The sequence below is a fragment of the Haliotis asinina genome, chromosome 6 (genome assembly GCF_037392515.1).
Source record: "Haliotis asinina isolate JCU_RB_2024 chromosome 6, JCU_Hal_asi_v2, whole genome shotgun sequence".
In the NCBI taxonomy this organism is placed as follows: domain Eukaryota; kingdom Metazoa; phylum Mollusca; class Gastropoda; order Lepetellida; family Haliotidae; genus Haliotis; species Haliotis asinina.
Genome location: NC_090285.1, coordinates 63671795 through 63800196, shown reverse-complemented (window position 1 = coordinate 63800196; position 128402 = coordinate 63671795). Strand labels below are relative to the sequence as shown.

Sequence of the window (128402 nt, the reverse complement as noted above, 5' to 3'; positions counted from 1 at the left end):
AACAAAACCTTATGGGAGGCCGCGTCAGGTAACCTTTGAGATTGACCAATCAGAACAAAGCTTACCAAATCGCGAAAGTGCACATTCGCACATACTTTTTATCTCGAAAAGGTTTCGTACCCGAACGATTCCGAATGCTATTTAGCGTACGATCGCTTCCGGGTGATGCGCACGGCGTACGTCCAGCCATGACAACGGTGAGTAAACAGTCGCTGAAAATAGTGTTTTTGACAATATTCAGGGATGTTATTTGGCGGAAATATTAACTAATGGTAACCATGTCAACAGAACCCCCAAAGCGTATATACTGCAGGTCAAATATCTGTGCTATATGGTGATTTTTGTTTGTGGAGAGATCTGTGTTGGTGACCTGAATATTTTGAAAGTCCCTCCGATCCCTAAATAGTAGCCGTTGTCTGATTGGTTAAATCTATTTTACCGTCTCGCATTTGATTGGACTGTGATTGGTTGCTCAAAGGTTACCTGACGCGACCTTCTACTAGGTTTTGTTCGAGTCAGTGGTGGAGTGTAACGAGTTGACTTAGACTGTACAATTTCAATACACAGTGTAAAGTTTGTTAATGCCTAAAGTAAATAACTTTGAAGTGCTTGGAGCAAAGATTATGGAATTGTTTTTTGCTTACATTGTAGTTTTTTTAACCTCAGCAGAGCTGAACAGATTCGATTTCTTCATGCCCCTGATTCGTGAAACGTCTATCCTGATGTATTATTCAAGCATTCATCTGTCAGTCAACGTCACAAGAATGTTTTCATGGATAAATTGTAGCTGAATATTGTAACTAAATATGAATATAATAAAATCTGATGCGAGCGTCGAATATTTTGTTCTTGCATCTACAATATTACATTACATTACATTATAGCGAACATATCCACGGAGCTACTGCCTGCGCACGGCGCGGCTATTGTTTTCCCATGGATCATTGGATGTCAGTCTGAACGGCACATCTAAACTCCCTTGGTTTCTGCATGTAGGCGCACCGCGTTTATTGTGAATTTCTCATCCTAACGGGGCATCCATTCACAGCTGGTTTGACTGAAACATATATTCACAGTAGTTTGTCCAAATGTACTGCACGTTGCTGTACCCGCAAGTATGGGTGTTTGCACGTATTCATGTGACCGCCATCTGGTCATATACCAACGGATTCATGTGTTCTTTTAAGTGAACAGCGTTGTGCCCTGAACACTAGGGGTTGTGACAACACGGAAAAGTGTTTGTCTAATCAGGGATAACTTACAATCTTGCTAGAGTCTCCCTGTTCTAAAGCAAAATATCTCCATGATCGAAACAATACCCAATTAACAATTTATTACACAATTCTTAAATGGTTACTTCATATTTGTTCTTTCATTGCATCTGCAATAAGTATTCAACGGTATGAAAACACCTGGCGAAGATGCGTTTCAGTCCGTCACATGCGTAAAACATGTGAGCGCGTGCCGCCTGCTTAAATGTGATCCGTTTGTCAACTAACCCCGGCATACAGAGTCCCACAAAACCCCGATATACTGTGCCACTACAGTTTTTCATCTAACCCCAATATACTGTGTCTTATTGTTATCATTTACCCCCGGTACACTGTGTAGCTACAACTGCTTTGAATGGCATGTTTGGGAGTTGGTGAATCAGGAAAGGGCAAAGTTTATGGATGAACAACTTCTTTAAGCAGGTGAAGCGACGTTTCGATACAGCTTCTTGTATGGTTGTCAAGCAGGTATATTGTATTATATACTGTACTCAAAAAAGTGTATCAGTTTATATTCTTAAGATTCAGTAATACAGGGCAGTCATGAAGAAAACCTGAATGAACATTAACGGCCCAATGCTGCAAGAAACTACGTCACAAACGACAGTGTTCCATGGTAAAGGTCGCAGAGAAGTTAGTATCTTGTGTGGCCACCACTAGCATCAATGGTTGTTTGGCATCGGCGTCCCATAGACTGGACTAGATTCCCGACGAAGTGCCTGGGAATGACTTGGTACTCTTCCTTCAATGCCACAAACAGAGCAGGTAACGTCTGCGGCTGAGGGTCACGCTGTCGCACACGACGATCCAATTCGTCCCACACATGTTCGGTAGGGTTAAGATCCGGTGATCGTGAGGGCCAATCAATAACCTGAACGTTGTTCTGGGCAAGGATATCCCTTGTTATTCTTGGTGTATGCGGCCGAGCATTATCATGCTGAAACATGACTTTCTGGCGGTTCATGAAAGGAAGGACATGAGACCTGATGATTTCATCACGGTAACGTCGAGTTGTCAGATTGACCTGGACCTGAATGAAATCTGTCCTGCCACTGTATGAAATGTCAGTCCAAACTATGACACTTCCATCACCAAATCTGTCCACTTCCTGTACACAATTTGCAGCATAGCGTTCGTTACGACGTCAATATACAAGTGCTCTTCGGTCGTGACGTCGCATCATGTAACGTAACTCATCACTGAAGATAACAGTTCTCCACCTTTGCAATGGTTATGGAAGATGTTGGCGACCCCACTGTCTGCGTTGTTGCCGATGTTGACGTGTAAGGACAGGCCCTCGCAAAGATCTTCTGGAACGAATACCAGCCTGACGTAAGCGGTTCCTCAACGTCTGATCAGAAATTGTCTAAGAGTCTGAGAGAGAAAGAGTCCTGGCAGTACCAATGTTGTGGTGGATGCTGTGATGAACCTGTTCCTCAAATATCGAAGCCAAACATACCTGTCCTGAGCGGGCGTGACCTGTGGCTATCACTTGTTGACGCTTGCTGCTGGTAGCGATGCCAAAGTCACATTATTATTATATTTCGAGACAGTTAACCAGTATAGCCTTCACCGTCACCGGGAACGTTGACGCTGGTGCATGGACAGCATATCTTTTCCGTTTTAACCCTAACACCTGGGATAGTCATTACTGCTTATATTGCAAAAATGAATCTAGAAATAGCATTTCGAAGCGAGTGGAATCAAATGTCCCCCCCCTCCCCCCCTCCCTCCTCCTCTCTCTCCCCCCCCCCCTACACACACACACACACACACACACACACACACACACACACACACACACACACACAAAGGCACCCAGTGCTTGCGGAGATGTACACCCGACTGCTGCCGAGACACTTTCTGCGTCTCCTTCCGCCTCTTCCTTCAGCCTCCTCTCTCGGCCTCTTCTTCTCTAGACTCCAAGTCCTGGGTTTGTATGTGCTTCATGTCCCTTGACCGGTCAACCAGGGGTCAAGCAGAAGTCATCGCTCATCCTCTGTTATCTTGTGGCCTCTTGATGGGTAAACATCACATACCTTTGACCGCTCAACCAGGGGTCAGATATGTTATCGTTTCTCCCTAGTTATTTTGTGGCCACTTGTTGGGTAAACACTTGTTTGTCGTACTATCTTTCATCGCTGTTGTCACGGTTTATGAGGGTCTTCTGCGTGTTCTGGAATTTAGGAGCTTGTGTGTCGTCCTGTCCCTGACCTGTCCCTGACCTGTCCCTAACCGTTACTGTCCCTCTGGCCCAGGATCCACAGGGCTGACTTTGTTACATGAGGGGGAAATCAGAATGCGCAATTATTCTAATATTCAAGTTTGGCCAAACAGGCCATGGTTTCCCAAGCTATTACCCGTACTCTTGGAAGAGCCGTTAACGTTACTGCATCGTCCGTATCTTCTTCCGCAGCCCAGGTCGGATCTAGTTTGCACAAAATTGGAGAGACTGGACTTTATCGCGAACAAGATGCAAGAATATGAATTTTAAAAAGCCATATTTGGAGAAATCTTCATCTTCCTCTAAAAAACCCCAAACAAACAATAGACTGGTCAAGCTCGTCCAGTGGCGAAGACGTAGACTTCCAAGTCGCCATCCTTATGGTTGATGAAGTTTTATGACCTCTAAATGGCGATGACCAGTGTCGTCATTGAACCACTGAGGCATATTGCTTAAACGTACACTTGGTTCCACAGCATAAGGGTCTATCTGTGGGCAACTTTCCTGTCCTATGAAATTCTTCAAGGGCATTTAGAAGTTGGCATATATATACACCTCATCAAAAGTAACGTACCACTCAATATTAATTACACTAACTTAACAATTTTTCCAGTGATGATTTTTACGATAGCTCACTGTGAAAAAAGGTTGTTCTGTGCATACTTTCTGCACCTTGGGGAAATTCAGGTGCACGGGTAACAGGCCACCATCTCAACACGAACATGCATGTTTGCCATCAAATAAATTAGGCTGCGTTTTTTCATCCCCTGAGTGACTTTTCGATTAAAATGGTACCCAAGGTGTCCATAGGACAAAGATAGCATATCATTGGTATGCACAGGACCGGGATGTCATGCCGTGCTATATGCCGAGAATTGAATCTAAACCACACGACTATTAGCAGGTTAATTGCCAAACACGGTTCCACAGGAGAGGTTAAGGACCGATCCAGGACAGGGAGGCCACGGAAAACAGATGCCAGGGAGGACAGAGCATTGGTCCGAATGGCTAGGCGTAATCCATTCCTCAACAGTGTGCAGCTACTGAACCTATGACGCCCTTTCCAAAGATTGTACGCCGGCACTGTCCGGAGACGTCTTCATGCTGCAGGTCTGAGAGCAAGACGTCCAATCAGAAGACCACTACTGACCCCAGGCACAAACAGGATCGTCTAAATTGGTGCACAGCAAGGCAGGGGTGGAACATTAGATCATGGCGGCGCATTCATTGGTCCGACGAAAGCCGGTTCCTCCTGCACGTTAGAGACGGCCGTGCGCGAGTCTGGAGGTCAAGATGAGCAGCATATCACCAGGGAAACATCCAGGAGGAGGTGCCCTTTGGAGGAGGTAGTGTCATGGTGTGGGGTTTGACTGCAAGCTTGATCTGGTCATCATTCCTGGGAATCTTAATGGACAGAGATACCAGAATGAAATTCTGAATGAGGTGACTCATTTTGACAACCACAATCTTGCAAGCCGACCTGTCTTCATGGACGACAATGTTAGACCTCATCGAGCCCATGCTGTTCGCCAGTTTCTCAGGAACAATGCCATAGACACGATATCATGATCAGCTCGATGCCCTGACCTCAACCCCCAGTAGCATCTGTGGGAAATTCTTGGCCGCCGGGTCAAGCAGATGGAACCTCCAGTCAATTCCCTGCAGGAATTGTCCCAGTCTTTGGTGGAGGAGTGAACTGAATACCGTTGAGGAGGATCCAGAGACGCATTGAGAGCATGAGACGTCGTGTCAGAGTGACCATTGCTGCCAGAGGAGGATACACATGAAATGAAGACATTTCTCTGTGTGAAACTGTCCCACATAAGGTTCAATTTCTGTGCACATTCGATGTCTTGTGTTCATTTAATAACTGTAGATGGCAATACTTTTCAGGGGCTTGTTTTGGCTGGTATTGTTGTCATGAAAAGGTGTTGCCTCAAACTCATGCATTACCATTTTTTACAGGTAATTTGCCAATGAGAACTGAGAAAGATGCCTATAGATCACAAATATCCCATTCAACGGTCTTTGAATACCATTTCTTTATCACAGCCATCTTTATGTACCACAACGTTCTTAAAATGTGGGTGGTGCGTTACTATTGATGAGTGTGTGAGTTTAGCTTTACGCCGCGCTCAACAATATTACAGCTATATGGCGGCGGTCTGTAAATAATCGAGTCTGGACCAGACAATCCAGTAGTCAAAAACATGAGCATCGATCTGCGCAATTGGGAACCGATGACATGTGTCAACCAAGTCAGCAAACCTGACCACCCGATCCCGTTAGACACCTCTTACGACAAGCATAGTTGCCTTTTGTGGCAAGCATGGGCTGCTGAAGGCCTATTCTACCCCGGGACCTTCACGGATCTACTGTTGATGAGGTGTGTACTAGGCACGTAAAGAAACTGTGCATACAAAAATCTAAAATGTAAATTTATCAAACATATATCCAGCACGCATGTATGTGCGTCAGTGGTTTCGCCCTTGAGTCGTGCAATATGTAGTTGCACGTACAATCCGGGAAAGAGAAACAGAGCAAATGCATGACACACAATACTGTCACTCTGGAAAGCTCAAACCCCTGCCCTTGGGATCGTTAAAAAAATTAAACAGCTATTGAAATGCATAGCATGCTAAGGCTGCTAAAAGTCATGAGGCCGTTGGGATGGTCCTGTGGAATGTCTCAACGACATGTGACTGCACATTTCCACCGTAACACCATTTCTGCACAGGTGAGACGCTACCAGAACACAAATGGCGTTTTTGATCGACCACGTTCTGGACGTACACGTGTCAAGACAGGACAGATGGATAAGGGTGACCCATCTTCGCCACAGGTTTCAGACTGCAGTGATTACTGCCCAGACCACCCCAGGACTTCGCCGTATTCACCCCAACACCGTTCGACATCATCACAGAATCAGACCACGACGTCCCGCCCTACGACCTACCCTGACACAACGTCATCGACAAACTTGCCGAATGTGGTGCCGAAATCATGTCCGCAGACCCTTGTTTTGGTGGAGAAGTGTTGTTTTACAGATGATAAGAGAGTAGGATTCTTCGGATGACAACTTATTTATTTATGAAGCCTGAAACGTCGCATCACATGCAATAAAGAGGTTGTTATCCATAAAGAATCTTACTCTCTTATTGCTCACCAACTTCTAATAATGCCAATCAAACAAATTTTACAGATGAGTCCAGGTTTAACATTTCCCATAGTGATGGACGTCAACGTGCCTATGGACGCGTGGGAGAATGTTATGTCTTGGAGAGGAGTCGCTTGGTGGTGGTTCCGTGATGCTTTGGGGTGGAATAACAGCACGCATTTGGCGATTGTTCAGGGTAACTTACCTGGTGTGGGATACAGGGATTGAATTCCTCGACCTGTGGCAATTCCTTTTCTGCAACGTCACGGGTTAACATTCCAACAGAACAATGGCAAGGTTGCTATGGATTTGTTTGCATCACCACAACGTTGACTTACTGCCTTGGCCTACAAATTCACCGGATCTCTCCCCGATAGAGAATGTTTGGGACGAGATGGATCGATGTCTACGCCATCTTCCTCATCCGCCAGACAACGTCCATGACCTTGCAACAGAACTTGAGAGAATCTGGCGTGACATCCCACAAGCCGTCGTTGTACGTTAGATAGGCCCTATGCGTTGTTGATGCACTGCTGTGCACAATGCCGATGGTGGGCATACCGTTATTGAGATTGTGACCCCAGTTTGACCCCAGTCCCGCTTGTGGACTCGTGCCGTCATTGTGATTAACTTTTCAAATGAAATTCACCCGACTTGTTATGGTCTCATGATATCTACCTTTGACATTGTTATCGTACTTATCAACTGGGATAATATTTTGACAATGCACAGTTTCTTTATGTGGAGAGTATGATAATACTAAACATACGTTATGGATAACAACTTCTTGATTTATTTGTCGAAACGTTTCTGGGTTAAAACTTGCCCCTTCTTTAGGTGGCTGACGTTGTGAAAAATATATCAAAATTGTTTCCATAACACTTGTCTTGTCCAAAATACTCATGAGGTCGATTTACTAGGCGATTATTACCAACGTGAAACTTATCCATTATTCTGTCAGTACTACAGACAACCATGGTAGCAGCTGCTGGAACATCTGAGTTTCAAGCATTAGACTACGCATGAGCTAGAGGAACTTGAAGTCTTTTACATTTCGTTGCCTCCCCGACCTTGTAGCAAAGAATCTGTCTGCTACTATGGGTACTGTGGGCCATAGTAAATACCTTCTTCATGTCGTAGGGTTCATGGTTGATCAGAAAGACCTGTCTATTATTTTCATTAGGGCCTGAAATACTTTACAGACCCTAACCCCTTCAGCAAAGGATGTGGCTAAATCTGACACAGGTAATTGTTGCCACTGTTGAAGGCGCAGGCAAGCTGAAGATGTAGTTTTTTGTTACCAAGAAACTCAGAACCTTCCCACAGTATAAGAATCGTGTGGTCCCATGAGACATGACGTATATTCACCCCATGAGCAGCTTTGTCATCTGTGTGGTGGAACATGAAGTGAATTGAATCCATTAGAGTTCACAGAACATCCGTACCCAATATTACTTGTGACGTTTTCAGCCAGATATCTGTTCCTTGGGGCTGTGGGTTACTCCATTGTTTCAGTGTTAGTGAGTGAGTGAGCGAGCGAGTGGTTTTAAGACACTTTCAACAACAGAAATGGGCTTCACGCATTGTATCTATCTGGAGAATCCAATTTAAGGGGCAAAAGTCTCTTGAGAGACCATAACTCTTGCATGAGCATGATATCCATTTCGAATTCTTGTTTCTGACAGAGCAAGAGCTCACTTACACATGTTTAGTAAAATCATGAGATATGCGTATTAACCTGTACTCCGTAAACATACCTTACCTCCTGTCTTGAGAAAAGCACTGGCAACTGCCCAAGGACACCACCATGTTTGATTTACAAAAATCTTCAGCTATGATGTCATTTCAAGACGGACATGATTCCGATGAATGAAATTTGTTTTGGTGGTCACACATGATAAAATACGACCAGTAGTTCAGGAATATGTAACTTTGATGACTGTGATGACCCGCAAGGAGATGACATGGAAATATGCCAAGAGTGAGATGGCTCCACAAAGTATACCCGTACCGCCTAATTTTCAGACTAAGAAAATCTCATACTATCTGTGCTCAGTGCCCAGACCATCTACAGAGTGCAGTCACTGAAGCATATTGCGTCTCAGGGTGAGTTTAATTGATATGATGGGGGTGCTGGTGTAGAAAAAGAAATACATTTGAGAAGTTTAGTTTGCATTGAGAAGGATATATTTCTATATATAAATAAACGGTTCCGACACTGTGTCAGTCATTGCTCAAGACGGCAAACGCGACAGTAGCTGTATCATTCCTACCTCATCAACGCGGCAGACGACATACATACGACAGCGGATACACATTCATGATCAACAGAACCAAGGCTGACACAACATAGTGGCATTGCTGCGAGTCAGGATGCAAGGAAACCATACAGATCGTAGATGATCGACTAGTGAAGATCTGACCAGACCACAGCCACCCTCCTAGCCCCTACATCTACGACGTTGAAGTCTTCAAGTGCCCTGATCTCAACCCTGAACCACAGATTCTGCAGATCGACTTTGAGAGAGCTGTTGCCAACGCTGCCGCTGCTGCTGCTGCTGTGTTTGGGGACGTCCGTGGATGCTTCTTCCACTACGCCCAGGCTCTGTGGAGAAAGATACAGCATCTTGGACTCACAACCCGGTACAAGGAAGATGCTGAATTCAGATAGCTTGCCAAGAGAGCGAAAACTCTACCACTGACACCACTGGACCAATTGCACAACGTCTGGCTGAACTCCATGGCTGTTGCACCCCTCGACGATAACACCACCACCTGGTTAGAAGGCTGCTGGGACAAGCTCACTTGGAATCACTTCGCTAATGATGGACACAGAACAAACAACTATCTCGAAGGCTGGCATTTCAAGCTGAACTCTCTGACATCTTGCTACCCAACATCTTTGACTTTGTAGCCATGATCAAGCATGAGCAATCCAAGACTGAGGTTCGACTTGCACAACAACAAGGTCAGTGTGAACCCAGAAGGAAGAAGAAGTATGTGGCTGTAGACAACAAGATCCAAAGGAACCAGCTGATCAGCCAAGAGTTGGGTGTGATGGAATTTGTGGACAATGTGGCTCACCTTCTAGGTGACCTGAAGTGATCTTGTTTCTGAATGTGATATATTCTTGTGTTGCTTGAAATATGGAAATGTATCTGAACTATGAAACTGTTGACAGATTATTACAGATAATTTATTATTAAAATTGTTGACATATATTTAATTTGTCTTGTGTTATTTATTATTTGACATGTGATACACCCCTCTCATATCTCACTTCATCTCTTCATCACTATACTGCTGAAATAACGCTGATGTGAGGTAAAGCCAACTCAAGTCACTGATCCAGTGACTTCTGATAACATACTCTCTTGGCTTTCTGTCAGGTGAGCTAAATCATCTATGAAGAAAAACACTTAAAACAGTTTATTTTAACTCAATAATTTTAACAAAGATACATACTATTTATGTACTGAAACAATACACCATAAAATCTGTTGTGGAAGATAAAATATAGATTATAAAACATTCTGTGGGTATATATATATATCTAGGCATTAAATGTCTGCACATGATTAAGCAATGAATGCATCATGACAATTCACACACTCTCCTTGTCATTAATTATAGCTATCAAAGCAAAGAGCTATCTTCCACAAATGCTTACCTTTCCAAGTAAATGTGAACTCAAAGAAATTTGAGTTTCCTCAATAACAGTTCAAATAAAATGTAAGTGAGTGCCTAGCAATATACCAGCTGTATGATGGTGGCCTGTAAATAATCAGGACTGGACCAGACAATTCAAAAATCAACATCATCAACATCATTCTATGCTATTGGGGCAACAAAGTCAGCAAATTTGACCACCTGATCCTGTTAGATGGCTCTTGTGGCAAGCATGAGTCTCTGAAGATCAGTTCTAGATCTTCACTGGTTCAAATAAAATGGTCCTTGTGCGATCAACCTGAATCTGTAAAACGAACTCTTACCAGAGTCAGTGAACAGCTTCGTGTGAAGCTAACCATCTGGTTTGTAAGGTCATTACCTTGTGAAGATGACAACTTAGATCCTTAAAGGTCACATGCAACGTAAAACACAACTTGGCAGATTCTGATACCTTTCAGTATGCATTTACAGAAACGAATCATCAAAATGCCAATTCAACCTAAAAAGTTGAAAAAAAAGAAAACTGATGAAAAAAAGCCAGCAAAATCAGAGTTTAAATGATTCACTAAATTTACCCCAGCGCTGGGGGAACAAAGTGGTTTCAACAGCTATCCTGCACTCATAATCTTAGCTGCATAGACAAACAAGTAAATAATCGACTTGTTAAACAAAAAGAACCACGTTGATTGTTAAAAGCAGCCTCTGTCAAAGGTAAAACTCAATGTCTAGTTTATTGACACCTATATGTCTGTTGCCTGTCTGCTGATGACAATATGCAGTGCACAACTTCAATCATTGACCACATGCAATTTGAAATAAAAACCTATCGTGCTTATAAACTATAAACAAAGAGCTGGTTAAGCATATTAGCAAATGAACCAGTGGCAAATGAAAAGGCTTAGTTACACTCGAGTGCACAACCCACCAGCTGCTTCGTTCTGAGGGAGGTAAACTGAAGTACAAAATACTGCACTTTTCATTTGCGATTATGATTTTGTTTATTTGTTTTTTTATTACTCACCTATGCATTTTATATATCATGAATAAGTGGTAATTGTGTTTTAATAATTGTTTTAGTTTTTGATTGCATGTGACCTTTAAGCCAACTTAATCCTTGAGTCACTACCCTGCAATGGCAAAATAAATGTCCTAAAGTCATCATCCTGTGAACAGAACAGATATCTGGCCCTAAATCACCGTTTGAAGAATACTTTAATCTCGAATGACAGTCAAAACCTTCTGCTGTGACAATCAACAATTTGACACATAATCTTCAGTTAGCATTCAAGTGAGCACAGCTCAGATCATTCATAAACTATTCACATGCCTTTCTAAAAAGAATGACTTAACATCACAATAAATACTGACACAAAAATGTATTCCTATATACATACAGTAAATGCATACAGCTAATGAAACTAGAATCATTTATCAAAAATAGAGATTTCATATCCACCAAAAATTATAAAGATCAGGTAAAAATCAGTGTTCTTGGATACATAAGTAAGTAAGTAAAAATGCTCTCAATGTAAAATGGTTCATTTGTAAACAACAGCTATATGTACTTTCTGGTTAACAACAAACACAGATCACAAAAATTACACAAATGTTTTACACTACATATTAGAAAATACATTACAAGAAAATTATAAGTAAGTAAAAATGCTCTCAATGTAAAATGGTTCATTTGTAAACAACAGCTATATGTACTTTCTGGTTAACAACAAACACAATTCACAAAAATTACACAAATGTTTTACACTACATATTAGAAAATACATTACAAGAAAATTATAACATTGTGTAAAAGAATGATTGGGAGTATGAAGTTATGGCATGGAAAAATCAGACAATTTTCAGATGTCAGCATGTTTAAAACAAATAATACAAGAAGACCTTTCTTCTACATCTTTCCAAAATTTCCCTTCTGAGACTCTCCCTTGACAGTTTACAGTTATTCTTCCTCTGATGTCACTATTTCTAGAAGGATGGAATTTAAACTTAACTGCCCAGTCCAACCTTCTTACTGGTGACAGTCAATGTTAATAAACAGTAATTACATATTGCCCCTATAATATGAAATGAAGCGGCTTCTAACCTTTGAGGGCTTAGTATCATCCTAACACATACAGTCTGCCAAACAAATGTGGTTGTAAAACATAGGACAACTTTGGTACATAAATTCCCTAGTTTAGTGAGATTGTACATTTGCACCTGGGTTTATAAGTGCAAATCTCATCGGCATTATTGTTGAATTATAATAATTTCAAGGTTTAAATTGGAAACCAAACAATATAATTAGTGGAACAACACACAATAATAAATGAATGTAAATGCATATGAACAAAATACAACATGAAGCAAAATTTAATAATGTACCTAGGGCAATCACTGAACTGTTGAACACACACTGCTTACCCGCATACTAACTTGACAACTATAGGCATCCCCTTATACAGCCAATGTGTTTTGTCTGAGGGGAGGTAACTCCATAGTTAGTTTGGCATACCACTAAGGATTTCTGTATGTGTCTGTGGTGCCAAAAGGATTAAGGCAACCATTATTGAGAGGGAATGTTTACACCATAATTTAACCTGTTTGATGGTCCCAAGATCTCTGACTTGACAAAGCCTCACTGTACATGTATGTGTTTGTATTCTGCAGAGTTTGAGATCATGGCTGGGCACTACTGTATCAGGCCATTTGGCAGTCCCACCTGATCTGGTTCAAGTCATTTAATGCACACATTCTTTGTCTACTGAAAAATAACCCAGTGTTTTGGAAAATACCACTCACACATATAATGATTTCTCAGTGTTCTGGGATTGATTACAGTGCCAATGTTTAACCTAAAACTAGCATCAAATAATAAAATGAAAGACTTCTTCAACAAGTGTTTACTAAAGCTTGTAACAAAATTTAACTCACATGACAGTGAGTCAGTTAATTCAGGGAAATCTGGGATTCAAACTCATTATCACAGGATGCTATGCCAAAGGGACACCAATCTGCACACAGAATTGCTGTTTGCATTATGCCTCATGCAGGAAGTGTGAGTGAGTGAGTGGGTTTAGTTTCACACTGTATTTAGCAATAATGCAACAATATCATGACAGGACACCAGAAATGGGCTTCCCACATTGTACCCGTGTAGGAAATCGAACCCGGGTCTTCTGCATGCAAGCGAACACTTTAACCACCAGGCTACCCCACCCAGGTTGAGGGAAGATCAGGGAGATGAGTATCTGACCACTAATCATGACAAATACATCATCATACACGAAGCAACATTTGTATAAATGGAAATTCTAAATATCCTTGAGTATACAAGAAACAGATACATTTGGACAAACATATTGGGTAAAATCACAAAATTACTAAATGTAAAATGCATGGCAATCAAACCAGTGTTAGGTCACAATAAACACTTGAACTTCATGGATGACAGGTATATGGTGGATTTCCTTTCTGCAGTCATGAAAAATAAACCCACAAACAAATAATCAAATCTGCACTTTTATCTACATGCATATGAGTTTCACTCATCACTAAACAATAAAAGACTATCAAAAGATATTACAGTGATTCATTTGCAGATCTATTTCATGTGGAGTCCAGACAAAAAAGGTAACACTTGGCTTATGGACTTGTGGGGAAATACCAAATCCTCAATCAGTGCAATTCATGTGGAGCAACATTCAGCTTTTGGAAACATTACTTTGTGAGACACTGTAAAGATACGATAATGTTTCCTCAAAAACACAAATCATTAATATTAGGATACATTGTGCTCTAACCTGTTACTGGACAGAAATCTTTGAATAACTGATGATGTATTACCAGTGTGCAAAATAGCCAATAGCCCACTAGCTTGTGTCTAATAAAAATCCAGTTGGGACTGTAAATCTCCATAGGAACTGGCCCAACTGGTTAGTGAATTTTCATGGGGTCATTTTGTAAATACATATCACTCTCTCTGACATGCTAAATTAATACACTTTTAATTATGGCCTGACAGAAATGGTAATCTTTTTGGCACATTAATGATGAAACGTGTGTCGTCTTTCAAATTTCTAGCTAGTGAAATATTTTGTGGGCAAGTAACTTTCAGGCCTAGCTAGCCTGTCTGGCTTAACAAATGTAGCAACTATTTTACACACTCGGTATTATGATAATTAACATAGCAAGCAGAGTGATGCATGGAAATGATCATAAGAGCATCTGTCTAAAGACTGATCTCATGGGTGTCAGTTCTTGTATTTCCTGAGTGACAACAAGGGTGGTACATAAATTCTTACACAGGTGCTGTAAAAGCAATGGCATGCAAACTGAATATAGTAATATCTACATCACCCAATCCTTGATCACAACTACTGTCATAAAAATAGACATCAGTCGAATGATATCGGCTACCTCTGGCTAAGACATCATTTTTACCATGACGCAAACCCATTCTTATGTCAAAATAAGACTGGTATAATATCAACAATGTCATTCATGAGAGGTAACCAATACAATCAATGTGTGTGAGATGATACCTGTGCTTGTGCACATAGTGATTTGAAGGTAAGATATTTCCGACCCCATGGGAAACAGACACCCTCCAGTGTAGTGTAGTGCAGTGTAGTGTTTTAAAATACTCAGTTATAATAGGTCAGTTTCAAGCAGCTGACCCATGGTAATATTTACAGTGAAGAACATGTACAATTGTGAGCAACAAAACTTTTCTCACATAATCGGACACTGCGCATTCCATCATACTTCCACTGAGAGTTGACCCGATTACCCGAAAGGCTTGCTTACTGACAGGAAGGCACAAGTTGATTATTGTGCTCACTGCTATATCTTGACGGTTGTTTGATGTGTCTTTGAAAATTACTTGTTAACACATTCCCTATTCCATTGTTGTTGTTTATCATATGTTTATTATTATTATTATGTGTGTGCTAAATATGTAAATCTGAAAGAATAAATTTTCATTGTGCAACACCTGAACATATTTTTTTTGTAAATTCAACAAGCTGGGCAACTCATTATCCGGATGATTTTTTGACATAACCCAAACGTCCGTGTAAATGGTGCTCGATTGTATATGAAACCTCAGTGAGGTGTCTCCTACTCATCCCATAGTAACTGTGGCTGTATTTGCCCAATGTCTCATGGTTTTAAGTACATTCCATCACTGGTACAGCAACATCTGCATCAAGCCAGTCCCGCATCCTCAGCCATCTTGTAGAAAACCCCACCAGGTTTCTGGAGAAGAGACTGTGGGGAGTCAAAATCTGCTATCTTGCCATTGTCCAGTACCAAAATCCTGGGGAAATAATAATAATGATTAAAATGATGATGATGATGACGATGATGATGATGATGACGATGATGATGATGATGATGATGATGACAACGATTTGACAACTGGGTAAAAAACTTATAATATTTCCCAAGTGCTTGCAGTGGATGCCAGCCTCATTAATGGTAGTATTTCTGTTATATCCTGCATCCCCTCTAGATCAACTCCTGTATCATAGCACGCCAGCTTCATGTAGGCGGCTGACAGTGAAACAACTTTTGATTTCCATTCAGCTGAAACTCATTGTATCAAAGTAAGGATTATAAACGGTTTTATGGATTTTTTAGGTAATTATGGATTTGCAGGGTATTGTCCGTTTTCATAGACTGAAACAACACCTGCACTTTTGCCAAGAACATACTGTGCTGGAACCTTCCTTACTTCAGGTCAGACTGGTGATGTTTCCTCACCTGTCATAGTCCATGACTGTGTTGAGTCTGTGGGCAATGGTCATCACGGTGCAGTCCTTGAACTCTGTCCTGATGGTCTGCTGGATCAGGTCGTCCGTTTCCATGTCAACGGCAGCTGTAGCTTCATCCAGAATCAGGATCTTGGTCTTCTTAAGTAGAGCTCTAGCCAGACAGAGCAACTGTCGCTGCCCAACACTAGCAGCCAATCAGAGGGAAGAGTTAGCTGAGTGGCATTATAGTAACTCTCTTGTCAAAGCAATGAAAGAGTTGAAGTTGTATTCAAGTTGATCAACACAAAGACACTGATTAATAAGATACATACATCCAAATAAAATACCAGGGACACCTGGATAATACAGGCAAAACAACTAAAGCACACTGCATGTCAAAACAATCAAAACCTTTTATAGTAAGTGAAGGGGAAAAGGGGTTAAGTTTTCTCTAGTGAACTACTGGTTATGACTACTGTTTACTGTAACATGTCACTGATGCAGAAGGCGAGTGTTCTAATGCAGCGCTTGACCTTCTGAGACTTGTCCCATTGGCAAGAACATCCAGATAGTGTTTCTCCTATACGTTTTTTTTGGTTCAACATGGTTTGTGAAATTTTTGAAACTAATTATGAGGAATTTAACTTGTAGTAAGGCTACTCCAAAGGACTTCAATTCACATTTTGTAGATATTGAATGAGACCAACAAGTTTACAATGTTGAGTAATTAAATCATTTCCTATTGGTACAGAATGATATCCTTGATATGTTGGTAAGGGAAGATGACCATAACTGATTTTCACTTGGCAATTCAGTTGTCTGGACCAACTTCTCTAGACCGAGTGGGAATTTTGAAAGACACGTACCTGAGATTCTCTCCCCCTTCCCCGCACTCATGTTGCAGTGTGTCAGGCAGGGACTGGACAAATGCCTTCAGGTGGGCGTGGTCCAAGGCAGTCCAAATTTGGCTATCACTGTGCTCATTGAAAGGGTCAAGGTTGATCCTCAGGCTCCCAGCAAACAGAACAGGGTCCTGGTGGTGTGTTACAGATAAACGTTCATACCACCATTTACAGAAAACATCACAAATACTTACATTCATCTTTCTCAAAGAGGGAATGAGTGGGCATGGTTTTATGCCGCTTTTATCAATATTCCAGCAATATCGCAGAGGGAGATACCAAAATTGGGCTTCATATACAGTACCCATATGGGGAATCAAACCAAGGTCTTCCGGGTGAAGAGTGGATGCTTTAACCACTAAGCTACCCCAATGTGCCCTTTCTCAAAGAAAGACAATGAACAAAAAGAAATTATATGTGAACACCTACAGCTTATCAACCATGTTCGTCTGGTGTCACTTCTATATGAACACTAAATGGGATTTCTTTCTTAAATAGGGAATAAAGCTCAAAATACGTAAATCAGTTACTCAGCATGCATTCTAAACATCTAATATGACTAAAAATCAAAACTAAATCTCACAAGGAAAATTTGTCAAGTTTCATAACAGTAAGCAGAAATCTCAGCAGTAGCATCTATCAGAGCCATGTTTAAACAAAAATACTTTTAAATTACATAAATATGACATTTATTTCAGGTTGGGTAGGGATATGCCCCCAACCTCCCTGTCATTTTGGAGAAGTTCCCTAACAGAAGACATTAAGAAAACTTTACTCCAGAGTGACTTCGTGTGAATACCTCCCTAATATGTTAAGACGTGTTAAATGTATACATATGGAAATTAATTAAGCAACACCAAATTCAAAGACACATAAAAACTTAACAAAGTTTAACGAAGTAATTTTGATGATTGATTATTCAATTTTGATGTATTGACATACAGCATGAGCTTTTCATGGGTTGATATGACGCGCGTGAAGCTTGCACAGCGCACGTGCATTGCTTTAACCTCAACTTTCGAAAAATGCACTTTTTCCCTGGGGTGTTTACAAGCGCAGGTTGTCGATTGCATTCGGTTTTTCATTCATTTCAATGTCATGGCACGTAGGAAATTATCAGAGGCCACTCGTTGGCAAATAATCGGCATGAGGAATGCTGGTATGTCTCTAAGACAAATCGGGACTCAAATCGGACGACATCATTCCATAATTTCAAAACTTTTGAAAAAATACCGGGCCACTAATGAAGTTAAAGACCTGCCTAGACCAGGAAGACCCAGGAAGACCACAGTCCGGGAGGACAGAGCTTTACTGAGACTTGTACGGCGCAGGTCCTTCGACTCGAGCTCTCGGTTGAGACAGGAGTGGCTTCCAGGGAGACCCATCTCGAACAGGACTGTTCGGAATCGTCTGAAAGCTGCAGGATACCGGGCAAGGAGGCCAATCAAGCGACCCAGACTGTCTCCAGCCCATAAGGCAGCCCGACTGGCCTGGTGTAATGACCGTTTGCACTGGAACATTGCCTCTTGGAGGAAGGTCCATTTCTCAGATGAGAGCCGGTTCTTGCTGCACATGGTGGACGGTCGTACTCGGGTCTGGAGGCAGAGGAACACAGCAATGGCTCCACGGAACATCCAGGAGACTGTGGCCTTTGGGGGAGGTTCCGTTATGGTATGGGGGTGCATTTCCATGAACTGCAAGTTGGATATCATTACCATCCGTGGCAACCTTAACGGTGTTCGTTACCAACAGGAGGTTCTTGACAGGGCTGTGGTACCTCATTTTGAGAACCATCCTCTGGCAACGAGACCCATATTTATGGACGACAATGCTAGACCTCACAGGGCGCATGCTGTAAATGATTTTTTGCGGCAAAATGCAATTGACAGAATTCCATGGCCTGCCATGAGCCCTGACCTCAACCCCATTGAACATTTGTGGGACTTTATTGGCCGTCGTGTGAGGCAGAGAGACCCACCAGTCCATAATCTCAACGAATTGACGGCTGCCCTGCATGAGGAGTGGAACAGGATCACCCAGAATCAGATCCGGAGACTCATCCAAGGAATGAGGAGGCGTCTGGAATCGGTGGTGCGTGCGCAGGGAGGACACACTAGATATTGATGAAAGTCGGTGTGCAGACTCTCAGATGACTGTTCTTTCTTTCCATGTGACATTTGTGTTAATACACCTGACAACAACGTCTGTGGATGAATAGTAAATTGTGTCCATTTTTTCATGAATTTAAGACAGTTTTAAGAATTTGGATTTCGTTGCAATAAAGCAAAGTCTTGATACTTTTTCCCTTTAAGTTGTTTGTCAGAGATCGTCTGTTGAATAAAAAAGTGTCAAACTATATCAACCCGGCATATTTTGATTGTCAGAACACTTCAAAGTTGCTCCAATAGAAAAAATTGGGGTGTTGCTTGATTAATTTCCAGGTGTATATAAACAGCCATCCTTTCTCTTAAGATCCTGAAGATGATTACCCTACAGTCAGACCTATGATAAGCTGTGCTGGTACACAGCAGGGTCCTGTTGAGTCACCTGTGGTAAGATGGTAAGTCGCTTCCTGAGATCGTGTAGTCCCAACATACTGATGTCAACACCATCAATGACTATCTGCCCTCCTGCTGCCTCGATCAGTCGGAACAGTGACAGAGTCAGAGATGACTTTCCAGCACCTGTCCTGCCCACAATTCCCACCTGGAATACAAGGATGTTAGGCTCAGACAGACTGTGATTATACCCCCTACCAGAATCTGCAATACACAAGCATGTTAGGATCAAACAGTCTGCGATTATCTCCCCTACTGCAATCAGAAACACAAAAATGTTAGGATCAAACAGACTGTGATTATCTTCTCTACCACAGTCAGAAACAAACAAGCATGTTTACTGAAACATGTTTACTATCTCCCCTTCCACAATCAGAAAGACACAAAGATGTCTAATCAGACACAGTCTGTTATTATCTCATCTACCATCAACAGAAACACAGAAGGATGTTACTATCAAACAGAGTATGAGATTATCTCCTCTACCATAATCAGAAAGACACAAGGATGTTTTATGGTCTCTGACAGAAACACAATGATATTATGATAAACACTGTCTGTGAGTATCTTTCAACCACAGTCTGGGATGCATAGAGAATCTCATCTGAATCCCATCTTTTAAGACCCGTGAAGGTCCTCGGGTAGAATAGACCTTCAGCAACCCATGCTTGCCATAAAAGGCGACTCAGCTTGTCGTAAGAGGCGACTAAGGGGATCGGGTGGTCAGGCTCGCTGACTTGGTTGACACATGTCATTGGTTCCCAACTGCGCAGATCGATGCTCGTGTTGTTGATCACTGGATTGTCTGGTCCAGACTTGATTATTTACAGACCGCCGCCATATAGCTGGAATATTGCTGAGTGCGGGGTAAAACTAAACTCACTCACTCACCCATCTTTTAATATCAAATCACCATGGCTTGAAAAGATTTGTTTTGCTGTGGATATTTTGACTTTTATTAATGAGTGTTTAGATATTTGATATCAGAAGACCCTAGGGTGAGAATCTATTTACAATTAAAAATCACTCTTCATTAGTTTTCAGTGAAATATACGTATCTCTCAAAATGGCTCCTCCAATAGACTTAAAGTACAGCAACGTCACAGCATTGTGATGTCATGTTCATGACATCATATCATTGTCACATCATTGTACAAAATCTGCTGACAAAATGATATCTCCTAGGAGATATTGTTTGATCTCACAAATGCAACATCTACTGTAGAACACAGTTTGAGACCATAAACAAAAATAACATGGCAGATTGCATCCTCAGCCTGCATGAACTATAAGCTGTACTTTGGGCATAACAAAATATTAATGTTGCCAGGCAATAGAACATTAATCATATTAAAAGACTATCATGTAAGTCACATGGAAATTGAAGACTACAATGTGTACATGGAATGATGACAGGGTATTGTGTCAGATATTTCCTTTACTGCTTGACACAGGCCTGTATTGACCATCACCTTCTCTCCTGAGTTGATGGTGCATGTGATGCCCCGGAGCACCAGGTCAAGACCTTGTCGGTAGCGAGTTGAGTAGTCCACAAACTTGACCAGTCCAGACTGTGGCCAGTTGTGGTTGGGACGGTGTTCCCACCGAGACCAGGGAGCCTGGAACAGAGTGATTGCAGGTGCACATTATCTGACAGAAGCATAGGCATAGTCTCCTGTGGAATATAGTTCAGGAACCGTGTGGGTGGGTGGGTGTGAGTGTGTGAGTGAGTGAGTGAGTGAGTGAGTGAGTGAGTGAGTGAGTGAGTGAGTGAGTGTGAAATATTTCAGTAATTTGTTCTCTTTCGGCACATAGAAATGGACTTTAACAGGGTTCACATATTAGTCAGACAGATTTCAATTATTTTTCTCCAAAATTACTCATACATGCATATGTATTTCCATGACTTTTTTACTTTTTTGTTTTTCCAAGACTATCCAATGTCTGAAAACTTGAACTAAAATTCTCTGACTTTTTCAGGGTCAGCTAACAGAGGTGTGTGAGTGAATCTGTGAATTCACTGAAAGGTTGTTTTTCTCTCCAAATAGTTTGTAGATGTTTAGTTGGCAAGAGAGTGTAATGTGTGCATGCGAGTGTGAGCAGGGGCTCAAATGTTGTTGTAAAAGGCACCTGCTACAGAGAAAAGGACTTTAAGAAAGTAACTTGTTCTGACTAATTTTCCACTTGGCCTTACTTAATCATGATGATGAAATTATAAATTTTAAAATCCCTGGTAAGTATGGTTTTGTTCCACTTTCAGCAATATTCCAGTGGTGGGGGATACCAGAAATGCTCTTTACACATTGTACCCACATTGGGAATCAAACCCAGATTTTCGATGTGATGAATGAATGGATTAACCACTGGGCTACCCACTGCCCCTTTTGGAGTAAGAAGGTATTGCAGCATACAAGGCACTACTGACCTCTGATGCAATCTCTGTGTACTCTTTGAGTCTTTCAACTGAAACCACTTGTGTCTCGAGATCAGAGGTCATACGAACCAACCAGTTAAGACTTCCAGTTATCTGAAAACAGACATGAGAACAATGGCTGAATATGATTTCTCCAAGACTTAACATATCTTACTAAATTTGAGACGCAATGCATACATGACGATTAATTTTGGTCAAAGGTATTGTTAACAAAGATAATATCTGATAATATTTGGTCAGATTTTGATATTTGATCACATTTTGTGGTAATAAGAGTTTTGTTCCCATTCTTCAAGGAAGAACTATAACTTTTGGTATGTGTACTCTAAACAATCTTATTCCAATCTTCCTGTAAATATGTTGGAAGTTGAACACTAATCAGCAGATCTCCTCATCTACATAAATCTCCAAGGTAAAAATAGGTACTTTGGATGTTAAAGGTTAATTATAGCATGACATTGTGTGATAGTCAATTCCGACTGGGAAAAGGCTCATCAAAACCATACTTAAATGGCAGTTTAAGGACCGCCAATAAAAGTGACTGATTGACCGCATATGCATACAATGAACTCGTTTATCTTCTAGTTTGTAAGCAAACATGTTGGAAATCTCTGACTCCATCGGTTTCTAACTTAATGATAATGGACTGCAAAATTTGAAACAGTAGCTTCATCTTCTAATTAAATATACTACTATGATCCACATTTACCTCCAATTACTTTGAATACATTGGAAGTTAAACATTGCTTTAAAGGTCTTTTGAAATACATATAACATTTCTGGGGTTGAAAGTTAATCAGCCGTTTTGACAGAAAGTGACCAAAATGACATCACCAAATATGTCAAGCAAAAAGAAAGAGGCTAAAGGTTAATAGGCAGGTGGCCTGATTGACATTTACCTCCAAGGCATATGAGATGGAGAGGCCGACCAACCCTCCAGTGATGCTGTCTCGGGCGAGAACTGCAAATACTGAGGCTGCCAAGATGATTAAGTTGCCCAGGAACTCCAGACGGATGCCCAGCCATCTGACAAACAGAATTTTCACCTAAGTTTCTGGTTGTCTCTTAAACATTGATTGTTGAATCACACTCCTTCTTTGTAATGTTATTACCTGTCATAACTCTATAGTTTATCATAGGCTTATGAATGTCGTAGCACTACGAACGCTTTGTGGATTGTGACTCTTTTGTACAGCGTAAGAATGGTTCTCTTGAAAAAACCCAAATCACTTGAGAATCTTCATTGTTATTAAGAAGTTGGACTTGATGGGAAGGCAATGAAACTAAGCCAAATGAAAACAAACTTTCCTTTTTTTTTGTTGCCTGTTTTCCATACAAAAAAGTTTCAGGTGTGGGGCAACAGGTAGCCCTGAAATGTGTATTTAAGAAGATGGTGTAATCAAATATTTATTCCTTGCCACAAACATAGACTATTAACATGTCAAGGTAAGTCCTAATACTTGCTTTGAGAGACTTTTTAACCCATGAATAACAAATGTTTTATGATTTGTTTCAGTCCTGGCATGTCTAAAACCAGAGGACCTACTATAAGTAATTGGAGTAATTAATAATTTTGCACCACCCCTGTGGTGGATCCACCCTGGGTGTTTGGTGAGCAAACACTCTAACCATTCCGATACACCACTGCACTTAAAACTTTTAACAGAGGATTGCTAGTTCTACAAGATTGCTAGTTCTACGACAGGGTTCAATAACCAATTTATGTAACTGAACAAGACTCCCTTCACGTAACTTCTTTGAGAGGCAAGTTGTGAAGATGAAGGAAAATCAAGTTCTATGGATAGACAACTTCTTTAATGCAATGAGTGATCACAGCAGGTGCTCGTTAACAAGCTGCTTAACAACAGGCTAAATTAGTAGGTTTGTTAGTACAAAGCTAATACAGAGGTAGCTGTCAAAACCAGCATCTGCCCCTTCCGGCCAGTTGTCAACACTGGCATAAAATCTCAGTCTCGTCCATCCATGGCTTGTACATTTATCATCGATCAGTTTTACAATCTGGTACACTGTCAATACTGGATTATATTTTCAGTCCCAATGAGTGCTGTTTTAGACAGCTTCCACTGTACTGGTTAAACAAACATGGTAAACATCTCCTTCAGACTTTCATTACTGACATATGGTTCATTTCAGTTGTAAACAAAATTCACTCATTCCTTTTCAAGACATTCATGACCTCATTCAAGCATATCTGTGGTTTGTTTCAAAAATAACTGAAATTATCGATGTTAACTGAATCTAGATAAGCGAATGGAAAACCAAATTGCCATAACTATCCTATTGTCCTCACCTGTTAGCTGTAAATCCAGCAAAAGCAAACCTCTGGTTATTGTCGACCCTTTTCTCCGACTCGTCTATGAATCTGTCTGCTACCCCATAAGCTCGTATCACACTAGCTCCTGAGACTGTCTCCCCAAAGTGACTGTAGATTGGGGACCGCGTCTTTGACTCGAGTCTCTTCACTTGACGAGATGTTGGTATGTAGAATCTCTGAAAAGGACAGGTAACAATGTGAATTCAATGTGAATTTGTTGACATTCTGTGCCAAAAACTTTTATTTCTACGCCGCTTTTAGAAATATTCCAGCAATATCATGGCTGGGGATAACAGAAAAGGGCTTTACATAAGTCACACATTGTACCCTTGTGGTATTGATTTTAAGGGTCAACTTGAGACATCGGCTTATCAACAAGATTGGCTTGTCTACGGTCATATTCAGCACATTATTGTCAAACAGATTACATGTAACTTACAGGAATGTGAATTGATACTACCCCACCAACCCTGCATTCTCATGGCTACATCTTGATTATGCATTTGAAAGAATTACCTGTATGAAGAAGTAGAGGATAAACAATGGCAGGATGACAGTCAGGAAGATGGGTGTGCTGTAGCTAATCACAATGATAGTCCCACAAACCAGCAGGGCCGTGTCCAGCCACATTTCAAATGTCAGTGGCAACTGGTTGTCCACTGTTTCAATGTCCTGGGAAAATCTGTTGACAATACGTCCTGCAGGGGTAGTATCAAAGTATGACATCGGAGCCTTGAAGATGTTGACCAACATGCGGTTGTGGAGAATCCGAGAAGCATGTACGGATCGGATGCTGACAGTGATGGAGAAACCCATGACGAAGATTGCTGAGAAACAAGAATAGAAAATGTTTCATAACACAAATAGCATTGGGCCTGTTCAGTCTGGTCTAGAAATTCCTGTGACTAATATTATGAGCTATGATGACATACAGTCTTTGGCTACCAACACTGACCACATGATTTAATTTGTCTCCTGTATAAGCAGTACAAGGGGCAGATTCCAACCCAGAATCCAGTTTCTGGTGTAGTGTTTGTAACACTGTATCAGTTGTTTTTTGGAGGATGAATCAGACAGAATAGAATACAGTTTGAGTTATCCTGGTGTGTGTCCTCAACAGTGAATGCATCTGTTACAGAGACATTTGAATTCACTCTTTATATGCTGGTTCCACTGTTTTAATCTGGTTTAATGATCACAGACTGTCTGGAACTTACATATAGAGACTGGGAAGACAATCAAGACCTTTCGTTTCACGATCATAAATCAATATTGCTGTAGCATCAGAACTGAGCTTCAATCTAAAATATTTAAATGTGGGTTCCTGAAGCTAGTAGACACTCTAAGCAAGTTTGTTCTAGTCTAGCACCCTTGATCCGGTGAGTAATGTAACTATATCTCATCAGCATTACTAGCCTGTCTGAAAGTCCTTGAAATTATTTTCCTTTCCCAGACCTTCCATGATGCTTTTATCTAAAATGAAATAATGCAAGTCCAGATTTCCTTTTATCTGACTGGGGTTCCTTTCCTGTTTAAAGGGAAAAAGTTTTTTTTAAAATAATATTTACAGACCCGTCCCAGTTACATTCGGATACATGACTTAATTTTGATAGACTTACATATAAATTTAATGTAACATAAATAATTTTCATAAGATCCAAGTCACATTTTGCACATTTGTGACAAATCATTATATCCACAATCACATCATTTCTGTTTAATTCATCATTGCTTATTTATCAATTGGTAACAATTTAATTAACATATGTACAGTGCTGTGAACTCCTTAAACATGGCAGGCCATGAGATTGTGCATGGTGGAAGCATACATAAGTTGATAAATGTGATGTCATTAGTTAAACAGTCGTCGAAAAATTGAACTGAAATCATGTGTGCAGAGCAGAGATGACTTTACCTTCGCCGGAATAATTTTACAAATATCCACCCTAAACTATGAAATTATTGTATATGCTACAATGAAATAACATGCAATTTTGTGGAAATTACATCATGTAACTGTCATGAGCCAGTTTATTTTCAGAGACTATGCATTAGTCTACAGCACGATATACCAATGCTGATTTACGTCACCAAAACAGTCAAGCTTTATGTCCTGTTTTAAGTTTAGAAATGATTTTCAACAAATAATGCTGGTCATACGATGTCACTAATGTGATCATGTGTTAAGACATACATGATATCCCAGCCACATGGATTGGTGCTGATCACGTCAATCACTGGATTGTCTCCACCAGACTGAAATAGAACTGAAACATGATGCTACTCACTCTGTGCGGCGCCAAGCCCTCCGTATATCCCCAAGTAGTAGTTGTTCCTGTCAAGCCGTTCAGTGCTGTTGAATGGCAGGGCTGAGATGTTGTTCAGCTGAGCATCATCTGTCCACTCACTCAGCCAGACATTGGCTATGACTGCTGCTGCCTCGTACAGTCCGTACATGATGAAGATGAGGCCAACATACTGCAGTCCAACAGCCCGACCAAATGTCATGAAAACATTCCATTTCACCTGAAACAGTTTATTCCAATGACACAGCAATATCTTCAAAAGACATAAAATTTCAGGTAACACTGAGCTGAAAATTCCACTTATAAATATTTCTCTGAGACTTCCAGATTGATAAGCTCCATGCCTCCTATCATGAAGCACTAAGGTGATTGTAAGTCACTAAGGCGACCTTAGTGCAATGTAAAAGAATGTAGTTAATGCTAACCTTAGTAAAGGTTGCCTTGTGAAAGGAGCCCCAGGAGACTACTCTTTGTTCATCCTATATTTACTGCCGTAATCAGCCCCAAAACAGAGAGTCGTATCAACATTATATTACAAAGAGTGCCTCAGAGGGAACAACTTGACTGAAACATGTTAGTAAGAATTACAGTACATTTTTTATGTACGTTGCCATTCTTGGAGGGGACCTTCAACACCAATTCACCAGTTACAGTCAGTCTCAGAACCAAACACATACTGTAATACCTGACTAAAAACCAATGCTAATTAGTATGCAGTACATTTCATTGGTCAGCTAGTTTCTAAGGAGAAACATTTACAGTAGTCTGCCATAGTCAAAGGATGCCAGATAAGCAGGTCACATTGCCTTGATGTCATGCCAGTAAAAGATGGACTTCCTCATGATATCCCTGACGTGCATGCCTCTGTGGTTACATCCTTCTTCTCCTCCCTGGGTTCACCCCCACTTACCCGACCACCCTCCACCTTCTCCTCCTCAATCAGCTTGCTCTTGTCCTCCTTATCTTCCTCTACGTCCTTGGGCTTTGCATCCTCATCTGCAGCTTGGCATTCAGACTCTCTCTTTCTGTAAACACATGTATTTGTTGTTCAACATCTTAGAACATTCCATCTATAAGGCACTAGGTTTGATCGACATCATTAGGATATGATAACCAAGTCTGCCAGTCTGACTTCTGGTTCCAATAAATGACATTTAATGGCAAGCATACGTTGCTCAACACCAGCTACAGAAATCTTCAAAGAGCTGATTGGAAGTTAAAAACTAAAGAGCCATCCATAATTTATGTGGGAGTGATGATAATTTACATATGGTCTGTGGTTAAGATATCTGGAAATTCGCTTCAAGAAAATCTGGACAATTTCAAGAAAAAAAACAAGTGTCTGGATGAATTGAGAAAAACTGTACTGAAGTCACTCCAGATACAGTATAAACATTGCCCATGTTGCTGAGTGTAGTTCTACTATAGCTACACATTCAAGTCCTCATAGAAAAAGACTTCTGTTCATATTGTGTTTAATCTTACTTCCGTCTCATTTCCATGATGTCTGCCTCTGAATCATCGTCCGTTTTCACCGACTCCAGTCTCTGTAACATCTGGCGCTTCATCTCCACAACTGAAACACAGTGATACAATTGACTTCCAGGTGAACTGACATTGACCTCTACTTCTACTGTCAATGACACCAAGTTGTACTGACACTGAACTCATGTTGTACTGATGAATCTGGGAGCAGAGTATAACTACTGTACAGTGCACCTGGAGCCAGAGCCCCATTTCACAAAGCTCTTGTAAGAGCCTAAGATGTCGTCACTTTACACGTAGCCTTCGTACCTCCTATTTTACAGTATAAAAGGGACAAAGGCTCAAGAAAACATACAAATCCTTAGGCTCATGAGAGCTTTGTAAAACGGGGCCTTGTCAATTGGGACTAGGCTCAAACCAACAGTTGGACAACAGTTTCATTCAACTCATTCAAAACTTGAATAGGCAGCTCAAAGTATATTAATCAAGGACAAGGAATGGTTAAAAGATACTGTCACCATGGCAGCACAAATGATCGCACACTGACAAAATCTCTTTCCTCAGTTACACAGATGTGGTAACTGATGGTGGACAAACTAACCTTCAGGGTTTTCCCCTTCTTCGTCTTCACTCTCCAAGAAGTAGGTCCTCAGGAACAGGGCAAATGGTCCATTATGATTCAGCAGCTCATCATAGGATCCCATTTCAGAGATGAGGCCGTTTGTCATCACCACCACAGTGTCCACTTCCAGGAGCCAGTGGATGCCATGGGTTACCAGCACTCGTGTCTACAACATGTGACAAAGTGACTATGGTCACCAGCATCCTTGTCTACAACATGTCAGGAAGTGACTGTTTTAACAGTGTGGAGATTCCATGTCATGTGATGGTCTCAAGCAAACTGTGCTTTTTGTAAGTGGCTACAAAATTGATTGTTTCATCAAACTCGTACCTTATGTTATCTGATGCTGACATTATTTTCTGCTTATAAATATATTTTTACATATTAAAAAAAATTACCTTATTTTTCAGAAGTCCATTTTTACATATAACTTTATCAAAGATGTGTTTGCCAACATGGCTGTCAACGGCACTGAGAGGATCATCTAGAAGATAGATGTCAGCATTGCTGTACACCGCTCTGGCTAGAGACACTCTCTGCTTCTGTCCTCCACTCAAGTTGATACCCTGGTGTCAAGATAGGAAATAAATAGAATGCACATGACATAACAGACAGCTCATTCTTGATAACCTGATCAAAAAGAGATTAAGCAAAAAAGATAAAATGATCTTAGATCAGGTATAAGTAGAAAGCACATATTCCATGGAAAGTGAGTAAAAAGGACAGATAACTCATATTAGCTAGTGTTGTCTTCTATTGGTCAACAAAATATTCACATCACATTCTAAATTGTATGGTCAGGCAATTAGTCAAACATGCCTAATATAAGGTTATATCAGTCTAACAGTCAGGCAATGATTGGTCTACAATATAACGTCAGTCAGATCATCGAACAATTTCAAATTTTTAAACAACTGGAAACCAGACAGTTTATTAGGTTACACTACTATGACACTGAACTATGTTCCACAACATGTAGCATGTAATTCAAAATCATAACATGATCTACAAGTGCCCACGCTTACCCTTTCCCCTATCTCTGTCATGTCCCCTGCTGGAAGCATGTCCAGGTCAGGTTTCAGGGCACAGCACTCCACCACCTCATCATAGAGCTTCTTGTCCATCGGCTTCCCGAAAAGGATGTTGTTCTGCAGGGTGTCGTTCTGAATCCAGGCTTGTTGAGGTACGTAGGCTATACGCCCCTAGAACACATGAGTGGAAGAGTTCTATGAAAGTGTAAAATTGTGTTTTGAATATTTGCTCATCTCATGGTCAAATAACACACAGACTCATTCAGTAATCCCTGCAGCAACACATAAAACTGTCCACTGATAAATGAAGAATGTAAACAGGATGTAGTCTCACTCTCCACTGAACTCCACTTACATAATTTCATCCAATAACAAGGCACAAAAACAAGGCAACACATGTTTAAATGTGTCAAGTTGTCTGTACTAGTGCCAGGTGGACAAGATCCGTGGTACAATATTTGTCTTCAGTAACCTATCCTTGTTGTGACGGACGGGCGGTCAAGCACACTGACTTGGTTGACACATGTCATCAGTTCCCAAATGCCCAGTATGATGCTCATGCTGTTGATCAGTGGATTGTCTGGTCCAGACTTAATTATTTGCAGATCACTGTCCTATGATTGGAATACTGCTGAGTGTGGCGTAAAACTACACTCACTCACTCCTAGTGGACAACAAATGATGAAAGGCACTTGTTTGATGAGGAGCAAGGTTGGGATGGAAAACCCATAATTTGTAAATAATTTCCCTATTTGGGCACCTTGTAACAGACTGAGGTGTCTTGTCTGAATCATTAGTCAACTCACCCGTGTGCTGACCTTGCCCTTGACCTTGTTCAGTTCACCCAATATGGCCGATACAAGAGATGACTTGCCAGATCCTACCTGACCAACAACAGCCATAAGGTGACCGTCCTTTATCTTCAGGCTGATACTGCAATATATTCACCTAAATGTAGAACCTATTGTAGGCCTGGGATGGACTGGCTGGGCAGGAAAGGGACTGAGAGGATAGGGGTGCTGATAAAACATGAAACAGGCAAACAGGCAGGCATACAGGGGACCTACTTCAATCCAGAATCTCCTGGGGACGTAGGATGAAAATAATTTTGTCTTCTGTTATATAGATCAAGGCATGACTGAGCTTCAGTTATTAACAGAAATATGATACACCTACTTTGTGAGTGTTGGTTCCAATTCTGAAGTCCACTTGAATGTAGCATTCCTGATCATGATGGGATCATCTGAAGAATACAACAGAAGAACACCCTGGCTATACTAATGCTGCCCTAACCCATGTAACTCACCCTGGACAGGGTAAAATCCACTACTACCCTTACTCCATGTAACTCACCCAGCAGAGAGTCAACTCCAATACTACCCTTACTCCATGTAACTCACCCTGCATGGGGTCAACTCCAATACTACCCTTACCCCATGTAACTCACTCTCCAGAAGGTCAACTCCTATACTACCCTTACTTCATGTAACTCACCCTGCAGAGGGTCAACTCCAATACTACCCTTACTCCATGTATCTCACCCGGCAGAGAGTCAACTCGAATACTATCCTTACCCCATGTAACTCACCCTGCATGGGGTCAACTCCAATAATACCCTTACCCCATATAACTCACCTTGCAGAGAGTCAACTCCAATACTACCCTTACCCATGTAACTCACCCTGCAGAGAGTCAACTCCAATACTACCCTTACCCATGTAACTCATCCTGGAGAGGGTCAACTCCAATACTACCCTTACTCTATGTAACTCACCCTGCAGAGAGTCATCTCCAATACTACCCTTACCCCAAGTACTGTAAATCATGAAATTAATGCGAACATTTTATTAATGTGAAAAATGCGTCTGTACATGTGTCGCATTATTAAAATGACGCATTTCAGTCTGGGGGTGTACTTTTGAATAAACGGAAATCCCTTCCTTTCATTGACACTACTTAATACCTATTGACATTATTCATCGGCAAATTTTGTCACTAAGCAGAAGTGTTGACACTACACCAGACAACACAGGTCACTTTCTCATTACGGGTATCGCAAGTCAGTTATCACTGGTTACACTAATCACTGTCAATTGTTCAAAGTCATTGAGGCACATCAGCCGGACCGGACATTCTCCAGCCACACAGGATCGTTTAGCGATCTTTGCTCACCTTTGCAATCACGGCCTCCATCCATTTGGCATGTAGAGGCTTCATCACATTTATTCGTAAATCCACAAGTCCTTTTTGGAACCTGTGAAATTGTCTGACACTTTGTTGGCATACCAATTAATAAATTGGTTCTTCATGGCCACCTTGAATTCACCATCAATTGTTGTCATAAGACAAGTAGTAGCAAGCAATCACGTGATCAAACATGGCAGCGTAATCAAAGCATCGTCAGCTCCATTCCATTCAATGCTTAACAAGTTCAATTCAGGTAACTAGTGTGTGGTAATAAGAAATGAAAAGAAAATGAACAACAAAGAATCAGGGTGTCGCATTTTCTGATCAACACAGCTTCCTGAGCTCGCATTAATTTCATGACGCATTTTAGACAAGACCTTTGCACTCGCATTAAATTCATGACGCATTAATTTCATGATTTACAGTAACTCATCCTGGATAGGGTCAACTCCAATACTACCCTTACTCCAAGTAACTCATCCTGTAGAGGGTCAACTCCAATACTACCCTTACCCCAAGTAACTCATCCTGGAGAGGGTCAACTCCAATACTACCCTTACCCCAAGTAACTCACCCTGGAGAGGGTCAACTCCAATACTACCCTTACCCCAAGTAACTCATCCTGGAGAGGGTCAACTCCAATACTACCCTTACCCCAAGTAACTCACTCTGGAGAGGGTCAACTCCAATACTACCCTTACCCCGAGAGGGTCAACTCCAATACTACCCATACCCCAAGTAACTCATCCTGGAGAGAGTCAACTCCAATACTACCCTTACTCCAAGTAACTCATCCTGGAGAGGGTCAACTCCAATACTACCCTTACCCCAAGTAACTCATCCTGGAGAGAGTCAACTCCAATACTACCCTTACCCCAAGTAACTCATCCTGGAGAGGGTCAACTCCAATACTACCCTTACATCCTGGAGAGAGTCAACTCCAATACTACCCTTACCCCAAGTAACTCATCCTGGAGAGGGTCAACTCCAATGCTACCCTTACCCCAAGTAACTCATCCTGGAGAGGATCAACTCCAATACCACCCTTACCCCAAGTAACTCATCCTGGAGAGGGTCAACTCCAATACCACCCTTACCCCAAGTAACTCATCCTGGAGAGGGTCAACTCCAATACCACCCTTACCCCAAGTAACTCACCCTGGAGAGGGTCAACTCCAATACTACCCTTACCCCAAGTAACTCATCCTGGAGAGGGTCAACTCCAATACTACCCTTACCCCAAGTAACTCATCCTGGAGAGGGTCAACTCCAATACTACCCTTACCCCAAGTAACTCATCCTGGAGAGGGTCAACTCCAATACTACCCTTACTCCAAGTAACTCATCCTGGAGAGGGTCAACTCCAATACTACCCTTACCCCAAGTAACTCATCCTGGAGAGGGTCAGCTCCAATAATACCCTTACTCCAAGTAACTCATCCTGGAAAGGGTCAACTCCAATACTACCCTTATCCCATGAGACCCATCCTGGAGAGGTTAAAATCCAATACTACCCTTACCCCATGTAACTCACCTTGCAGAGGGTCAACCACTATATTGCTCTCATCAAGATCCTCCCGACCTAGGTACTTGCTGATTCTCCTCACTGAAATGATGGCCTGAAGGAAAACATTTTCCTCTGTGATATCAAGCTGATAGACACAGTAGACAAAGGTGAGACACTTCCTTAGAAAAGGAATTTCACTTTAATTCAGGCCAATGTAAAAACTGTAAAAACATGTGGCACAAGAGGGTACATACTTGACACTTACCTTGACAAACATTATACTTAACATGCTTGATGCTTACCTTGATGAGCATACTTATAATTGATTATATGAGACATGCTTGACACTTAACTTGATGAGCATATCTATATCAGACATGCTTGACACTTACCTTGATGAGCATATTTATATCAGACATGCTTGACACTTACCTTGATGAGCATATTTATATCAGACATGCTTGACACTTACCTTGATGAGCATATTTATATCAGACATGCTTGACACTTACCTTGACAACATCTGTGATCACCATGGGCAGCATGTTGACTGCAAAGCGGAGGATGTTGAACAGTGAGATGGCCACAAAGGCTGTTTGTGGATTGAGGTAGTGGTCGTCAGTAATGTAGATGTAGGTTAGAAAGGTCACTAGAGAAACCTGTACAATAAAGGCAAATGTTTCTACATACACTGATACAGGCTGACAATGATAGGACATCACGGTGTATGACATGCGGATTCTTGGCCACACAGTGCACATATCTCCATTCTTTCATGGTATATACTATGGACCCATTCAATACAGGTTCATCTCAGACACCATCTGCTCTAAGCAGATGAACACTTGTGAGCTTGAAACCAGTTCAAATGCCTCCTCTGTACCAGGGGTTTGGCTAAATAACACGTAGGGTCTGCATCAATCTCAAACATCATTTGGAATTTGAAGCATTTTGTAACATCAAGAAAGCCATAGTGACATAGACTGATTTTTAAATTTTTGGGGAAAACATGTTTTCCTGAGAAATATGTCAAATACTGGTTGCATTTTGCTTTTCTGTCAGTATTTGAGATACCTTGCAAAAAATGAAACATTTCTATCATCAAAGTTCAGTTGACTTTAATCAGTTATATCAAGTCCCATGGGTTTCCCAATTTAGTTGCAGGGGCGACATTTCAACTAGGGTACCTGTGGAACTGACCCACACCATTCATAGGAAACATCCCATTTGAATCGCTGCTGGGCAACTCATAGGAGGTGGTGGTTCACACGATGTGGTGGTCATGCTGTCTCACCTGGTTGATGCATGACGCATCCCAAATCTGTCGATTGATGGCCATTTACTGGCTTGAGTGAGTCCACTAAGCAAATATTTCAGCTATATGGTGGCGGTCTGTAAATAATGACCAGACAATCCAGTGATCAATAACATGAGCATTGATCTGCGTGTCAAGACCACAGATGATTTTGTTTACATAATTAGCTTAGGATATGTTAAATAGATGTAATATAGTATTGTTAAAGTGGGTTATTAAACTTGGAGGGTTTGTTGCTAGATTATATCCGGTAATATGATGGGAAAAGGGTTGTATTCAGGGAAGAGTGACCAGCTATGGCCTGGTAGCTGAGGAGTTGACTTATAAACAATAGGGAAATGTCCCGTACCTTGGGTACAGGAGGTCAGGATAAATAGTAAGAGGCGGTAGTAATCTATACACTCAGCCAGAATCATCATCGTGTTCACCTGTATGGCTTCACGCACTAATATTGTAACAGGGACCATTCTCGAAATGATCGTAGCCCTAAGAATTCTTAATTTTGTTCATAGCCAATGTGTTAAGAATTGGCTTAAGAAGTCTGTAGGGCTACGAACGTTTTCAGAATAGCCAGCCTGGCTGGCATAAGTTTTTCTTCTTCTTATTATTATTACTCTTGTACATGGCTGAGTAGATGTAGCATGAGAGTTTTTAATTGATGGCCTATTTCTAGCTATATATATGGATATATTGTAACCTTATATAGCCATGTTATGAAGATGAAGGAGTAAACAGTTCCATTTTCAAAAAACATAACTCGGTGTAAAGTGTAAAGCATAAGGTAATGCACATGCCTTTAAAAGTAACAGTAAGTACTTGCATTGTTTTGTAGTGCCCTGGAACTGGCCAGTTATCCTTAAAGTATGGAGATAGTAAATCTCGTCATTTAAGAGAGTGTCTAAGAGTATAAGTGAGGTGTAGTTGGCATTGCCATCACCAAGTACACAGGCACCTTCTACTCTGTGAGGGAAACCATCACCTGGATGTGAGAGGTACCACACCAATACAACGGACATCATAAAGTGGAACAGAAATCCACTAACATTCTCAGTGTTATATATTGGACAAGCCAGAAAGTGGCAATTTTTGTTGTTATTTTATTTCTTTAGTGTTCAATTTTGCATATATAGGCCTGAACTGTATTAGTGCGGGTATTAGGATGTTAGTTAGTGATAGTTTTGTTTACATAAACTTAAGCAATATTAGTGGCAGGCAGAAATGTATGTGCAGCTAGTTTGGGTAGTTACATTAGTTTCTTGTCTTAGTACCTTTAGAATTAGTTTAGTTTTGTATAGTTATTAGGGTTTAATTGTATCTTAAAGGGAGCAATAAAGTTTAGTTTTGTATAGTTATTAGGGTTTAATTGTATCTTAAAGGGAGCAATAAAGTTAAAAAATAAACTATTCTTCTGTTGTGGTTACTTTAGTATGTGACACTGTGCAACTTCACAGGAAACTTACTGGACTGTCTGTGCCACACTGTTTACAGACTGTCACCATATTGCTGAAAAATATTAATGAAGTGTGATGTTATACCACAAAAAATATAAAACAACAAATCAAAAGAAAGAAAGAAAGAAACCTACCATGTATGGAGCTACAGTCCAGGAGAATGTTAGAGAGCTGGAGATGAGGGAAGATTTCCACAAGATGGCCAGTTCACGGTCTCGGACTTCCTTCACCTTTTCCTGGAAGGAGGGCTCCCATGCATACAGCTTCAGTATCTGGGAGACAGAGGGTCATGTTAAAGGTTGCATTACAAAATTACCCCGAAATATGAGCAGAGATATTTTAACATGAATTAACAGAGCAAAGAAGAAGACAAACTGCAAGCAGTAGTTGCAGCATTTATGAGTTTTTCTAGATATACTGGACAAAATAAGTTACGGATATTGATAATTTAACAACTGATATTTTCTCAGTGTGTCAATGAATAAATGGATCTTTAATAATAATTTCAAAATTTACATATAACTATTTTTGTTCAGTATATACACTCCCTAGGGTGATGTGAATGCAGCCTGAATGCAGGTTGATTTGTGGATAAAGCCATAAGATCCTGTTCCTCAACAAATAATAGAAGGCATGACATAAGAAGGTCCACAGGAAATCTACATCTATACTCCATAAACGCTCTATTTGAAACTTACAGGTAACAGTAAATAGGTAATACTTTGATTAAATTCCAGACGATGCAAATTAATTTGAGGTTCAAGAAACCTGACCTAACAAATAGCCAGTCTCACCTTCATGCCACTGAGGACCTCGTTCATCATCTTCATTCGGATGTCTTTCTGTGCCATGAGTTGAGTCTGGTAACTGCCCAGCTTCGACATGATAAAGCCGTTGATGGGGAAGAGAAGGAGGAGGAAGCCGAGCCCTGCAAACATGGCCACGCCCAGTGTGTTGTAAAGCAGGTACAGCGACACACAGATCTGAAGGAGACTGGACCAAGTGGACCACAGCCATCCAAACACCCCTTCCACATGTTCTGCATCCACGGACATCAGGTTCACCACCTCGCCCACAGTGGACTCACGGCGGGCTTGGTTGTTGATGGACAACGCCTGTAACCAGGTCAGTGAGTGAGCGAGCTGGATTTTACACTGCTTTTAACAGTATTCCAGCAATATCATGGTTGGGGGACACTAGAAATTGACTTCACACATTGTGTCTATGTGGGGAATTGAACCCAGGTCTTCAGAGTGACAAGCAAACACCTTAACCACTAAGCTACTCATCTGCCCTGAATGTAATCAGGATAAATGAAAGATCACACTTCCCTGTCAAGGAGGCAGGTCAATATTAATGATGCTTGATCAGTATTATCCACAGACATTAAAATACTGGGCTGAAGGGGGTTTTAATAGTCTGTCTCACAGTTGCTGAACCACCTTATTTACCCTAATTCAATGCCCTCTCTGCAATGCTAAAGCCTTACATTAAACAAGTCTAGATTTCCTCAGGTTCAGGTAGTTTGTGAATTTCTGGTCTTCCTGGGGCTCCTTTTCAGTGTATACAGCTTTGTCACTATCAAAATTATATACATGTATATTCAGAGACTAAGCATTTGTCTAGGGTTTCATGTGAGCCATTTTGTGAATGTATTATGGGAGACTTGACAGAAGCTGTAATGTTCTGACCTTCCTGAAGACTGCCGAGATGATGCTGCACCTGACTCTCAGCCCGAGAGATGTTGACTGATGCCACAGGGCATGAAAGAATAGTGACTGTAGTGACATGGAAACAAATAGAATGGCACCAAACGTATAGCCCTTCCATTCTTCAGAATGGCTGTCTTCCACAAACTGTATCAACTGCCTGAAACATGTAAAGAAAATATTTTGTTACCGTAGAAATGACATCATGGATGTATGTGAAATATCATCCAATGGTCATGTTTCTATGCCAATATGTGGCTTCAGTCTGGGCACTAGTTGGGGCATATATTCACCTCATCAATTGTTCGATTTAGTTTAATGACAGCCACTTTAAAGTGTTTGAACCTGATAAACTATCCTCTGGTTTATTACACTGACCTACTGGAAATTGTGAAATGACACTACTTGATGCCATCTAGTTTTCAGGTTGGCTAATAATGGTCAGTAATCAAGGTGAGTGACATGACATGACATGATAGGCAACACTGAAATGTATTGTTCCATAAAGTGGAAAGATGAATTGGTTCATCAAGATGAACCAATGGGAATGTAAGATTCATAATAAACTATCACAAAGACAAATAACTTAAGACAAATAACTGAAGTCCAAAACTGATTAACCAAATTAAGAAACCTTCATGTTATCTTTTCTGCTCAAATGAGTTTAGAGAACACCAGAATTATTTATCATAATGAGCAAGTAAGTGAGTCAGTGAGTCTAGTTTCAGCAATATTGGCAAGGGACACCAGAACTTGGTTTCACACTTTGCACCCATTTGGGGAATTGAACACAATTTCTCAGCTTGTGTTGTGAATGCTTAACCTCTTGGCTACCTGACTGCTCTTTATTCATAGGACTACAGCTTATATGATATGGTGAGTGGGTACTGTAAATATACAACCTTCCAATTGTTGAAGGAAAACTATTCTGTGAGGAAAGTTGTAACTACAAATTACATTCTGTTTGGGAACAATGATGTATCAAATCAATGGCAAAACTTACCCAAGTAGGAGAGGGTTGCACAACAACAGGGCATCATATAAAAGTTTCCAGAACTGTGACTGAAGGAGCTCCAAGCCAAAGGTTTTCCACAGTGCAAGAACAAGTGATGGTTTTGGTCCAGTTCTGGGTGATGTCTCCTTGCTTTGGTCTTGTTTTGGTATAAGTGGAGTGTACTCATTGCTGTCCTGGAGGCTGGATGATGCCTGGCGATGTGGGGAATGTTGTCCTAGACTACGGGCTCTTCAACAGAATACAAGAATAGCGTTCATGCCGCTTTTAGTATTATTCCTGCAATATCACAATGGGGGACATAAGAAATAGGCATCACACACCCATTTGGGGAATCAAACCCTGCTCTTCAGTGTGACAAGCAGATGGCTTAACAACTTAGGCTACACTACTGCCCAGGGAAACAGCAGCTGAACATTAACAACAGCATGTAACTGATAACAAGTGGCACATAACTGGATGAGGCAAGGTGGGATTTTAACCTGGATCTTTGCAGGTTTTGATCTGTAATTAGAGTAATCTTAAACAGTTTAACTTGAGTAAACAATATTCAGACTACTTGGTGACTGATGTCAAGTCCATCTTCAATCAAATTTCCTTTTCAACATGATGACTGAGCATACCCCATCTCAATAACATCTCGAAACACAAACTCTGGAAACACAGAAACAACCAAATGTGGAGAGCAGAGCAAACATGCTACTAATAATAGTCCATTTGTCATGTGCATTTCTCCATGTACAATGCATGCTCGAAGCGCCCAAACAATCTATGTATTACTTTAAGTCACATGACTTTATCCCACTGGGTACCCATTTTCTTCAGGGTGAACAGAGGAAACTTGCTTGCCTAAAGTGGGACCACATAACATGTACTTTGTTATGGGACAGACTTGAAGTCATGGAAACTCTCAGGTGTCAAGCTGCCAAACAGTCACCAATCCAAGGACTCTCCGCACCAAATGTTGCTTGTCTTCACCTGAATTGTGTCCTGAGCTCTACGCAAGTCAAAGTGTACAAACACAATGGGAACTTACTTTTCTTTGGCTTTTTCAATTTCATAATTCCAGTTGACTAAGAAACGAGGCACAACATGGGAGGATTTTTCCCTGGGGTGGAGATCAGACACGTCATCTTCTGTGAGCGCCTTTTTGTAACCTCGGAATAGCAGCCTGGAATGTTAGAATATTGACAACACATGGCTATGAATAGTTTCCCTGGCAACAGGAACACTGATGTATTTCTGACATGTCTGACTATCAAGAAAGGCCTGGGAAAAGATGTTCGAGGAAAGGCCAGGGTAACAGTTTTTGAGAAACAGCCAGGGCAGAGGGGGTTTGAGAAGAGAAAATGGTAGAAATGTTCGAGAAACGGCAGGTGTAGAGAGGTTCAAGAAGAGGCCAGGGCAGAGATCTTCATGAAGAGGTCAGGGTAGAGATGTTCGAGAAAAGGGCAGGGTACAGATGTTCAAGAAAAGGCCTGTGTAGAAATTTGGAGGAAAGGCCAGACTGAGGGGTTCGAGAAAAGCACAGGGTACAGATGTTCGAGAAAAGGATTGGAAAGAGGGGTTCGAGAAAAGGCCAGGGTAGAGGGGTTCGAGAAAAGGCCTGGTAGAGGGGTTCGAGAAAAGGCCAGGGTAGAGGGGTTCGAGAAAAGGCCAGGTAGAGGGGTTCGAGAAAAGGCCAGGATAGAGGGGTTCGAGAAAAGGCCAGGGTAGAGGGGTTCGAGAAAAGGCAAGTGTTCAGGAAAAGGGTAGACATGTAAATGTATCAACTTTCAGAAACATTACGCTAGAATGGGACATGAGTTCCTTGTGACTGACCTGTTGTGCCACCAGAATATAATCCTGGATAAGAAAGATGCCTCAGTTTCAGGACTTGGGATCTGTCAACATAAGCATATGGGCATATTAGGGTTTCTCTGTCAGTTTACATCGCACATGCACACACTGGGGTTCGTCTATTTACATGGCACATGGACACGTTAGTGTTTCTCTGTTTACATAGTACAAGGACACTTCAGGGTTTCTCAGTGTTTACATAGCACATGGGCATGTTGGGTTTTTCTGCAACAGAACATTGGGCCTGTTTACCTTTATACATACTGGCATACATGTTGTAATTTTGAAAAGGTTTAGGATGAACACACCTGACATTGGTCCGATTCACAAATAAGTTGTCAACAGATCTTCAGGGGGTACATTATAAGTTGTTCACTGGTCGCGAGGGGGCTCATGTACCCTTGAGGTTTGTTTGTGTTCCCCGAACCCACAGGTGAGGGGAACATAAACAAACCTTTAGAGAACATGAGCCCATGGACCCCAAGGTATCAGTGACCAACGTATTTATCTTACGAAACACCATTAATTTTGAACTGTTTGAAGCACTTCTGTAGAATGCGAGGTGAATCGCCATTTTGCAGACGACACAAGGTAAACAGATTTAGAGTTATCTCCCTTACTTCGATTTTCAATCGCAAAACACCAGTAATTTCCATGCTTGATGCGTAATTCAATGTTATTTGAGATAAAAAAGTACTACCATGAAGCACCAGAAGAGTTCGGCATTCCCTGCGGTGTACATTGAAAGTAATGCATTGCCTGTAAGTGGGGTACATTGAAAAGAAAAGAAAAAGACCAGAAAAGCTCTTAGCCAATCAGAAAGCGACATTCATGTGTGAGGTAAGATAATGTGTGATGTACACATTGTTAGTTCATGTGCCCTGAAGCATCAGGGTGCATCACAGCCCTGAGCTAACACAGTTGTCAACAAATTTATCTTACTGACACTCAGTCATACAGGTCAGGGTCTCCTGTCATGAAGCAACCTTTACTGAAGTTTACCCTATCTCCCATTCTTTAACATCTGACTAAGGTTGCCTTAGTGACTTACAATCACCTAAGTGTTTTAGGAAAGCAGGTCCTGGATATACATACCTGCAGTGTAACTGCTAAGTGGTGAACTGTGTTATTTCCCTCTATTGGTGCATCTATATAGATCATTTCCAAAACACAATGACACTTACGTGGGATGTATCAAAAATGTATCTCAATGCTCAATATGCTACAAGTGAGGTTGCCTCGTCCCTGCTCCTTAGCCAGTCTTAGACTGTTTGAATCGTTTCTATGGGAATCACGAAAAATATGCTAGTATTTTTATGTAAGGTAGGAAAATGGCCCATGCTCATATATGCTCAGTGTGGTCAAACAACTGCTTACTTTCATCAGCTCTATCTGCCACCTCACACAATCATTTGTTACATTCACCAGCCCTATCTGCCACCTCACACAATCATTTGTTACTTTCATCAGCTCTATCTGCCACCTCACGCAATCATTTGTTACTTTCACCAGGTCAGTCTGCCACCTCTTTCACCAGGTCAGTCTGCCACCTCACACAACCATTTGTTGCTTCCACCAGGTCAGTCAGCCACCTCACACAATCAATTGTTACTTTCCCCAGCTCATTCTGCCACCTCACACAATCATTTGTTACTTTCATCAGCTCTATCTGCCACCTCACACAATCATTTGTTACTTTCCCAAGCTCAGTCTGCCACCTCACACAATCATTTGTTACTTCCACCAGCTCAGTCTGCCACCTCACACAATCATTTGTTACTTTCACTAGCTCTATCTGCCACCTCACACAATCATTTGTTACTTTCATCAGCTCTATCTGCCACCTCACACAATCATTTGTTACTTCCACCAGCTCAGTCTGCCACCTCACACAATCATTTGTTACTTCCACCAGCTCAGTCTGCCACCTCACACAATAATTTGTTTCTTTCCCCAGCTCAGTCTGCCACCTCACAAAATCATTTGTTACTTTCATCAGCTCTATCTGCCACCTCACACAATCATTTGTTACTTTCCCCAGCTCAGTCTGCCACCTCACACAATCATTTGTTACTTTCATCAGCTCTATCTGCCACCTCACACAATCATTTGTTACTTTCCCCAGTTCAGTCTGCCACCTCACACAATCATTTGTTACTTTCATCAGCTCAGTCTGCCACCTCACACAAACATTTGTTACTTCCACCAGCTCTATCTGCCACCTCACACAATCATTTGTTACTTTCACCAGCTCAGTCTGCCACCTCTTTCACCAGCTCAGTCTGCCACCTCACACCTGCCACCTCACTTTCATCAGCTCTATCTGCCACCTCACACAATCATTTGTTACTTTCATCAGCTCAGTCTGCCACCTCACACAATCATTTGTTACTTTCATCAGCTCTATCTGCCACCTCACACAATCATTTGTTACTTTCACCAGCTCAGTCTGCCACCTCACACAATCATTTGTTACTTTCATCAGCTCTATCTGCCACCTCACACAATCATTTGTTACTTCCACCAGCTCAGTCTGCCACCTCACACAATCATTTGTTACTTTCCCAAAATCAGTCTGCCACCTCACACAATCATTTGTTACTTTCCCCAGCTCTATCTGCCACCTGACACAATCATTTGTTACTTCCACCAGCTAAGTCTGCCACCTCACACAATCATTTGTTACTTTCATCAGCTCAGTCTGCCACCTCACACAATCATTTGTTACTTTCATCAGCTCTATCTGCCACCTCACACAATCATTTGTTACTTTCCCAAGCTCAGTCTGCCACCTCACACAATCATTTGTTACTTCCACCAGCTAAGACTGCCACCTCACACAATCATTTGTTACTTCCACCAGCTAAGTCTGCCACCTCACACAATCATTTGTTACTTTCCCCAGCTCAGTCTGCCACCTCACACAATCATTTGTTACTTTCATCAGCTCTATCTGCCACCTCACACAATCATTTGTTACTTCCACCAGCTCAGTCTGCCACCTCACACAATCATTTGTTACTTCCACCAGCTCAGTCTGCCACCTCACACAATCATTTGTTTCTTTCATCAGCTCTATCTGCCACCTCACACAATCATTTGTTACTTCCACCAGCTCAGCCTGCCACCTCATACAATCATTTGTTACTTCCACCAGCTCAGTCTGCCACGTCACACAATCATTTGTTACTTTCATCAGCTCTATCTGCCACCTCACACAATCATTTGTTACTTTCCCCAGCTCAGTCTGCCACCTCACACAATCATTTGTTACTTTCATCAGCTCAGTCTGCTACCTCACACAACCATTAGTTACTTTCACTAGCTCTATCTGCCACCTCACACAAACATTTGTTATTTTCACCAGCTCTATCTGTCACCTCACACAATCATTTGTTACTTTCACCAGCTCAGTCTGCCACCTCACACAATCATTTGTTACTTTCATCAGCTCTATCTGCCACCTCACACAATCATTTGTTACTTTCACCAGGTCAGTCTGCCACCTCTTTCACTAGGTCAGTCTGCCACCTCACACAACCATTAGTTGCTTTCACCAGGTCAGTCTGCCACCTCACACAATCATTTGTTACTTTTATCTGCTCTATCTGCCACCTCACACAATCATTTGTTACGTCCACCAGCTCTATCTGCCACCTCACACAATCATTTGTTACTTTCATCAGCTCTATCTGCCACCTCACACAATCATTTGTTACTTCCACCAGCTCTATCTGCCACCTCACACAATCATTTGTTACTTTCACCAGCTCAGTCTGCCACCTCTTTCACCAGATCAGTCTGCCACCTCACACCTGCCACCTCACTTTCATCAGCTCTATCTGCCACCTCACACAATCATTTGTTACTTTCATCAGCTCAGTCTGCCACCTCACACAATCATTTGTTACTTTCATCAGCTCTATCTGCCACCTCACACAATCATTTGTTACTTTCACCAGCTCAGTCTGCCACCTCACACAATCATTTGTTACTTTCATCAGCTCTATCTGCCACCTCACACAATCATTTGTTACTTCCACCAGCTCAGTCTGCCACCTCACACAATCATTTGTTACTTTCCCCAGCTCAGTCTGCCACCTCACGCAATCATTTGTTACTTTCCCCAGCTCTATCTGCCACCTGACACAATCATTTGTTACTTCCACCAGCTAAGTCTGACACCTCACACAATCATTTGTTACTTTCACCAGCTCAGTCTGCCACCTCACACAATCATTTGTTACTTTCATCAGCTCTATCTGCTACCTCACACAATCATTTGTTACTTCCACCAGCTCAGTCTGCCACCTCACACAATCATTTGTTACTTCCACCAGCTCAGTCTGCCACCTCACACAATCATTTGTTACTTCCACCAGCTAAGTCTGCCACCTCACACAATCATTTGTTACTTTCCCCAGCTCAGTCTGCCACCTCACACAATCATTTGTTACTTTCATCAGCTCTATCTGCCACCTCACACAATCATTTGTTACTTCCACCAGCTCAGTCTGCCACCTCACACAATCATTTGTTACTTCCACCAGCTCAGTCTGCCACCTCACACAATCATTTGTTTCTTTCATCAGTTCTATCTGCCACCTCACACAATCATTTGTTACTTCCACCAGCTCAGCCTGCCACCTCATACAATCATTTGTTACTTCCACCAGCTCAGTCTGCCACCTCAAACAATCATTTGTTACTTTCATCAGCTCTATCTGCCACCTCACACAATCATTTGTTACTTCCCCCAGCTCAGTCTGCCACCTCACACAATCATTTGTTACTTTCATCAGCTCAGTCTGCCACCTCACACAACCATTAGTTACTTTCACTAGCTCTATCTGCCACCTCACACAAACATTTGTTATTTTCACCAGCTCTATCTGTCACCTCACACAATCATTTGTTACTTTCACCAGCTCAGTCTGCCACCTCTTTCACTAGGTCAGTCTGCCACCTCACACAACCATTAGTTGCTTTCACCAGGTCAGTCTGCCACCTCACACAATCATTTGTTACTTTTATCTGCTCTATCTGCCACCTCACACAATCATTTGTTACGTCCACCAGCTCAGTCTGCCACCTCACACAACACTTGTTTCTTTCATCAGCTCTATCTGCCACCTCACACAATCATTTGTTACTTTCATCAGCTCTATCTGCCACCTCACACAATCATTTGTTACTTTCATCAGCTCAGTCTGCCACCTCACACAATCATTTGTTACTTTCATCAGCTCTATCTGCCACCTCACACAATCATTTGTTACTTCCATCAGCTCTATCTGCCACCTCACAGAATCATTTGTTACTTTCATCAGCTCTATCTGCCACCTCACACAATCATTTGTTACTTTTATCAGCTCTATCTGCCACCTCACACAATCATTTGTTACTTTCACCAGCTCAGTCTGCCACCTCACACAACCATTTGTTACTTTCATCAGCTCTATCTGCCACCTCACACAATCATTTGTTACTTCCACCAGCTCTATCTGCCACCTCACACAATCATTTGTTACTTTCCCAAGCTCAGTCTGCCACCTCACACAATCATTTGCTACTTCCACCAGCTCAGTCTGCCACCTCACACAATCATTTGTTACTTTCCCAAGCTCAGTCTGCCACCTCACACAATCATTTGCTACTTCCACCAGCTCAGTCTGCCACCTCACACAATCATTTGTTACTTTCCCCAGCTCAGTCTGCCACCTCGCACAATCATTTGTTACTTTCATCAGCTCTATCTGCCACCTCACACAATCATTTGTTACTTTCCCCAGTTCAGTCTGCCACCTCACACAATCATTTGTTACTTCCACCAGCTCAGTCTGCCACCTCACACAATCATTTGTTACTTCCACCAGCTCAGTCTGCCACCTCACACAATCATTTGTTACTTTCATCAGCTCTATCTGCCACCTGACACAATCATTTGTTACTTCCACCAGCTCAGTCTGCCACCTCACACAATCATTTGTTACTTCCACCAGCTCAGTCTGCCACCTCACACAATCATTTGTTACTTTCATCAGCTCTATCTGCCACCTCACACAATCATTTGTTACTTCCACCAGCTCAGCCTGCCACCTCATACAATCATTTGTTACTTCCACCAGCTCAGTCTGCCACCTCACACAATCATTTGTTACTTTCATCAGCTCTATCTGCCACCTGACACAATCACTTGTTACTTTCCCCAGCTCAGTCTGCCACCTCACACAATCATTTGTTACTTTCATCAGCTCAGTCTGCCACCTCACACAACCATTAGTTACTTTCACTAGCTCAGTCTGCCACCTCACACAAACATTTGTTGTTTTCACCAGCTCTATCTGCCACCTCACACAATCATTTGTTACTTTCACCAGCTCAGTCTGCCACCTCACACAATCATTTGTTACTTTCATCAGCTCTATCTGCCACCTCACACAATCATTTGTTACTTTCACCAGCTCAGTCTGCCACCTCTTTCACTAGGTCAGTCTGCCACCTCACACAACCATTAGTTGCTTTCACCAGGTCAGTCTGCCACCTCACACAATCATTTGTTACGTCCACCAGCTCTATCTGCCACCTCACACAATCATTTGTTACTTTCATCAGCTCTATCTGCCACCTCACACAATCATTTGTTACTTTCATCAGCTCTATCTGCCACCTCACACAATCATTTGTTACTTTCATCAGCTCAGTCTGCCACCTCACACAATCATTTGTTACTTCCACCAGCTCAGTCTGCCACCTCACACAATCATTTTTACTTTCATCAGCTCTATCTGCCACCTCACACAATCATTTGTTACTTCCACCAGCTCAGTCTGCCACCTCACACAATCATTTGTTTCTTTCATCAGCTGTATCTGCCACCTCACACAATCATTTGTTACTTCCACCAGCTCAGCCTGCCACCTCATACAATCATTTGTTACTTCCACCAGCTCAGTCTGCCACCTCACACAATCATTTGTTACTTTCATCAGCTCTATCTGCCACCTCACACAATCATTTGTTACTTTCCCCAGCTCAGTCTGCCACCTCACACAATCATTTGTTACTTTCATCAGCTCAGTCTGCCACCTCACACAACCATTAGTTACTTTCACTAGCTCAGTCTGCCACCTCACACAAACATTTGTTATTTTCACCAGCTCTATCTGCCACCTCACACAATCATTTGTTACTTTCACCAGCTCAGTCTGCCACCTCACACAATCATTTGTTACTTTCATCAGCTCTATATGCCACCTCACACAATCATTTGTTACTTTCACCAGCTCAGTCTGCCACCTCTTTCACTAGGTCAGTCTGCCACCTCACACAACCATTAGTTGCTTTCACCAGGTCAGTCTGCCACCTCACACAATCATTTGTTACTTTTATCTGCTCTATCTGCCACCTCACACAATCATTTGTTACGTCCACCAGCTCTATCTGCCACCTCACACAATCATTTGTTACTTTCATCAGCTCTATCTGCCACCTCACACAATCATTTGTTACTTCCACCAGCTCTATCTGCCACCTCACACAATCATTTGTTACTTTCACCAGCTCAGTCTGCCACCTCTTTCACCAGATCAGTCTGCCACCTCACACCTGCCACCTCACTTTCATCAGCTCTATCTGCCACCTCACACAATCATTTGTTACTTTCATCAGCTCAGTCTGCCACCTCACACAATCATTTGTTACTTTCATCAGCTCTATCTGCCACCTCACACAATCATTTGTTACTTTCACCAGCTCAGTCTGCCACCTCACACAATCATTTGTTACTTTCATCAGCTCTATCTGCCACCTCACACAATCATTTGTTACTTCCACCAGCTCAGTCTGCCACCTCACACAATCATTTGTTACTTTCCCCAGCTCAGTCTGCCACCTCACGCAATCATTTGTTACTTTCCCCAGCTCTATCTGCCACCTGACACAATCATTTGTTACTTCCACCAGCTAAGTCTGACACCTCACACAATCATTTGTTACTTTCACCAGGTCAGTCTGCCACCTCACACAATCATTTGTTACTTTCATCAGCTCTATCTGCTACCTCACACAATCATTTGTTACTTTCCCCAGCTCAGTCTGCCACCTCACACAATCATTTGTTACTTCCACCAGCTCAGTCTGCCACCTCACACAATCATTTGTTACTTCCACCAGCTAAGTCTGCCACCTCACACAATCATTTGTTACTTTCCCCAGCTCAGTCTGCCACCTCACACAATCATTTGTTACTTTCATCAGCTCTATCTGCCACCTCACACAATCATTTGTTACTTCCACCAGCTCAGTCTGCCACCTCACACAATCATTTGTTACTTCCACCAGCTCAGTCTGCCACCTCACACAATCATTTGTTTCTTTCATCAGTTCTATCTGCCACCTCACACAATCATTTGTTACTTCCACCAGCTCAGCCTGCCACCTCATACAATCATTTGTTACTTCCACCAGCTCAGTCTGCCACCTCAAAAAATCATTTGTTACTTTCATCAGCTCTATCTGCCACCTCACACAATCATTTGTTACTTCCCCCAGCTCAGTCTGCCACCTCATACAATCATTTGTTACTTTCATCAGCTCAGTCTGCCACCTCACACAACCATTAGTTACTTTCACTAGCTCTATCTGCCACCTCACACAAACATTTGTTATTTTCACCAGCTCTATCTGTCACCTCACACAATCATTTGTTACTTTCACCAGCTCAGTCTGCCACCTCTTTCACTAGGTCAGTCTGCCACCTCACACAACCATTAGTTGCTTTCACCAGGTCAGTCTGCCACCTCACACAATCATTTGTTACTTCTATCTGCTCTATCTGCCACCTCACACAATCATTTGTTACGTCCACCAGCTCAGTCTGCCACCTCACACAACATTTGTTTCTTTCATCAGCTCTATCTGCCACCTCACACAATCATTTGTTACTTTCATCAGCTCTATCTGCCACCTCACACAATCATTTGTTACTTTCATCAGCTCAGTCTGCCACCTCACACAATCATTTGTTACTTTCATCAGCTCTATCTGCCACCTCACACAATCATTTGTTACTTCCATCAGCTCTATCTGCCACCTCACAGAATCATTTGTTACTTTCATCAGCTCTATCTGCCACCTCACACAATCATTTGTTACTTTCATCAGCTCTATCTGCCACCTCACACAATCATTTGTTACTTTCACCAGCTCAGTCTGCCACCTCACACAACCATTTGTTACTTTCATCAGCTCCATCTGCCACCTCACACAATCATTTGTTACTTCCACCAGCTCTATCTGCCACCTCACACAATCATTTGTTACTTTCCCCAGCTCATTCTGCCACCTCACACAATCATTTGTTACTTTCATCAGCTCTATCTGCCACCTCACACAATCATTTGTTACTTTCCCAAGCTCAGTCTGCCACCTCACACAATCATTTGCTACTTCCACCAGCTCAGTCTGCCAGCTCACACAATCATTTGTTACTTTCATCAGCTCAGTCTGCCACCTCGCACAATCATTTGTTACTTTCCCCAGCTCTATCTGCCACCTCACACAATCATTTGTTACTTCCACCAGCTCAGTCTGCCACCTCACACAATCATTTGTTACTTCCACCAGCTCAGTCTGCCACCTCACACAATCATTTGTTACTTTCATCAGCTCTATCTGCCACCTGACACAATCATTTGTTACTTCCACCAGCTCAGTCTGCCACCTCACACAATCATTTGTTACTTCCACCAGCTCAGTCTGCCACCTCACACAATCATTTGTTACTTTCATCAGCTCTATCTGCCACCTCACACAATCATTTGTTACTTCCACCAGCTCAGCCTGCCACCTCATACAATCATTTGTTACTTCCACCAGCTCAGTCTGCCACCTCACACAATCATTTGTTACTTTCATCAGCTCTATCTGCCACCTGACACAATCACTTGTTACTTTCCCCAGCTCAGTCTGCCACCTCACACAATCATTTGTTACTTTCATCAGCTCAGTCTGCCACCTCACACAACCAATAGTTACTTTCACTAGCTCAGTCTGCCACCTCACACAAACATTTGTTGTTTTCACCAGCTCTATCTGCCACCTCACACAATCATTTGTTACTTTCACCAGCTCAGTCTGCCACCTCACACAATCATTTGTTACTTTCATCAGCTCTATCTGCCACCTCACACAATCATTTGTTACTTTCACCAGCTCAGTCTGCCACCTCTTTCACTAGGTCAGTCTGCCACCTCACACAACCATTAGTTGCTTTCACCAGGTCAGTCTGCCACCTCACACAATCATTTGTTACGTCCACCAGCTCTATCTGTCACCTCACACAATCATTTGTTACTTTCATCAGCTCTATCTGCCACCTCACACAATCATTTGTTACTTTCATCAGCTCTATCTGCCACCTCACACAATCATTTGTTACTTTCATCAGCTCAGTCTGCCACCTCACACAATCATTTGTTACTTCCACCAGCTCAGTCTGCCACCTCACACAATCATTTGTTACTTTCATCAGCTCTATCTGCCACCTCACACAATCATTTGTTACTTCCACCAGCTCAGTCTGCCACCTCACACAATCATTTGTTACTTCCACCAGCTCAGTCTGCCACCTCACACAATCATTTGTTTCTTTCATCAGCTGTATCTGCCACCTCACACAATCATTTGTTACTTCCACCAGCTCAGCCTGCCACCTCATACAATCATTTGTTACTTCCACCAGCTCAGTCTGCCACCTCACACAATCATTTGTTACTTTCATCAGCTCTATCTGCCACCTCACACAATCATTTGTTACTTTCCCCAGCTCAGTCTGCCACCTCACACAATCATTTGTTACTTTCATCAGCTCAGTCTGCCACCTCACACAACCATTAGTTACTTTCACTAGCTCAGTCTGCCACCTCACACAAACATTTGTTATTTTCACCAGCTCTATCTGCCACCTCACACAATCATTTGTTACTTTCACCAGCTCAGTCTGCCACCTCACACAATCATTTGTTACTTTCATCAGCTCTATCTGCCACCTCACACAATCATTTGTTACTTTCACCAGCTCAGTCTGCCACCTCTTTCACTAGGTCAGTCTGCCACCTCACACAACCATTAGTTGCTTTCACCAGGTCAGTCTGCAACCTCACACAATCATTTGTTACTTTTTATCTGCTGTATCTGCCACCTCACACAATCATTTGTTACGTCCACCAGCTCTATCTGCCACCTCACACAATCATTTGTTACTTTCATCAGCTCTATCTGCCACCTCACACAATCATTTGTTACTTTCATCAGCTCTATCTGCCACCTCACACAATCATTTGTTACTTTCATCAGCTCAGTCTGCCACCTCACACAATCATTTGTTACTTTCATCAGCTCTATCTGCCACCTCACACAATCATTTGTTACTTTCATCAGCTCTATCTGCCACCTCACACAATCATTTGTTACTTTCATCAGCTCTATATGCCACCTCACACAATCATTTGTTACTTTCACCAGCTCAGTCTGCCACCTCACACAACCATTTGTTACTTTCATCAGCTCCATCTGCCACCTCACACAATCATTTGTTACTTCCACCAGCTCTCTCTGCCACCTCACACAATCATTTGTTACTTTCCCCAGCTCAGTCTGCCACCTCACACAATCATTTGTTACTTTCATCAGCTCTATCTGCCACCTCACACAATCATTTGTTACTTTCCCAAGCTCAGTCTGCCACCTCACACAATCATTTGCTACTTCCACCAGCTCAGTCTGCCACCTCACACAATCATTTGTTACTTTCATCAGCTCAGTCTGCCACCTCGCACAATCATTTGTTACTTTCCCCAGCTCTATCTGCCACCTCACACAATCATTTGTTGCTTTCATCAGCTCTATCTGCCACCTCACACAATCATTTGTTACTTCCACCTGCTCAGCCTGCCACCTCACACAATCATTTGTTACTTCCACTAGCTCAGTCTGCCACCTCACACAATCATTTGTTACTTTCATCAGCTCTATCTGCCACCTCACACAATCATTTGTTACTTTCATCAGCTCTATCTGCCACCTCACACAATCATTTGCTACTTCCACCAGCTCAGTCTGCCACCTCACACAATCATTTGTTACTTTCATCAGCTCAGTCTGCCACCTCGCACAATCATTTGTTACTTTCCCCAGCTCTATCTGCCACCTCACACAATCATTTGTTACTTTCATCAGCTCTATCTGCCACCTCACACAATCATTTGTTACTTCCACCAGCTCAGTCTGCCACCTCACACAATCATTTGTTACTTCCACCAGCTCAGTCTGCCACCTCACACAATCATTTGTTACTTGCATCAGCTGTATCTGCCACCTCACACAATCATTTGTTACTTCCACCAGCTCAGTCTGCCACCTCACACAATCATTTGTTACTTTCCCCAGCTCAGTCTGCCACCTCACACAATCATTTGTTTCTTTCATCAGCTCTATCTGCCACCTCACACAATCATTTGTTACTTGCACCAGCTCAGCCTGCCACCTCATACAATCATTTGTTACTTCCACCAGCTCTATATGCCACCTCACACAATCATTTGTTGCTTTCATCAGCTCTATCTGCCACCTGACACAATCACTTGTTTCTTTCCCCAGGTCAGTCTGCCACCTCACACAATCATTTGTTACTTTCATCAGCTCAGTCTGCCACCTCACACAACCATTAGTTTCTTTCACTAGCTCTATCTGCCACCTCACACAATCATTTGTTACTTTCACCAGCTCAGTCTGCCACCTCTTTCACTAGGTCAGTCTGCCACCTCACACAACCATTAGTTGCTTTCACCAGGTCAGTCTGCCACCTCACACAATCATTTGTTATTTTTATCTGCTCTATCTGCCACCTCACACAATCATTTGTTACGTCCACCAGCTCTATCTGCCACCTCACACAATCATTTGTTACTTTCATCAGCTCTATCTGCCACCTCACACAATCATTTGTTACTTTCATCAGCTCTATCTGCCACCTCACACAATCATTTGTTACTTTCATCAGCTCAGTCTGCCACCTCACACAATCATTTGTTACTTCCACCAGCTCAGTCTGCCACCTCACACAATCATTTGTTACTTTCATCAGCTCTATCTGCCACCTCACACAATCATTTGTTACTTCCACCAGCTCAGTCTGCCACTTCACACAATCATTTGTTTCTTTCATCAGCTCTATCTGCCACCTCACACAATCATTTGTTACTTCCACCAGCTCAGCCTGCCACCTCATACAATCATTTGTTACTTCCACCAGCTCAGTCTGCCACCTCACACAATCATTTGTTACTTTCATCAGCTCTATCTGCCACCTCACACAATCATTTGTTACTTTCCCCAGCTCAGTCTGCCACCTCACACAATCATTTGTTACTTTCATCAGCTCAGTCTGCCACCTCACACAACCATTAGTTACTTTCACTAGCTCAGTCTGCCACCTCACACAAACATTTGTTTTTTTCACCAGCTCTATCTGCCACCTCACACAATCATTTGTTACTTTCACCAGCTCAGTCTGCCACCTCACACAATCATTTGTTACTTTCATCAGCTCTATCTGCCACCTCACACAATCATTTGTTACTTTCACCAGCTCAGTCTGCCACCTCTTTCACTAGGTCAGTCTGCCACCTCACACAACCATTAGTTGCTTTCACCAGGTCAGTCTGCCACCTCACACAATCATTTGTTATTTTTATCTGCTCTATCTGCCACCTCACACAATCATTTGTTACGTCCACCAGCTCTATCTGCCACCTCACACAATCATTTGTTACTTTCATCAGCTCAGTCTGCCACCTCACACAATCATTTGTTACTTTCCCCAGCTCAGTCTGCCACCTCACACAATCATTTGTTTCTTTCATCAGCTCTATCTGCCACCTCACACAATCATTTGTTACTTCCACCAGCTCAGCCTGGAACCTCATACAATCATTTGTTACTTCCACCAGCTCTATATGCCACCTCACACAATCATTTGTTGCTTTCATCAGCTCTATCTGCCACCTGACACAATCACTTGTTACTTTCCCCAGCTCAGTCTGCCACCTCACACAATCATTTGTTACTTTCATCAGCTCAGTCTGCCACCTCACACAAAAATTAGTTTCTTTCACTAGCTCAGTCTGCCACCTCACACAAACATTTGTTATTTTCACCAGCTCTATCTGCCACCTCACACAATCATTTGTTACTTTCACCAGCTCAGTCTGCCACCTCACACAATCATTTGTTACTTTCATCAGCTCTATCTGCCACCTCACACAATCATTTGTTACTTTCACCAGCTCAGTCTGCCACCTCTTTCACTAGGTCAGTCTGCCACCTCACACAACCATTAGTTGCTTTCACCAGGTCAGTCTGCCACCTCACACAATCATTTGTTATTTTTATCTGCTCTATCTGCCACCTCACACAATCATTTGTTACGTCCACCAGCTCAGTCTGCCACCTCACACAATCATTTGTTACTTTCATCAGCTCTATCTGCCACCTCACACAATCATTTGTTACTTTCATCAGCTCTATCTGCCACCTCACACAATCATTTGTTACTTTCATCAGCTCAGTCTGCCACCTCACACAATCATTTGTTACTTCCACCAGCTCAGTCTGCCACCTCACACAATCATTTGTTACTTTCATCAGCTCTATCTGCCACCTCACACAATCATTTGTTACTTCCACCAGCTCAGTCTGCCACCTCACACAATCATTTGTTTCTTTCATCAGCTCTATCTGCCACCTCACACAATCATTTGTTACTTCCACCAGCTCAGCCTGCCACCTCATACAATCATTTGTTACTTCCACCAGCTCAGTCTGCCACCTCACACAATCATTTGTTACTTTCATCAGCTCTATCTGCCACCTCACACAATCATTTGTTACTTTCCCCAGCTCAGTCTGCCACCTCACACAATCATTTGTTACTTTCATCAGCTCAGTCTGCCACCTCACACAACCATTAGTTACTTTCACTAGCTCAGTCTGCCACCTCACACAAACATTTGTTTTTTTCACCAGCTCTATCTGCCACCTCACACAATCATTTATTACTTTCACCAGCTCAGTCTGCCACCTCACACAATCATTTGTTACTTTCATCAGCTCTATCTGCCACCTCACACAATCATTTGTTACTTTCACCAGCTCAGTCTGCCACCTCTTTCACTAGGTCAGTCTGCCACCTCACACAACCATTAGTTGTTTTCACCAGGTCAGTCTGCCACCTCACACAATCATTTGTTATTTTTATCTGCTCTATCTGCCACCTCACACAATCATTTGTTACGTCCACCAGCTCTATCTGCCACCTCACACAATCATTTGTTACTTTCATCAGCTCAGTCTGCCACCTCACACAATCATTTGTTACTTTCATCAGCTCAGTCTGCCACCTCACACAATCATTTGTTACTTTCATCAGCTCAGTCTGCCACCTCACACAATCATTTGTTACTTTCATCAGCTCTATCTGCCACCTCACACAATCATTTGTTACTTTCATCAGCTCTATCTGCCACCTCACACAATCATTTGTTACTTTCATCAGCTCTATATGCCACCTCACACAATCATTTGTTACTTTCACCAGCTCAGTCTGCCACCTCACACAACCATTTGTTACTTTCATCAGCTCCATCTGCCACCTCACACAATCATTTGTTACTTCCACCAGCTCTCTCTGCCACCTCACACAATCATTTGTTACTTTCCCCAGCTCAGTCTGCCACCTCACACAATCATTTGTTACTTTCATCAGCTCTATCTGCCACCTCACACAATCATTTGTTACTTTCCCAAGCTCAGTCTGCCACCTCACACAATCATTTGCTACTTCCACCAGCTCAGTCTGCCACCTCACACAATCATTTGTTACTTTCATCAGCTCAGTCTGCCACCTCACACAATCATTTGTTACTTTCCCCAGCTCTATCTGCCACCTCACACAATCATTTGTTGCTTTCATCAGCTCTATCTGCCACCTCACACAATCATTTGTTACTTCCACCAGCTCAGTCTGCCACCTCACACAATCATTTGTTACTTCCACCAGCTCAGTCTGCCACCTCACACAATCATTTGTTACTTTCATCAGCTCTATCTGCCACCTCACACAATCATTTGTTACTTTCATCAGCTCTATCTGCCACCTCACACAATCATTTGTTACTTTCATCAGCTCTATCTGCCACCTCACACAATCATTTGTTACTTTCACCAGCTCAGTCTGCCACCTCACACAATCATTTGTTACTTTCATCAGCTCAGTCTGCCACCTCACACAACCATTAGTTACTTTTACTAGCTCAGTCTGCCACCTCACACAAACATTTGTTTTTTTCACCAGCTCTATCTGCCACCTCACACAATCATTTGTTACTTTCACCAGCTCAGTCTGCCACCTCACACAATCATTTGTTACTTTCATCAGCTCTATCTGCCACCTCACACAATCATTTGTTACTTTCACCAGCTCAGTCTGCCACCTCTTTCACTAGGTCAGTCTGCCACCTCACACAACCATTAGTTGCTTTCACCAGGTCAGTCTGCCACCTCACACAATCATTTGTTATTTTTATCTGCTCTATCTGCCACCTCACACAATCATTTGTTACGTCCACCAGCTCTATCTGCCACCTCACACAATCATTTGTTACTTTCATCAGCTCAGTCTGCCACCTCACACAATCATTTGTTACTTTCATCAGCTCAGTCTGCCACCTCACACAATCATTTGTTACTTTCATCAGCTCAGTCTGCCACCTCACACAATCATTTGTTACTTTCATCAGCTCTATCTGCCACCTCACACAATCATTTGTTACTTTCATCAGCTCTATCTGCCACCTCACACAATCATTTGTTACTTTCATCAGCTCTATATGCCACCTCACACAATCATTTGTTACTTTCACCAGCTCAGTCTGCCACCTCACACAACCATTTGTTACTTTCATCAGCTCCATCTGCCACCTCACACAATCATTTGTTACTTCCACCAGCTCTCTCTGCCACCTCACACAATCATTTGTTACTTTCCCCAGCTCAGTCTGCCACCTCACACAATCATTTGTTACTTTCATCAGCTCTATCTGCCACCTCACACAATCATTTGTTACTTTCCCAAGCTCAGTCTGCCACCTCACACAATCATTTGCTACTTCCACCAGCTCAGTCTGCCACCTCACACAATCATTTGTTACTTTCATCAGCTCAGTCTGCCACCTCGCACAATCATTTGTTACTTTCCCCAGCTCTATCTGCCACCTCACACAATCATTTGTTACTTTCATCAGCTCAGTCTGCCACCTCACACAATCATTTGTTACTTTCATCAGCTCTATCTGCCACCTCACACAATCATTTGTTACTTTCATCAGCTCTATCTGCCACCTCACACAATCATTTGTTACTTTCATCAGCTCTATATGCCACCTCACACAATCATTTGTTACTTTCACCAGCTCAGTCTGCCACCTCACACAACCATTTGTTACTTTCATCAGCTCCATCTGCCACCTCACACAATCATTTGTTACTTCCACCAGCTCTCTCTGCCACCTCACACAATCATTTGTTACTTTCCCCAGCTCAGTCTGCCACCTCACACAATCATTTGTTACTTTCATCAGCTCTATCTGCCACCTCACACAATCATTTGTTACTTTCCCAAGCTCAGTCTGCCACCTCACACAATCATTTGCTACTTCCACCAGCTCAGTCTGCCACCTCACACAATCATTTGTTACTTTCATCAGCTCAGTCTGCCACCTCGCACAATCATTTGTTACTTTCCCCAGCTCTATCTGCCACCTCACACAATCATTTGTTGCTTTCATCAGCTCTATCTGCCACCTCACACAATCATTTGTTACTTCCACCAGCTCAGTCTGCCACCTCACACAATCATTTGTTACTTCCACCAGCTCAGTCTGCCACCTCACACAATCATTTGTTACTTTCATCAGCTCTATCTGCCACCTCACACAATCATTTGTTACTTTCATCAGCTCTATCTGCCACCTCACACAATCATTTGTTACTTTCATCAGCTCTATCTGCCACCTCACACAATCATTTGTTACTTTCACCAGCTCAGTCTGCCACCTCACACAACCATTTGTTACTTTCATCAGCTCCATCTGCCACCTCACACAATCATTTGTTACTTCCACCAGCTCTATCTGCCACCTCACACAATCATTTGTTACTTTCCCCAGCTCAGTCTGCCACCTGACACAATCATTTGTTACTTTCATCAGCTCTATCTGCCACCTCACACAATCATTTGTTACTTTCCCAAGCTCAGTCTGCCACCTCACACAATCATTTGCTACTTCCATCAGCTCAGTCTGCCACCTCACACAATCATTTGTTACTTTCATCAGCTCAGTCTGCCACCTCGCACAATCATTTGTTACTTTCACCAGCTCTACCTGCCACCTCACACAATCATTTGTTGCTTTCATCAGCTCTATCTGCCACCTCACACAATCATTTGTTGCTTCCACCAGCTCAGCCTGCCACCTCACACAATCATTTGTTACTTCCACCAGCTCAGTCTGCCACCTCACACAATCATTTGTTACTTCCACCAGCTCAGTCTGCCACCTCACACAATCATTTGTTACTTCCACCAGCTAAGTCTGCCACCTCACACAATCATTTGTTGCTTTCCCCAGCTCAGTCTGCCACCTCACACAATCATTTGTTACTTTCATCAGCTCTATCTGCCACCTCACACAATCATTTGTTACTTTCCCAAGCTCAGGCTGCCACCTCACACAATCATTTGTTACTTTCATCAGCTCTATCTGCCACCTCACACAATCATTTGTTACTTCCACCAGCTCAGTCTGCCACCTCACACAATCATTTGTTACTTCCACCAGCTCTATCTGCCACCTCACACAATCATTTGTTACTTTCCCCAGCTCAGTCTGCCACCTCACACAATCATTTGTTACTTTCATCAGCTCTATCTGCCACCTCACACAATCATTTGTTACTTTCCCAAGCTCAGTCTGCCACCTCACACAATCATTTGTTACTTTCATCAGCTCTATCTGCCACCTCACACAATCATTTGTTACTTTCCCCAGCTCTACCTGCCACCTCACACAATCATTTGTTGCTTTCATCAGCTCTATCTGCCACCTCACACAATCATTTGTTGCTTCCACCAGCTCAGCCTGCCACCTCACACAATCATTTGTTACTTCCACCAGCTCAGTCTGCCACCTCACACAATCATTTGTTACTTTCATCAGCTCTATCTGCCACCTCACACAATCATTTGTTACTTTCATCAGCTCTATCTGCCACCTCACACAATCATTTGTTACTTTCATCAGCTCAGTCTGCCACCTCACACAATCATTTGTTACTTTCCCCTGCTCAGTCTGCCACCTCACACAATCATTTGTTGCTTTCACCAGGTCAGTCTGCCACCTCACACAATCATTTGTTACTTTCCCCAGCTCAGTCTGCCACCTCACACAATCATTTGTTACTTTCATCAGCTCTATCTGCCACCTCACACAATCATTTGTTACTTTCATCAGCTCTATCTGCCACCTCACACAATCATTTGCTACTTTCACACACTATATCTGCCACCTCACACAACCATTTGTTACTTTCCCCAGCTCAGTCTGCCACCTCACACAATCATTTGTTACTTTCATCAGCTCTATCTGCCACCTCACACAATCATTTGTTTCTTTCATCAGCTCTATCTGACACCTCACACAATCATTTGTTACTTTCATCAGCTCAGTCTGCCACCTCACACAATCATTTGTTACTTTCATCAGCTCTATCTGCCACCTCACACAATCATTTGTTACTTTCATCAGCTCTATCTGCCACCTCACACAATCATTTGTTACTTCCACCAGCTCAGTCTGCCACCTCACACAATCATTTGCTACTTTCACACACTCTATCTGCCACCTCACACAATGCTGAAATAGGTCACTACTAACTAATGACAATATGACAAGTAAGGAACCATATCAGTCCCATCATCATGATAGGAAAATCACTGAAAAAGATCTTGAAAAAAAACAAGATCAAGGACAAATTGTATCACCTTCTCATTTGGGGGTTTCCAGGTTGTTTCAGCAAAACAGTTTACAAAGAACTCCACCAACACTAGGAAGTAGTAGATATAGAACAGGCTGAAGTTCAGGACATCTTGCTGGTATGTCTGCAACACAACAACTCATCTAGGATTTGGTGCTTGAAGGTGTCCATTGTTACCTGGACAGTCTGAAATAAGCTTCACACCACACAAGTCGGGATGCTTCATGATTAAGACATGCACTTGTACATGTTCTTGAAAGGCATTTAGAAGTTTGATAAACATGAATAAATGACATATTTTATGGATAACAACTTCTTTTTAAAATTCTTTATCACAATGTTCCAGAACTGATTCTTGTTCCTACATTAGGTCAAGGGGCAGTAGTATAGCCTTATGGTTAAGGTGTTCGCTCAACACTCCAAAGACTCGGGTTCGATTTCCCTCTTGGAAACAATGTGTGAAGCCCATTTCTGACGTCCCACGCTGTGATATTGCTAAAACATTGCTAAAAGCAGCGTAAAAAACAAACTCATTCACTCACTCATTAGGTCAAGGCTGTGTCAGTGCACAGATTTACAGTAGACAAACAAGAGTCATCAGAAGATGACATATCCCCCTGGCCCCCACATATTTGAAAGGACAAATCATCTGATAGTTACTTGATAGTTTCCATGGAAACCAAGAAAATAAGAAATCACAAAAACCTGCATATACCAAAAGCACCACTTTGGGGTCTGCCACACATATCTATCTACCAAGTTTTGCTGAATGATATTTAGAAGTTTTTGTGTTCTGCTCCGGAAACAAAACACACCTCTCACTTTTCAGACTATGTCCGAAACGTTTCCATGGAAATCGAGAAAATAATAAATCACAAAAACCTGTAAATAGCAAAAGGCACCACTTTAGGTTCTGACTGATATATCTACTAAGTTTTGCAGAAAAATATTGAACGGCTCTGCTCCGGAAACAAAGTCCATCCCACCATTAGACTAACACCAAAATGTTCCATGGAAAAACAAAAAAATAAAAATGCCAAAACTCTGTAAATAGCAAAAGGCACAACTACAGGTTGAGATTATTATATCTGTCAAGTTTGGTCTAAAAATATTTCTGAGTTATGTTCTGGGAACAAAATGATTACGGACGGATGGACAGACGAGGCGTCAACTATATCCCCCTGCATTACATGTCAGGGGGATAAAAAAGAAATAAAAATGTCAAAACTCTGTAAATAGCAAAAGGCACAACCATAGGTTCAGATTATTATATATCTATCAATTTTTGTCTAAAAATATTGAACGGTTTTTGAGTTATGCTCCGGCAACAAAATGATGACGGACGACGGATGGACAGACAGACGAGGTGTCAACTGTATCCCCCTGCATTATATGCCGGGGGGATAAAAAAAGAATAATTCACAATGATAAAAAGTAACCTATGGTAATGATGACAGAGTTGAGCATAGCTGGCAAACTCTACACACTAATCTCAACAATTTTTCAATTTTCATTTTGCCTGACCATTGTGTGTCTTACCTGCAGTTTCAGTTTGGAGTAAAATGGCACAATACCAGCTACCAGCTGAAATACCCAAAACAGGAACATGACTCCAGATGTGGTGAGACCTTTTCTCCTCTCCAGATATATGAACAACAGGGCTAGGAGCTACAACAGAAAAACACATATTACGTGTGATGTCTCCTAATGTGTGCAGTCTATAGGTACCAGGAAGGATGAGATGGTTATGCCACAGTAAACCTTCAAATGGATCATTAGGTAATGCAGCATGTATAATCCAAAGAGAGCCAAGTGCAGCAGAGTGCACATGGACACATTGGCCAGAGTAATAGTGTAATCCTATGAATTTTCCACTGAAATGAATGATTCAGAAAATTTATGTTCTCTTGAAGGCGAAAATTTGCAGAAATTTCGCATTTTTTTCATAGATGCACATTCATTACAAATAAATGACTGCAAATACCATGTTAATATCTTACAAGTGTTATAATATTGACTATAAATATTGACAATGATTAATGGTTTGTTGTCAATATCGGGCATTGAGTTAGCTGGTCATGATGATGAAAAGAGACAGGTGAAAAACCTTATGACTGGACTGTCTGGTCAAGAATTTATTATTTACATGCTGTCATCATAAAGCTGGCAAATTGCTGAATGCTGCAATCAACAACAAACTACAAAAATGTTATCTGTTCACAATTTGGTTACTTGATCCTCATGATTTCAATCACTGGACTGATTGGTGAAGATTTCAATATTTACAGACCACTGTTTAACAGCTGGTATATGTTGCTGAGTGCTGCATCAAACAAACAAACAAATGTAACAGATGCAGACTGTAAGCCAATGCCATATGTTCTGTCTCACAATAATGTGCATGTGTGCCAAAATATTCAGTCAAATCTAACATGCAGCAGTCATAATATGTTTTTAAAACAAATTTTCATCTGTACTTAAAACCACCTCTGAACAGAGTGCTAGTGAAAGGTTTCGTGAGTTTGGTGCATAAATTGTACTTACAAAAGTGACAGATCGCACAATGGGTGCGACAACATCAGACAGGAAGTAGGTGGTGCTGCCTCTAGTTCGATGGTCACTGACAGACTGCACAATGTCCACTATAGACAACAGTAGTAGGAGCCCACAACACAACTGAAATACCATCACATGGAAAAACTATACCCAAAGTAACTGAGGTCATAATCTTTCAAAATTTTCCCACATAACTGACTTAGCTCATAATCTCATTTTCCCGTTGCAGACATGCATGCAAGCATGTGTGGATTATGGCTAAACACCACTAGCACAGACCTACTGGACAGACACTAAAGGTCACATCCAACTACTGAACAATTGGGTCAACTGAAAAGCACAATGGAAACAAACTAGATTTTGAGAAGAAATAAATTGTGCCTTTAGATTTTCATTAGTAATGGATAAGTGGACATATCTATACCTGGACTTCAAAAAATGAAACAAGAGTCATCAGAAGATGACATATCCCTCCGGCCCCCACATATTTGAAAGGACAAAGCATTGGACAGTTACTTATTGCGTTTTTAGACCAAGTCTGAATTGTTTCCATGGAATTCATGAAAAGTATAAATGCCATATAACTGTAATAAAAAAAAGTCACCACTTCAAGATCTGTCTCGTATATATGCCAAGATCTTTTGAAAGATATGAAATGGTTTTCTAGCTGGAAATGAAGTCAGCAACATGTCCATGGAAACGAGAAAATAATACATAAAAAAAAAGGAAATAGCAAAAGGCACCACTTTGGGGTCTGCCACATATATCTACCAAGTTTTACTGACAGATATTAAGAAGTTTTTCAGTTCTGCTAAGGAAACCAGGCACCACTTTGGGGTCTGTCACATATTTTTGAAAAACAAGTTTGGCAAAACAACATTGAACGGTTTTTGAGTTATGCTCCGGAAATGAAGCCTTCCCCACCACTAGACTAACACCAAAATGTTCCATGGAAAAACAAAAAAAACAAGAGTCATCAGACGATGACATATCACCCTGGTCCCCACATGTTTGAAAGGACAAATAATCTGAGAGTTACTCATTGTTTTTTTAGACTACGTTTGAATGGTTTCCATGGAATTCATGAAAATTATAAATGCCCACCCCTCCATTTTGAGACTAAGTCTGATACATTTCCATGGAAACCAAGAAAATAATACATCACAAAAATCTTTAAAAACCAAAAGGCACCACTTTGGGGTCTGCCACACATATCTAGAAAGTTTTACTAACAGATATTAAGAAGTTTTTGAGTTCTGCTCAGGAAATGAAACACACTTCTCACTTTTCAGACTAGGTCCGAAACATTTCCATGGAAAACGAAAAAATAATAAATCACAAAAACCTGTAAATACCAAAAGGCATCACTATAGGTTCACACTGATATATCTAACAAGTAAAAATATTGAATGGTTTTTGAGTTCTGCTCCGGAAATGAAGCGCATCCCTCCATTCTGAGACTAAGTCTGAAACTTTTCCATGGAAAACAAGAAAATAATAAACTGCAACAAGAAATTAATAAATCACAAAAACCTGTAAATACCTAAAGGAACCATTTTAGGTTCAGATTGATACATCTACCAAGTTTTGCAGAAAAATATTCAACAGTTTTTGAGTTCTGCTCCGGAAACGAAGCCCACCCCACCATAAGACTAACATCAAAATGTTCCATGGAAAAACAAAAAAATATAAATGCCAAAAATCTGTAAATAGCAAAAGGCACAACCACAGGCTGAGATTACTATTTCTATCAAGTTTGGTGTAAAAATATTGAACGGTTTCTGAGTTATGCTCCAGAAACAAAATGATTACGGACGGACGGTTGGACGGACAGACGAGGCGTCGACTATATCCCCCCGCATTACATGCCTGGGGGGACAATAAAAATGCCAAAACTCTGTAAATAGCAAAAGGCACAACTATAGGTTGAGATCATTATATCTATCATACGTCGATACATCAAGTTTGGTCTAAAAATATTGAACATAACTAAGTTATGCTCCGGACACAAAATGATTATGGACGGACGGAGGACAGACGGATGGACGGCGGACGAGGCGTCGACTATATCCCCCCGGCATTACATGAAAAATAATTTCAAAATTATTTTAACAAATTGAAGAAAAGTGCATTACGCTAAGCAAATAGCTACAATTTGAGAAATGAACACTTAATTTCCCTTATCACCATGATCACAGGTGTATCGCAGTTTACTCAAATACAACCATATCACTATTGCTTGTGAGTCATTGATAATAAGGCCTAAAAAGAGGAAAAGAAAGAGAAATTAATGCTAGCCTAAACTTTCTGGAACATATTTTTGAATAATATGAATATATTTCTGTTTTAATACCCCAAATGTAACACTTCTTTCATGCAGTAACATACTTTGTATATCTGTACATCATAAGAATATATTCAAAGATATATAGATGAAAAGAAATTCCCATTTTCAGAATAGCCATTTAACATTATTGTGAATTCAGTGGAAAATTCTTCTCACCAATTTTACTAAATATTTAGTGACTGATGACAAAACTGCTGGACTGACAGTACAGAGGTAGTAGATGTAGAAAGGCGCTGTCAACCACAGCCACCCACATGGCACCCACACCAGCACCGTGGACTGGAAACAATTTGTGAACTGTGGCCAGGTGTTGTTCCAGGTCTTCTGGTTGTCCTGGTAACAGACAAAGAATAAACGTGTACCTTTCTACATACTGCTTAACTTTCAGTGATCATGCTGATAGACAATGCATTTGCATTGATTGATTATTATTTCCAAATCCTGAACACATATACTAGTACATGACTGCTTCCTTTCAGTTGTCAAACCACCTCCAACTGTATGCTGATCATTGATACATAAGCATCCTAAGACAAGCATGGGTTGCTTAAGATCAATTCCACCCTGGACCTTCATGGGTAGAAATTATGTGGAATGTGTATACATATCCAATGATAACTTGAACATTGACTTACATACCTAAAACAAAAGAAATATTTATGCATTTTGGACAATCACAATCAATCAAATGTTGCATTTTCTAGCTTGTATTGGTTAACCAATCACTCATCAGTAATGGTGAATCATTACTTCTCTCACATACGTGTGGCCTTTGTATCAAATATTCTAACAATCAGTCTATTGACAGGGGTAGAGTGAGTGAGTGAGTGAGTGAGTGAGTGAGTGAGTGAGTGAGTGAGTGAGTGAGTGAGTGAGTGAGTGAGTGAGTGAGTGAGTGAGTGAGTGAGTAAGGGAGTATTGTTATACACAGCGTATAGCAATATTCCAGCATTATCAAAGCTGGGAACACCTGAAATGGACTTAACACACTGCACTCAAGTGGGGAATCAAACCAAGGTTAACCCACTGTCATGTCAAGGGTTGAATATTCTGGAATTGGCATTGATTAGTTGCTGTGTTTGCTTGTGTAGGCCATATGTAAATATATTCTTGTTTCCCATTACTGGCTGACCCCAAAATAAAACCTGAAAATAATTTATATTTTTTTTTGCTTTTCAAGAAAATGCAACTTGACTCTCCAAATGTGCATGAACTTTGTACACTTCTAATTTTGATTTTCTGTTGAGTGTAATTTCCACAGAAATCAAGGGGTTTTGGGACATAAGATACAACGTAAAAACATAATATGCATGCCCAACCCATTTTTACATTTTAAATATGATGGGAAACAAGAATAAGTTTTTATGTGGCCTTAAATATACAATACCTTATAGCAAATGGTCAAAAGTAACACGTTATATTTTGGATTATACTCTCTCAGTAAAGTACTGATTCAAGTACTTTTGTTAGGAATGAGTCTCATTCAGGATTCAAACCATCATTATTAGTTTGAGGCACCTTATTAACAGCATACAACGTTAGCAATCAAGCCAATGAAGCTCACAGTGTTGTCACTGACCACATCTGCAAGAAGCGGACATTGATTTGGTTCACACTGACTGAATCAAAGTGCTAAATATGACAGACTAAACCAAATAATATCGTTAATCTCACACATGAACTCACAACCACCAGATTCTGGCCGAACTAAGGGACGTAACTATGTAGAGCCTGTAAAAGGCTGGTTGAAACTGTGTTAGCTAAGTCGACTGATAGCGCATTTCACAGTTCGCAAGATATGTACAAAAGGACCCAGAAAACCAAATGATTCATCACATGCTATTTACTGCGCAGCCGTGCGAGTAAAAGTGGCTGAATAATCAGATCTGCAGTCTGCAGTGTAGCGGTCTTCAGATTATATGTGTTTACATCCATTTCTTGCACTTTGCAGTTTTGACATTCGCCTCAGCAAACGTCACCGTTACGTACATATTAAAGTGTATTCATTGTACACAAATAGGTCATGAGAACGCAATACCTTATGACATTATGACAGTAGGCCTGCAAGTTAGCTTATGCAAACTTGGCAGTTAAACTTTTGAGAAAATCACAAATGGCAAAGATGCCTACCCAAAACGGTTCCCCGCTGCAAAACTGTTCCATAGTTGAAAATTGGGCCACATGAACTCAACCTTGGTCCCTTCCGTTACAAGGCGAGGACTATATATCCCTTAACACGGCCTTACATAAACTGGTTGCAAGGCTTGCGCAAGCTAACACCGCGCGAATGGAGCACGGAACCAGCCAAACATGTCACCTTGTGTGCACGACCATGCAAACTCCTCGACAGCGTCTGTTGATACACACCAAGCTCTGCACCAGCGCGTGACACTTTGTTTCCCTCCATAAAAATGAGTTATCGCTGTGAGGAAAACGCACATACTCCAGACAGCGATTAGTTTATGTCACCACAAGTTGCAATATAAGGCTAGTTGGCGTCGCGTAATGGGAGTCTGGAACCAGTTCTTGTTAAATAGGGACACAATGTAGAGATTATCCGTGGTGTAACGCAGGCGGATTGCCCGACGAAGGCGGGGTATGGACTTGAATGAGCACGATCACATAAACTTACGACCAATGAATGCTTCGTTAGATTAAACAATGGTGATGCACTCCCTGTACCCTTCCCCTTCACGCGTGAATGTGAGTTTGTATTGTGAGTGCTAATAGCAACCCAACTTGTTGACATACGACTGTCATATGTCATATCTCGTGTCATTTATCGTTTTACTGAAATATATGGTCTGCAAAAAAGAAACTTGACATTGGAACAATTTGAGTTTTAGGAAAATAGTTTCCACAAACCAATCCATGGTGAATCAAAACATAGGCAGGAATGATGGCCGACCACAAAACGTTTGTAAAAAGAAACGCTGAGCAAGAACATAACGTTACACTCACGCTAGTAGTGAACTGCAAAAATGCATGTGAATCATGAAATCTCCGACCAGACAGCCCGCTGTCAGCTACAGGAAGTCAGACGTTTTTCCAGAAGACCAGTTCGACAAAATATCTTGACACATCGTTAACAGGGGAGCTTGACAGCATGACAGAGCTTGACCTCACATTGCATGTGTTCGCCAGGACTTCCTCCAACAATACAACATTCAGGTGTAACAGTTACCATTACCTTCTCAATCACCCGCTTTGTCCCCCATTGAACATCTATGGGATATTCTTGATCGAAGCTTACACCAGAGTAATCTGCCACCACAGGCGCTACAAGAATTGCACACAGCACGTCAGCAACAGTATCAAAACATTCCTCGACAGCACTCAGTATCGCCTTTCTTCTATGGGTCACCAGTGCTAAGCTGTTATTGATAGTCATGGTGGTCACCCGGGATACTGGTAGTTTACCATGACTAAGTAGCTTTTTTAAACACTTTCTGGATATTCAGGTGTTGGCAGTTTGTAAAGTGATGACTTGAGTGTGACAGAACAATGATGTCATGTTTGAATGAGTAATATGCACTCTGTAATTAAACTCCAAAACAGCATGTCGTTTCTTTTTTTGAAGAGTATATACTGACATTGGCATACCAGATAAATCATCTTGAATTATGCTTATAAATCAGGCCTTGTGTATCCTCCATAAGTGAATGTTAAGGCTGCTACTCATTGGATAATCTTTGTATGTTGTTTGTAAAGAGTCTCACCTACCTTTGCCCTTAAAATGGGTTGAAGTAGTATATAATACTGGTCACACTGTAAGGAAATGTCATTCAAGGTATTTTTACCTCAAACATTGTTTCGTTTTAATTAAAAATGTTCATGTTCAGTGCAGCCATTTTATGCCCAGAGATGGCAACAGGAAAATCTATTTTCAGCTGAAAACGTAGCATTGTGTCATTGAATGGGAGGTTCAGAATGATCAATTTGAATTAAAATTGGTTGAAATCTGTATAACAGTGGAAAAGCGGCATCCTTGCATGCCAGTAACTAGAGTGTTCAGCTATTGCCAGTCTGTCTACCATGTTGGAATCAGAGGTGTTGGAAGTCGTCCTGGGGGCCATTCCACAAAACAATCTTTGTGCTGAAATGATTTTAACACCCATATGTGAACTGCTAATGACAGCTGTACAACCAAAATTGATTTGTGGAATGAGAATAAGGTCCCTCAGCTTTTGTTGCCTTGTATGGTTTACAAAATATGTTTATATTTTATAAATGCAATCATATTCATTTTGAATACAAAGTGTGATTTCCTGTTACACAGTCGATCAATGACAGGTTGTATATGAAATACAGGGATAAGAACACTGCCAATGTGGCCAAAGTTAACTTCTTCAAACTACATTCAAACACCTTTCCTAAAACACACAAATGCATAATGCGATTTAAAATACAAGTACGTGTAGAGAAGAAGCAGTCCTGTAAACTGATCACACAACAAGAACAATCTTCTGTATTATTTATTACAAATCCCCTGACAGATGACTGAAAAATACACATGTAGACAAACTTGCAAAACACATGCATGAAAACATTTACATGATGACATTAACAAGATGACACTAAGAGAAAGATTACAGAAGGCTCAGAGATAACTGGCATCATATGTCAGACTACAACACAACAGTAATCACCATGGGCACTTTTAAATTTGTCAGTTCTTTTGGTCTTTCAGCACAGCGTGTTTCTATCATTCAGATATCTTCATATAGAATGTATGTTATTTCGTGATGTCATGCCATGGTCATTCTCAAGATCTCAGTCATGTTGGACTTCTAGAAGATGACTGAAGAAAGTCAACATGAAAAAACCATTACAAAAGGACAGCAAAACATTTGAAATCATGTAAGCACCATTGTAACAAACTCATATGCCATCTGAACAATAATTCATAATCCACTATACCTACATATGGTTTGTGAAGAGGAACAGTCTTTCCTAACTGCTGGATTAAAAAATGCAAAGCTTATCTGCCAACTGGGCTAATAACTGTTCAAAAGAGCTGGGCATCCAAGAAACTCAAAGAATAAATAAAAATTCATTCTTACACTTATTATTTGTACTATGAATATTACAGGTATGCAGCAAGAGCTGGATGTGAGTGTGGTTTTACACTGCTTCTAGTAATATTCCAGCAATATCAAAGTGTGGGACAGCAACTATACGCACACTACATGCAACAAGTTGTAAGTGGTCACTACAGACTAAATACTGGCTAACAAAAAGCCAGAATCTGGTGCAATCTCTCCCGTGATGACCACCATTAAGGTGACGTGTCATGAATCATCTAACAGTTATCTAAGACCATAAGATATTGAACTGAGTGAACACATTGATTTGCTGAAATAGCCAACGTAGCTGGGAAACAAAATATGTTTCGAGAGGTATAATTATGATAACTGTTTTGCTTAAATATATTTATTTCCACATTGTGTTATACAGAGTACATGGCATCTTACTCATGATATAAACAAACTACTTTTAGAGAAAAAGACTTTTTATGTTTATGAACTTCATACCATTTCAAATATTCACTTCCTAATGCTTCCATCTCATAAATAATGTAACAGCTAACAAACTTATGACATCTTGTAACAATATAAACCACTTTCAAATGCAGGATCTTTTCTGAAAATATATTTTGTAACAATGTCGTATAAACAGTATTGGAAGATCTCTCATAAAAACTCAAGCAGAGTTCTTGTTTCAGTATTTCCTTTTTAAAAAATATCCAATCTGAAAATAGTTATAGCACTGAATTGGGAGCACAGAAGGCAACAGGGGCTGGACAGAATATTTGCATTCACCATTGTATAAAAATAAGAATTCACCACAAACTGTCATCCCTGATGCAAAACAATGTTCAGAAATACATGTACCGTGACAAAACCCAAACATGAAGGCAATGTTTTGTGCAGTATGTACATAATAAAAACTCATTCATTATGTGAGTTGAGCATTCTGACCAACCTGATAAATCATGACTTAGCTGATAGTATACCAACATCACATGTCTGTCACTGTGTTACATTTTGCCATAACTCGGTAGTTTATCATAGGTTTACAAATATTGTACCACTATGAACATTATGGGGTTCGGGACCCTCACCGTAATTCATTGGCTACCCTTCCTCAGTATTTTATGTTCTTACAAGAACAGTGATGTGAATGGAAGAGTATGACAGACTGTAAACGGTGCTAACATCCATAGACAGAATCAACTTTTTATATAGTTAGTTTATCATTTTATTACAAGATATACGCATTACTCTTCCTGTTCATAATGTTTTAACTTTGACTTCTGACAGCAGTTCCATATTTGTGAAATTCAGTCATGTTGACAGGGTGCAATCTGTTTACATTCAACAATTATTTTACGCCACTGAGCTATTCCTTTGAAATGTTTGCTTTGGGACACATTATTGTGAAGCCATGCCAGCTATTGGCCAAAGTGGAAGAGAGTGCAAACATATACTTTTACAAGAACCCCTTGACTTGACAAACTTGCAAAAGCACTTGCTACAACAGAGTAATATTCCCTTACCTGGAAGTGACAACACATAGGATGATAAAACCAAGATGTAGGAACATGAAGTACATTCACAAAGGGGTACAGCATCCACCTTTAATTTGCACTTATTTTTCACAAAGCCTTTATAGAAATAATCTAAACTGTGTTATAGAACATGGTTGTATGCCACTTTTAGCAACATTCCAGGAATGTCACAGCAGGACATCACAAATGAGCTTGACACATTGTACCCATGTGGGGAATTGACCCTAGGTCTTTGCCATGACATGCCAATGCTTTAACCACTGGGCTACCCCACCTTTTACAACCTAGAAACCTAGGTATTATTTTTAGTGTTTCTTCATATCAGTTTCACCAGACGTGAAAGTTCTAAGTAAACAGATGAGTGTGGTCTAACGCTGGTTGTTCAAAGTCTCAGTTGTTTCACCATGTGTACGCGTTTACTGATGAAGGAACATGATTCCTATCTTAAAACATATGTTTACCACTTGGTAAACAAGTACACAAACAGGTGTTTTGTGCTGACATAACAATTCACTGCAGGTTATGTTGTGATGGTGAATCTGGTAACTAAGGGAAACAACTCTCACAGGGAATTGTGTGAGTGGGTATGATTTTATGGCATTTAGGAAGATTACAGCAATATAATGACTGGGAAACCCACAAATGGACTTCACACTGTGTGTCTACGGTGTAATTGGCATGGGGAGGGGTCTGCTACATGTTCTCACCTTGTAAATGGGATGTATGACAAACTCTTTTTATAAGAACAGTAAAGCCATATGTTCTCACCTTAAAAACTTTGATGAATAAGTTGCATACACATTTGGAATTTTGAACATGTTGAACCAGACTGACGAAACAATTGAGACAAAAGGCCCTATTAAACATAGTTATGATAAATTCTTCTGATTCGCAGAAACCTACATAGTTTTGAAAGATTGAAGTTAAATGGCAGATTTTCAGCTGAGCAGTCTGTGTTCAACAGGGAGAAGCCTGGTTCAAAGACTGCTGCATTGTGTTAGTATAGGACTCCATGATATATTTAAATACTCAACTGACATGGAGTATCTGTGAAAATTAGGGGAGCAATAAATAACACATAGATGGACATCATAACATTGAGTTACCTCACAAGGAAAGTGGTTGTGTGACTTGAATCAAACTTATCTGCCAGTGTGACATCTGTGATTCCTCAGTCTGAAGTGTAGACACTCTGAACATTTGATCTCACTAATAACAGCTAACTTTCCCTAGATTGTGCAAGGACCTAGGAAAAACACACTGTTACTTCTATCACAATGTGATATTTTAATACACATTCATGACAAGCAAAGATATTTGGCATGTGGTTATTTAGAATTGTTAAGCTTTTCAAAGCTACTGATTAATTTGCAAACTCTTAAAGTCTAACGTCAAAATCAATGATGCTGAAAAGTGTGTGACACTCCACATTTCTGAACCATCTATTGTGTGAGATCTTGTTTAACATGAGTGTATCAAAGGACTTGAATAGCAGTCAGTCTCCAAACACAATGTGGTTCAGGTAACACAGGCACACAATGGCAACAATATGTACAATAATAACATTATGGTACACATAGCACAAAGGTAGCATGCACTTGTTGTTCCAGCTGATATTGACACCGAGACACACAAACATCCTGTCACTGTAATAGTCTGAATACCTACACATCTGTACCATCAGAAAACACACCACTAAATAATGACCTTGAAACAATAATTTCTCCTCAAGCAGAACCCACAGTTATCACTAAAATGTTTTAAAAAGCATTTCCAAATTTTCCTTTCCACAAAAATTGTTGATAAACAAGAACAACATGTGATCATATTTTCAAGAAAATCTCAAATATAACAATTCGACATTACCTGACTGACAACACATCAAACATCACATTCTTGTAGTTTGCAATCACTGTGTTGATGCCTTCAATGAATATTGTACATAAATATAGGAAATGTAATAGTATTTTTGATGATGTTGCTAATTATTGATTCAGATGAAACAGGCAACAATAAAAATTTCATGAAAGTTTTCTCTCATGACTGACAAACCATTACTTGAACAAATGGCAACCCTTCTTAATATGATATTTCTCAGGTGTGATGTAGCTGTTGGTCAAGTCCAATCACGATGACGGAAGGACCATGGGATGTTCCATTCCGGCAGAAGGGTCACAGTTCATGTCCAAGATTATTGCAGAGTTCAATCAATGCAACCAGCAAAACATTTCTTGACAGCATCTCTGCGAAAGATGAACAGTTTGTAGGGATCACCATCATTATGATGTCCATTGATACACACATTTTAGAATTTGATCATTTGAAGATGAGGTTTTGTACTTCAGTGGTCATGATTTTTATCATTCTGTATTCCAAAACCCATGATTATATAGTCATACAAATAGTTTTATGAGGTTCTCTTTGTACTTTATTTCCTGGACTCCCATTAGTTGAACTGAAAGATCAACACTGTACTTGACCAGGGTTTCCGAATAGTGCCTGACATGCTTGTACATCACAGATCAATACATGGGATCACAGTTTTGAAGTAATGCATGATCTATTTCTACAAATTACTAATGATACACTAACACTGCTGTGAAAGAGTAACAACTATCAAAAAGGATAGTTTTGAAAGACAAATGGATCTTGCAATAAGCCCAAAGTAAGTACCCCGGTAGACTCAATGAGCACCAAGTTTAAAACAGCAGTAGAAATACACTGCTAAAATGGTTTACTGATCATGCTGACAACTGTATGCTTGTTCCTTAAAACAACATTTAGTCATTTTTACTTCTGAATCATGTGGCCTGATACCCAGAGATGGAACAGAACAACCAGTGCCTGTTATTATAATGCTCTGTTCCACAAGGCCAGATCAATTTTACTTCTTGTATTACAGATCCCCTGATCACATTTTTTCAAGAATAAGAAAAATATTTAATGTTCTCCGCACAAAAAATAAAATAAATTTAAATACTTTTATTGGCAAAAAAGTAAAAAAAAAAAAAATGTTTTTAGATTGCAAATGGGATGCATGAAGGGCAGTAAAGCTACATATTCTCACCTTGCAAATGGGATGTATGACAGGGAGTACCAGGTTAAGGCAAGGAACTGCAGGATGCAGCACAAAATGGCCAGGGCTGCTCCATTCTTCAGCTGCAAATCAAACATGACTTGTTCAGGGCTTTACTTCTAAATTTCATAAGAATTAGTTATTCGTTTCTAACATATACATGTAATCACTGCAGCACTTACAGCAACTATTAGTTAATAAAACCTGTGAAACAGTGTCCTAAAACATATTCAAGGTATCATCTAAACAATTCCAAATTTAGTTTTTATCAGATTATATTGAAAACGTTATGAATAATTCATCCGATTTTTTATTATTTGTTATCCTTACAGAAAGCATCGCCTTCAGATACCACAATCAACTCATATTTTATCCCTAAACAATAAATATTTGATGAGAGCAATTTAAGAAAAAATGTACACTCAGAAAAGCAAAATAAAACTTGTTTCTGGTTTAATGATACCTTTAGAAAAATTCTGGTTTCATGAAACTGGGATCTTAAATATTTTTTTCAGGAGCACACAGTCTATGAACATCTATCCATGCTGTTGGTGTAAAACGATACACAAGAAGTCACCAAACTGGAAAACAAGAGTCACCACTCAGCACTAGTTGCTGGGGAACAGTTATAACCTGATATTTCATTTTTTCAAACAGATTCATATACTTACAGCTGTTGCAAACACTATTGTCAACACAAACATCACCTGAAAAATGAATCAATGTTTGATGACACGTAACAAATCAATAACAAAACAATTACTGTATACACATAGAATGATGCAGATAATAAAGTGGTTTCCAAAAGGTATTATGCTGAATCATGTAACGATTTACCAGTGTATCAAAGAGTACTCATGCAATTGTCCCACACAAGTCCTAGAATTGTTCTAATTTTGCTGTAATTAAGTACAATAAATCCTAGATAACCTTCTCACTAATACTTCCTAGATATGTTTTTCTATGAATTATTCACTCAATATGTACACATCTGAGTGAGTGAGTATGGTTCTATGATGCTTTTAGCAATATTCCAGTAATATGATGGTGGGGAACACCAGAAAGCGAACTGGGTCTTTGGTGTAATATATGTGACATCAGAGCAACTTCCCATCCGACCAATCACAACTTCTTCTGTTACTGGAGGGGGGTGGTGATAGTCACATAGCATTTTCTAATCTTACAACCATAACAGTGTTAACACAAAATTCATTAACATGGCATATACTGAACAACAGCTATGAATGATTCTGTCATAGTCATCGTCCATGTCTTGCCTCAATGGGATTTCCATTTGTATAGGTAGATACGGTCAATTATTCAATACTTCATGGGAATTACTGATAAAACAATCACAACCTTCTATTAGGTAGTCTAGATTTTTTTGGGTTCAGTTTCCAAATTAAGTTTGAACTTTCTCCAGTTTTGGCCAGTATTCACTAAAGGTCACCCTGACATGATCTGTAATGGAAAGTCCATCGGACTTTGTTTAGCAGTAGGGAGAACAAAGATTTTGTTTACAATACAAGCTGCTACAATAATCCTGAACTTTGATGTTATTAATGTAAATATTCTAACATTTTCAAGAAAATACACATTATACATTGTAATCACTCACCACATCCTTGAGTGTTACATATCTTCCTGCATCTTTTATACTTTTCACAGAATTCCACAAAACAAGCAGTGAATGGTGACTTGGTTACACAAAGTTACACACAAGGCAAATGTAAACTATGATTGTGACTGTTCGAAGGTTGTAAAGACATTGACATAGCCTACATTTTATATCATCTAACACTGCTAAAGAGCAACATACACATCTACATACCAGAACTAAAATAGTTGCAATAATTCTTGTTTTCGCAAACATCTTTTTAAGTTGATTCAAAGGACCCATCAGAAAACATGTACTGCAAACAAATGGAAAAATGAATAAAAATAAATGTGCCTAGAAAAAAGTTTGGTAACTGAACACATTTGTGCTTATTTGAAAGTTTTATGGCATGAATGTATACAGTGGTATAAACATGATAAAATGACAAAGCATGCATTGGTTGTTATCATGCACTATATCTAATAAGGCTGTGTATACAACAAACCCAAAACCAAGTTTCCATGACAGTCGAAAATATTACCAAAGAACTATAACACACTAGGGAGCAGCTAGACGATGGATAAGACACTGAATAGCAGTAGCAGCTCTATCAGCTTGATCCAAAATATTCTAGGGACAGAAATTAACATGTCTGCTCACATGAAGCCTTGCAAAAGTTTGGAAAGAGCAGTGAAATGGTTTTGAGTGAGTGAGTAAGTTAAGTTTTACGCCACACTCAGCATTATTCCCGCCATACGGCGGAGGTCTGTAAATAATCCAGTCTGGACCAGACAATCCAGTGATCAACAACATGAGCATAGATCTGCACATTTGGGCACCGATGACATGTGTCAACCAAGTCAGCGAGCCTGACAACCCGATCCTGTTAAGTCGCCTCTTACGACAAGCATAGTTGCGGAATGGTTTTGAGGCGTAATTGAACCACATATATGGACAGCAACTCTGCAGGTATCTTCGATAACTTGAGAAAGCATTTATTACTTTTGGACCTTTGGCCTTGAATTTTTTTTCGAAACTCTCTTAGCGCTAAGATAGTCGTAAGTCTAATACCTTAACATTAACTTATGACTATCATAGCGCTAAAAGAGCATTGAAAATCAAAGGCCTGGTTTCTCCAGTGAGTGAGTATGAATTTACACCACTTTTAGCAACATCACAGTGGGGAGCTACAGAAATGAGCTTCACACATTGTACCCATGTGAGAAATTAAATTCAGGTCTCTTATGCATGGCAAGCAAACACTTCAACCAATGGCCACCCAACTGCCCTGATTTCTCCTGACAAGCCTGTAACTTGTGTTTTCTAGACACGCCGATCTTTTGTTAGGTCAGTTTTCAAAAACTGAGTAGACCAGGAGGAAAATGACTTCTGCACCAACTGTCTCACGAGGTGCCCACATGTGTTCTTCCCTCATCCCTCCCAACTTTAATGAAGAGCATTGGAGACTAGTACACACGCTAAGTCCACAGAATGAGCAGCACAATGAGAAACTGTTCAAATCCACACACGCTACAAAAGCAACTGACAGTAATGCTACTGCATCATGCTGATCATGGTGGCCAGCAGATAAAGAAGTTTTCATCAGATAACAGAAGGTACCCATATGCTAATGAGATCTCATACATCTATATTTTTGACAACTTGTCTCAGTGATTAATACATGCCATGATCATATTTGTATGTTGTTGAGTGCTGCTGCCATTGTTGATATCATCATTAACAAGAGCATCAATCTTCAAACTGAATAACAGAATTCTGAGATACTGATATTAACAAAATGATATGATGCAGTTTGAAGTTCTTCAAATTCAATAATGAGATATTCAAGAAATGTTAACTTAATCTGTGTGTCACTATCATAATGATCAAACATCATCAGTTTGCAAAACTCACCTTGATAATGACAGAATGTTGCCAACAGTGTACAGAACAGCAAACATGACAAGACCATTTTTTGCAAATAATAAACAAGTTCCCTGAAAGATAAAATTACTGACGCTGAACAAGGAGAAAGAACAAAGTGACAAACAAGGAGAAAGAACAAAGTGACAAGCAATGTTTTTAGGATTTCTTTTTGGCACATGCAGCTCATAATTTTCATTGCAATGTTTTCATGAAACACTTACACATGATATTCAATGTGTATACAGAAAAGAATAGTGATTTTTGATTTCACATGGCTATTAACAATATTTTAACAACATTATGGCAGGGTACACCAGAAACAGGCATCACACAGTGTATCTGTGTGGTTAATCAAACCAAAGTCTTCGACGTGACGAGTAAACGCTTTAACCATGAGGCTACCCCACCACCATAGACTCACGAGGACTATGATAGAGGAAAACTAGAAGTGATACAAGTTTCGTATCTGTACCTCTTTGGAATGGTGCCCATTAGCCCCTGAACCATATTCATGGTAAAAACTGAACACACAATAAGAGTAACCTACTCAGTGAATACAGAAGCCTCAGAAAATGGACAACCTGACAGTAGTATTCTTTTGCAAGTTCAAATGATATAGCTTACCAATGTTGATAACACAACCCCAAGGACAAAGCACACTATGAAGCCTTTTATTCGAGTTGACCAACTTAAGGTGGAGGCATCAGATATCTGCAAGATAGAACAAGGAACAATCAACCATGCACCCATGACAAGCTGACAAAGCTGTTGATCTGGGTTTGGACAAGTCCACATTTACTATCCAGGTACCCAACCCTACCTTGGTATACTGCTTGTGCACCACACAGTGTCTAGATAACGACTTTAACAGTGACAGAAACTGAAACTGGGCAAACACTACCAGATGGCAACACTAGATTTTGGAATGTTTGAAATCATTGCAATTATTATATACACATAGACTATCACCAGAAGTCTCACATACCTATGTTGACCTAAGTACTGACCTATGTTGAAACATCACCTATTCAGAACAAACAAGTTGTATTTCTATACAAAATGTCCTCACTAATCACAAGAAGATTTAACTTTTGATTTGTCAGCCTTTGGGATAAGCAGTGTATGAAGCTGGCAAAAGCTGAAGATTGTCACGAGGCAAGATGTAGGACCTGAAGCCAAGATCTGCAGCTCCTGGTATTCCACAGGATGCAATGCTCGAATGGTAGATAGACAAAAGCCCCACAGACAACGGCCCCTCTGACAAAAGACCCTTTGGACAATAGTCCCACAGCAAAAATAAAGAAAGAAGCCTGACAATCTGTTTTCTGAAGGTGGTCCGAGTGGAAAGTGGGGCTTGAGGAGGTGGTTGCTCTTGAGAAATTGGGGATTAATTAAGAAACTGAAGTGTTGTCGTTTTTTTTGGAAAGGATGGTCTTGAGGATGCAGGATTAATGAATATAGTTAGTGTTAACAGTGTCTTCTCATTGTTTCATTCAATTAAGTGTTCAGTGTTAAAAGGATTTGTTCTATGGCCAATGTCAAGCCTGTAAACTCTGTTGTAATCAGTGACTTTGGGACGACCACAATTAGCAGTTAAAGGTCACATGCAACCAAAAAATCAAACATAATTAAAACATAGTTATCACTTATTTATGACATATATATATGCATTGCTGAATAAGAAAAAACAACAACGAAAAAAATTTATAAGGGTATAATTCCAAATTAACAGTGCAATATTTTGTACTTGGGTTTACCTCCCTTGAAACGAAGCAGCGGTGATACCGAACCCAGTCAGAGTTGATGGGTGTGCACTCAAGTGGCCACTGGTCCATTTGCTGATATGCTTAACCGATTCTTTAATTATGGCTTATAAGCCTGATATGTGTTAATTTCAAACTGCACGCCGTCAATGACTGAAGTCGTGCATTGCACATTGTCATTAGCAGATAGGCAGGCAGACATATAGGTGTCAATAAACCAGACATCGTGGTTTCTTTGTGACAGAGTCTGCTTATCACAATCAACATGTCTTTTTCATGTAATGAGTAAATTATTTACTTGTTTGTGTACACAACCAAGATTAGACTACTGCTCACAACCTCATACTCCAGGCAGGCATACTGTTTCAAGCTTCGTGAATCTATTCACTGCACATGCGTTAGGAGAGCAGCGCAATATAGCTGTTGAAACCAGTTTTTCCCCCAGCGCTGGGAAAAAACTTGTGAATCGTTTGAACTCTGATTTTGCATTTTTTATGATTTGTTTCGGTAAGTGCATACCGAAAGGTATCAGAATCTGCAAAGTTTTCCATGGCATGTGACCTTTAAGTCTATTTGTGAATCATGTGAAGACCCAAGGTTGTTTCTAAAATCTTCCCAGAGCACTTTGCATGTTATTAGGAACATTCAATCAGAGCACCACTTTTGTGTAGTATGCCCATTTTATGATGGACTTAGACACCTTATTATACACATTTCCCTCAGAAAACAAATTAAAACAGTTGATATCATCTGAAAATGTCCATGTTTTATCATCACTTGCAAAGTATGTATTCTTAGCATCCAAATTACAAGCACGTTTTCTGTCAACACATATATGACATGTGTTCCAGGCGCTCAGTGATATAATACACTGTATATCCTATGTATAATGGGCCAGTGGTCCCCCTTTACTGTCAGTAAAATCATTCACTCCTTCACTTCGTGAAAAATACAAGAATTGGGACTTATCACACTTTGCAAAACTACTCTGCCCAAAACACTGTAAGATCAGGGTAAGATGCAACAAGGGCCGTATGAAGAAAACATGATGTGACAAGTATCAGTAACAGGTTTGATCTGACAAGTAGTGCTGCTCAGAAAATGTGGGTTCAAATGCTATGTTGATTTTTGATATTAAGATATAAATAAACCTTGTTAAATCTGAATTGTTTTTGTATATATTATCTGGGGTTTTGTCTGAGATGTCTAGGGCTTTTGTCTGTGGGACTTTTGTCAAGCAATCACTCTTCATGTGAAGTCATAGAAACTGCTACCACCCCCTATCATCTGAAATGTTAAATATAATACTTAATACATGAGCATGCTGTTTTAACATACATCTTTAACTGTACATATCTTTTGTGTTCAGGGTTTTTGATTGCTTAAGACGACAGTTTGTTGTCTTGATTTCCTCATGAACTATTGTAAAACATCAGTCACTAACCTATAAATGAAAATTTAATCCTGAACAAGTCATCATTCATGAATTTACCATGCTACCGATGCCTGTGTGATCTTGTTATCGTTGTTTTGACCTGAGTAAGAACTGTCTATGATCCAACAATAACCATATATCTACATATTAGATGAACAAAGAGCCTTGGGGGTGTGAGGATATATGTTGTTTCCCTTGCTAACAAGCATGAATTATTTTTCATCACTAAATTGTGCTTTCGAGACACTAAACTGATATATCCACAGTGAGTAATCATTAAATGTTTGATCCAAAGGTAATACTATTGTATATGTTAATGACCGTCTGTGGTCCCTTTCTATGGCCTAGTCTAAAAACTCAACAGGTGATCAGAATTTGGAGATGAAACCAAGCTGATTGTATTGATAGTAGACTAAACAATCCGTGTTGACAGTGCAACTGGCAACGTTTTATTTCAGCTGACACAGTAGACATTATGGTGTATAATTGCGTTCATATACATTTGTATGCAAGCTGTTGACATCAAAGCCAGTATGGGAGGTGTGACAACCACGACATCCCGGAAATATGGCATCATTTCCTTATGTTTGAACATATATACCTGTGTGACGATCCCTTTCTCTTCGTCTTCATCGTCTCCACTCAGTGCCTTCTTCAGTTTGTCCATTTTGTTTTGATTATTTGTAGCAAACTTGATCTTGTGACTCACTACAACATGAGTTTGTTGTCAGAATGGTTCCGAAGCAGCGCCACCTTTGAACAAAGGGACATAACTATGCAACCGGTGCTTGCTGTCCACTAGAAACAGACTGTTTTGAACGGTATCATGCGTTGTTTGCCTCAGAGACTATAAATCTTTGACATTAAATATTTAAATCATCCACATACTGGATTCATGGTTTCATGTGACAAGTATTAGTAGTGCTGCTGTTTTTCCTTTGCTGGACACACAGTAAGATTAGGTCAAGATATAAACAACGTTAGTATCAATATCCATGTCAGATGTCATATATGTGGCAAGTTGTCAATACCGGCACAGAATCTGGGCTCCTACTCTGGCTCATACATTTATCATCATTTAAAAACTCCGCAATCCGACAGTTGTCATTTCTGGACCTCGACATGGAATGAACCGCGCTGTCTTAACTGGAGCATATCGAGGAGTCGGCCGGATGGGTTTTGTCACCAATTAACCCTGTGTTGAATCTACGTGGTTGCCGGTAAAGACAGCTTACTCTTAGTTCAGCAAAGGTATAGTTGTTCACGTAATTGGTGAGTTGACATGTCTTTTTTGTGATACACCAGAGTATTTGAGTCTGACAGAGAAAAGAGTATATAGGTGTCAAATTCATTTTTTGATATTCCCTTGGAATTGTAAATGTGTTAATTTCATGGTTGATCATGCATAGAGCAATCTTTCTGATAGAGTCATCTTCTTAAGTTGCAAAGTGTACACTGACCGAGCAATATTGAACAAACCAGAAGACATCATGTGTATAATATACATTTACGTGCAATATTTGGAGTGTCAGCTGATTTTAATAATACAACTATTATATGCAAATACTTAAACTGGAACAAACAGTTGTTTGACATATATATAGACATACCTAAACATATTCATAAAGTTTAATTCATTATGTACGGATACATATTTTCAACAAGGAAACTTGTTTAAAAAAATGAAAATATATGGTGAAAAGTAACAGGCAAAAATACTATTTTATACAAATTGGAGATCACATAAACTGAGAGCATTTAATCATTGAAATTTCCCGTGACTCCCTTTGGTTGTGGCCTCGAACTAGGATAGTGCCCCCTAAAGACAAACATGATTTTAACACAATCATCATTTATTCATGACACACTTCCGATTATGAAGAAACAAATAAACTTTCTTAATTTTAAGCGCACATTCGCAAATGAAAAGTGCAGCCGGGATAACATTCAGAGCGGTTGTGCGCGCGTTCAAGTGTAACGAAGACTTTCGATGGGTGTGTGTATATAGAGATGTTGGGTTTTGTAAATACATACTCATTTTTTCTGCATTTGCAATCGGTCCAATGAAGAAAAAATGGAAATGGTGAACTATTGCGTGGCTGGAAACTTTCGTTCTTCCAAGTGAAAAGCAGGACTTTAAACTGAAAATCTATATGAGTTTGCATCGGTTTCCGCACGATCCAGTCATCCGAGCGAAGTGAATGCACCATAACATGTCAAGTGTACAAGTATCACATCTGTCTGTCTGTGCAGTTACGTAACATGTCCAGTGTACAAGTATTACATCTGTCTGTCTGTGCAGTTACGTAACATGCACAGTGAACAAAGTATCACATCTGTCTGTCTGTCTGTGCAATCACATAACATGTCAAGTGTACAAGTATCACATCTGTCTGTCTGTGCAGTTACGTAACATGCACAGTGAACAAAGTATCACATCTGTCTGTCTGTCTGTGCAATCACATAACATGTCAAGTGTACAAGTATCACATCTGTCTGCCTGTGCAGTTACATAACATGTCCAGTGTGCATGTATCACATCTGTCTGGGTCAGTGATTGAATTGAGCACTGGATACTGTCATTAACAGACAGACAGGCAATACAACAGTCATAGAGTTGTTCTGTGACAGAGACTGCTTATCACAATCAACATGTTTTTTCTATGTTTCCATAGACATGTATTAGAACATTTCAGTTTTAAAGAATATTCATATTCCTAATTCTACGCTTTCTTGAAACCTTGGTTTGCAAATCAGCAAGGTGTGAAAAAAGTATGGAACCAGTGGATTTTTGTCTCTGCAGATGTTTCACAAGAAACGTCTATTGTTTTCCAACACATCACAGTGATGATCCTTGCACACAAAACTTGTTGTGTTCTTACGAGTTGGGAATAAATCATCCAGACATCCCGGTCCAAGCCGCTGAAACCTTATCATTGCGTGTTTTTCCAACTTTCCAAGTTGAATTTGCATTCTTGATAATTTTTTACTATAAGTCCGTACGGATAGGTATCAGAATCTGCAAAGTTGTGTTTTTCATGGGTCACATGTGAGCTTTAACTAAGGTCCTGAAAGGATATTGCACGGATCAGTTCTCTTTCAACTCCATGGGGAAAGAAAATGTAACTATTCAAAACTAGACCTTATTCATTTTCCGCTTCATTATTAGCAAATGCATATTCATGTAAAATATTTCCTGCTGCACCCTATACTTTGATTCGTCAACCACGATGTTTAACCCGTGACAGTCAACGAAAGAACGGATTGGAATCAGTCGGGGGCATCTGAAGAACTCCTACAGAATGTCCTTAAAATGGATATGTGTCACTATGTGTGTGACAAGATTTGTGAGTATTTTGAGATATATTAAACCCATCTTATTTATTCTGAAAGATGAACTCATGATATGATTATATATAACTAAATAACTATATCAATACAATACCTATACAATCTCAGCTTGTGTTTGTTCATTTTTTGATGGGTGTGGGGAATAGTCCTACTTGGTACAAAGCATGTGTGGAGAAAGGTTAAAATGGGGAAATGTCATGTGGGGAATTGTCCAGATGGGGAAGTCTCCTACACTCTTGGATACAGTATTGTCATAGTTCAACTTTGTCTAACATTTCGACTTATAGTCTTTACAAAAAATAAGCAACAGGTATTTCCATTCTAATATCCTTATCAGTCTTGATGTCGAGTTTTGCCGACATGTTACTGAAAGGCACATATTCACAGCATACATAACCTTTAGTGACTGTCAAATTGTTATATCTGATACCATAGACAACATCACCCGAACACAAGGGCCCCCAGAAACAACATGCAAAATGTGTGGCATATATATGCTCCACTCTTCATGCCTGCACACTGATCGGTGTAAACCTACATGTAATCATTCCTTTGGTAGAACAAGCGGGTCCTGACTTCATAGTGGTGCCATGGATGATGATGCCCGAGAAAGGGTTGTTAACGATGTTGTTATGTTGTTTAGATCAACAACATCAAACAACTGGACTGGTCTGTACGGTCTCCTGTGCTTAGTCACACTGAACATGCTTGGGGCATTATTGGAAGTCATGTTTACGATCTCCATGTTCACCCCTAGACTCTGGATGACCTTGAGCAGGCGTTACAGCGAGACTGGTAGAACATTCCACAACAGCAACTTTAAAGGCTCATTTGGTCAATGCAAAGACGTGTAAAAGCTTGAATATGTACTCATGGTGGTCATGTGCCTTACTGAACACTGCTTCAATGTCCAAACCTCACTGTTGACATTTTGCTCCATCAGTGTAGCACCTTTAACACGACTGTTACGCTGGTACATGCTTTTGTAAGTCTATTATTGCTTAATACCATTTCAGTTCATTCTGTTAATCGTGTGTGCGTATGCTTCACCTTTCTATTACATCATTTCGTGAGTTGCAGTTTCAATAAATGAACATGTAATGAGAATAACAATGTTTGTTGCTTAGCTTTTGTAAGCAGTATAGATTCTGATGTCGTTGTCGAGTAGGTGACGACATTGGAATTTATGTCGAAACGTCGCCTATGCAGACTAAAGCCGATGTATATCCACACAAAGGCCCTCATTATTCATCTCCTCATGTTTTAGAATGCCAATCAATGAAGTCATGCTGTGTGTGCTCTTCACGAAAGAATCAGGGTCCGGTGCACACAGTTATTTACAAACAGAAAGCATTTAAATGTTAACAATCTACACATTCAGGTGCAACTTCTGATGAAGCTCAATCTAATTTAGCAAAGTTTTACATTATCAAATAACTTTACAGTATTTTGCCTTTTCAGTATCTGCCATAATAATGCTTATCGTTGACTCTCCTACTGTCTACAATTCTGAATAAAATATCTACGATATCCATCAAACTCATTTTGAATGTGAGTTCAGTCTTCTTATGTTGTTTCTAGGTTTGCGCGACATCATCAAGACACACAGAGACAACTCCGGTAGCACGAGGTAGGTCTTCACCTATACTCTGCCGCTCCTGTCTCAATACCTGTTAGACTGGTGTCTTGTACACCTTTATCCTATCCTATCCCATCTATATTGACTTTAGACTCACCTAATGCACTCGCTGTATGTAAAGATTAATAAAGCTTTACACTAAAACGCAGCTGGTAATTGCCGTGTGATGCATGATCCTCATTCCATTCATCTGCATAGAGTTTATAGTTGTCTGCCCCAAGTTAGTGGAGAAAGTCCGTATATGTACAGTGGACTCTGCCAATATCGGCCTCTGTCAACATCGGCATCCTGTCTACAAGGGCACAAAGCTTCAGTCCCGGCAGAAATGCACTTAAATATCATATAGAAACATCTGTGAACATCGGCTTCTGTCTACTCCGGATATCGGCATTGTTTTCCAGTCCCAACGAACAAATTGTTATGAAAACAAGTACGTAAAAACCGGCACATGAAAGACAGCACAACCCTTTGATGCAGTTAGGTCCAAATGATGTAACAACACAATTCGCGGTTATTACCCGAGATTATTCAGAAATGGGAAGCGTCAATAAGTTTCTTGTTAATTAGTGTGTGATACGTCTCTGTGAAATTGTACCTGAAATACGTTCCTTTTTAGCCAAATGCCGATGGATTCAAATATTTGACAAATGCCCGCAAATCATTTGAATTTACCTAAGTCTTTCCGTATACTATATGTGACAAGGTTGCCAGACACACCCATGATCGTAGATTTCATCTCTGGCCTCAGTGTAAATGAGAAAATGTAAAATGAATGAAAACATCTTTGCAGAATGGGCATGTTTTTTCTTCTACTGGCATGTTGTTGTATCGGCTTGTCACTATATGTAGTTGTGCTTATCCACATCTAAATTTGGCAGTTACTCCTATCTGTGTTCTAATCAGACGGCCGTAAGCATCTGACTGACAGGTATGCTTATACATGTATGTACAATAGGTTGTCAGTTTGTTGCCACTGGATCAGTTTCTTCCTGCTGTCACCGTGGCATAACGAAGTCCTCCATCATTTTCTCCTTTAATCTATGTAAATATGTAAAATTTGTAAAATGCCTGGTTCAAATAAAATGAAACGTGCCGTGGATTCTACAAAACTGGTTTCTCCTCCGACGGGATGTCTAGTGATAGTTCCAGATAGAAATTCGGTGAACCATACGTGACGAATCGATGCCAGGTAGTCTCATGCATTTATAACCACCACACCATGGCATCACATAGGTAAGTAAAGATGTTGTACACCATCCTAATAGCTTGTATTTGGAAATGAGACGGCCCATTTACGGTGCATTTTCGAGATAGGTAACCGAAAACGTAAAGGTCATTGATGAATGCTGTCAATTCATCCAATGGCTAGAGGTGCATTCTTCCTCGGTATCCTTCTAAATATTCGACTTTTGATATGTCCAACGGCAAGTTGCTTTTGTACACGTTTTCCAACAACAGGTGCTATGCAGTTGGTTGTATCGAAGACCCAACTCATGGAAGGTCAGGTGTATTTCTTGCATTTTGTTTGTACATATACATTGAAATAGGAACACCTTCAAAAGATAAAAAACCTACCAAATAGATGGTACTCAGGTGGTAGTGACTATCGTCTACCTTAGAGAAACAGACATGTCCATCTATACGTGTAATAACACACCAAAAGTACATGTATCTGATAGTAACTCATCATAATGAAACATATATGGCTCTATAAAAACATAAAAGGTTGGGAAGAGAATACGGAGGCTGCCTTTGTTTTATGCAACGAGACTGAGGGAAGTTTGAGAAATCAGAGAGTATACAGAGACAGAACGAGTTAACTGGACACGCTGAAATCACGTGATAACAAGGGACACTGTCATTACTCCTGCGTTTTATTGATATAACGCTACTATGTATAAAATGAACCCCTGTCAAGAACCAATCACTCGCAAGCATCAAGTGGTTTGCCGTCTACATATACAGCATGACCTAAGCCTGTTATACACTAGGACTACATACTAGCATTTAATATATTTGTATTGCATGTTCCAGCACTATGAGGACGGAAATATATAAACCGAACATTTATAGATGTGTGATTTCCATATCTCATTTATGTTCGTTTTGCTCTTTTCGTATATTCTCGACGCATCGTATATTGTTTTCCATATCAATCACTTTGCGGGAATGTTTTTGTGATTACTTGTATTTTTTTGTCTTAAATATTTTGTAACTGGAGCTTTGAAACCAGATGGGAAATATACCAGTACTTTTTTAGTTAGTCAAACGTTCCGTTGGATTATAGAGGCCAGTTAGATAATTTACTCCATGACCATAATGTTTCTGTTAAATTAGATTGACTTGGTAGATTCCAGTTGTATTATAAGAATGTCTTCACGGTTCACTGTCAAATAATGATGATATCAGGTGTTTACGAAAAACGAGCGCAGCCTGCCATACCGGTTGCTTACTTCACAGATGCCTACAGAGACAAGGCAGTTTATCACCTTCAAAATAACAAACAAAAGGGAACTTGTGGATCAAACCTTCGTAACTTTCAAAAGACGTGAAACACAGACTTTTTGTGTATTCCTGAATACAATGGGAAAACACTGGATCTTTGTATGTAGGTCTAAATATGAAATGATGGGTCAGTCTTATTTGTCTGCTTCATTGTTAGTTTAGGTGGGTAAAACTATGAATTAGAATTAGCCATTGGATTGTTATTGTATGGCTACAGATATTCGATATACATAAAGCTTAAGTTGCATTTCATAACCTCATTTGATTCTGTCGTAGTAACATGACTATTTCGTGCTTCGTGCTATATTCTTCGTGTACATAGCGAAAGAGGTCGGCGAGAAGGGGGACAATATTGTCTTCGTATTGTCGTATTATCTTACCTATATTAACTTCAACTATGCGTTCCCATATATTTTCAGATACAAAAACTTGACTCGACTTTGTGTGTGTTGTGCATATCAATATTTGAAAGTGACACGGAAATATATGTTAAAATATATAGTCGGAATCGTACAGAGATTCTGCTTTTAGTGGTGGTTTGGTAATTACCATGATTTCTACACTGTTTTTGTCGAGAACATCCACCCGAGTCATCGAATGGTTCCCACTGATCAACAGTTAAACATCTTTGGATGTGGTAATTTAGTTGAGTCAAGTTCTCAAACATAGTTACTGCACGTCAAAGATTTTATATATTTACAGGACTCTAAACGAGTATCGCATGTACAAAACATGTAGTTGATTGTCATGATAACTTTAGGGCTAAGGTTGTTCAAATATGATCATTATTGATCGCAGTTCACTGCATGAAACCTACACTATCCAGAAATATTTTCAACATCTATACTGGTGCATGGTTAGTAGTTAACCTTACATTTTAGAAATCGTGTTTCTAAAAATACTGCATGTATGTTAATGCCATTAAATCGCTGAGATCAATTTGATGTCCTCTATTACAGAACGCTTTTTGGAACCGACACCTATGTTCTAACAAACCTTTGACAAATACAAAGGTGATGGCCATGTGTACCCGAGCTTTAATGATTACCTTTATCCTGCTGGAATCATAAACTTCATAATATGCTATTTTGTCATTTATGTATGTTCAAAGCAATACCGGTTGGCAGCAATTGTACCAATGAATCGCAATGTATGGCGCCCTCCACGTGTAATGACTCCACGTGCACATGTTCTGAGAAATACTACGAGAAGGATCAACAATGTGAACGAAGTAAGTCATTGACTGCCACTGCGGAGGAACATAATAGGCGTACACAAAGGTACTCTATTTTCTAACGGGGAGGTGGGAGTAGCCTAGTGGTTAAAACGTTCGCTCGTCACGTAGAAGACCCGAGTTCCCCACATGGTATAATATGCGAAACCCATTTCTGGTGTCCCCTGCTGTGAGACTGCTGGAATATTGTTAAAGAGGGTATAGAAAGTAAACTCACTTGCTCATTCTAATTTCTAACACAATGCACTGTTTGAGTAACAGTATAAGAAATATAAACTCTTTTATATTGGTTGGTTTCAATACAAGTGCATTAGTGCTACGATGTTATATATTCGTGTATTGGCTGGACAAGTACAAGAGGTTATTGTTATTGTACAATTCACTTATGTTATTTTATATCATAACCCGATGAACTCGACAGAAATATTATTTTTACATTTAAAACAATCATTTTGTAATGCAGCCATTAATGTTCAATAACACGTAAAATAATCATTGTATATAGTATATGAAGTGACCGATGCGAGCGTACGGACGCACACACACACACGCCCTTCCTCCTTCCAAACACACACAGACACACACACGTGTGTTACACAGTGCTATACACCCAGTACAGTATGAACGATTGTGTTCACCGTATGTTTGTCATACTGGAGTACTTGTGGGCGGACAATGCACCAACAGGTCCGAATGTGTTGCTAACGCTGATTGTAGCAGTAACACATGCAAGTGTTCTGGAGAATTCTTCGAGAAGAATATGACGTGTATACCAAGTGAGTCTTGCACGCTCATGCACCATGTATCTGGTAGTCCTCCCACATCTCCACCGATTCCTAGTTCCTTTTGTGTCGCTGCACTACCACAGTGTACATACTCACATTGCACATCCTTATTTTTCTCCAATGTAACCAGTGCCCGCACACTTCTGTTTATCACAGATGATAGAATGCACATCCATATGGCACTCCGAGATTACTCGGAATAACCACACTCTTCTCTCTAACTTAAATATTACAATACACATCGCTTTACTACACCCAATATGAATAAGCCTTCCATATCCATCTGATGTACTTCCACATCCTACTTTTTATCACCTTATCAGCTGACTTCATCTGTATTATTTTTATATTTGTATCAGCCAGAACCAGTAACCAATGTATCAGTATCTTGGAATGACTTGTATTCCTTCTGAATTTGTTTCAACCACAGCCAGTAACCGATATATCAGCATATTAGCCCAGAACGTATTCCTTCTATATTTATATTGGCCAGAACAAGAACCAGCCCAGCATTTATTACTTGTATATTTCTACCAGCCAGATTCTGTTCCCAATATATCAGTATATTAACTCAGCATGTATTCCTTCTATATTAGTATAAGCCAGAACAAGTACCCTATATATCAGTATACCAGCTGATGTATATAGTCCTTCTATGTTTGTGTCTGCCAGAACCAGTCTAGCATGTATTCCTTCTATATTTATATCAGCCAGATTCTGTTCCCAATAGATCAGTATATTAGCTCAGCATATATTCCTTCCATATATATATATTAGTATAAGCCAGAACGAGTACCCTATATATCAGTATACCAGCTCATGTATATAGTCCTTCTATGTTTGTGTCTGCCAGAACCAGTCTAGCATGTATTCCTTCTATATTTGTATCGTCCAGAACCAGTACCCAATATATCAGTATATCAGACCGGTATGCATTCCGTCGCCTGGATTGTGTATTTGTCTACCTGCATTAAATTGTGTTTTTATTTGTTTGTGAGGAAACTGTTGCAGATATTATGATTATAAGTATTGAATGAACTTATTCTTACTGTTTATTCAGGTATAGCAAAAACCGTATAAGAATCCGCAAACACGTACTGTTTGCACATCGAGAATGTACCTTATGTTTGTTTTTTCATAAATACTCCCACGCCACCAGGATTCTGTATAGTTCTATTGGTAAATGATTTGCCCACCACCTCTAACAGTTCTGAGTAAATGCTATATCAAAATGCTATCTCGACAAACTAGACATAACATCACAAACACGTTTAAATATTATCTGCAGTGTAACACTTGTCTTTACCGTATATCCGCTATACAGGGGTACAGGTGGACCAAGGATGCCAGGACAACGCTGAATGTGTTATTAACGCCGTGTGTAGCAATAACACATACACGTTTTTGGAAGATTTCTTCCCGAAGGATATGAAGTGTAAACCAAGTGAGTCGTCAATGCACGTATGCCATGTATCTGGTAACTCTCCCCACGGATTCCTCCTCCCTTCTGTGTCACTTCAGTGAAGTGGTAATTTTCCCACGAATTCCTCCTCCCTTCTGTGTCACTTCAGTGAAGTGGTAATTTTCTCACGAATTCCTCCTCCCTCCTGTGTCACTGCAGTGTAGTGGTAATTTTCCCACGAATTCCTCCTCCCTCCTGTGTCACTTCAGTGTAGTGGTAATTTTCCCACGGATTCCTACTCCCTCCTGTGTCACTGCAGTATAGTGGTAATTTTCTCACGAATTCCTCCTCCCTTCTTTGTCACTTCAGTGTAGTGGTAATTTTCCCACGAATTCCTCCTCCCTTCTGTGTCACTTCAGTGAAGTTGTAATTTTCCCACGGATTCCTCCTCCCTTCTGTGTCACTTCAGTGAAGTGGTAATTTTCCCACGAATTCCTCCTCCCTTCTGTGTCACTTCAGTGAAGTGGTAACTTTCCCACGAATTCCTCCACCCTCCTTAGTCACTTCAGTGTAGTGGTAATTTTCCCACGAATTCCTCCTCCCTTCTTTGTCACTTGAGTGTAGTGGTAGTTTTCTCACGGATTCCTCCTCCCTCCTGTGTCACTGCAGTGTAGTGGTAATTTTCTCACGGATTCCTCCTCCCTTCTTTTCACCTCAGTAAAGTGGTAATTTTCCCACGGATTCCTCCTCCTTTCTTGTTAATACAGTGAAGTGGTAATTGTCCCACGGATTCCTCCTCCCTTCTTTGTCACTTCAGTGAAGTGGTATTTTTCCCACGAATTCCTCCTCCCTTCTTTGTCACTGCAGTGTAGTGGTAACTTTCCCACGGATTCCTCCTCCCTTCTTTTTCACGTCAGTGAAGTGTTAATTTTCCCACGGATTCCTCCTCCCTTCTGTGTCACTTCAGTGAAGTGGTAATTTTCCCACGGATTCCTCCTCCCTCCTGTGGCACTGCAGTGTAGTGGTAATTGTCCCACGGATTCCTCCTCCCTTCCTTGTCACTTCAGTGAAGTGGTAATTGTCCCACGGATTCCCCCTCCCTTCTTTGTCACTTCAGTGAAGTGGTAGTTTTCCCACGAATTCCTCCTCCCTTCTTTGTCACTGCAGTGTAGTGGTAACTTTCCCACGGATTCCTCCTCCCTTCTTTGTCACTTCAGTGAAGTGGTATTTTTCCCACGAATATTCCTCCTCCCTTCTGTGTCACGACAGTGTAGTGGTAATTTTCCAACGGATTCCTCCTCCCTTCTTTGTCACTACAGCGTACGTAGTTGTAATTTTCCAACGGATATTCCTCCTCCCTTCTTTGTCACCACAGTGTAGTGGTAATTTTCTCACGGATTCCTCCTCCTTTCTTGTTAATGCAGTGAAGTGGTAATTTTCCCACGGATTCCTCCTCCCTTCTGTGTCACGACAGTGTTGTGGTAATTTTCCCACGGATATTCCTTCTCCCTTCTGTGTCACTACAGTGAAGTGGTAATTTTCCCACGGATTCTTCCTCCCTTCTGTGTCACTTGAGTGTAGTGGTAATTTTCCCACTGATTCCTGCTCCCTCCTGTGTCACTTCAGTGTAGTGGTAATTTTCTCGCTGATTCCTCCTCCTTTCTGTGTCACTGCAGTGTAGTGGTAATTTTCTCACTGATTCCTCCTCCTTTCTGTGTCACTGCAGTGTAGTGGTAATTTTCTCACTGATTCCTCCTCCCTCCTGTGTCACTACAGTGTTGTGGCAATTTTCCCACGAATTCCTCCTCCTTTCTTGTTAATACAGTGAAGAGGTAATTTTCTCACTGATTCCTCCTCCCTTCTGTGTCACTACAGTGTAGTGGCAGTTTTCCCACGGATTCCTCCTCCTTTCTTTGTCACTACAGCGTACGTAGTTGTAATTTTCCCACGGATATTCCTCCTCCCTTCTGTGTCACTACAGTGTGGTGGTAATTTTCTCACGGATTCCTCCTCCTTTCTTGTTAATACAGTGAAGTGGTAATTTTCCCACGGATTCCTCCTCCTTTCTGTGTCACTGCAGTGTAGTGGTAATTTTCTCACTGATTCCTCCTCCCTCCTGTGTCACTACAGTGTAGTGGCAATTTTCCCACGGATTCCTCCTCCTTTCTTGTTAATACAGTGAAGTGGTAATTTTCTTACTGATTCCTCCTCCCTCCTGTGTCACTACAGTGTAGTGGCAATTTTCCCACGGATTCCTCCTCCTTTCTTGTTAATACAGTGAAGTGGTAATTTTTCCACGGATTCCTCCTCCCTTCTGTGTCACGACAGTGTTGTGGTAATTTTCCCACAAATATTCCTTCTCCCTTCTGTGTCACTACAGTGAAGTGGTAATTTTCCCACGGATTCTTCCTCCCTTCTGTGTCACTTGAGTGTAGTGGTAATTTTCCCACTGATTCCTGCTCCCTCCTGTGTCACTACAGTGTAGTGGTAATTTTCTCGCTGATTCCTCCTCCCTCCTGTGTCACTGCAGTGTAGTGGTAATTTTCTCACGGATTCCTCCTCCCTCCTGTGTCACTACTGTGTAGTGGCAATTTTCCCACGAATTCCTCCTCCTTTCTAGTTAATACAGTGAAGTGGTAATTTTCTTACTGATTCCTCCTCCCTCCTGTGTCACTACAGTGTAGTAGCAATTTTCCCACGGATTCCTCCTCCTTTCTTGTTAATACAGTGAAGTGGTAATTTTCCCACGGATTCCTTCTCCCTTCTGTGTCACTACAGTGAAGTGGTAATTTTCCCACGGATTCTTCCTCCCTTCTGTGTCACTTGAGTGTAGTGGTAATTTTCCCACTGATTCCTCCTCCCTTCTGTGTCACTACAGTGTAGTGGTAATTTTCCCACGAATATTCCTCCTCCCTTCTGTGTCACTACTGTGTAGTGGTAATTTTCCCACGGATTCCTCCCCCTTTCTTGTTAATACAGTGAAGTGATAATTTTCCCACGGATTCCTCCTCCCTTCTGTGTCACTACAGTGTAGTGGTAATTTTCCCACGGATTCCTCCTCCTTTTTTGTCAATACAGTGAAGTGGTAATTTTCCCACGGATTCCTCCTCCCTTCTGTGTCACTACAGTGTTCCACTCGGATAGTACCCTGACTACTCCCATGGTCTCTTTTCACTACCATATCAGAGCACACAATCTTTCACTACTTGGATAGTACACTGACTACTCTTCACTGGTCTCTTTTCACTAACCCTATCATAGCACATAACCTTACAACATTCGGATAGTACCCTGACAGTTCTTATGGTCCTTTATCACTACCATACCACAGCACATATCCTTCTAAGAGATATCGTTTGATCTCACGCAAGCAATAACTTGGGTGTAACACATTTTGCAAGATAAAGTCATGTATGTTGAATTCTGTTTGTATATGTGTACAAGAGAATCGTGATTTCCCTGCGACCTTAAATAATTTTTCAACATCTCATTAAAGACGACAGAAAAAATCAAACACGTTTTAATAATAATTTTGTAAACTTAAGTAATTATAACACATAATTGCAGATCCACATACACACATACGCACGCATACGCACACAAACCAACACACGTGTGTAACAACGAAAACTACTTTTTATTGTCTACGGTATGTCCGTCATACAAGGGTACAGGTGGACCAAGGATGCCAGGACGCCGCCGAATGTGTTATTAACGCCCTGTGTAGCAATAACACATGCACGTGTTTAGAAGATTTCTTCCTGAAGGATATGAAGTGTAAACCAAGTGAGTCGTGAATGCACGTATGCCATGTATCTGGTAATTCTTCCCACAGATCCCTGCTTATATTCTGTGTTACTACAATGTCACAGCGTGCACATCTTTACACAACTCTGTATAAATTACGGTAAATACACTCGACGGATTCTTGGGTCTGTCTCTGAAAACATCTAACCGTCTCTACCTAAAGGACCACTTTGAAAAGAATTGACGCAACTTTATATTCATCCGATGACACGTGACCATCCGGGCTAGAAATGATCTTCAGTAACATTAGATTGACGTAAAAGTCGACTAACGGGATCGTGTGGTCAGGCTCTCGGGCTTGACTGACATGCGTCATTGCATCCCATTTGCATAGAGCGATCAGTGGATTGTCTGGTCCAATTTCGTTTATTTACAGATCCCGCCATATATCTGAGTGCTGCGTTAAACTAACTAACCTACGCCTCCAATATTACCAATACCCACGCACCCATATTAAAGTGGATTATTCAAAAGCAATCCTTTCATTGCTCCGTTATTGCTGTTTATCATATATGCATATATGAATACCCATCTTAATGTCACCTCGATAGTATTCTAATTAACAACACACTTCTCTTTAATTGATCACAGCTGCAATGCACATCCCATTACTACCAAAAGTTCTCCTTGTCCTGATCAATTTCCTTAACTCATGAACACGTATCGGCCCAGCATGTATTTATTCCTGCAGTCTATTGTGTATCTTTAATGTTTGTCCGAAATTATCATATGTAATATGTTTTCGACTTCCGGTTTAATTATGAATTTTGATTGCCTTTTGTTTTCGTTTGACAGAGGTATGAAAAAAAAAAACGCTACTCAAACCGTTGTAAAAAAAACCGTGACGCTAATTCATACAGTTTGCACATCGGGTATAAAACACAGTGGTGAACAATGTGTTACTCTGAGGTGTCACAGTTGTGTACTTAGTGTTACTGTGAGGTATCACAGTGGTGGACGTAGTGTTACTTTGAGGTGTCACAGTTGTGGATGTTGTGTTCCTGTGAGGTGTCACAGTGGTGGACGTAGCGTTACTGTGAGGTGTCACAGTTGTGGATGTAGTGTTACTCTGAGGTGTCACAGTGGTGGATGTAGCGTTACTGTGAGGTGTCACAGTGGTGGACGTAGTGTTACTGTGAGGTGTCACAGTGGTGGACGTAGTGTTACTGTGAGGTGTCATACTGGTGGACGTAGTGTCACTGTGAGGTGTCACAGTGGTGGATGTAGTGCTACTCTGTATTGTGACAGTGGTGGATGTAATGTTACTCTGATGTGTCATGATAATGGTGTATATGATAAGGATTATTCGGTGTGACAGTTCACTGGTGATTTTTGCATCTAGATATTGCTTTTGTCGTCGCTTTCTACTTCGTACAAACAAAAGCGTACCTTTGGAAGCCTAAGTTGAATGCATCCTGGTTATGATACAATTTCCAGTTAAATTATAATGGAAACTATATTGGCAACAGCAGAAATCTCTGTGAACTTGGCATTAATTGACGAAGAAATAAGTACACGGTGTCTGTTTCAGTAGTTTCACCTGGTGGAAACTGCACTGACCACACCTCATGTGTGGAGAACGCTGTTTGTTCCGGTAATTACACCTGTCAATGTAACCAAGGATGGATGGTTAATGGATCGATCTGTACACCAAAAGGTAATACTGGTAACAAAGAAGAGTGTGTATATAACTGGGAATTTTAAGAAATAAGCTAGAACTTTTACTGTTTTAACATGCACAAATATATATTATACAGAGACAAGATACGTGGAGAATCTAAATGTTACTGGCAAGACAGCGTCATCGGTTCTTGTGACATTTGATGGCCCTCTGGACTACAACATGTTCAAGCTTGATGTCAACACCTCCATTCCAATGTGTATTGTCCTCCGTCGTACTGCTTCAGAGGAAACCTGCAGTGAGGTAAAAGTTGTTGATAATTAGTTGTGTACATTAATGTAGTCACCTGGCAACATATAAAGGTGGGAACATCGTAAAACAAGGGCAAGACGGTGACGAAATACTTGGCATAAACACTATTCTGCCCATAGTATTGACTGGCGCAGATGGATATCTTGAATTAAATATGATTACAGTTATCAAAGTGAGCGAAAAATGTGCCGAAATGTCAGCTGAGAGGCAAGTATTATTTTTGTTTTCAGTGCAAAATAACTGCAGACATTGAACCACCTAAAGACAAGCGCATTGAATACAACGTGACAGGTTTACAGGCCTTCACTCTGTATGAGATCAAGGTGGCAATGGTAAAGTGCAACGATGGAAGTTCTGAAGGCAGTCGAGCAGCAAGTTTAACAGTGCAAACTGACACAGCAGGTATACGGTATTCCTAACCTGTAATAATCTTTGATTTCATAAGTTGCTGGTCTACGTGATCGTTACGACTCCTCACCAACATTTTACTGTGTTCAGACACTCATTCGTTATTTTCATCTTATGCTCAAGTAATTTCTCGGTTGCATTTATAGTACTTAGTTGTACATCTAACTAATTCTGTTGAAAGTTCCCAACCGTGTGAAGGACTTGACTACATGCAGAAGAGATCACTGCCTCGTGTATGCACAGTGGGCTCCCCCGTTCCCAGACCCAGGGCCTGTCACATACAGAGTAGATATATTTGATGAAGTCAACATGACAGTGGTAAAAGAAGCTAATCAAACCGGTATGCCTTTTTATCTTAAGCCCGGGTTCAAAATCACGGTCTCTCTCTCTCTCTCTCTCTCTCTCTCTCTCTCCCTCTCTCTCTATATATTTATATATCTATATATAACTATATCTGTCTATCTATTTATCTATCTATCTATGTGTGTGTGTGTGTGTGTTTGTGTGTGTGTGTGTGTGCATATATATATGTGTACGAAACCGGCTAATGAAACCGGTATGCCTTTTATCTTGCATATATATACGCATATACCAGTTGAAAGTGCCTTGATTTGATCTTGGGTATTTCCTTAAATAAGTTTTTGAGAGTCGATAGTAACTGGAATTTACTTTTAACCAACAGCGCAGTGAAATGGTGATGTTTTAATATCTTGTAAACGAAGTGAATGTCTGTACATGGGTGTTACAGCTACATCAGTGTGCTATACAAAGGAAGATGTCAGTCCTTTCTTGAGGTACACTATTGGCGTGTCAGCATCTACTACAGCTGGCCAAGGAAACAGGGAACGAACAAGTAGCATGGAAAGTAATGTACTTACTCACATTATTTTACATAAATGAAAAGACATATCTATAATGCAAGTATATTTCAATATTTGCAAATATATTTCTAATGTTTTGTACATCTTGTTAGGATGCATGTATCCTATTGTTTCTTATTTGCATGTTGAACGTTATGTTTCTGACGTCTTCTATATAACACACATCTGCTTTCAGTTCATTTCCTTGAATTGAAGATCTTCACTGCAGAAGGGATGTGCAACGGGCGCAGCCTGGACACTACAGGGAGCTACAGGCAGATGACAATACAATGGCGAGAACCAGATATTGGCACAACAATACCCAGCTATTTAGTTACCGCTAACTCAGAAGTGAGTACATAACTGGTCTAACAGCATAAATGACAGCATTCCTTGAAGATAATACTCTCGTTTGGAATGAACAAAAACAACTTTTGTTGTTAATATTGGCACTAGGCAAATCTGGATTTTCTAATTTAACTGCGGTATATCCACTATGTTTCCTTCATCACTTCCGACTTTTTTATTTTATTTCCTCGTCCTATTGCAGAAGCATAGAATCATGTCGAAGGGAAATAAATCAGGTGCGGAATACAGACATGTATTTAATGTCAATCCGGGTCAGACATATACCTTCAAGGTGAGGACACGCCCAGTCGTACACAGTGATGAATTTATTACACAGCTCATATTCCAACTATAATCTTCCAATATCATTTGTCTTTTTCTGCAAAATCTGATTTAACTAAATAACATATGATACTGGCATGATGAGAATTATAACTGAGTGAAATGTCCTTATTGTTAATAATACGATAAAAACAGAAAGATGTGTAAGCTGTCAATAATTATAGAAATAACTTGTTTCAAACAACTTCGTATTGTATAATAGTACGAGTTACTATTTACATACACTTATTTCGCATCCAGATTCAGGTCCCTTACAAAGATGTTCTGTACAATGTGTCCTCAGAATTGGAGTGCTTTGCACCTATCGGAGGTATGTTCTTTATAATGTGTGTGTGGATGTTATGTTGTCGTTGACTGCTTTGCTGTGTTCAGGTACACTGTAGTTGAAGACGTATGTAAAAGGAACAACATACTATATAAAAATGGGTAGGCAAGCGAGTTTGGGCCTAAAGCAGTATAGAAACATAACTGTGTAGGGCACCATAAATAGGCTTCACACATTGTACCATGTGGGAATCGAACCCGGGTCTTCAGTGTGAAGACGGAACGCTTCAGTCACTAGGCTACCCTACCACCTATGAAAGATTAGGTGGAAACAAACTCAACCTCGTGACATTAGTTCATATTCGGGAGATAAGCCTTACGAGGGTCTTAATGTAATGAGGTGAAATAAGGTTCGACGTCGCCCTCAAGATGGACTCATCTGTGTCTTGTTTCTGGCTTGTGGGTTGGACGTTGGTTTTTTGCTTTTGGCTTAAGGTTTGTGGGCTTTGGTGTTTTGCTTTTGTCTTTTGGCTTGTGCTGTGCAGACATGTGGTCGGGTCGAATACACTCAGTCAATTTTACTTGTCCACGGAAATACGAAGTTTAAAATTGACACCAGAATCAGACTCAGTAAATTAACCACGAAACCGTCCACCCAAAACCACAGGTATCGATGACTGACCTAAAAGTTATAAAATAGAAACAGAGAATTTGTGCCAATATCCATTGGATATTAGCTTGATCACTGGTGCTTCATGCCAAGAAACATATGAAAGTTTTTGTGACGCCTGAAGTTCTTTGATCCAGATTAAAGAATATTTGATGTGATGATGAAGTGAACATACAGTACACACATAGCCTTATATTATTTATATTGCAGTTCCTCCAAAATGGCCAGAGGGATTGCAACCATCTCCCGACGTCACCGACACTCAGTTCATATTAAACCACTTTGAATTTTGGGATAACGGTACAAATGGTCCCATAACAAAGCGTCTCTTGTACATTGCAAAACACAAGAGAAAGTTGGTACTACAGGGTATGTAACATAAGCAAATTGTTTTGTCACAGTTTTCTACATGTTGACGTGTTTTAAGACCTACGATGCACTATTGCTAAAAGGAGGACAACCAATGTTTAATTTTATAAATTATTCGATTATTTCAGATGACAAATCTGGATATATCCCGGCAATAAGAATCGGGTGTTGTAGAGGTAAACATTTTCTCCACTCTGTATCAATCAAGACTTACCTCCCTTTCCGTGTGACATGTACATGTTTACCTTCCGATTTGTGTATATTCCTATTATCCAAAACATTCAAATATCTTAATAGTTATGTCGTCTACAAGCAAACGTAACTGTAACAAAATAATGTCACATGGAAATCTTTATCATATAAACTTGCCAAAAACAAGTGTACTTTTTGTATTTTTATTTTTTCGTCGGTGCCTTATTCTGTCCTACCTTGTTTCAGAAGGATCTGAGAAAGTCTGTAAGACTGGCCACTGTACTACACACCTGGCACCAGACACAATATATTAGTACGTAAATCGTTTGTCATTGATTAATGAGATTTGTACACGCGGCACTATGCCGTTCAAAGAAACGACACAATAACTATTTCAGTTACAACGTTAATCTAACTGATATTGAAAAATGAATTCAACTACCTTCCTTTGATAAATATCCTGTCCGTTTGGGGGCAACATTGTGGAATCAGTTACTTTTCAGTAATTTCTTTGAGGGACATTTAGAAGTCGGTGTGATGAGCAACAAGGAGAGTTAAAATGATATTCAAATCATTTAACATAATATGAATGACGTTTCGACGTGGCTACTAACACTTACTTGACAACGGCGTTAGTAGCCGTACCGAAACGTCACTCATATCATAAATAAGAAATTGTACATCTGTGTTTATCCATAGAACTCTCCTCGTTGTAAATCTTTCCAGCATTCCCTTCTTTGAGATAATTTATCCAAATGATTTTAATGACTAGTTATACTTGCATTTCAATGCAAGCATACTTGTAATATACAAACTTATATAATCAGATGCAAAAGTTGTTGTAACATGGACTGTAACCTTGCGAATGATGTTTTGAATTTGAACAAGAGAAAGGTTGTGATGTGACAGTAAAAGAAACAACCAACCAGCTGTTCTGACTGCAGAATAGTTGCAAGAAGCATGTCATATATAATGAGACACATGTGTCATAGAAAGTTACAGAATCATATATTGGTTTGTTTGATTTACAGCTACGTTGTTGTGGGTTGCACAAAGAGGGGTTGCACAAAAAGTCCAATATTCGACTTCCGAACAAATAAAGGTATGTTGGCAGCATTGGACTGTTTTTGAAAAAGAATCGGTTGTTTTTTTCAATGGGCATAACGACCCTCACAAAAAACATTGACACTAACAGTATTGTTGCGAATTGTTATGTCAACATTTGGGGTAAAGAAAAACTAATTGAAAATGATGTATGCAATATATTAGTTATTGTTATTTATAATTGTGACACTGCACATTCCTATGTTTATTGTAAATCTTCATATATCTACTTATGTTATGACAGATAATACCACCTCTATCGTGGTCGCAATGTTGGTGACGGTCGTGATAATTGCTGCCACTATCATCGCTGCTGCCCTTCTATGGCGTTCCAAGTAGGTTACATCCTCACGGTTACATCCTTTGGTTCAACCTATGTTTTATAAATGAAAGAAAGTAAACATGTGCAATTTCAACCCAAAAATTAAAAATGTACAGGGGTAGACAAACGTGTTGCTACTCACTGATATCACACACTAATATCGACCATCACAACCCGATCAACATCACAGAATATCGATTTCTTGTTTATTATTTCATTTTTCTGCTACTGTTACACATAGGCGTATACTTTCGGAAACATATTCTTTCAGTGTAGAATACGTTTCTGAAAAAGATCTAATAAGAACACCTTCGGAGTATTACACAAATATATATTTTAATATATGTTCATCCGCAATAAATGTTTGTTAGAATTATCAGACTTGTGCTGAACACAAGAAGAGAATACTATAAGACATATCATTTGATATTTTGTAAAATGACAACACTTTCAGAGTGAAAGTGAAATCTGATATGTACATTTCAGTGACATTAAATCATCAGGCTAGTCAGTTATAATAATGACTTGGAGGTTTCCGGCTCGTCATTAGTGATGCTACTGTGTCGTTAAGGTCCACAGACAGGTTTAGAATGACTAATTTTCTATTGCCCGACTAAGATTGTATTATATAAAGACATCTGTCAAAGAACTATTATTTCAGTGTGAAACAATATTCAAATAACTGTCGTGAGCTCAAGGGTATACGCTTGTATAATTTTGCACTCTTGGTTCAGTTCATTAGCTGCTATTGAAACCGTGTGATAGGGATCGACGCATACATGAATGATGGAGTCACGCAGGCTCGTCTAACCCTCCCATTGAAATTTAAGCAACAAAAGAAATTCCAATAATCTGCTTTAGCATTTCACCAGACACCGAGGGGCGACAAGGTCCCGACACATAAATACACGCAAAGGCATAAAAACCTTTTATCTGGAAAAGCAGGAAAATCCCAGAAATGTGCTTAAATGGCATAACGTAGACTTTTTCTGTGGAGGTACTTTTCAATCTGCTATGATAACTCCAGTATTTATTCCTCCATCTGTCCCAAATCCCACGTGAAAGGTCTGTACATCCACATTCATGATATCAGTGTATCTGTGTGTTTTTAGTTTCGGATCCTTGTTTTCAACTGAGAAACAAACAGCAAAAAATAAATGCTTTTTTTCACTTCCTAGTATCAAGGAAAATATATCAGATACAAGGATCGACTTACCCTTAGTGATTAGCGATTTCTGATTTGCGAAATATCTCTATGTATCTGATTACAGAATAACGTCTTTTACCTGGGCACGTGCATGGGTTGCTGCAATATTCCGGGTATCTGAGTGAGACTATCTTTTCCTAAAGCGTCCATAATAGCATTACCTTTGAGTTTATGTAGATATCAATGCAGAGGGTTTATTCATAAATTACCTGTGTTATTCAATGTTTATACTTGCCTAAAGTCTGATTATTAAATAATTACCACGACAACCTATGAGCTAAACCTGATTATGGGAAAACCTCTTTTATTACAACTGTCAGACCAACCGATAAAACGCATATGAAAACATCCATTTCAACATTTCTTCGCAGTCTTGGGGCGATGGGGGTAGTCTTGTGGTGAAATCCATGCCGAAGACCCAGGTTTGATTCCCTACATGGGTGCAAGGGATGAGACACCCGTTTCTGGTATCCCATTCTGTGATATTGTAGGAATATTGTTAAGAACACGTAGAAACTAAAATAAATTTACTGACCGATTACTCAATACCTTTATAAATTACCTTAAGCCATGGTATAGTTAGAATCGAACTTAAGGCCATAGAGGTTTCTTTTGCGTTAGATCATGGTCTGGGGTCGCGCTTTACAGAGTTTGGTCTGAATATGGAATATTTGTTCATTATAAAAACATATTTGGAATGCTCTTTATTCCAATGACGATGATATAATTCTCAGAAAAAGAAACACCAACAATACCCACAGTGACGAGCGGGAGGGAACGGTGGACTATAGAGTTTACTACAGAAATAGCCAACGGAATGGTTGGGACTGGTCAATGGCGGATTACATCTCCCCTACTGTGGAACGGCCCAGCCCAGAGTATGAAGCGTTGCATGTCTATGAGGAAGTACAGTAAACTGTCATGTACGCATCGCATTTATCCTTATCCAATAATACCCGCAATACGTCCACTAGTTACAGTGTAGTGACAGATGTTGTACACTACTCAACAAAGAGCGAAAACTCGTAATGCTGGTTTCCAGTTTCATTCGTTGTCATTCTCAGTACAGAGGTATGTCCATTCAGAACAGCTACAGTTGTCAGATGTTCCGGTATTTGCTGGCCAAACACCTCAATACAGTCTTGTGAATGTTTTACCTGAGTGACGTGCTACATGCTTTCAAGCACAATGCACTAACAGACGCATAGCTGTATAGAACTTGTCAATGTTATCAATGCGATGTAATTGTAATTGCTGTAGTAACAATGGTTTGATGGCCATTCCAGTAGCTGGTGAATAAATAAGAAAAACGTAAAACTTATAGACACCATCTCGATTTTACAGGGGTGGATGATCATAGTTTTACACCGCATTAAGCAATATTCCAGTTTGATGGCGGTGGTCTGTATATACCTCTCGTCTGGGCTAGACAATCCAGTGTTCAACAGAACGAGCATCGGTCTACGCTATTGGGACATGATGACACGTGTCTACCAAGTCAGCGAGCCTGACCACACGTTCAGGTTACTCGTCTCTTAAGCACTGGCTACTGGAGATCAATTCTATCCCGGATCTTCACGGTAGCTAAATACAATGAAGAAGAAGTAGATTTCTATATAGTTTTATGCACCCATATATGTTGCAACAGTTTCACAGATCTATAAGTAACTACTCTCATGCTATCGCGAGAGTAGTTATTACTCGGTATGTATGTACACTGCCATAAAAGCAAGTAAACGCATCGGTTGCACATGGTGCAATGTACTGTAAGATTCACAATGATGCAGTCTGCTACTGAGACATTACAGTGCTAAACGTTTAAAGGTTAAACACAAGTATACCTTTTATTCAAACTCAGATATAAAAATTTATGAATGATTTATATTTTGTGCTATCTTTGAAATATTCCAAATGATCATGAATATATTCTTTTGTCAATATAGTAATTGCAAAGTTGTGAAAATGATTCGAGTTTCAAGAAAATTGATTTCGGCCAGCTTACTTTTACAATTTATGTAATTTCGCTTTGCATATTTTGCACTGTACAACTGTGAATAGAAATTCAATGTTTCCAAGGGTTATCGCTCGTGAATCAAACCTTATGCGCAAAACATATTTTTATTTTTTAGTTGCTATTTAGAAGCTGAGAAGTAGAAAAAAATGACAAAAGTTGTGGACAGACTTTTTTTATTTTTAAGTGCTCCATTTCGAAAATGATTCTTGTACCGTTGTTACTATAAGCAGGACAACAGTGCTAGAATTCAATTCAGAGCGTTGGACCGTTGCTTCATTAATTATGTTAATGTGTAATAATTATTGTAATTTTCATGTACGTTTTTTGGAAACTCTTGAAACTAAATGAATGGCAATGGATGCTAGTTATTGCGCTGATTATACTAGTTTTTACCTGTAAATGTCCTAACAACTTGATTGTTATTCTGTGCAAACGTGCTTGGAAAAGTCTCACCTCAAATTTCATTTTACATGTCTGGAATATCTAGTTTCACTTCGTTTCCATCAAGTGTATAATTCTATTTTTTTTCTGTTCATTTTTCAGAAGGATGTTGCTCAAACTGATTATTTTATATCTTAGTGTATAAGTCTAGTTTAATTGTGTAAGTACATAATTCTAATTTTCCTCTACATATTTTTGTAAGAAAGATGCCACTCCAACTGTTTGTTTCTGTTTTCATGAAGTGGAGTATTCTAGGTTTATTGTGCAGTATTTTAAGAAAGACGCTGATCAAATTCATGAAGTATGTAATGCTAAACATTATTGTACAGATACTTTAAGGTACACGCTGATCAAACCATTTCTCCTATCTATGTTATATCGTACAATAGCTTGCCCCGGGAATAAAAAAAATAATAAAATAAAATGATTCTTTGTATCTTTCATAGATCGACTCTGTAAATACCCTGCCTGCATTACACAGTATTTGTCTTGCTAAGATAGTCAAATGTGGGTCCAGGCCCACCTGCACAAAGCTGGTTTAGCACTGTTTCAGTGTATGTTAAGCATGGGATATGCGATAGTCTTAGCTCCAAGGCCATTTCAGGACCAGGATCCAGATCAACAGAGATGGTGTGATCCGGTGGTGTGATCCGGTGGTGTGATCCGGTTATATCGAAATGTCGTTCGGCGATGTTGCTTGATGTTACCATTAGGGGGATAATACAAGGACTGGGAGGTTAGGAGGAGGTAAAGATTTGAATGTTCTATCAGACTGTAGCACGATATCTCAGTAGACTTTCACTGTAAAACAAACATTATTCTGGACCGTAAAAGCAGTTACACACACTTGCAGACACACATATAAGTGTAAGTATTCAAGTGTACGTTTTTCGCCATATCATTCACCTCACTTTTCATGAGTGGTAAAACCATGTATTTGTTTACAACTGGCAGCACTTTCAATTGTTTCCAGGCCTTGAATTATCACATGTGGACCAGATAGTTCAGTGGCTGACATCATGAGCATCTGACTACGCATGGATTAACCATGTCAACGACAAGCCTTGGTTAGTAAAGCCCAATTCTTGCCCCGATCTCCACGTCTTGAAATCATGCCTGACTCGGTAGACAGAACCTGTAAAATACAACCTGTGGAGGTGCGGGTTAGAATATTGGCTTTCAGCAACTCATGCTTGTAAGAGGCGACTAACGGGATCAAGTGCTCAGGTTCGCTGACATGGCTGAGAAATGTCATCGCTTCCCAACTGAGCAGCTCGATGCTCATTCTGTTGATCAGTAGATTGTCTGATCCGTATTCGATTATTTACAGATTGCCACCGTATGGGTGGAATATTACTGAGTGCGGTGTAAAACTAAATTCACTCACTCACCTATTAAACGCCACGTAGAGTAAACAGATTAAACCAAACATTTTGCAAACATGATGAAAACACTGAGACCCAAACCACAACTATATGATATCATTTTCCAAAACAACCATTTCCCGTAAGCATATTCTTGATACACCATCATGGATGTATTCATTCGTATGTCTGAATATGTCACAACAACAAGACAAATAACCCAATTCAGATTTCTTTCATCTAAATCTAATTATATCATATCACACATTACAAAAGACAATGGATTTCCGCCAAAAGGAAGCCTGTTTCAATCATGATACAGACAGGGAACTCGCTGGGGTGTGGTAGCCTGATTGACAAGTAATGCCAATATATATGTATGCATGTATGTGTGTGTGTGTGTGTGTGTGAGTGTGTGTGTGTGTGTGTGTGTGTGTGTGTGTGCGTGTGTGTGTGTGCGTGTCTCTGTATGTGCTTATGTATGTATGCACGTATGTGTGTATGTAGGCACGCGTGTGTGTGTAAGTGTGTATATATTAATATATGTATGTAATTATGTGTATGTATCTATATCTATCTATATCTGTGTGTAAATATAGATAAATAGATATAGATATAGATAAATAGGTACTTGGCGAGATAAACCGGCATCACTGGGTTTCATAATATACATCGATTTCCTCAATCATGGGGCTGTACATGAAATATCAACATATGACATTGTTTTTTACCGAAACAGTGAAATACAGAGAATACTTCCATTGTTATCATTCATTTGTGTAACTCCTACCATGGTCAATGCCGGTTACCACGTACAGGGAAGTATGGATAATGTTTTCACAGTCTGTATGAAGCAAAAATTCTAACATGCGGCAAACGAAACCGAGTCTATAACAGCGCTTTAATGCACTGCTCCTATCAGGAGGTAAATGAAGGGCTAGGGTGGTGGGCGAGGAAATGTGACTAACGGGGACGAAACATCGCCGGACTACATTTAGTATCATTAACTAGCGGAATTTCTATGTCTCTTGTACATTAACCCAGGAACTCTTTTCAAAATGGACGGTTCGGTACGCCTGTTGATCTACACAGCAATACTTGTGAGTAGTTCGTTCCTTTATTTTCTCTAGATATAATATGATGCTCGTTGTGGGGTGTACGACAAAGCCCGATATTGACTCGTATTCAGTTTAGCGAGCTTGTTTCCATATGAATAAGAGACACACACATCGCTCCGATTTTATATACCGATGTAATTCGTGTTAGAGTTTCATTTAAAAGATTTGTGAAGAAACTGTATTACAGAGACACACCCTAACTAGTGTTTTGATGCGGTATATTGTGTTTGGTTTGACATTACGTGTAACCATTAATTATTGGGGTAAATAAATATCATACATATATAAAATTGTATTTAGTTGTTTAGTAGCGTGAATGCGTGTTTGATGAAATGCAAAAGAATATAATTGGACATATCTAAAAGTTGGCATTCCTCAGCAGATTACACACGCATATTGCTAAAATGATTTACTAGCTTGATCGGCGATCAGTATTCCTGATTAATGTGCCAAAGCATGTCACGGCCTACGGCTATAGTACATGTATGTTGGGACATCATTATTTCATTGGTGTTGACAGTACGCACGACCTACACGTCGGTCAAGATCAAGCTTATATTCAGTTTCAGTATTCGCCAAGATCTGTGTCATGAATGATTTTCGGTTGTCATGCCACATCATGTTTACAGCTATTGAGACTTTTTAAGACCAGTTTAGGCTGTGCTGTCTGGAAATCGAAAGTGGTAGTTCTCCCATTTGCACATGTTGTTTGGAGGACAGATGGCTTGTGGAAACGTTAACTATGTTGATGTGCCAATTCAAAATGCACACACAGCGACAGATAAAGACAGCGACTGAGTTCAGTTTTACGCCGCTAACAATAATATTACAGCAGTATCATATCAAGGGGCCTCAGACATGGGCTTCACACATTTCACTCATGTGTGTTCATCCAGAACCCGGGAAACGCTTTAACCCCTGGGCTACCCCATCGCACTGGCGGAAGAGAGCACGCCTCTTTCGATAGCTAAAAGCTTAAAGATGTCCGTAAGAGTATGACCACAAGTCAATCGGTCATCATTTCCGGTGATCGGACATTGCACTTTGTCAGTAAAGTACACATTCAAGTCCTTTTGGTTTAGTCCCATCCGGGATTCGAACAAGCACTCTCAGAGTGAGGCATGCAGCTATTCGCTAGCACACAAATAAAGCCACAGCGGCTCTCACTTTCTAAATGATATTTTGTATTCATATCTTTATGAATGGATTTGGGCATAAAACACTGTTCGACAAGTTAGTTCATCAAGATACTTCATTGTATCAGAGAAGCTAATGACAGATCTAAAGAGAGTAGGAAACAGTTTACATAGTCCCGAGCGTGATAGGTGTCCTAGATTTGTGAATCGGGGTGGATAACTGGCTGATTGCTTGTAATTTTATCCAGAATGCTTTGCTCCTTGCTCAACATATCACTTACTGGCCCTTCGTGGCCCCCCTCAGTTCCTAGGTGGATCGGGCATATTCCTTACAAACTTTAAGATACTAAGAATCGAACACTGCAACCAACAGGCTACTCCATCACCTGGATGTAGCAACAAGTGGCATGACTCCCGCACTGTATCAACTCTCAGCACATGGAGGGACGGTGTTGGTGATGTCATGCGTAGTGGCTGCTTCCTGTCAGTAGGCACACTCAGTCACAAATCCATTGTGTATCCTACATCACTATGGTCTGACAAGGTTTACTCTACATACAGCATCAAGACAGTGATGTTGTCATGAAGTTCAAAATGAGACCTGCACAAAGTCTCAGCAATTTGACTAACCTCTGGGGGAATTCAGACTCTGAATACTGGTGAAACAAATACATAGCAATAGTCACTTATATGGAGATCATATCGAGGCGCTCTATCTGATCACGTACATTACTATCCCCGGTCATAGGTCACCATCGAACTATCCGATACTTGTTCAACTTCCTATGAATCATACAGATGCTGCCTGTCATGACCTACCACACATTTTCACGCGTACCCAATTTACAGCTGGGTGAACTGAGACAATGTGGTTCTAAGTTTGTTGTCCAAGGATAGTACGCAAATATATTCATGCTCATGATACGCTTAAAAGAGATTTCTCATGAATGTGGAAATGATGTTGAATGTCGAGTTTAACAAAAAGTTCATCGATCCGGGAGTGAAATGCAAGAATATAATAACGGGTGTATTTTACAAACATTAGGTTATATTAGTGTGAAAATATGACCATGAAATAAAATACTGTATATTTTAAACCGAAGGAAATCAGTGTTTGCGAAAGAGCATTTTTGCCCAGAACTACTATTGTTTAACATTATGAGGTGTTCAGAGCACGATCCGGTTCTCAAGCAGCAGGATATTCATTTGCAAAGCACGTGATACATAGAACATTTTGTGCATTCTGGCCAAATTACATGTCTCTCATGCCTAGTCAAATTTTATATTTCAACTTCTTCATTTTGTCACCACAGAAAAAATGACACGGCGTTGGGTTGGAATCCATGTAATAAAAACCTTCAAAGCATTTGTGAACAAATACTATACTGAATATTTGTTAAAATACGTTGAATCAGTTATGGATCGAAAGGACGAGGAAGAATAAACCTTTTGATAGTTTGATCTGGATATTCTTGTCAGCTCTTCAGCACAGGGTAGAGCACAATGAAATATTCACTGCGGTCTAACATCCGGTTTTGACGTCACATCAGGATTTGCTGTTATCGGCATCCGCCAGACACGACTATGACGCAGCACAAGGAAATGCAGTCTGCGGACTGTTCCACGATCAGTAATCTGAGTCATGATAAAAACAGAGTAATTTGCATTAATGAGCCTGATATTTGAAAGCATTTAGTTAAAATGTAGTGTCAACTAAACGGTATTAAACTTTTATTGTGTATTATGTGAAATATACCCAGGTTTTGTGTTTGACATTCGTTTTCTCGGTTATTAGTACTGCTTTGCGGTTTCGTGTGCTCAGGAATATACCAGCTATATGACGACAGTCATTCCTAAAGTAATCGAATCGTCATCAAATTCAATTACTGATATTATGAGCATCAAAGTAAGCAATTGAGGTACTGTGACATTTGCGTGTTTCATTTTTACGGGGCAATTAACTAGGTCATGGGTTCTGGCTGTGAGACCTAGATCGGAACTTGAGTAAAACTCTCTTTCTTTATGCATATGAATCAGAATTTCTGCTTGGGTTGGCAAAATCGAAACAAGGTACTTTGATCATGAAGTTTAGTTTAAGCCTCCGGTACATCGATGATCTAACATCGTCCAATAACCATCAAAGAGCTAATTGATGTATCCACCTTAACTTGAAATCAAGGAGACAAGTGTGACAGCTCCAACTGCTTCATATTTACATCTATGCATAAAGAGACAGAGTGACAAAAGTCTCCACATGGCTGTTCGACAAAGGGATAATTTCACATTTCCAACAGCCAACTTCCCTTTTGTGTCGAGCAATATTTCAACGGCTCTAGCCTCTTTTCATCAGGGTTTCAAAGAGTATCATATAGCTTTTGCTCAGAAGTTGATCAAAGTTACAACATTCAAGGCCTCACAGTAAAGCTTTCGAGATGTTTAATGGTAGATATGAGGAGAAAATTTATCAAAAATGATGTCAATTCCCCGTTTGTTTTGCCTTGTGCCATGTATTTGACGCGGAGAACTGACTAGATTTAGCGTATTTTTATGACGGGTGCCACCGCTAACTGTTCCGACATGGCTATTTCATTGCGATTCGTAAACACATGTTCTGTCATTTTATCAAATAGTGGGAATCACTGAATTGTCTGGTTCAGACTCGATTTGTTTACTAAAACATCTTGCAGCTGTATTATTTTTGGAACAAATATATGCTCATGATATAGTCAAAATTGTATAATCGACTCTGCTCTTGTCAGAGATGTCTTTCGAATGTGGAAAGGGCTTTGTCGGTTTTATTTACGGATGTGGGAAGAGTTTTGTCGCTTCATAAGGTGGTCATAAGGTTTAAAACAATAGTGGTCTAATGAAATTAGCTTATAAGCATTTCAGCCCTGTCTAATGAAGTATTGTAATGTCAACAGCCAACATAGTGAAGTGCGAGCCATACAAATCAAACAGACATAGCAAATAAAAGCCACAAACCTAATTCCATATTTATATGAAAACCCCATTGCAGATTCCAACTAAATCACAAGCATATCTAAACGATTAACTATCAAATGGTAATGATACAAAATGTTTGCGGAAAGGTGGCCGTATCAGTGTCATTAGTGGCAGCCGTCACAAACACGTGCAAAGTCAAGTCAACTGTTCACTTAAACAGGCACAGGAACATGCGGAAGAAAATATAATGCTGCAGTTTTCATGTTCAAAATGGCAACTTCTTCAACAGACAATTGAAGTAAAGGAAACAAAGTAAGCCCCCCTACAAGTGTCTCATAAACCTATGATTCAAAGTGACTGCAAAATATTATTTATCTTGTGTACCAAAAAGAGAACACAATAGAAAAACCCTTGATTTAATTTCCGCAAAAAGGAAGTTTGAATCTATTGTACCGCAGTCAGGAAAGTCTCTGTAGCTTGGTATCTGCAGATTCGTGCCAGTTATATTGAGTTTAGGATTGATCTTTGTAAAATTTGACAGGCAAATGTGAAATCATCTCTGCTCTGCACTCATAATTTCAGTTCAGTTTTCCGACCACTATGTAACTAATAATAACACATTTATCAACTTACATATGGTTCCATGATAGGCTATCCCACAGGCCGCCATGTTCAAAAGGATCTGGTTACTGTGCATATGTTGATAAACTTGTTGCCATTCGATTAATAAGCAACAAAAAAGTCATAGGAATTTATGTGATTGTAGGTAAGACGATTCCCCACAAAGTGAAAAAAATGACTTCGATCTTACGAAAACTACATTCATGAACTATATTTATTCTACACTATATGGAAATCTATGGAAACTGTACATACATGCATGCATGCATGCATCCATCCATCCATGCATGCATACATGCATGCATGCATACATACATACATACATACATACATACATACATACATACAGACATACAGACATACAGACATACATACATACAGACATACAGACATACATACAGACATACATACATACATACATACATACATACATACATGCACTGAGAGTAACAGATGATTCTACTTGATGACAGCACCACTATAGAAACTAAGCTAAATCATGTTCGACACGTGATGTGTTTATTACATTGCCCGTTTCTGTTTTTCAAAGGAAATATTTTATTTTCAAGCTGTTATTTGTTATGCGCTATTAATTTACTTCCGTATTTTTGGGGTGCATACATAAAACTGTTTTTATAGTGTATCGAGGTTGAGGGTACAAAATCTTATCTAAATCTGCAGTTTCTGGACAGTTTCAGTGACTGACAGTGATCAAATTCTGCAACCCATACTTGTCATAGGAGTTGAAACACAAGATAATGGTGAACACTCTGCCCTGGCACCCCATTTGCCGACCTCGATGTTTATGTCGTTAACCACTAGATTGTCTAGTCCAGACTGTATGTTTACGTCGATTGCATTAAAACAAAGTACAGAAATATACATGTGCAGAAAACTTTTCTTTCTACAGTAGATTCCTCCAATGTCTCTGTGTGAAATGTATTAAGTTTGTGTGTTCTGTGTTCTGATATATCAAGAACATTAGTGGAAGGTTAGGCAGGAACAGACACAATAATCTTTACTTTTTCAGCATTCCTCGTCATCCTGGAAGAAGATACTATGAAGCATGACTTGTTACATCTCTCCATGTTTTTAGATTGTGTACCTGTCCGTACTGACGTTGCAAGGGACGACGACGATCATGAATAGTGCTTCAGTCAGCCCCAATTCCACGACTGAGACTTCAGAAACCGCACCACAAACGTCAGTGTCAACCACTGAGGCATCCTCATCCAGTGAACCAGATCTTTCAATATCGACATCTGCTATGACGCATACGACTCAACCGTCTCCACCAACATCACCCCTCCCAACAACACCTACCATTACGACGCCATCGGGTAAGTCAACACACTGACGTCGTGATACACGTGTGGATGCAATGACCCTGTTTTGTTTTGCATAGATGCTGAAACATTACAGCTAGTGATGAACCAGAATGTATGCATGCTCAAACGTCATTTTTGACTGTTTTAACGTCCCATTGCAACACTCTACTGTCATCATTAGTGACACTGCTGGCAATGTATTGTTGATAGTACTGCCTCCATCTGATTGATGTAAGGTAGATTAAATTCCACTATTTACTGAACAATACGGGTAGTAAACGTTTAAGGTGACAGAATAGATAAGTTTAAAGTCGTTTAACGCGAAGGTGTTGTAGATGGACGTTAACAGCCGCTCTTATGCGTGATCAGAATGTGAAAACCCTTCACAGTCCAAGAGAGTTACAGTATGATTGTTATTTTTAATCTATTATCTTGCTGGCGTATGTCCTAGTAGATCCAAAATAGGAATCTTAGAAGGAATTAGAAGATGAAGTTAAAGATGTCATGCATAAACATGGGATGCAGGGTGCTGAGTTACTCAAAACTATACTTCTATTCATTATTAAATTGTTCGTAATACGTGGGGCGTTCCGAAAGTAGTCGGTTCCATCTAGAAAATTATTCAAATGCAGCCGTTTTAGACTTATTTTTCTACATATTTTCTGTCAGCGTAAAGCAACGACCTCCACTTTGTTTGACTCTTAGTCTTAGTTGGATATCGAGAATAGAGTTAGGCCCACTACTTTTGGGACGCTGTGAAATGAAGAAATGAAGAAACACAATGACGTTGTTGAAGACGCCGTTTGCTTGGTTGTAAGGTCGGTGCCGCTTGAGTCGAGAATGTGGGCGTGGTGCCTACTGTATCATGAGTCGGTGCACGTGTGGGTACGGCTACTACAGACACGGGACACAGTGTGTGGCCAGTGAGTGGGTAATTCACGTGCATGACCACATATACGTCACCCTGTTATCATGTACTAGACACGTACAACTTATTTAGTCACTGACATGCATAAAAAGTATCCGTGTCCATGCCATCTTCTCCATGAATATATAGAATGTATGTATGTATGTATGTATGTATGTATGTATGTATGTATGTATGTATGTATGTATGTATGTATGTATGTATGTATGTATGTATGTATGTATGTATGTATGTATGTATGTGTGTATGTATGTATGTGTGTGTGTGTGTGTGTGTGTGTGTGTGTGTTTGTGTGTGTGTATGTACGTACGTCTGTGTATGTATGTATGTAGAACGTGCGTTGTCCCGTACGCACGTGCACACACACATATCGTATATTTGCATCATAGTCACGTGTATCTGTATCGTTCACTTGTTCTGTCACTGATGTACCTATTCAAATATAGCACGGATTTTGATATTTTCAGTTCCTCATGTATACACCAGTATACTTCAGCTATACTCAGCTACTGAAACTACCAACACAGATACAAGTACTAACAAAAGATTATCAAAAACGATGGACTCATGGACAAGCATGGATTGTGCTTGATGAGAGTCTGGAATTTTACTCTGATATCTAATGTTTAACATTAGCCAGTGCGCTGTATATGCGTGACTGAACTTAAAAGACATGTGTCCCATCCGGGAAGTTGTCAACACCTGCATAAAATCTCAGACCCACCCATGGCTTGTACATTTATCTTCAGCTCTACAATCCTGCACATTGTCTAAACTGGATTACAATGAAATCTGATTAAACCGGTAGTTATTGGGAATGAATAAATAATACACTAGGACTACATACTAGCATTTAATATATTTGTATTGCATGTTCCAGCACTATGAGGACGGAAAATAAGCCGAACATCTATAGATGTGTGATTTCCATATCTCATTCATGTTCGTTTTGCTCTTTAGGTATATTCTCGATGCATCGTATGGTGTTTTCCATATCAATCACTTTGCGGGAATGTTTTTGTGATTACTTGTATTTTTTTGTCTTAAATAATTTGTAACTGGAGCTTTGAGACCAGATGGGAAATATACCAGGGCCCCGTTTCACAAAACTCTCGTAAGCCTAAGGTATCGTAACTTTTCTCGTAGCATTTGTACCTGGTATACTGTAACATAGGAGGTGGAAATGCTACGAGAAAAGTTACGAGACCTTAGGTTTAAGAGAGTTTTGTGAAACGGGGCCCTGTACTTCTTTAGTTAGTCAAACGTTCCGTTGGATTGTAGAGGCCAGTTAGATCATTTGCTCCATGACCATAATGTTTCTGTTAAATTAGATTGACTTGGTAGATTCCAGTTGTATTATAAGAATGTCTTCACGGTTCACTGTCAAATAATGCTGATATCAGGTGTTTACGAAAGACGAGCGCACCCTGCCACACCGGTTGCTTACGTCACAGATGCCTACAGAGACCAGGCAGTTTATCACCTGCAAAATAACACACAAAAGGGAACTTGTGGATCAAACCTTTGTACCTTTCAAAAGACGTGAAACACAGACTTTTTATGTAGGTCTAAATATGAAATGATGGGTCAGTCTCATTTGTCTACTTCATTGTTAGTTTAGGTGGGTAAAACTACGAATTGGAATTAGCCATTGGATTGTTATTGTATGGCAATAGATATCCGATATACATAAAGCTTAAGTTGCATTTCATAAACTCAATTGATTCTGTCGTAGTAATATGACTACTTCGTGCTTCGTGCTTTGTTCTTCGTGTACATAACGAAAGGGGTCGGCGAGAAGGGGGACAATGTTGCTACACATGTATACATGCCTTCACGTATTGTCTTCGTATTGTCGTATTATCTTACCTATATTAACTTCAACTATGCGTTCCCATATATTTTCAGATGCAAAAAATTGACTCGACTTTGTTTGTGTGGTGCATATCAATATTTGAAAGTGACACGGAAACATGTGCTAAAATATATAGTCGGAATCGTACAGAGATTCTGCTTTTAGCGGTGATTTGGTAATTACCCTGATTTCTACACTGTTTTGTCCCGAACATCCACCCGAGTCATCGAATGGTTCCCACTGATCAACAGCTTAACATGATTGGATGTGATAATTTAGTTGAGTCAAGTTCTCAAACATAGTTACTGCACGTCAAAGATTTTATATATTTACAGGACTCATGTACAAAACATGTAGTTGATTGTCATAACTTTAGGGCTAAGGTTGTTCAAATATAATCATTATTGATCGCAGAGTTCACTGCATGAAAGCTACACTATCCAGAAATGTTTTCAACATCTATATTGGTGCATGGTTAGTAGTTAACCTTACATTTTAGAAATCGTGTTTCTAAAACTACTGCATGTATGTTAATGCCATTAAATCGCTGAGATCAATTTGATGTCCTCTATTACAGAACGCTTTTTGGAACCGACACCTATGTTCTAACAAACCTTTGACAAATACAAAGGTGATGGCCATGTGTACCCGAGCTTTAATGATTACCTTTATCCTGCTGGAATCATAAACTTCATAATATGCTATTTTGTCATTTATGTATGTTCAAAGGATCAACAATGTGAACGAAGTAAGTCATTGACTGCCACTGCGGAGGAACATAATAGGCGTACACAAAGGTACTCTATTTTCTAACGGGGAGGTGGGAGTAGCCTAGTGGTTAAAACGTTCGCTCGTCACGTAGAAGACCCGAGTTCCCCACATGGTATAATATGCGAAACCCATTTCTGGTGTCCCCTGCTGTGAGACTGCTGGAATATTGTTAAAGAGGGTATAGAAAGTAAACTCACTTGCTCATTCTAATTTCTAACATAATGCACTGTTTGAGTAACAGTATAAGAAATATAAACTCTTTTATATTGGTTGGTTTCAATACAAGTGCATTAGTGCTACGATGTTATATATTCGTGTATTGGCTGGACAAGTACAAGAGGTTATTGTTATTGTACAATTCACTTACGTTATTTTATATCATAACCCGATGAACTCGACAGAAATATTATTTTTACATTTAAAACAATCATTTTGTAATGCAGCCATTAATGTTCAATAACACGTAAAATAATCATTGTATATAGTATATGAAGTGACCGATGCGAGCGTGCGGACGCACACACACACACGCCCTTCCTCCTTCCAAACACACACAGACACACACACGTGTGTTACACAGTGCTATACACCCAGTACAGTATGAACGATTGTGTTCACCGTATGTTTGTCATACAGGAGTACTTGTGGGCGGACAATGCACCAACAGGTCCGAATGTGTTGCTAACGCTGATTGTAGCAGTAACACATGCAAGTGTTCTGGAGAATTCTTCGAGAAGAATATGACGCGTATACCAAGTGAGTCTTGCACGCTCATGCACCATGTATCTGGTAATCCTCCCACATCTCCACCGATTCCTAGTTCCTTTTGTGTCGCTGCACTACCACAGTGTACATACTCACATTGCACATCCTTATTTTTCTCCAATGTAACCAGTGCCCGCACACTTCTGTTTATCACAGATGATAGAATGCACATCCATATGGCACTCCGAGATTACTCGGAATAACCACACTCTTCTCTCTAACTTAAATATTACAGTACACATCGCTTTACTACACCCAATATGAGTAAGCCTTCCATATCCATCTGATGTACTTCCACATCCTACTGTTTATCACCTTATCAGCTGACTTCATCTGTATTATTTTTATATTTGTATCAGCCAGAACCAGTAACCAATGTATCAGTATCTTGGAATGACTTGTATTCCTTCTGAATTTGTTTCGACCACAGCCAGTAACCGATATATCAGCATATTAGCCCAGAACGTATTCCTTCTATATTTATATTGGCCAGAACAAGAACCAGCCCAGCATGTATTCCTTGTATATTTGTATCAGGCAGATTCTGTTCCCAATATATCAGTATATTAGCTCAGCATGTATCCCTTCTATATTAGTATAAGCCAGAACAAGTACCTTATATATCAGTATACCAGCTCATGTATATAGTCCTTCTATGTTTGTGTCTGCCAGAACCAGTCTAGCATGTATTCCTTCTATATTTGTATCGTCCAGAACCAGTACCCAATATATCAGTATATCAGCCCGGTATGCATTCCGTCGCCTGGATTGTGTATTTGTCTACCTGCATTAAATTGTGTTTTTATTTGTTTGTGAGGAAACTGTTGCAGATATTAGGATTATAAGTATTGAATGAACTTATTCTTACTGTTTATTCAGGTATAGCAAAAACCGTATAAGAATCCGCAAACACGTACTGTTTGCACATCGAGAATGTACCTTATGTTTGTTTTTTCATAAATACTCCCACGCCACCAGGATTCTGTATAGTTCTATTGGTAAATGATTTGCCCACCACCTCTAACAGTTCTGAGTAAATGCTATATCAAAATGCTATCTCGACAAACTAGACATAACATCACAAACACGTTTAAATATTATCTGCAGTGTAACACTTGTCTTTACCGTATATCCGCTATACAGGGGTACAGGTGGACCAAAGATGCCAGGACAACGCTGAATGTGTTATTAACGCTGTGTGTAGCAATAACACATGCACGTGTTTGGAAGATTTCTTCCCGAAGGATATGAAGTGTAAACCAAGTGAGTCGTGAATGCACGTATGCCATGTATCTGGTAACTCTCCCCACGGATTCCTCCTCCCTTCTGTGTCACTTCAGTGAAGTGGTAATTTTCCCACGGATTCCTCCTCCCTTCTGTGTCACTTCAGTGAAGTGGTAATTTTCTCACGAATTCCTCCTCCCTCCTGTGTCACTTCAGTGAAGTGGTAATTTTCCCACGAATTCCTCCTCCCTTCTTTGTCACTTCAGTGAAGTGGTAATTTTCTCACGGATTCATCCTCCCTCCTGTGTCACTGCAGTGTAGTGGTAATTTTCCCACGAATTCCTCCTCCCTCCTGTGTCACTTCAGTGTAGTGGTAATTTTCCCACGGATTCCTACTCCCTCCTGTGTCACTGCAGTATAGTGGTAATTTTCTCACGAATTCCTCCTCCCTTCTTTGTCACTTCAGTGTAGTGGTAATTTTCCCACGAATTCCTCCTCCCTTCTGTGTCACTTCAGTGAAGTGGTAATTTTCCCACGGATTCCTCCTCCCTTCTGTGTCACTTCAGTGAAGTGGTAATTTTCCCACGAATTCCTCCACCCTTCTTTGTCACTTCAGTGAAGTGGTAATTTTCCCACGGATTCCTCCTCCCTCCTGTGTCACTTCAGTGAAGTGGTAATTTTTCCACGAATTCCACCTCCCTTCTTTGTCACTTCAGTGAAGTGGTAACTTTCCCACGAATTCCTCCACCCTTCTTTGTCACTTCAGTGTAGTGGTAATTTTCCCACGAATTCCTCCTCCCTTCTTTGTCACTTGAGTGTCGTGGTAGTTTTCTCACGGATTCCTCCTCCCTCCTGTGTCACTGCAGTGTAGTGGTAATTTTCTCACGGATTCCTCCTCCCTTCTTTTCACCTCAGTAAAATGGTAATTTTCCCACTGATTCCTCCTCCTTTCTTGTTAATACAGTGAAGTGGTAATTTTCCCACGGATTCCTCCTCCCTTCTTTGTCACTTCAGTGAAGTGGTAATTTTCCCACGAATTCCTCCACCCTTCTTTGTCACTGCAGTGTAGTGGTAACTTTCCCACGGATTCCTCCTCCCTTCTTTGTCACTTCAGTGAAGTGGTAATTTTCCCACGAATATTCCTCCTCCCTTCTGTGTCACTACAGTGTAGTGGTAATTTTACCACGGATTCCTCCTCCCTTCTTTGTCACTACAGCGTACGTAGTTGTAATTTTCCCACGGATTCCTCCTCCTTTCTTGTTAATACAGTGAAGTGGTAATTTTCCCACGGATTCCTCCTCCCTTCTGTGTCACGACAGTGTTGTGGTAATTTTCCCACGGATATTCCTTCTCCCTTCTGTGTCACTACAGTGAAGTGGTAATTTTCCCACGGATTCTTCCTCCCTTCTGTGTCACTTCAGTGTAGTGGTAATTTTCCCACTGATTCCTCCTCCCTCCTGTGTCACTTCAGTGTAGTGGTAATTTTCTCGCTGATTCCTCCTCCTTTCTGTGTCACTGCAGTGTAGTGGTAATTTTCTCACTGATTCCTCCTCCCTCCTGTGTCACTGCAGTGTAGTGGTAATTTTCTCACTGATTCCTCCTCCCTCCTGTGTCACTACAGTGTAGTGGCAATTTTCCCACGAATTCCTCCTCCTTTCTTGTTAATACAGTGAAGTGGTAATTTTCTCACTGATTCCTCCTCCCTCCTGTGTCACTACAGTGTAGTGGCAGTTTTCCCACGGATTCCTCCTCCTTTCTTGTTAATACAGTGAAGTGGTAATTTTCCCACGGATTCCTCCTCCCTTCTGTGTCACTACAGTGTTGTGGTAATTTTCCCACGAATATTCCTTCTCCCTTCTGTGTCACTACAGTGAAGTGGTAATTTTCCCACGGATTCTTCCTCCCTTCTGTGTCACTTGAGTGTAGTGGTAATTTTCCCACTGATTCCTGCTCCCTCCTGTGTCACTACAGTGTAGTGGTAACTTTCTCGCTGATTCCTCCTCCCTTCTGTGTCACTGCAGTGTAGTGGTAAGTTTCTCACTGATTCCTCCTCCCTCCTGTGTCACTGCAGTGTAGTGGTAATTTTCTGACTGATTCCTCCTCCCTCCTGTGTCACTACTGTGTAGTGGCAATTTTTACACGAATATTCCTCCTCCCTTCTGTGTCACTACAATGTAGTGGTAATTTTCCCACGGATTCCTCCTCCTTTCTTGTTAATACAGTGAAGTGGTAATTTTCTCACGGATTCCTCCTCCCTCCTGTGTCACTACAGTGTAGTGGCAATTTTCCCACGGATTCCTCCTCCTTTCTTGTTAATACAGTGAAGTGGTAATTTTCCCACGGATTCCTCCTCCCTTCTGTGTCACTACAGTGTTGTGGTAATTTTCCCCACGAATATTCCTTCTCCCTTCTGTGTCACTACAGTGAAGTGGTAATTTTCCCACGGATTCTTCCTCCCTTCTGTGTCACTTGAGTGTAGTGGTAATTTTCCCACTGATTCCTCCTCCCTTCTGTGTCACTACAGTGTAGTGGTAATTTTCCCAGGAATATTCCTCCTCCCTTCTGTGTCACTACAGTGTAGTGGTAATTTTCCCACGGATTCCTCCTCCTTTCTTGTTAATACAGTGAAGTGATAATTTTCCCACGGATTCCTCCTCCCTTCTGTGTCACTACAGTGTAGTGGTAATTTTCCCACGGATTCCTCCTCCCTTCTGTGTCACTACAGTGTTCCACTCGGATAGTACCCTGACTACTCCCATGGTCTCTTTTCACTACCATATCAGAGCACACAATCTTTTACTACTTGGATAGTACACTGACTACTCTTCACTGGTCTCTTTTCACTAACCCTATCATAGCACATAACCTTACAACATTCGGATAGTACCCGGACAGTTCTTATGGTCCTTTTTCACTACCATACCACAGCACATATCCTTCTAAGAGATATCGTTTGATCTCACGCAAGCAATAACTTGGGTGTAACACATTTTGCAAGATAAAGTCATGTATGTTGAATTCTGTTTGTATATGTGTACAAGAGAATCGTGATTTCCCTGCGACCTTAAATAATTTTTCAACATCTCGTTAAAGACGACAGAAAAAATCAAACACGTTTTAATAATAATTTTGTAAAGTAATTATAACACATAATTGCAGATCCACATACACACATACGCACGCATACGCACACAAACCAACACACGTGTGTAACAACGAAAACTACTTTTTATTGTCTACGGTATGTCCGTCATACAGGGGTACAGGTGGACCAAGGATGCCAGGACGCCGCCGAATGTGTTATTAACGCCCTGTGTAGCAATAACACATGCACGTGTTTAGAAGATTTCTTCCTGAAGGATATGAAGTGTAAACCAAGTGAGTCGTGAATGCACGTATGCCATGTATCTGGTAATTCTTCCCACAGATCCTTGCTTATATTCTGTGTTACTACAATGTCACAGCGTGCACATCTTTACACAACTCTGTATAAATTACGGTAAATACACTCGACGGATTCTTGGGTCTGTCTCTGAAAACATCTAACCGTCTCTACCTAAAGGACCACTTTGAAAAGAATTGACGCAACTTTATATTCATCCGATGACACGTGACCATCCGGGCTAGAAATGATCTTCAGTAACATTAGATTGACGTAAAAGTCGACTAACGGGATCGTGTGGTCAGGCTCTCGGGCTTGACTGACATGCGTCATTGCATCCCATTTGCATAGAGCGATCAGTGGATTGTCTGGTCCAATTTCGTTTATTTACAGATCCCGCCATATATCTGAGTGCTGCGTTAAACTAACTAACCTACGCCTCCAATATTACCAATACCCACGCACCCATATCAAAGTGGATTATTCAAAAGCAATCCTTTCATTGCTCCGTTATTGCTGTTTATCATATATGCATATATGAATACCCATCTTAATGTCACCTCGATAGTATTCTAATTAACAACACACTTCTCTTTAATTGATCACAGCTGCAATGCACATCCCATTACTACCAAAAGTTCTCCTTGTCCTGATCAATTTCCTTAACTCATGAACACGTATCGGCCCAGCATGTATTTATTCCTGCAGTCTATTGTGTATCTTTAATGTTTGTCCGAAATTATCATATGTAATATGTTTTCGACTTCCGGTTTAATTATGAATATTGATTGCCTTTTGTTTTCGTTTGACAGAGGTATGAAAAAAAAAACGCTACTCAAACCGTTGTAAAAAAAACCGTGACGCTAATTCATACAGTTTGCACATCGGGTATAAAACACAGTGGTGAACAATGTGTTACTCTGAGGTGTCACAGTTGTGTACTTAGTGTTACTGTGAGGTATCACAGTGGTGGACGTAGTGTTACTTTGAGGTGTCACAGTTGTGGATGTTGTGTTCCTGTGAGGTGTCACAGTGGTGGACGTAGCGTTACTGTGAGGTGTCACAGTTGTGGATGTAGTGTTACTCTGAGGTGTCACAGTGGTGGATGTAGCGTTACTGTGAGGTGTCACAGTGGTGGACGTAGTGTTACTGTGAGGTGTCACAGTGGTGGACGTAGTGTTACTGTGAGGTGTCATACTGGTGGACGTAGTGTCACTGTGAGGTGTCACAGTGGTGGATGTAGTGCTACTCTGTATTGTGACAGTGGTGGATGTAGTGCTACTCTGTCTTGTGACAGTAGTGGATGTAATGTTACTCTGATGTGTCATGATAATGGTGTATATGATAAGGATTATTCGGTGTGACAGTTCACTGGTGATTTTTGCATCTAGATATTGCTTTTGTCGTCGTTTTCTACTTCGTACAAACAAAAGCGTACCTTTGGAAGGCTAAGTTGAATGCATCCTGGTTATGATACAATTTCCAGTTAAATTATAATGGAAACTATATTGGCAACAGCAGAAATCTCTGTGAACTTGGCATTAATTGACGAAGAAATAAGTACACGGTGTCTGTTTCAGGAGTTTCACCTGGTGGAAACTGCACTGGCCACACCTCATGTGTGGAGAACGCTGTTTGTTCCGGTAATTACACCTGTCAATGTAACCAAGGATGGATGGTTAATGGACCGATCTGTACACCAAAAGGTAATACTGGTAACAAAGAAGAGTGTGTATATAACTGGGAATTTTAAGAAATAAGCTAGAACTTTTACTGTTTTAACATGCACAAATATATATTATACAGAGACAAGATACGTGGAGAATCTAAATGTTACTGGCAAGACAGCGTCATCGGTTCTTGTGACATTTGATGGCCCTCTGGACTACAACATGTTCAAGCTTGATGTCAACACCTCCATTCCAATGTGTATTGTCCTCCGTCGTAATGCTTCAGAGGAAACCTGCAGTGAGGTAAAAGTTGTTGATAATTAGTTGTGTACATTAATGTAGTCACCTGGCAACATATAAAGGTGGGAACATCGTAAAACAAGGGCAAGACGGTGACGAAATACTTGGCATAAACACTACTCTGCCCATAGTATTGACTGGCGCAGATGGATATCTTGAATTAAATATGATTACAGTTATCAAAGTGAGCGAAAAATGTGCCGAAATGTCAGCTGAGAGGCAAGTATTATTTTTGTTTTCAGTGCAAAATAACTGCAGACATTGAACCACCTAAAGACAAGCGCATTGAATACAACGTGACAGGTTTACAGGCCTTCACTCTGTATGAGATCAAGGTGGCAATGGTAAAGTGCAACGATGGAAGTTCTGAAGGCAGTCGAGCAGCAAGTTTAACAGTGCAAACTGACACAGCAGGTATACGGTATTCCTAACCTGTAATAATCTTTGATTTCATAAGTTGCTGGTCTACGTGATCGTTACGACTCCTCACCAACATTTTACTGTGTTCAGACACTCATTCGTTATTTTCATCTTATGCTCAAGTAATTTCTCGGTTGCATTTATAGTACTTAGTTGTACATCTAACTAATTCTGTTGAAAGTTCCCAACCGTGTGAAGGACTTGACTACATGCAGAAGAGATCACTGCCTCGTGTATGCACAGTGGGCTCCCCCGTTCCCAGACCCAGGGCCTGTCACATACAGAGTAGATATATTTGATGAAGTCAACATGACAGTGGTAAAAGAAGCTAATCAAACCGGTATGCCTTTTTATCTTAAGCCCGGGTTCAAAATCACGGTCTCTCTCTCTCTCACTCTCTCTCTCTCTCTCTCTCCCTCTCTCCCTCTCTCCCTCTCTCTCTATATATTTATATATCTATATATAACTATATCTGTCTATCTATTTATCTATCTATCTATGTGTGTGTGTGTGTGTGTGTGTGTGTGTGTGTGTGTGTGTGTGTGTGCATATATATATGTGTACGAAACCGGCTAATGAAACCGGTATGCCTTTTATCTTGCATATATATACGCATATACCAGTTGAAAGTGCCTTGATTTGATCTTGGGTATTTCCTTAAATAAGTTTTTGAGAGTCGATAGTAACTGGAATTTACTTTTAACCAACAGCGCAGTGAAATGGTGATGTTTTAATATCTTGTAAACGAAGTGAATGTCTGTACATGGGTGTTACAGCTACATCAGTGTGCTATACAAAGGAAGATGTCAGTCCTTTCTTGAGGTACACTATTGGCGTGTCAGCATCTACTACAGCTGGCCAAGGAAACAGGGAACGAACAAGTAGCATGGAAAGTAATGTACTTACTCACATTATTTTACATAAATGAAAAGACATATCTATAACGCAAGTATATTTCAATATTTGCAAATATATTTCTAATGTTTTGTACATCTTGTTAGGATGCATGTATCCTATTGTTTCTTATTTGCATGTTGAACGTTATGTTTCTGACGTCTTCTATATAACAGACATCTGCTTTCAGTTCATTTCCTTGAATTCAAGATCTTCACTGCAGAAGGGATGTGCAACGGGCGCAGCCTGGACACTACAGGGAGCTACAGGCAGATGACAATACAATGGCGAGAA

At 40.4% G+C, this 128402-nt stretch overlaps 3 protein-coding genes across 3 annotated transcripts; 1 reads left to right on the top strand and 2 right to left on the bottom strand.

Moving 5' to 3' along the window:
* Positions 1-15320: 15320 nt before the first annotated feature.
* On the bottom strand, positions 15321-68056 carry LOC137288121 (multidrug resistance-associated protein 1-like). Its single transcript, XM_067820518.1, has 30 exons — positions 67952-68056; positions 65978-66154; positions 63463-63594; positions 62458-62586; positions 60926-61042; positions 40747-40808; positions 39962-40096; positions 38917-39156; positions 37896-38073; positions 36999-37319; positions 36339-36476; positions 33951-34097; positions 33466-33550; positions 30921-30987; positions 30551-30677; positions 29739-29915; positions 29112-29279; positions 28693-28879; positions 28092-28182; positions 27517-27631; positions 26589-26826; positions 24817-25127; positions 24277-24476; positions 22865-22991; positions 21957-22058; positions 21004-21150; positions 19521-19679; positions 16938-17104; positions 16082-16276; positions 15321-15635 (listed from the first exon to the last, which is right to left on the bottom strand). Exons 1-30 carry the CDS (start codon positions 67982-67984, stop codon positions 15524-15526), a joined length of 4584 nt encoding a protein of 1527 aa, XP_067676619.1. The 5' UTR covers positions 67985-68056; the 3' UTR covers positions 15321-15523.
* A 2225-nt stretch (positions 68057-70281) lies between these two features.
* On the bottom strand, positions 70282-82958 carry LOC137288122 (vesicle transport protein SFT2B-like). Its single transcript, XM_067820520.1, has 7 exons — positions 82791-82958; positions 79616-79702; positions 78980-79062; positions 77300-77381; positions 76140-76175; positions 75460-75551; positions 70282-74635 (listed from the first exon to the last, which is right to left on the bottom strand). The coding sequence occupies exons 1-7, from the start codon at positions 82854-82856 to the stop codon at positions 74596-74598; spliced, it is 486 nt and encodes a 161-aa protein (XP_067676621.1). The 5' UTR covers positions 82857-82958; the 3' UTR covers positions 70282-74595.
* A 17357-nt stretch (positions 82959-100315) lies between these two features.
* LOC137288007 (uncharacterized) lies at positions 100316-105846 on the top strand. Its single transcript, XM_067820368.1, has 9 exons — positions 100316-100464; positions 100664-100753; positions 101044-101113; positions 101948-102106; positions 102235-102282; positions 102545-102611; positions 103330-103400; positions 103647-103737; positions 105666-105846. The coding sequence occupies exons 1-9, from the start codon at positions 100348-100350 to the stop codon at positions 105844-105846; spliced, it is 894 nt and encodes a 297-aa protein (XP_067676469.1). The 5' UTR covers positions 100316-100347.
* Positions 105847-128402: the final 22556 nt, after the last annotated feature.

Coding starts and splice junctions, on each gene's coding strand:
- LOC137288122 (XM_067820520.1), bottom strand. CDS start 82,856: ATGGACAAACTGAAGAAGGCACTGAGTGGAGACGATGAAGACGAAGAG. Junction 79,063..79,615: donor GGGTTGTGTTATCAACATTG/GTAAGCTATATC, acceptor TTTATCTTTCAG/GGAACTTGTTTATTATTTGC. Junction 74,636..75,459: donor TCATACATCCCATTTGCAAG/GTGAGAATATGT, acceptor CATCTTTCGCAG/AGATGCTGTCAAGAAATGTT.
- LOC137288007 (XM_067820368.1), top strand. CDS start 100,348: ATGTGCAACGGGCGCAGCCTGGACACTACAGGGAGCTACAGGCAGATG. Junction 102,612..103,329: donor GCACCAGACACAATATATTA/GTACGTAAATCG, acceptor TTTGATTTACAG/CTACGTTGTTGTGGGTTGCA. Junction 103,738..105,665: donor GCCCTTCTATGGCGTTCCAA/GTAGGTTACATC, acceptor TATAATTCTCAG/AAAAAGAAACACCAACAATA.
- LOC137288121 (XM_067820518.1), bottom strand. CDS start 67,984: ATGGAACAGTTTTGCAGCGGGGAACCGTTTTGG. Junction 36,477..36,998: donor AGGTCCTCAGTGGCATGAAG/GTGAGACTGGCT, acceptor TCTGTCTCCCAG/ATACTGAAGCTGTATGCATG. Junction 28,183..28,692: donor AGAAGGGGAAAACCCTGAAG/GTTAGTTTGTCC, acceptor ACTGTGTTTCAG/TTGTGGAGATGAAGCGCCAG.